This window comes from Oryctolagus cuniculus, chromosome 7 (genome assembly GCF_964237555.1).
Source record: "Oryctolagus cuniculus chromosome 7, mOryCun1.1, whole genome shotgun sequence".
NCBI classification, from domain to species: domain Eukaryota; kingdom Metazoa; phylum Chordata; class Mammalia; order Lagomorpha; family Leporidae; genus Oryctolagus; species Oryctolagus cuniculus.
Genome location: NC_091438.1, coordinates 41389660 through 41503936, shown reverse-complemented (window position 1 = coordinate 41503936; position 114277 = coordinate 41389660). Strand labels below are relative to the sequence as shown.

At 45.1% G+C, this 114277-nt stretch overlaps 1 protein-coding gene and 1 long non-coding RNA gene across 3 annotated transcripts; one reads left to right on the top strand and one right to left on the bottom strand.

The window, feature by feature from the left end:
- Window positions 1–3899: 3899 nt before the first annotated feature.
- Window positions 3900–24106, top strand: LOC138850395 (uncharacterized). Of its 2 annotated transcripts, none has more exons than XR_011390112.1 (3): window positions 3900–4103; window positions 12912–13076; window positions 22755–24106. It is a non-coding gene; the product is annotated as an uncharacterized lncRNA (long non-coding RNA). The 2 variants fall into 2 exon arrangements; XR_011390111.1 differs by lacking the exon at window positions 22755–24106 and adding an exon at window positions 13311–13428.
- Window positions 24107–48563: 24457 nt separating this feature from the next.
- On the bottom strand, window positions 48564–99202 carry FCRL5 (Fc receptor like 5). Its single transcript, XM_008264266.4, has 16 exons — window positions 99043–99202; window positions 94412–94432; window positions 92988–93242; window positions 91534–91785; window positions 90939–91223; window positions 89100–89384; window positions 87586–87861; window positions 63610–63888; window positions 59366–59644; window positions 55262–55540; window positions 54707–54823; window positions 54047–54074; window positions 53000–53082; window positions 52745–52813; window positions 50163–50194; window positions 48564–50087 (listed from the first exon to the last, which is right to left on the bottom strand). The coding sequence occupies exons 1-16, from the start codon at window positions 99071–99073 to the stop codon at window positions 50004–50006; spliced, it is 2655 nt and encodes an 884-aa protein (XP_008262488.2). The 5' UTR covers window positions 99074–99202; the 3' UTR covers window positions 48564–50003.
- Between the last annotated feature and the right edge of the window lie 15075 nt (window positions 99203–114277).

Here is a 114277-nt window from a genome sequence, read left to right as displayed (position 1 = left end):
ATTTTAAAATGTGAACAAGACTAATGTCAGATTACTTTCAGATCTCCAATTAGACTCACAGTGGACTTCTCATCAGAAACCCTGCGGGCTAGGAGAGTATGTTGAGATACAGCCCAGGAGGGTTCTTCTAAAGCAGAAACAGAGACCCCTGAATGTACTGCCTGGAGAGAGCTCTGGCAGTAACTGTAGACAGTATTGGGCCCAAGAGAGCCCCTCGTGCTGGCACATGGGAGCTCCCCAGCAGAAAAGTCAGCCCCCTCTCCTCCAACAGCAGATATTTATTATTTGAAAGGAGAGAGAGAGAGAGAGAGAGAGAGAGAGAGAGAGAGAGAGAGAGAGAGATCTTCCATCTGCTGGTTCAATCCCCAAAAGGCCACAATGGCCAGTGCTGTGCCTATCCGAAGCCAGGAGCCAGGAGCTTCTTCCAGGTCTCCCACACAGGTGCAAGGGTCCAAGCACTTGGGCCATCTTCTTCTGCTTTCCCAGGCACATTAGCAGGGAGCAGGATTGGAAGTAGAGCAGCCGGGACATGAACTGGCACCCATATGGGATGCTGGTGCTGCAGCTAGAGGTTTTACTTGCTATGCCTATGTGCTGGCCCTGAGCACAACAGTTTTTAACTACAAGAAGACAACCTGGGTTCAGCAGTCAGGGGAGAGAAGTGGCAGGAAGGAACGATTGCAACCAGCAGAGCTGAGCAGCAGTGGGGACTGGGGTAGCATGAATGAGTTAAATCCCCTTTGAGTAGCAGGAAGTCATTAGGTGACATCTGTGTTTGAAAACCCCAGAAAGAGCTTTCTAAATGTTACCGAGGGACCCAGAAGTCACCACAGAAAACGAAAAGCAGAAATACTAACAGAAGTGGTTGCCTCTGGGGAGAGAAATGGAGACTAGCAGGGGCCTGAGACCTTTCAGCACATTTTAAAAGGCACACATATGCATGACTTTGGTGAGATAGTGTAGCTATAATATATATTCCATATGTGTGATCCCACATTTGTACGTATCAGAGAAGCAGAAAGCAGCACCTGCTGACTGCACGTAGGGTTCACTTGGCAGTCTTCTAAAAGAGCCACTTCTGATTCAGTTGACTAGGGGAACCTGGACTCTGCATTCCTTGCAAGGACCTGGGTTATGGCCAGTGCCCCTGGTCTGAGGGCCACACTTTAAGTGAAACGCTGTGAATGATTCCAAATGCCAGGCTGAGGCATCGGAAATGAATTCTACGGACCCTGAAGCTCTTGGCAATGGGTGAGGCAGGACCAGAGCACTAGAGCCTCTTGGGAGACTCTTGAGCCACAGGGGCCAGTGGGAGACATTGCACTAATCCAGGCCACAGACAAGGGCCTGGGCTGGGCTGGGATGGAGGTGAGGGGGTGGAGAGAGAGGCGACTGCCTAATTTGTGAGGAGCCTACAGGATCACCAATGGTTGAGAATGCAGAGCTGGAGTTCAGAAGAGGCAGAAATTAGTGGGAGATGTGACCCAAAGTGCAGAATCATCCATCACTAACACACACACACACACACACACAGCCCTGTCACAGGAAATGTCCCTGTCATGGACTCCAGCTGTCCTCTCCATTCCCTCACCCTCACATGACGTTTCTACAAATCCATGGCCTGGGGTTGACTGGCAAGAGCAGAGTCCTGGGACAGACCTCATTTTCCAGGCTTACAACTTCACATCACATCCACATCCTCCCCCCACCCCTGGCCTGCTGCAAAGGATTGGGGCAAGGCAGAGGCACAGGGAGGTAGGGGAGGACTCTGCGGGATGAGAGCCTCTCTTCCACTCAACACTCACGGAGTCTAAGTACGATGCTAAACACATGTGCAGCCTCAGAACGGATGACCCTGAACTTCTTACCCCTTGCTAGTTGGGCAAGTTTTAAGAGAACCTGTGATATGCTTCAATGATGTAACCTATTTAACTCACTTGCTATAATAGTGGAAAATGAAAAGGGCTGCACCATTCTGTGTGAGACAGATGGGGAGGCTGGCGCCGCGGCTCACTAGGCTAATCCTCCGCCTGCAGTGCTGGAACCCTGAATTCTAGTCCCTGTCGGGACGCCGGATTCTGTCCCGGTTGCCCCTCTTCCAGGCCAGCTCTCTGCTGTGGCCCGGGAGTGCAGTGGAGGATGGCCCAAGTGCTTGGGCCCTGCACCCCATGGGAGACCAGGAGAAGCACCTGGCTCCCGGCTTCAGATCAGCGCGGTGTGCCAGCCACAGCGCGCTGGCTGCAGCGGCCATTGGAGGGTGAACCAACGGCAAAGGAAGACTTTTCTCTCTGTCTCTCTCTCACTGTCCCTCTGCCTGTCAAAAAACAAAACAAAACAAAACAAACAACAACAACAACAACAAAAAACAGAGAGAGAGACAGATGGGGACTGCTGCTGTTTTGTGGAGCAGGGCAGCCTGAGACTGAGCACCCTCGCAGGGGAGGGGCTCGCGCGGGTCCTGTGCCCAGGATATTTAAATGAGCTCCTGTGCCTGTGACCTTGAGACAGGAGCCTGACCCAGGCTGAGTTCCCCAGGGCAAAGGATGGGCAGAGTCCAGCCATGGGTACCTGGGGGTGTGGCGCTGCATCTGCTCTACAGACTCCCCCAGGGAGCCGAGTCGTCATCACCTCCCCCGCCTTGTCTGCAAAGAAGCCCCCCTGTGAGCGGCATGAGGCATCAGTATGATTACCTGCCCATTTTACTAAAGAGGACACAGTCTCACAGAGGTCTGGGCAGTTTGTCAGTGGCCGAGCCAGGCCTGGTACCTTGTCCCTGCCCCTCCAAGACCCACGGTCATTGCAGATCCCAGTGATCTGACTCCGTGAAGCCTTTCCCCATGCTAGGCTGGCTGCGGACCCTGAGAAGGTGTGCTGAGGGGAGAGGCCAGGCCTGTGCCAGGTGACATCTCTCCTCCCCCCCAGGCCGAGGATCCCAGGCCCACGGCTGCATCTCAGCAGCCTCTGGGCCCCACGATGGTCTTTGACAACCACAGCTGCCTCCCCTGCACCTAGTGAGTCACAAATGGGCCTACACCTCGAGCTCCAGGCCAGAAGGACGCTGGTATAAGAAGCTTTGGTGGTCCCCAGCTGGGGCAGGGTCCCTCGCCATCAGTGAGTTGGAGGCTTAGAGCCCTTCACTCCAAGGATTTGCTCATTGTGTTGATTCTGGACAAGGCCCCGCTGGTGCACGGAGTGCCTGGCCAGTGCTCGAGCCCCGCTCCCACCCAGGGCTCCTGCACAACCTCCGTGCGTCCATGACCTTCACAACCCCACCACATCAGTCAGGTGCCTTTCTGCTGAACTCCTCTTATGACAAAATTTCAGTTCTTGGTTTCCCCAGTTCTCAGAGTCTCCCCTCTGTCCAGCTGGAGAGCACAGACTGTGACATCAGCACAGCCTCCCACACACACCGCTGGGGCCCAGGTTACCACTGTCCACCCCCACAGGGGACAGCAGGCTCTGCAGATCCCCACCTGTAGCCCCCAGAACCCACCCATAGGCCTCGGGGACCTCCTCCCTGAGGGCACAGAGGGGAGCAGAGCCCTGCAGGAGCTGTTCACTGAAACAACGCCCCATTTATGGAGTCCCTGTATCCTTCATGATCCAAGAAGGATGTCCCCTCAGCCTCCAGCCTGCCCACTCTTCCCACTCCTACCCTGACAGCCCCTGTCCTGCTTGCTAACCCTCCCAGAAGCAGCTTCCATGGCCCCTGGGGGCTGGCCTTGACCACCCCAGCTCCAGGCTCTGGTGTCCTGGCTCTCACTCCTGGCACTTTGTTGGTCATTTGTGATCATACCAGATGCACTGACCCTGTGCCTCTCCCAGCTCTGTAAACAAGAGAGGCACAGATGGCAGCCTGCACTGCTTTCCATTCAGCAAACATTTGCTGGGCCGCACCTGTGCCTGGGTATCAGCAGGGTGTTTACTCTCTATGAAGTCAGCATCTGCTGCAGTCACTGAGCCCTGAGGTGACAGCCTCCATCACCCAGCACCTGCTCCTCTGACTGACACTCGAGGGGTCCAAGCCACAGGGTTCTGCAAGCCCCGAGCTGTCACGTGTGCGCTGTTGCTCCATTGCTAACATGACAGCCTCCTGGTCTGTGGTGAGTGAGCATCCAGGTATGGCTCTATTTCAGGGTTGGACTCAAAGACAAAGTTCAGTGTTAGCAATCTACTCTACCTTCCAGTGGAGACACAGCGTATGCCCTCAGTAATAAACATTGAGAGAGGGGGGGAGAGGGAGAGGGAAAGGGGAGAGAGAGAGGAGAGAGGGTAGAGGGAAGAGGGGAGGGGGGAGAAGGGAGAGGGGGAGGAAGAGGGAGAGGGAGAAGAAGAGGGAGAGGGGGAGGAAGAGGGAGAGGGAGAAGAAGAGGGAGAGGGGGAGGAAGAGGGAGAGGGAGAGGGGGAGGAAGAGGGGAGAGGGGGAGGGGAAGCAGTGAGCTGCACAGTAGCTGTACCCTAGGAGGATCTGCTCTCTTTGCCACCGAAGGCTCTGGAGTGAGTTTCGATGGAGTTCCCTTGGGCCGTCTCTCTGCTCCTGCCTGCCTTTCCCACGGCCAGGCAAGTGTTGGGACCTGTCTGAAGGATAGCTCTTCAAGGGGAAAAGGCCCTGGTTTCCAGCATTTGCTGGTTTCTATGGTGTAAAAGAAACCCTACAATGGCTAAATTCCAGGCAGGACATTGAACATGGAGTAGGGAAGAGATGTGCAAAACCATCTCACTCCAGTTATTTCCAGCTGGCTCCAGTGCACCTGCTTTCTGAGGGTGACTTTAATATTTACTAGGCACACTTTCCTCACAATACGGCCCCTAAACACCAGCCAGCTACTTTCTAGGAAGTAAAGACAGTCTGTTCCAACGGAGGGCTGACATGTTCACCTCCAATAGACCAGTACCCTAAGGGATTCACAAGAGAAATTTCATTTATTTATTTCCCATGAAAAATTTTCTGTTTATTTCTAATGGACAAATACGTATTTTATATATATATATGTATATGTATTGTGTACAACATGTTGTTTTGAAATATGTAGACATCACGGAATGGCTAAATTCAAATAATTAATACATATATGACCTCACATGCTTTGTGTGTGTGTGCTGAAAATACTTAAAATCTGCTCTCTTAGCAAACTTGAAGAATGTACATTGTTACTAACTGTAGTGAGAACCACACACAGTAGATCTCTGGACCTTATTCCTCCTGGCAAACTGAAGTTTCATAGCCTTCCACCAACACCTCCCTCTTCCTGCCCACACCACTGCTGGTAACTGCCATTCTGTTCTTCCTTGGGTTTTGGCTTTTTTATGATTCACATGTGAGATTACACACTATTTGCTTTGCTGTGCCTGGCTTTGTTCACTTAAAATAACATCTTCTAAGTTCAATCCCTTTTTAAAAAAATATACATATATATATTTTAAAGAGTTCTAGAGACAGAGGTCGATGTATAGGGAGAGGCCTTTCATCTGCCTTTCATCTGTTTATTCCCCAAATGGATGCAATGGCCAGGGCTGGACCCACCCAAGACAGGAACCAGGAGCTTCATCTGGATCTCCCACAATGGGTGCAGGGGCCCAAGGACTTGGACCATCTTCTGCTGCTTTCCCAGGCCACTAGCAGGGACCTAGATTGGAAGTGGAGCAGCTAGGGCTTAAACTGGTGCCCACATAAGATGCTGGCATTGCAGGCAGCTTAACCATCTATGCCACAATGCTGGCCCCCCAACATTCGATCTTACTTTTGCAAATAACAGGCTTTCCCTCTTCCTAAGGACTGAATGGGGGCCAGCACTGTGGCCCAATGGGTTAAACCGCCACCCATGATACCAGTTTGAGTCCCAACCGCTTTGCTTCTGATCCAGCTCCCCGCTCAAGTGCTTGGGAAAGCAGTGGATATTGGCCCAAGTGCTTGGCACCTGCCACCCATGTGGCCAGGATGGGGGGACTATTCCCCCATGCTTGGGAACCTCCCTAAACCTCCTGATGCTGACTGGAGACACCTCTGTAGTGGGCAGCTTGTCCAAGGACACTTGCTGATCAGCTCTGCTTCTGGGCTGAGCAGTGCCCTTCAGGTCCTAACAGCCTCTCTAGATGTGCTCGTGCTGCACTTAGCTATCTGGGGGAAAGCCAGGACTTTAGAACAAGACCAAATGAGGTCTGAATTGCACGCTTCACTTACTATCTGCGTGACACAGGACACATTTCTGAACCTACCCGAAAGCTTATCACATTGGGCATAGGTGCATGCTGAAGGGAATCTCTGGGTTTGTACACGCCCAGGAAGGTCCCTGGAAGATGCTCAAGAAGAACTTATTTTTTTTTTAACTTTTATTTAATGAATATAAATTTCCAAAGTACAGCTTATAGATTACAATGGCTCCCCCCCATAACTTCCCTCCCACCCGCAACCCTCCCCTTTCCCTCTCCCTCCCCCCTTCCATTCACATCAAGATTCATTTTAAATTCTCTTTATATACAGAAGATCAGTTTAGCATATATTAAGTAAAGATTTCAACAGTTTGCACCCACATAGAAACACAAAGTGAAAAATACTGTTTGAGTACTAGTTATAGCATTAAGTCACAATGTACAGCACATTTAGGACAGAGATCCTACAGGAGGAGTAAGTGCACAGTGACTCCTGTTGTTGACTTAACAAATTGACACTCTTGTTTATGGCATCAGTAATCACCCTAGGCTCTTGTCATGAGTTTCCAAGGCTATGGAAGCCCCCTGAGTTCACCAACTCTGATCATACTTAGACAAGGTCGTAGTCAAAGTGGAAGTTCTCTCCTTCTTTCACAGAAAGGAACTTTTTTTATCAGGATCCCTGATCAAGGAGCTACTTCCTCCACTATGGAGGTGCTGGCTTCGCTGCAAGACTAGGGTGCCTGGAGTGTCCCCCAGTGGCACTAAATGTTCCAAACTCTCTTTACAAAATAAAACCATCTTTGGAAATAGGCGATCCCCAAGGAGAGACACCCATTAGTTACTTAAGTCAACTCATTTCTGTACTTTAAAATATGAGCCTCGGAAACCAGTTTACAATGAGAGAGAAAAATACAAACGTTTTAACATGTTCTTGCTCACATAAACGGTGAATTCGTTACTTACCAGAAAGAGTGAATAAGTGAGGATTGTATGTTTGTGGCTAGAGAACTGAAACAAACAGGTCACAAGTAAGACAGACTGTCGCTCCCCGTCTTCGTGGGGGAACGACACTAAACCCTGCCTAGGCTTCATATCCGAGTCACGGCACCATTATGTCGCTCCCCGTCTTCGTGGGGGAACGACACAGGACCCTGCGCTGTTCTTTCGTCTGCTCGGCCCTCCCCGGGTTTGCTGCTGGTTCTTCCCGGGTTGGCTACTATCCCTTCCACCTCCGTGGAAGGGCAGTTCTCCCTGCCACATTCCCCACTTCCGCAGGGGAGCGGCACACCGCCAGCCGGCTTTCTCGGGGGCTGCACGGGTTCCCTTAGATGTTCCCCATAGATGTTCCTGGTGCATGCCGTCTCTCTCCTCCTTTACAGTCCTTCTCCGCCAATCCCAACTCGGCTGCCCACACGCCGAGCACGCTGCTCTCCAATCAGGAGCAAGTCCTACAGTTAATTGGTTGAACTGGAGGCAGCTGTGCGGAAGCTGTTTACTTCTCTCCCAGCGCCATATTGTGGGAGAGCAGATGCATAGAATAAGTCTTAATTCCAGTAACAGTCTAGTCCGGTTTGTTCCCCACAGATCCCCCTTTCTTTTTATTTTTGGCGTTGATACGCGCCTGTCTTCGGTGTCCCGCGGCACACACTCTGCTCTACTTGCTAGAGTTGCCACAGGCTCTTACAAGTCCTATCAATCAGGCAAACCGAATCCGGGTCCTCTCTTCGCCATGTTGTGAGGAGGTTTTTAGGCGCTGATGCGTGCCTGTGTTCGGTGCCCTGCAGCGCATGCTCTGCTCTGCCTGCAGGGGACTTACAAGACCTATCAGGCAAACCGAATCCAAGCCTTCTCATTGCCTTATTGTGGGGGAGACTTATTAGTGTTGGTTCGTGCCTATCTTCGGTGACCTGCAGCTCATACTCTGGTCGAGCTTTGCTGGCGCTTACCGCCTTAAATCAGGCAGACCGAATCCAAGCCTCCTAATTGTTGCATTGTGGGGAAGCTTTACTGATGTTAATTCGTGCCTGTCTTCGGTGACCTGCGGCTAGCCGCCCAGGTACTCATCGCCTCACTAATCGGGCAGACCGAATCCAAGCCTTCTAATTGGCATGTTGAGGGGAGGCCTTATTTTTCTCTATTTCTCTATCTCCGGGCATTTCTATTTCTCCCATTTTACTTCTGTCTGCCAACATTCCTATTTCTCTTTTACTTCTAAACTTCTGTTTCTCTTATCCCCGCAGCTTTCCGGCACCTCGCCCCGCCGGCAGGTTCCCGGCTCTGCGCTGCTTCAGCCCGCGCGCCTCTCTCATCTGCGCAGCTTCCCGGCTTTGCGCGGCTCGGCTTTGCGCGCTCCGCGGTCTCCACGCTTAACCCTTTCGCGTCTGAACCACGGCCTACGCCAGCGTTCCCTATCTATTCACGCCCCGTGCTCTCTCTGCACGCGGCGGCTTCCGCGAGTAACACAGCGTAGCTTGCGTCTCCGCCACTAGGATTCAATCTAAGTTCCCCGGGCTAGCCTGGCGAATTCAACCCAGCGTACGTCTCCGCCCCACGGTTTGGCTTCCCGTCCTTTGCTCCCCGGGCTAATCAGACGGATCCCAATCTGGCTTGCGTCTCAGCTTCTGGTTTCAACTTTTCGCCCCCTATTCCCGGGCTAACTTGAGAACCCCAAAGTGGCTTTCGTTTCCGCCTTGGCCTGCCCCCCGCGGCTTCAATTTCCCTAACAGTTTTCTCTACCCGGTATGTTTCCCCAAGCTTTCCTCCAACGATATTCCTCCCTCATTTCTCCTGGCCTCTCCCCACAGTCCGCGTCCGAGTCTGTTTGTTCTAGCTTTCACTTTCGACCTTAAAGATTTCTCCCAGCTTCCCCCCGTAGTCCGTATCTGAGTCTATGCCTAGGCTTAATAGCTTCTTCCGGCACCTTTTTCGTCCGGCTTTTCCCTAGGCTGTTTGCTAGTCTCTCTCTTCGGTATTTTCCCAGTTCTTCCCGTTTCTTTCCCTCCTAAGTTTTCTATCCGTCCTAAGTTTCCTATCCGAGCTAGGTTTCCTATCCGAGTCACGGCACCATTATGTCACTCCCCCTCTTCGTGGAGGAGCAACACAGAACCCTGCGCTGTTCTTTCGTCTGCTCGGCCCTCCCCGGGTTTGCTGCTGGTTCTTCCCGGGTTGGCTACTATCCCTTCCACCTCCGTGGAAGGGCAGTTCTCCCTGCCACATTCCCCACTTCCGCAGGGGAGCGGCACACCGCCAGCCGGCTTTCTCGGGGGCTGCACGGGTTCCCTTAGATGTTCCCCATAGATGTTCCTGGTGCATGCCGTCTCTCTCCTCCTTTACAGTCCTTCTCCGCCAATCCCAACTCGGCTGCCCACACGCCGAGCACGCTGCTCTCCGATCAGGAGCAAGTCCTACAGTTAATTGGTTGAACTGGAGGCAGCTGTGCGGAAGCTGTTTACTTCTCTCCCAGCGCCATATTGTGGGAGAGCAGATGCATAGAATAAGTCTTAATTCCAGTAACAGTCTAGTCCGGTTTGCTCCCCACACAGACGATTACTTCACGTGTGCAGGAGCCTTAAGCATGGCAGCAGGGGCTGGCGCCATGGCACAGTAGGTTAATCCTCCGCCTGCAGTGCCAGCATGCCATATGAGCGCTGGTTTGAGTCCCGGCTGCTCCTCTTCCAATCCAGCTCTCTGCTATGGCCTGGGAAAGCAGTAGAAGATGGCCCAAGTGCTTGGGCCCCTGCACCCACATGGGAGACCAGGAAGAAACACCCAGCTCCTGGCTTCAGATTGGTGCAGCTCTGGCCGTTGTGGCCATTTGGGGAGTGAACCAATGGAAGGAAGACCTTTTTCTCTGTCTCTCCCTCTCCCTTTCTGTAACTCTACCTCTCAAATAAATAAATAAAAATCTTTAAAAAAATAAAGCATGGTAGCAGCTGGATCAGTGTTTGCCCCAGGGTTACATAGTCTCGGTAGACTGTAGGCTTTTACACACATGGCCCGCTCCCGAGTGCTGCCCCAACCAAACAGCCACCAGGATACAAGGCCAGTGTGATAACAAGGCAGAGGTGCCTGGATCCTTCCTGGAGATTTGTTTGGAGAGAGCATCCATCAAGGAGTGGGTACATCCTCCCCCTCTGTCCTGCAGGGCCCATGCAACCCTGCCAATGATGCTGGCATCCATCGCTCAAGTCCCCCAACATTCTGACATGCAGGTGGAAGAGCCTTGCCCTTCCAGAGACAGCTCTTTTGGGGCCAAAGTCGTCTGCTCCTTAGATCTGCCTAGCCCATCATTGTCATGACCCTGCCCCTGTCTACCCTTCCTCCTCCTGGACCTCCTGCCTAGGGAATGTGTGGAGGAGGGGGCAAGTCACTGCCCCCACCTTCTCCAGAGAGTGGGTGGATGCAGGAGGCCTGCCAGAAACTGAACAGTGCAGCAGCCCCCCTCCCCCTTGGAAAATAGCCACCATAGATTGCTCTGTGGGTGTCACCAGGATTTGGACCTGTTTGCCCCTAAAGGACAAAATCTGCTTTTCTAACCAAATGTGTTGGCAGGTGTCTGAATAGTCCTTGAGGACCTCAAGCACCTGCCTCACTGGTTTGTCTTCAGCCAGGTGCAACTCGCCTTCTGTAGGAAGGATAACATCAGTTCTTTTTTATTTTTATTTTTTTTAGAGTTAGACAGTGAGAGAGAGAGAGAGAGAGAGAGAGAGAAAGGTCTTCCTTCTGTTGGTTCACCCCCCCAAATGGCTGCTATGGCTGGAGCTACGCAGATCTGAAGCCAGGAGCCAGGTGCTTCTTCCTGGTCTCCCATTCGGGTGCAGGGGCCCAAGCACTTGGGCCATCCTCCACTGCCTTCCCGGGCCACAGCAGAGAGCTGGACTGGGAGAGGAGCAACTGGGACTAGAACCCGGCACCCATATGGGATGCCGGCACCGTAGGTGGAGGTTTAACCAAGTGAGCCACGGCGCCGGCCCCAGATAACATCAGTTCTATGCTTGCTACAGGCAAGGCGATATTGAGCACTGACTCGCATGATCTCTTCATCACAGCCACTCCATGAGGTTGATATGACCATCCTATCCCCTCTACAGGTGAGAGGACCCTAGGCTGGTAAATAATGGAGCAAAGATTCAAACCTAGGTCAGCCTGGCCGCAAAGCACTTGTTATCATTCTGTACCTCTAGTGCATGCTTTAAGAAACGGCTTTCCTGAGATAGAAGTTACATACCACCCATTTCATTCATTCAGAGTTCACAGGTATGCACAGCAATCAAAAGAGCCAATTTTAGGGGCCGGTGCTGTGGTATAGCGGGTAAAGCTGCCGCCTGTGGTGCAGGCATCCCATATGGGTGCCGGTTTGAGTCCCGGCTGCTCTACTTTTGATCCAGCTCTCTGCTATGGCCTGGAAAAGCAGTAGAAAATGGCCCAAGTTCTTGGGTCCCTGCACCCGCGTGGGAGACCTGGAAGAAGCTCCTGGCTCTTGGCTTTGGATTGGCACACAGCTCCGGCTGTTGCGGCCAATTGGGGAGTGAACCAGCAGATGGAAGACCCCTCTCTCTCTCTCTCTCCCTCTTTCACTCTCTCTCTCTGCCTCTCCTTCTCTCTCTGTGTAACTCTTTCAAATAAATAAATAAATCTTTAAACAAAAGAGTCGATTTTAGGAACATTTCATCATTTCGAAAGAAACTTTGTGCCTTCAGCTACCACTCCCTCCCCTGCCCCCATTACTCACTTTTCTTCAGCCCTAAGTGATTGCTAATCTCCTTCTTGTCTCTGTAGATTTCCTATCCAGGCCTCTCCTGCCATTAGAATGAATGGCTTCTTTCACACAGCACAGCAGTCCAGCACTCAGCTGGGCTGTAGTGTGCATCAGCACCCCTATTCCATTGCATGGATGAGCATTCAGCCATTGTTGGAGCTGTTTCCCCCTTAGCTATTATGAGCCACGCTGCCATAATTCACGTCCAAGGTCCTGAATGAACATGTGTGTTTATTTCTCTTGGGTATATACCTAGGAGTACAGTTATTGGGTTGTGTGCTAAATTCTGTGTTCAATCATTTGAGAAACTGACAGCCACATTGTTTTAGACCTCGCCACCAGTGTACCAGAGTCACATTTTCTCTACACCTTTGCCAACACCAAGTTTAAAGCACACAAAAAACTAATCTTAGAACATATCACAAGATCAATTTTAAAAAATTATTTGAAAGTCAGAGAGACAGGGAATCAGAGAGAGGGGGAGAGAGAGAGAGAGAGAGAGAGAGAGAAGAGAAGTGAGAAGTGGAGAGGAGAGTTCCCATCTGCTGGCCCGCTCCCCAAATGCTCACAGTAGTGGGGCTGGGCAAGAGCAACGCCAGGAGTTGGGATCCCAATCCACTCTCTCATGTAGGTGACAGGGGTCCAAATAACTTGGGCCATCACAACTGCCCCCCAGGGTCTGCATTAGCAGGAAGCTGGAGCCAGAAGCTGGAACTCAGTATTGAATCCAGGTGTCAAACCCAGGTACTTCAATATGGGCTGCGACCCTCTCAAACAGCATGTACGCGGCTAGGCTGAGTGCCTGCCCCTCACGAAGCTTTCTTACTCTAGCCACTCTAGCGGATGTGAAGTGACATCTTGTGGCTTTGATTTGCCTTTCCCTGGTGACTACTGGAAGGAGAGAGTGAGTGGTCAAGCAGATGTCCAGGGAATGGCTCTCCAGGCACAGGTAACAGCCTGCGCCCTGCCCCTGAGGCAGCACATGTCCCCTAACTTCCAGGAAGAGGAGGCAGTGTGGCTGGAGCAGACGTGAGCGCCAGCACACAGGAAGGAGACGGGAGCCAGGTCAGCTCTCTCCTGACCTAGAACCTGGGATGCTGGAGCCAGAAGGGAGCTTGGAGACTGGGTGGTGACTCACCACCTGCAGGGAAGATGAGAAAATGAGGTAGGTGGGTGGGTGGGTGAGAGGGAGGGGTCACTGGAATAGAACTGGATTTCTGACTGTTCCCTCCTCCCCACAACCTGCCCCGGGGGGTTGGGGATCACGGAGGAGCGAGGGGGCGGGAGTGAGGGGCGCCCACGGCAGGCGCAGAGCGCAAAGCCCGCGCAGGGAGAGGAAGGCGGCCGAGCCAGGGAGTGGTCCTGGGCGGAGCGGTTATTCTCGGCTGTTTCCCTGGAGATCGCATTGCAGGCCCCCTCACAGCAGCTGCCACCTGCTGGGCTCCGCGCTCCCCTTGGAGCAACAGGGGCCCAGGCCGGGCGTCCCAGCCAAGGGGCCAGGCCTCACCTTCCCAGAGGTGAGCACGCTCCGCCCCCAGCCTCTCCCTCCCTCCTCCTCCGCGGAGCTCTCCCGGACTGACCGGTCCCCACCCCACTCCTCCAGGGCCCTGCATCCTCACAGCCATCACCAAACACTGCTGGTTGCTGGGTGTTGGGAGGTGGCTGTGTAAGTCTTCGCGCTGTGGTTTCCTGGGTGTGTCTCCCATTAGGAATGACTCCAGGGCAGGGGCCAGTCCACGGGAGGGGTGGGGGATTGCCCGGTGGATTTTCACAGCGCAGAATCCTGGTTCAATGGCCCCTCTCCCCCTCAAACCCCATCTGAGCCTCATCTTTGCATCCCCCTGCCCCAGCCCCAAGCCGTCCGCTGCTCCTGATTTCCAGTTCTCGGCCAACAGGGAGTTCCGCTGTCCTCTGATCCACCCAGCCTTGAACCCTCAGGGTCGCGTTGACCCACAGACGCAGGCTCAGCCCCAGCCCTGCCTCTGCCGGGGCTCTGACCCCGGTCCCCTCCTTGCTCTTCAAGTCAGCAACGGCTCGGGAGCACCTTCCGGGCCGTCTGCGGTGAGGCGCTGGTGAACAAGGCTGAGTAAGGCAGCAGCCGTGCCCTGCAGGGTGTCCTCAGAGCATCAGTCCCACGGCAATAAATAGTTTACCAGCAGCTGTGGAAATCAGAGGCATGCATTTCTACTTGGGAACTGTAAAGGTCGTCTGCACATTTTCTGTTTTTCTTTCTTGGAAGGACTGCAGTTCTAGTTGTTGAGGGACTAGCTGAATGCCCTTGGACAAATTCCTCAACCTCTGAGCCTTGATTCCTCAACAACGATATGAGAATAATTAAAAGAAAATTCTTACAGGGTCTGGGAAGTTTAGGTGTAATATAATGACCATTTTTGAACAATAATCTGTGCTGAGTCTATGCTGATTTCTTTATTCCCATTTAATTCTTAAATCACCCTAAGTAGGTAGATTCTATTATATGCAATCGTGTTAAAATCAAGTCTCAGGAATGTTAAGTAACACCCAACATCACAGAAATAGCTATTTGTGGGGGCCAGACCAAGACCCCAGTCTGTTGGAAAATGAGCCTGACCGTTCTAGAGCCAAACTTTGCTGGGCTCAGGTTTGCTGGAAAAGCCTGCTCTGGTTCATATTCACAAGCACCAGAAGACTGTCTCCTGCCCCTACTTCAGCTCAGCCTTGAGGCTGGGGCTCAGGAACTTCAGCAAGTTAGGGGGTTGTTGACAATGTCCAGAGTCACAGCATCCGGAAGAGCGGGAAGATTCCCCTAGGTAGTGCCCGCTGCTAGTGCTGCGCCTAGTGCTGCTGTCTCTTCAGAGCCGCAGAGCGAGATCCTGGGCTGGGAGACGTGGAAGCTGTGAATGAGTGGAGGGGAGGAGTGAACCCAAGGATACAACCAGATCTGTTCAGGCACCACTGTGGGAGACAACACAGAGAGAAATCGCAGTTTTGCTCAGCCAATGGTGCCAGAGAGCAGAGCTCAGAGCTGGAAAGCAGTTGGAAGTTTAAAAAGGAAATTTTCTTGTAAGAATTTATAAGGAGTGAGACCCACATTCAGAAAATAAGCTGTTGGGGCGGGTGCTGTGGTGCAGTGGGTTAAAGCCCCAGCCTGCAGCTCTGGTATCCCAAATGGGCACCCGTTCAACTCCCAGCTACTCCACTTCCAATCCAGCTCCCTGCTAATGCACCTGGGAAAGCAGCAGAGGATAGCCTAAGTCCTTGGGCCCCTGCACCCTGTTGGGAGACTCAGGGGAAGCTCCTGGCTCCTGGCTTTGGATCTGTTCAGCTCTAGTTGTTGCAGACATCTGGGGAATGAACCAGCAGATGGAAGACCTTTCTCTTTCTCCCTCTGTCTCTACCTTTCTCTGTAACCCTTTTAAACAAATAAAATAAATATTTTTTTTTAAAAAGCTATCTAAATACTTGGCTGACAGCTAAAATATAATATGAAGGGGAGCCCCAAGGGTCTTGTGAGAAGGTAGGCACATAGCAGGGGGAAATGTAACATCAAAAGGTAGAGCTACATAGAATGAGATCTGTCATTAAACACAAACACACACACATGCACATACACACAATTCAATGCATACCTTAATTGTGTGCAAAGTGATGCCAGAAGTCTGAAGAAGGGCTTGAAGCATTAAAAAACAGTGCTAAATATGGCAGAGAAATTGGCAATAATAGGGGGTTAGTAGAAGAAAGGAAGCTATAGAGAGGGTAAGATTCACCTCTGCTCAAATCTTGGCTGAATGTCAGTGTTTTTTTAAGGCACAGGGAAACTCAATAGGAGGCCAGACTGAAAAAGCAGCAGCAGGAGTTGTAAAGAACATCATACTGCTGGACCCAATGTTTTCAGTTTTAATTCAGTGACTCAACTGTTTACTGGACCAATGTTCAGCCTCTTATGAACATGACCAAATCTAGAATTGTTTTTGTATGTGGTTTAGCATGAATAATTTTTAAATATTTCTATGCATACAAAGGAAAAGGAAAGCATGATCCATGTTTAGGAAAAAGGAGGCCAGTGCTCTGGCATTGTGGATAAAGCTGCTGCTGGCAATACCGGCATCCCATATGGGCATTGGTTTGAGTCCCCGCTGCTCCACTTCTGATCCAGCTCTCTGCTATTGCCTGGGAAAGCAGTAGAAGATGGCCCAAGTTCTTGAGCCCTTGTGTTTGAGACCCAGAGGAGGCTCCTGGCTCCTGGCTTCAGATTGGGGCAGCTCCAGCTGGGGAGTGAACCAGCATTGGAAGACCTCTCTCTCTCTCTCTCCCTCTCTCTCTCATTCTCTGCCTCTGCCTTTCAAATAAATAAATAAATCTTTTTTAAAAAATAAAATTGACTTCAAGAGCATCTAGATGTTGGATTTAGCACATAAATATTTGAATTTAGCTTTTACAAATATGTTCAAAGAACTGAATGAAAGCATGCTATCAATAAATGAACAGAGTATCCTACCCCACCCCAAATAGGGCTAAATGAAAATTCTGTAACTGACAATTACAATAACTGAAATTAAATGTTTTGTCTGATATACAAAACAGTATATTGGATGTGAACTTGTAGAGAACAAATGAACTAGAGGATATAGCTGAAAGAATTACTCATCTAGAATAAAAGAGAAAATGAAGATTGAGTAAATATGTAAATATTTGTAAATATAAATAAGTAAATATTTGTAATTGGGATTCCAGAAGAAGAGGAGCAAAGAGGCAGAAAATACATTGGAATAAATAAAACATGTCTCAAAGATGTAAAAGTTTGGATAGAAAATATTAATTTTTTTAAAAGATTTATTTACTTGAGATGCAGAGTGACAAAGAAAGGGAGAGACAGAGAGAGATATCTTCCATCTACTGGTTTACTCCTCAAATGGCTGCAACGGCTGGAACTGGACCAATTCAAGGCCAGAAGCCAGGCACTTCTTCCGGGTCTCCCACGTGGGTGCAAGGTCCCAAGGACTCAGGCCATCCTCCACTGCTTTCCAAGGCCATTAGCAGGGTGCTGGATCGTAAGTGGAACAGCTGGATCTAGATCGGGTGCCTATATGGGATGTGCAGCAGGCAGAGGCATAGCTTGCTACGCCACTGTGCCAGCTCCTATTAATTTCAAACCTGTGAAGTACAAAGAAAACTGCTTTTAGACACATTATGGTCAAATTGTTGAAAACTAATAGTAAAAATAAAAGTGTAAAAGTCACCCCCAAAATGATACATTACACACAAGGAAACAGTGATAAGATCAATGGCTGATATTCTCACAGAACTATGGTCACCAAAGACATTGAGACTATTAGAAACTGCTGAAGGGAAAAAAGTCACTGGATATCTCTGAAGTGTTCTTTTTAGAAAAAAGAAGTAAAGATATTTTCAGATAAATGAAAGAAACGATGTCAGCAGATCTACATAACAAGTGATTCCATATATTACCTCAGTCTGAAGGGGAGTGACTTTAAGGGCATCTCTGCTCAGCACGAAGAAACAAAGACACTGGAATTGCTAAAAATGTAGGCAAACATAAAAGGCCATATACAAGTTTGGTTTTCTTCTCTTGATTTTTGAAAAATAGGTATTATTGTTTAAAGCAAAAATAATGGCTGTGTTTAGCTGGGTAATAAGGAAAATGATAGGATGCAAATTATAATGAGAGGGAACATCATTACCTAATCATCACACATCAAAATGATATGGTGGGGGGGGTTGGTGCTGTGGCGGAGCAAGTAAAACCAACACCAGTGGTGCCAGCATCCCATATGGGTGCCGGTTCAAGTCCTGGCTCCTCCTCTCCTGATTCAACTCTCTGCTGTGGCCTGGGAAAGCAGTGGAAGATGACCCAAGTGCTTGGGTCCCTGCACTCACGTGAGAGACCCGGAGGAAGCTCCTGGCTCCTGGCTCCTGGCTTCAGATTGGCCCAGCTCCAGCCACTGCAGCCATTTGGGGAATGAACCAGCAGATGGAATATCTTTCTCTCTGTTTCTCCTTCGCTGTCTATAATTCTACTTCTCAAATAAATGAATATTAAAAATGATATTAAGGAAACATCACAAACAAATTTATCAACAGATTTGTCTATGTGACAGTATAAATTCCTTGAACAAAACAAACCCCAAAAGCTTTAAAAGGGAGAGATAATATAAATCACCTTATACCTGTTAGGAGACAGGAATCCATAGTTTAAAGTCTTCCCACAGAGAAAATTCCAGGCCTGTGACAATGAAGGAAGAAATAACACTGTGGGGAGCAACTCGGACTAGACTAAGTTACTGGAATTAAGACTTATTCTATGCATCTGCTCTCCCACAATATGGCGCTGGGAGAGGAGTAAACAGTTTCTACGCAGCTGCCTCCAGTTCGACCAATAAACTGCAGGAGCTGCTCCTGATTGGAGGAGAGCAGCGTGCTCGTCGTGTGGGTAGCAGAGTTGGGATTGGTGGAAGAGGACTATAAAGGAGGAGAGAGACAACATGCACCAGGAACATCCAGATAACATCTGAGCAGCCCCCGAGAGAGCCGGCCGGCAGTGTGCCACTCCCCCGCGGAAGTGGGGAAAGTGGCAGGGGGAGCCGCCCCTCCACGGAGGTGGAGGGGTTGGCAGCCCACCCGGGAAGAACCAGCAGCAAACCTGGGAAGGGCCGAGCAGACAAAAGAACAGCGCAGGGTCCTGTGTCGTTCCTCCGCGAATGGGGGAGCGACATAACACAAACTCTATATTAATGCTTCCAGAAAATAGGAGAGGCTAGAACACTTCTCAACTTACTTTATGAGGCCAGCATCACCCAGATACCCAAGTCAAACAAAGACTTGACGAACAAGTAAAATGATTGACCATGATTCCTCAGGAACACAGACAAAAATTTACTAATCAAAATGTTAGCAAGTGAGATCTTGCAACACGTAGGAAGTCTACCATGGTGTGATTACCCGGAGTTCATTCCAAGGCAGGCAGAATTGAAAGAGAGCAGCCATTTACTCTATTACCATGTGACCATCTCAGTGGAGACAGAAAAACGATTTGGCCACATTTAACAGTATGATGAAACCTTAGGAAAACCAGAAATAGAAGATACCTCGTCCAAACTACAAAATCACATGTATGAAAAATCACGAGGGCAGCCACAACCTGAGAGAAAACATTTGTAAAAAAGTATCTGATAAGGCATGGAAAGCCAAGACACTCTGGCAAAAAGATCTCTGTGAGTGAGATCCCAGTGGAAAGAACAGGTCTTCAAAGAGGGAGGTGCCTTTCTCTGAAGGGAGGAGAGAACCTCCACTTTGACTATGACTGTGTCTAAACAAGATAAGAGTCGGAGAACTCAAGGGGCTTCCATAGCCTTGGAAACTCATGACTGGTGCATAGGGAGATTACTGATGCCATAAACAGGAGTGTCAATTTGTAAAGTCAACAACAGGAGTCACTGTGCACTTACTCCTCATGTAGGATCTCTGTCCTTAATGTGCTGTACACTGAGGCTTAATGCTATAACGAGTACTCAAACAGTATATTTCACTTTGTGTTTCTATGGGGGTGCAAACGATTGAAATCTTTACTTAATGTACACTAAACTGATCTTCTGTAAAAAAAAAAAAAAAAAGAAATTATCAATTCCCAACTTGACTCTCACTGGGATTAAACACGACAATAGGTCTGATCTGATTTCATCATCATTTAAAAAAAAATCATCTATTATTTTTCACTTTATGTTTCTGTGTGGGAACAAACTGTTGAAATCCTTACTTAAGGTATACTAAGCTGATCTTCTGTATACTAAGATAATCGAAAATGAATCTTGATGTGAATGGAAGGGGAGAGGGAGTGGGAAAGGGGAGGGTGGTGGGTGGGAGGGACGGTATGGGGGGGAAAGCCATTGTAACCCATGAGTCGTACTTTGGAAATTTATATTCATTAAATAAAAGATAAAAAAAAGATAATAATAATAATAATAATAATAATAAAGGCAAACCTTTTGCAAGAAAAAAAAAGTATCTGATAAATGACTTTTATCTAGGATATATGTAGAATAATTAGAACTTAATAAAACAAATGACTTGTAAAAATGAGCAGATTCTTTTGACAGACATACACTAAAGGAGACAGATAAGTTGCAAAGAAACACTTAAAAGTGAAAATATGCTTAATACCACTAACCACTGGGGAAAAGCAAACTGAAGTCCTGGTGCACAACCTCAGAATGGTTGACACAGGAAGACTAAGATACCAGCTGCCAGGGAGAATGTGAGGACTGGAGTTCTTACATACTGCTGGAAGTAATGGGACATGGGACAGCCACTGTGGGAAGCTGTTTGGTAGTTTTGAGCATATCCTCACCCCCTGACCTAGCAACCCCACTCTTAGATACTGGCTCAACAGTGCTGTGACTAAAGCAATGAAAACCGTGGCTGAGACTGAGTCCAGACACGTATTCAGGGCACAACAGGGAAGGAGGTGCACAGTCCACTGGATGCACTTGCACAACTCCAAGTGCCTCCTAACATCCTGTCCTCCTCATGTCTCCCTTGCCTCACCCCTGACCCAGTCCCGAAAAAGCAGAATGTCACAAAGATGTGTGCGTGCTTTTTTTGAAATAACCAAGAACTAGAAACAGCTCAAATGTCTGGCAAAGGATGGATCAACCTGAGGCATAGCCATATAATGGGTAACACTCAACGAGGGGGAAATCAACTGCATCAACTGCGAGTCCCCACTGCTCAGAGGCATTATGCAAAGTGAAAGAAGTCAGACACAAAAGGCCACTACTGTAGGATCCTGTTTATACAAATTTGTAGAAAAAGCAAACTCTAGGGTAAGAAAGCAAATCTGTGTTGCCTGGACCCCCGGGGATTGAAAGGGTTAGGGAGTGATTGCAAATGGTGATGAGATTTCAAAATATATATTCTGTATCTCGATTGTGGTGATGGTTTGACTGATGCATGAAAGGCAAGCAGGGCGAGTCGGACAGGCTGGCGGCTCTGCGGGCTTAAGGACACTTGCATATGCATATGGACACTGTGGGGATGGACCCTAAGAGGCCAGACAGGATTTGCTGAGTGTTTTTCATGAGAACTTCTGTCTTCCACCACCCAAGGAGTGGGTGAGAAGTGGCAGTTCCGCCTCACCATGCCGATTGTGTTCATCCAGTGATGAGAAAACAGCCCTTAGGAACATCCGTCTGCAGACGGGAGCACACACTGGAGAAACAGGCACACATTGTAAATCAGAATAAATGCTTCAAGAGCACAGTAGAATGCTGGAGGCCAGATCCATCAGGAAGGGGCTGGGGGTTGCGAATGAACGTGACCTTGCAGGCAGGGGGGAAGGTGTGGGAAACGCCCTGAGGGAGGAGGGTGGGAGTTCGTTACTCGGGGACTTTGTATTTTTCATTGCGGTCTAAATTACACCCATTTTAAGTAGACATGGGGATTTCTTAACTTTTTAAAAGTCATGTATTAGATTCATGTGGTTCTGGCTATTTTTGTCGGGATGGGGCAGTCCGCTCTCTCGCTGGCCTGAAGGTATGGTGTGTAAAGTTGCGGCCTCCCCTTTCTGTCTGCAGCTGCCCCCAAGAACCACGAAGGAGGGCAGAGGCTGATGGTCTTTGTTCAACAACTCGGCTGCTCAGAAGGTTGGGTTTACACACACAGACTGTGGGGTAGCTGCATTCTGCGAGCTTTGTCTCTGTGGTTTTTCTCTGAATTCGTTGGAAACCCTTGCACTTGAGGCCGATGCCTTGGATTTAGGCATTCAACCTGTTGCTCAGAGAGTAGTGCCTTTTGAGGTGTGTGTGTGTGTGTGCGTGTGTGCATTTGTGTGCGCATTTTCATCTCTGCAGAGCTCAGCCACCGTGGTAGCATGCACCACCGGTATTACCACCTCCAGAAGCAGGGCCTGGAGGAACCAGCATGCTGGCAAATGCAGCTCAATGCAAACGTGGGGGGAGAAATCCTTTTGTCTTTTTCTAAAAAAAAAAATTGAATTTTTTACATAAACATGATGCAAGTTAAAATAAAGTGGATGTACAGATTATCTCATGGACCAGGAGGTGACCTATGAACCGGGAGAATTCTTGAGTGAAGATGAAGAGCTTTGCACAGAGCTTTGTGGGCCGATATCCGGGTTCACTTGGAATTGAGCAGTTCACCCTTGAGATGCTCACTCAGTGCAGGCCAGCTCGCCCTGGGGATGTTGGGATTACGGTGGACTCTTAGGGACTTTTTCAACGGATGCCTAGTCACATCCTCACATTTCTTCCCATCCACAGCCACATTGTGGCTAAGAACTAGTAGCTCAGGCGAGAGTTTGCACTCTCTTTCTTCTACTTTTCAAAAAAGATTTTATTTACTTATTTGAGAGGCAACGTTATATATAGAGGGAGATACATAGAGAAAAGTCTTCTATTCACTGGTTCACTCCCCAACTGGCCACAATGGCCAGAGCTGGTCCAATCTGAAGCCAGGAGCCAGACGGTGCGGGGGCCCAAGCACTTGGGCCATCTTCTACTATTTTCCAGGCCATAAGCAGAAAACTGGATCAGAAGAGGAGCAGCTGGGACACGAACCAGCACTCATATGGGATGTCAGTGCCAGCTTCTCTTTCTACTTTTTTTAATTTAGAAGATTTATTTTGTCTATTTGAAAGGCAGAATTAGAGAGAGAAAGAGAGAGAGAGAGGAAGAAAGAGAGAGAACATTCTTCCATCTGCTGGTTCACTCCCCAAATGGCTGCAACAGCTGTGTTTGGGCCAGACTGAAGCCAGGAGCTTCATCCAGGTCTCCCACATGGCTGCAAGGGCCCAAGTAGTTTGGCTGTTTACTTCCTGCTCTTTTCCCAGGTGCATGAGCAGGGAGCTGGATTGGAAATGGAGCTACTGGGACTAGAAAAGGAGCCCATCTGGAATGCCAGCCTTGCAGGTGGCAGCTTACCCTGGAGGTGGCTGGGGTGGGGACTTGAGACAAAACCAGAACCTCCAGGGTGGGGAGGAGGAGCTGCACAACTCTGCCTATATTGCACCTGGTGGGGGTGACAGGAATGGTGGAATGGACTTTGTAGTTTCTGCTCCCCAAGGTCTGGCCAGCTCTCAGTAGCTAAAGGCCATAAAAAAATCAATAGTTACTGGAATGATTTGTATTCATATTCAACTCTTTGGGGGAAATATTTCAAAGGTAATTAACATTATAATACATTAATACTACAAAGGGTTGTGTAAAATAGGGTATGGCTGAGTGAACTGGGGTGGCATTCTTCAATCTATTGATTCATCAAAAGAATAATAGATGGATTAAAATTAATTTTTAAATAGGAATTTAAAAGATAACTGAAATGATGATTCACCACGTGTGTGGTAGACTTACGTCCATATCCGTGAACCTAAAATGTGAGCATACATTACTCCCAGTCAAGTCCAAATCATCACTTCAGTTCCAGCAGAAAGACATCATTCAAATATATTAACTTGAATTTTATTGCTTTGTTTCTATTTTTATACTTTTAATTGTATTATTTTTGAAATAAGCATAAGATGTATACATTTTTGTGTTTGTATACCTTTGAGTAATGTGATAACAAAACAAGTCAAAATTGAGATCAGAATGTGTGTGTTTTCTGGCATGGAAAGCCAAGACACTGGCAAAAAAAATGTCCTACATGCAGGACCTCGGTGGGTGAGACCCCAGTGGAAAGAAGTGGTCATCAAGGAAGGAGGCACTTTTCTCTGAAGGGAGGAGAGAACTTCTATTTTGCTTATGGCCTTGTCTAAATACTGATGGAGTTTGTGGATTCAAAAGGCTTCCATAGCCTAGGCAGCTCATGTCAAGAGCCTTAGGTAATCACTGACATCATACATAAGAATGTTAACTGTTAAATTAACAAGAGTCATTGTGCACTAACTTCCCATGCAGGACCTCTGTCCTCAAAGAGTTGCATTATAATTATGTCTAAGTGCTCACAAAAGATGTATTATTCTTAGCTGCTTCTTTAAAGTTAATTAAGTTTCTAAAAAAGAAAAAAAAAGAAACTAAATAACTACAAGATGCAATGACTTTGAACAGCCCTTGGCTGTTGAGCAACAGTTTCTTTTCGTGCAAATTTTTGAACTCTTTATTTAGTATAGAGTTGGTCTTCTGTGTATAAAGTTAATAAAAAATGGATCTTAGTGGAGAATGGGACTGGGAATGGGAGAGGGAGGAGGAGGAGGTGTGGGAGGGCGGGTATGGTGGGAAGAATAACTACATTCCTAAAGTTGTATTTATGAAATGCACGAAGTTTGTATTCCTTAAATAAAAGATTTCTTTTGGGGGAAATAAATAAAAAATTAAATAAACTGAAAGAAAAAAATAAAGAATTGTGTGGTTTTACTTCTATAATCAATTTCATTCTCAGCGGTCACATGCGTCTGTTACCTGTGAAGTCAGTGACACCTGGTGGCTTAACGCAGCACTGAAACTTCACAGAAAAGCCGTGTCAATGAAAAAAAAAATGGTTCCCACCCCCTTTCCCGCCACCTTAGATATTTTTTCTGGGCTTTGGAAAGGAGGGACCTCTGGCGTATTCCATACTGTGGCTCCTCAGTTACTTGAAACAACTATACAGAGGAGGGAGTTAGACTGTGTGCAAGGAATAGAAGGAAACAATGACTTTTCAAGTAAGTTTTCACTTAGGCGTTTCTGAAGTTAGAGTAGTTCAGTAATGCACACAATGTGGCTAGAAAAACCTCTTATGTTTATTTTTTTTGTGTATCTCTGACATTTTCTGACCTTATGCCCAATGGGGAACCGGGTTGCCTGCGCCAAAGGTGCTTACACAATAGTAAATGACTAGGGCTACAGGTGCTCTGAAGGGTCTCCTGAGTTTGGTGGGAGGACCAAGCAGAAGACCTCCTGGTCCCCCTGCAGTGCCTCTATGGGTTCAGGATGCAGCAGGGGCCCCATGACTCTGTGCAGGTAGGAGGAAGGGAAAGTGCTGCCCAGTGGGTGGTCAGTTTTCCCACTTGGCGCCAGGCTGTTGGGTTCAGGTCCACTCTGTTCCATCCCCTTCTGAAAAGACCCTGCTCGGGTCTCCATCCTCACTGTCTCTGTCGCTTGAGCTCTTGCTAGGATCAGTGGGTACCAGCTCCTCTCATGGGTTTCCCAGACATAACTTTCTTACTAGGAACGGAGATACTTATTCCCTGGATTATCTCAGCCCAGAATTGGGGTGAGTGGGAGATCTCTGTCTACAGAGATATTTGGCCAACTAAGTGAGGAGATAATCAGAATCCTTTTTCGAGGGGGTGGGGATGGCCTGCCCACACCTGGGCAAAGTGCAGGTGCTCTGTGGAGCTTGAGACAAGAGCTGTCCCATGATTGGAAGCCAAGGAGGCCTTTCCTTGACCCTGCCTTGAGTAGCCCAAGGAGAAAAAAAGAGAAAAGCGGAAGTTTCTACTTAGCATTATATATAACAGCTGAAATAAATAGGACTCATTTTTCACCTGAGGCCACAGAGCACAGATGTGTTCTTACTCTAATTTGCATCTGGAACTTATGTGACTATGGGAGTCAAAAATATGTATGACTACAACTAAAAAACTGGAGCCATCCCCTCCAAATCAATTCAGTGTGAAGACCTACCCTTTAAGAGATAAAGTGTCTTGTGGGAAATACATGTAGAAGATTTCCCTTAGAGAGACAAGGCTCTGGCTTCCTGGCTGTCACTCTTGCTCCACAGGGATGTGGCTTCTCTTAGCTCCCTGAGGTTGAAGGAGCCTCTTGGAAAGTTGTGGGTCTCCTCTGCATTGGAAGAAATCAAGCAGAGGCCAGAGGAGCTCTTGGCCGGGAGGTAACAGAACAGTGGCTCTTGAAAAGTTTTACTCTTGATAGACAATGAGCACATATTACATCACTGGCCTATGGCATGCAATGAACTCTGATCATTTCCCTCCTGTTCCCTTCCCTCTTCCTTTCTCTTCTCTTGGAATGGGGCCCAGGTGTCTGTGGTCCAACAGGTCTTTCCAGTGATTCTGAGGCTGCCTAAAGTTTGAGTGTCCCTGGCCTAGAGAAAGGAGCTAAATTGCAGACAGACTGGAGGAGAGAATCATGCCTCTGGCACTGCGCAAGAACCACAGGTGGTTGTGGACTTCACGTATCATGAACAGATGGAGACTCGGAGTTGGAACTGTAGATTTATGCAGCAGTCTCACTAAGAACAGTAGATGCAACCTACTCTCAATAAGACCAGTTGATGCGATATCCACAAACCACCTCTCATGAAGCACTGTAGGTGAAACCAAATGATCCCTATCTCAATTGGAACAGCAGAGGCCACATCCACAGACCTCTATCTCAAGAAGAACAGTAGTGGGGCTAGTGGCGGGGCGCAAGGGGCTAAGCTGCTGTTTGCAACTCTTGCATCCCATCCCATAGTCCCAGCTAGAGCCCTGGCTACTCTGCTTCTGATCCAGCTTCCTGCTATTTTGCCTTGGAAGGCAACATGAGAAGGCTCAAGTGTTTGAGCCCTGCCACTTACATGGGAGCCCAGGATGGAGTTCTTGGCTCCTGGCTTCTACCTGGCCCAGACTTGGCTGTTGTGTCTATTTTGGGAGTGTACCAGTGGATGGAATCTCTTTCTCTCTGTCTCTGACACTCTGCCTTTCAAATAAACAAATCAGTAAATCTTAAAAATAAGAACAGTAACAGCTACATCCTCAACCTCCCGTCTCACTAAGAAGAGTGGGTACAACACCCACAAACCCCATCTCAATAAGAACAGCAGGTGTGTGACCCACAAACCCCCATATCACTAAGAACATTTGGTGTAACACCCACAAGCCCTATACTGCTAAGGACAGTGGGTGCAATACCCACAAACCCCATCTCAACAAGAACAGTGGGAGCAGCACCCACAAACCTACTCACAAAGATGAAGCCCATCAACTGTGATGCAGTAAGGAAAAATCCAGAGGCCAGAGAGAAGAATGAATGTGAAAAATTTAGGAAGTTCACAGGAAAGGTGCAACGACTGTTCTGAGACAGTCTTTGCAAGTACTCCCATGACTAAAGCTCTGGACAGAAACAAGACATTGGGGTCAGCGTTGTGGCACAGTAGGTTAAGGTGCTGCCTGTGCTGCTGGCATCCCATTTGAGGGCTTGTTCCAGCCCTGGCTGGTCCACTTCTGATCCAGCTTCCTGTTAATGTACCTGGGAAGGTAGTGGAGGATGACCCAAGTACTTGGGCCCCTGTCAACCCTGTGGGAGATGCAATTGGAGTTCCAGGCTTCTGGCTTTGGCCTGACCCAACCCTGGCCATTGCAGATTTGGGGAATGAACTAGTGGATGGAGAAGATTGTTGCTCTCTCTTTCTAACTCTTGACTTTCAAATAAATAAATAAATAAATAAATCTTAAAAATATCAAAGAATGTACCACTCTAGACCTGGAAAATGGGAACAGAACAAGAAAATTCTCATTAAATGAAGGAGACAGATTAATCAGTTAGGAGTAGTCTCCAGCCTCCAGCTCCTCCAGAGTTGGACAGAGGCCAGATGCAAATGGTCTCTGCATAGCCCTTCCTCAGCATCAGGTTACTGGCGACGCCATCACCTGTTGCAGACTCTGGACCTGTGCTGTCTGTGGGAGGTGCTGCCCACCGTGGACACCCTGTGCTGGGTGACCTGAGCGTACTCTCCATGTTTGATTTCCTGCCTGCAGATAGCCAGCCGGAGACCAGGTGACCTGCTTGCACTTGGCAAGAGTTTCCTTGGAATCAACACGATACTGGAACCTTTCCCCAGGGAGCATGTGAATTCTTCAAAGATCTGACCTTTGAGACCATCTGGGGAACCCCTGGCCACCTGGTAGCACTAGTGAGTGCAATTCCAGGCATTCTGCCTGTGGCCAGGAAAGTCCCTAGGAGACACAGCTGGGCCTGATATCCTGCAGGAATTGGAGGGGGTTGTGTGACCTGGGGACAGAACGCGGGTCTGTGAGTGCCACCTGTGACGACTACCTGATGACAAACACTAGGAACAGAGGTTCAGCATGCAGGCTCTGCAGACTCCCTGCTCCGTCACAGTCCAACTGGGCGCACTTGGACGACTTACTGAGCTTGTGTGAGTCCTAGTTTCATTTTTCTCTGAAACGGGAAAGAATGCACTGATTGTACCATGCAGTGCAATGCCTGGCTAAGAGCCGGGTGTGTGGTGGCCTGCAGCAGAGGTGATGTACAGTTGCTTCAGCACCTGTGGGCAAGCAGATCAGGGCCACTGTGGCCCACTGGGTTGCACTGAAATTTCATGAGAGGGATGTTATAGCAGAAACTGCTGTTAAATGGTTTGGATTAGGAAGGTTGTTGGATTAAAATAATGTAGAAAACCAAGAGTGACCAATCACGTGGTGACTTTTTTCCTTCCCTCTCTTCAACCTCTAACTGCAAAAAAGACAGTTATGTGAAGTTCAGAGACGTTTGGTGTCTCCATGATGCTACAAGGAACTTTCTCAGGAAGAACTGCCACTCAGGTGGGCAGGCCCACGTGGTAAAGGGAGTGAAGTCCACGCAGGCTCTGGGAGGGAACATCAGAGAGACCACGACGGCCTTTAGACTCCTGTGATCAATGGATCTGACTTTCATGAGTAACCCGAAGCTCTATGGCATGTACTAATTCATGCACTTAAACATACAAACATTTGAATCATGTGTTCTATGAGAATGGCATGTGTTATAAGCAGCTTAGCTATTGAGTGAGTCTAGCAGACTGGCTATCTTAAAAAATACAGTGTTTTCTATAAAGATTTTTTTTTTAATACAGGCAGAGTGGACAGTGTGAGAGAGAGACAGAGAGAAAGATCTTCCTTTTGCCGTTGGTTTACCCTCCAATGGCCACCGCGGCTGGCGCACTGCGGCCGTCGCACCGCGCTGATCCGAAGGCAGGAGCCAGGTGCTTCTCCTGGTCTCCCATGGGGTGCAGGGCCCAAGCACCTGGGCCATCCTCCACTGCACTCCCGGGCCACAGCAGAGAGCTGGCCTGGAAGAGGAGCAACCGCGGCGCCAGCTACGTTTTATTTATCTGAAAAGCAGAGTGACAGAGGGAGGGGTAGGAGGGAAGAGAGAGAGAGAGAGAAGAGAAAGAGAGATCTTCCATCTGCTGGTTCACTTCCCCAAATGGCCAAAATGACCAGGGCTTGGTCAGGTTGAAGCCAGGAGCCTGGAACTCCATCCAGGTCTCCCATGTGGGTAGCAGAGGTCCAAGTACTTGGGCCATCTTTTGCTGCTTTCCCAGGTGCATTAGTAAGGAGCTGGGTTGGGAGCCAAGCAGCTGGGACTCAAACCAGCACTCTATGTAGGGGATGCAGGTGTCACAAGCAGAGGCTTCACCCTCTGTGCCACAACACTGGTGCCCAGCAGCATGACTGTAATGATTCTCTGTGTTCATGGCATAGTGATTCTAGAGATGTGATTAAGCGTGTGTGAGTGTGAAAACTTCCCAAGAGAGAAACACTGGTGAAAACACAAAGGCTGCTGACGTTTGTCAACAGGAAACATGGGAAAAACTTGCCTGTTCATGAAGGCATGATTCTGAGACCAGGAGGGAGCCGGCTCCAGCGGCTCCTGCTCTGTGAGCTCAAGGTCTTCGGAGGTGCCCAGATAGCTCCTAGGAGATGCGCAGATGCCCTGGCTGGTTCTTGTCCCCTGCAGCCAGTGAGGCCTCAGTGTGCGCAGCTTTTGAGGGTGCCCCATCCCGCAGGGCAGGCACAGTCACAGGCTCCCAGCTGCTTCGGGAATTTGGCCTTTGGGGCCTGTGGTCTGCAAAGAGGGTCACAGCTTGCAGAATGTCAGAGTGGCGGCGACACTCTGGTGACCTTTCCTGTGACCGGATCTCAAGCTTCCCCTGCTGATGCTGGAGGTCAGAGGAGGGTTGAGTGGTAAAGAAACAGCACTAAGGAAAACCTGACACTTGTGACCGCTTCCCCTTTCTACCCTTTCAGCCATCAGGGCTGAGAAAACACAAGTCGGAATAAAAGGAAGGTGTTTCCTCTGCTCTTCCCACCTCTCCCCCACACTGGGAGAAATCCACATACATCTCTGTTGGTTGCTGGGCACAGATTTGAGGGTGCTTCAGTTAAGGAACTTAAAGGCTTAAACTTAAACTTAAAGGCTAAGCTGATTTTTGGAGCTGATGTGGCACAGTGGGTTAAGTCGCAGCTTGCAATGCTGCATCCATTTCAGAGCGCTGGTTCAAATCCTGGCTGCTCAGCTTCTGCTCCAGCTCCCTGCTAATGCCCCTGGAAAGGCAGCAGGAGATGGCCCAGGTATCTGGGCCTCTGCCACCCACATGGGAGACCCAGATGGAGCTCCAGGCTCCTGACTTCAGCCTGGTTCAGCCCTGGCTATTGTAGCTATTTGGGGAGTGAACCAGCGGATGGAAGATCTCTCTCTCTCTCTTGCTCTGCCATTTAAATAAATACAAAAACACATCTTAAAAAGATAAATTTATTTTTGTGGAAATTAAATTCAAAAGATGTTTACTTTAGTACAAAAAGGTTTAGAAATCCACACATATGAGCAGTCTTCTAAAAGCTCACAAAAATTCATATTATTAAAAAAACTATGCATGGATTACATTTTTTGCACCCGAATAAACTTGTGCTTGAATCCATCTTTCCATGAAGCTTTTTGGAAGCAGCTTCCATGCTTTCTGCCACCAGGTTGAGCATCTCAGCTTCTTCCCGTGGGGCTCAAGGACAGTTTGCTCTGTACCTTGGTCCCCCCCGCTCTGGGAGACAGTGAACTGAGAAGCGCCCAGCCTCCTTGCTCCCCTTCCCTGCCGGGGCCCCACCCAGAGGCTCTCCCTGGATGCTCTGAGCTTTGGGAGCGAAGCGCTGGCTTTAACTGGTCTTGTATTCTCTTCCTTCTCCTTCCAACACAGGCAGCTGCTACCAAGACGGAGCTGTTGCGCCCGCTCCCCATGGTCCAGCCCGGCTCCTCTGCCGTGTCCCGCTGTCTGATAGGCTCTTCCTCACGTGCTGAGGCAGCTGAGGTCCTAACAGATAGCCTAGCACCTCCCCATATTTCCACACTTTCATTGACAACCATTTGTGGCAAGGCTGGCTAGGGTGATGGTGTGAGTATGGGGGAGAGAAATTGAATTCTGTGCAGAGAAGCCGGGAGCCCTTCGGTGGGAGTGAGGGACTCCTTAGTTCATTTGGCTGAGGGCACGACCCTCACTTGCCCTGAGGGTGTGTGTGTGTGTGTGGTGCTTTAGAAAGAACTGATTGTGTTACTTAGATCGGCAGTGCTCTGCCCACAGCGGTTCACAAAGGATGGGGCTGAGCATTACTCTGGAAGACACATTGCAAGCGCCTTTGGCATCCGAGCGGGGGCTTTGCGAAGCTTGAGCTAGGAGGTCATCAGCCGTCACAGAGTGGACGTTCCCTTCTTGAAGACAGCTGTGGCCTCTCCACCCTGACCGCGGCAGGCTGGCCTTGAAATCGGCCTGTGAGATGAGTCCTTCAAGGCCACAGGGCAATGTTTTATTGTCACGTTTTAATTTTTTGGTTTTATTTCTTGATTCGTCTTTTCCAACATAGCGCCTTATGAGAGCAGGCAGAGGTGGGTGGAGGTGGAGGTGGAGGCGGAGGGGATTCCCGGGGCACCTGGAGCCTCTGAGAAGGGGCGGTCAGCGCCTGTGAGGAGCAGGGAGTGCGCATGCGCAGTTAGGGCGCCTGTGTGTGTGTGTGTGTGTGTGTGCTGTGTGCTTCCTTCGCTGAGGACTTCCAACGTGGAAAATCCCTCTCTGATGCGCCATTGCTAATTATCTCTGAGTCTTCTAGAAAACGCTATGGACATGAAGCCTGCCTCCAGGGCCTGGACACTCACTGATCTCCCGCCTGCCGCAGGTCCTGCGTTTGGCTCCCGAGCCCACACCCTGACGTCTGGGTCTCCGTGTCCCTGTGTTGGTGGTCTGTGCTGTCCTTCCCCACCACACAGGGCTGGTAGAACTCAGGGGCCTGGGATGACCGTCAGTCCTGGAGTTCCCTCCCTGTTCTGAAGCCAGCGACTCCATGGAGGTGGCTCCCAGCCCACCGTGGACCAGGGGCCTGAAGAGCCTCCTGTGGTCCCGGCACTGCCTGCAGTGAGAAGCCCCCCCCACCCCCCCCCCCCCCGCCCCACCTCCCAGCCCCTGGGCCCAGGCCCTCGCTTGGTCATCTTCCCCTTAAAGCTTCCACCAGTCCCTCTAAGTCGGTTTCCTCTGACTTAGGTCCCGCTCCCTAGTATTCATGTTCGCCTGTGTTCGGCCTTTGTTTTTTAGATGTTAATGGTCTTTGCTGGGGATGCAGATGATGGGAGCTGACAAAGTAGGCAAGTTAGAGACATACACTGAGGCTTCCACCCCTCGCGAGAGTTTCGGTGAGAACGTTGTGGGCTGCAGGCTCTGGGGAAGCTGCAGGCAAGAGAAAGGGCGGTTAGGGCGGGAGGTTCTGGCTGAAAGCCAGAGGTGTGAGTGGAACCGGGCCAGGGCAGCGAGGCCTTGAGATGTGGGAGGCAATGCTTACCCCGATAAAACCATCACACCAGGGCTCTGTTTACCACAGAACTCAGAAATCACTCACAATGCTTTCACAGGAAGAGTGAAATTGTTCCCCTTGACACCACAATGATTTCTGTAGTGTGAAAAATAAGTCCTAGCATGCTGTTCACTTGCACCAAAGTTCGGCAGGTTTATTGCAACACCATTTACATCAACATGTATAACTTTAAAATCACCATTAGTTTTCCACTAACTATGCGCTTATGACTTAAACAAACAGCTTATCTACACAGGTATCGAGCCCTTCACATGAATGAAACATGAAGCTCTGAACACGAGTGACGTGAAAAATAACAGCCAATTTCAGTGGAGCAGGGGAGTTCTATTTCCCGTGCTCTGTTAGGAGGCTGAGGACGGGGCAAGAGGAAGAGATCAGCTTTTGTGCTGACTCTCCTGCGCATCCTGCAAGCAAGGACTTTATGATAGACACAGACTTCAATTAAAGGACTCCTTTTCTCTCCCCATTCTCTTCTGCTGACCTTTCTTTCACAGAGGGAACCTAAGAGATGAGTCTCTTCTCGCTCTGCCCCAGCTCTAGGCGTGCACGGGGGCCGTGGTGTCCCGATTGCTGGATGGGGAGGATGGGGTCCACCATCCTCACACCCCTGTGCCACCTGCACCACCTCCAGGGCGCCTCTCACCATGGCCAGCAGAGAGGGCAGCTGAGTGCCTCCTCCTCTCTTCCTAGCACCCGGTAGCCAGGGGTGAGGTGGACTGCGTACAGCACTGTGTGAGCCTGGGGTCCCTGCCCTTGACCGCAGGCGGAAATGGGAGCCAGCATGCTGGGCAGGGCCTTTTCCAGCCTCGAGGCCTCTGGGAGTGGCAAGAGCAAGCTGTAACGTGGGCCAGGGAAAGTGCTACTGGGCTGCTGGGCAGCAGTGTCACCAAAGGAATAGGGGCCGCTGGGGCCCTGTTGCTGTGGCCTTCCTGGGTGGCTGATGTCATCTGTCCCTTCCAGGTTTCCCCTTGTGTGATGCTGCTTATGCAGAATTCGTGTCACCCTGTTTTTTTCTGTTCTGATGCTGCCACCATCTCAGCCCAAAGGAGACCCACTGTCCTGTGCCTCACACTTGCCTCCGTGGTCTGCTCAGCCTGGCAGCGAGTCTGAGAGTTGAACCCCCCAGCCCATCTTTCACAGCCTAGTCCCTGCTGCAGCCTAGTCCCATCTTTTGAGATTAGAGTATTTTTTTTTAAATATTTATTTGTTTGAGAAGTAGAGTTACAGACAGAAAGGTCTTCCATCCATTGGTTCACTCCCTAAATGGCTACAATGACCAGAGCTGGGCAGATCCAAACCCAGAAGCTTCTTCTGGGTCTCCCATGCAGGTGTAAGGGGCCCAAGCACTTAGGCCATCTTTCACTGCTTTCCCAGGTTATAGGCAGAGGGTTAGATTGGAAATGGAGCAGCCGGCACACAAACCAGTGCCCTTATGAGGTACTTGTGCCACAGGCGAAGGCTGAGCCTACTATGACACAGTGCTGCCCTGAGATTAGAGCTCTTATTTGCCACTGATGGACGTGTGTGTGTGTGTATGTGTGTGTGTGTGTGTGTGTGCAGGTGCTGAAGTCAGGGCAAGAGCTGAGAGCTAGATGTATTGTTCCTCTGTTCCCGGACCCCTTCTGAGCCTGGGTGAATCCTCAGAGTCCAGGGGACGGCCCTCATCCCCAGGAGGCAAGGAACAGGCAGTTGGACCATGAGTGCACAATGGTCGGCCTCACATCACTTCTGTCACTCCTTGGACTTTGCAGCAGTGGCTGTGTACCTGGATGGCCAGAAAGATGACAACCTGCCTTTGTTCAAGCCTTTGTAATGTGTGCAGCCCCTCAGCTGGGGGAGAAGAGAAGCAGCCCACTTAGGGCACCCCCAATGCCCTTTGTCATTTTAATCCAGTTATGCAATAAACTGTAGTATGAATATTAGCATTACTACTCATAGTAATAGATGCATACAAATGCTGATCTATAGTGCTGGCAGTAGCTCATGTTTAAGGAGTTCTTTCCATGTGCTGGACATGGCCCTACACATGTTATTTGCTTATCATTCCTAAAATACATGCTGAGAGCCTCCTGTGTGTTGAGTATGGATCTCAGTGGGAGACACACAGAGAGCAGGGCTGACTCAGTGCCCTGGAAAGCACCTTGTGGTGCGTCAGACAGAGCGACACAGGGAGGAGCAAGCCACGGAGCGTGCGATCACGCAGCGCTAAGTTCCACGAGGAAACCAGAGGCAACAGAAAGGGCCAGTGGGCCAGCGGGTGGGTGTGGGGCTGGGGATAGGGCACGCGTTTTAAGTAGACTGGTTTGAGCTGAGTCTCTCAGGAAGTGGCCTCTGGACCTAAAGTTGAACGCAGCCCAGCAATGACCTGCAGAGAGCTCTGGGGAAAGTGTCCCAGCAGAGGGCACTTCAGAGCAGGAATAACCCGCACGGCAGGCAGCTGCTCTCCTCACAGGGAAACATGCATATTCCCGTCCACATGTTTTGCACCTGTGAGTTGTGACAAATACCCTCACTCATCAACCAGCACGCGGTCCAGATGGAACGCTCGGCACTTCCAGGAATTCTCCTAAGCACCCTGGCGGTGAACCTCCTGCCTCACCCCAGGCGCAGGCAGTCACGGATGTGTTTGTTGCCCTTAGAGTCTCGCCTGCAACCATATCAGAAAAATGGAGGCATGCAGTTCCCAGCGTGTGGAGAACGGTTTCTTTCACTTGGCTCAGAGCACTTGACATTCGTTCATCTTGCTTACATCAGGAATTCTGGCTTTTTAAGTTGTGGAACAGGAGTCCATCGTGTGGAGTTTGTCCACCTTGTTGCTCCACTTCCCAGTTGAGAGCTGTGTAGGTTGTTTTCAGTGTGGGGAAACCATAAACTGATGATGAGCAGGTATTTGGGTAAATCTAAGTCTTCATTCATCTCAGCTAGACACCCAGGAGTGGGACAGCTGGGTCCCCTAGCAAGGATAGGCTTAACTTTATAGGGACCTGTCAAACTGAGAAGTTCCAAAATGCTTGCTAAAATGCTGCTTGGGGGCAGGTTCTGCTGTGATCTCATGTTCCAGGCCCGGATGCTTGCCGGGTGGTGGACCCAAGGACGGGGCTGAATTGCTGCTCTCTCACCACAGGCTTCTCTGGGCTCACAGCTCTGCCCCTGGCAAGGCAAGCGGGTCTGGCCGGGCCCTCGGTGGTACATTCCCCGCCCGCGGTGATGCCATCCCAGCTGCCCGGGGCAGGTGCTTCTGCCTCTTCGTGCCCACCTCTGTCCAACCTGCTGCTGCCCATGTCTGAGGCACTGCAGCTGGGCGCAGAATTCCAGCTTAGGCCACCGGAAACGCCGGTGGCCGCCAATGGTGGCCTCGCTGGGCTGGGCCGCGCTGGGCAAGTTTCCAGAGGCGGAGCCTGAAGCACCTCCTGGCACCAGTCTCGGGACCTAGCGACATCTAGTGGAAATTGCGGTTTCTCTTGGGATTTTCAATGGCTACGTGAATTGCCCTGATGCATCTCAGTACTAAAAAGATGCGAATGTGTGTGAGGATTACATACACATGTTTAGAAGTTTAAACAGCCGATAAAAATACAATAGCAATTAGAGTTTCTCATTATCCATCCAGTTTTACTCCTGTAACAATTTCTGTTACTAATTTTCTGCTCATTAGAGCACAATGTAATGTGAAAATATGTGTAAATTCTTGATTTATCAATTGGAAATAGCACTTATTACCTACACTGCAGGGAAGCTAAAGAATTTATGACTTCCTCTGATTTTCCTTCTTGGTTTGGGTCTGTAATATTACTAGGTTTTTCTAGTGGTTAGATTCAGACTTAAAAATAGTTTATCTAAATCTTGACTCCTTGATGTACCATTTTTGGAAAAAACTCTGTTGCCTCTTCACAACACAAAACACAGAAATTATTGTACGCGGGCTTCCCTCTGCTCCCTGCTTCCGGATTTCTGTCAGCCAGATTATCACTTTTTTCAATTGAGCATATTAATGGTATTTAAATACTGAAGTCACTGTAATTAAGTGTTCTGTGCTTGGGGCTGAGTCTGAAAACTGAAACCCTTAACCTGTATTTAAGGTACTCTGATCATGTGAACATAGTCACTGCAGAACCAAGTCCTGTGACTAGGCCCAGAGAAGAGGAAACAAAATACTAGGTAATTAACCCTTGGGCACTCCAAGATGAGCAGTCTGGGGACAAAGGTCTCTCTTTTCCACTCCATTAGGCGATCAGGCATCCACAATTACTTCACACTTTAGTTTGCATCAGATTTGAATCATGACTCTCTTAGACATCTTGATTTCCCCAGGGTTACTAACGGCCATTCTATTTGTTGTAGTCGTTATTGGAGAACACATATCTTCATCTTATCATTGAGTACCAGCTAAGACCTGTTTAGAATTTTTTTAAAAAGTTTTATTTGTTTGTTTGAAAGGCAGAGAGAGAGAGAGAGAGAGAGAGAGAGAGAATCTTCTATTTGCTGATTTACTTCCCGAATGGCTGCAACATACCGGGCTGGGCCAGGTTGAAGCCAGGAGCTAGGAACCAGGAACTCCCTCCAGGTCCCCCACATGGATGCCAGGGCCCAAAGTACTTGAGCCATCTTCTACTGCTTTTCCAAGCACATTAGCAGGGAGCTGGATTGGAAGTAGAGCAGCCAGGATTCAAACCAGTGCTTATATGGGATGCCAGTGCTGTTTGTGGCAACTTAACCTGCTATGCCCTAAAGCCAGGTCCTGTCCTGGAGTATTTCAGAATGGGATGTTATAACACGAGCACTACTGTGAAAGCAGTGGCTGATAAAGAACAATACTAAACATCTGGTGGATTTGGAGAGGCAGAATCATAAATTAGTGTGCTCATTTGACCATCCTGAACTGGTAGCCAAACCATGTTTTGGAAGAAGCCATGGAGGCATGGCCTCGGGGCATGCCCCTGGTGAGTTTAGGCTGTCCCTTATGCCAATGACTGACATGGAGGTCTGAAGACTTCTCTCCAAAACCCAGACTCATGTAGGTGACCGCTTGGCATCCTATCCCGGACACCCACATGCAACTTGTTCAGAGCAGACTCCCGATTTCCTCCTGAACACCTGTTCCACCCACACTGTTCTCCATCTCTGGGGGGAAGGTCCCAGCCTCCTAGACGCCAAGGCTGAAGGTTTTTGAGTCATGTCAATTCTGTTCTTTCTCTTGGCCTCCACATCTAACCCATCAGGAAATTCTGGGTACTCTGTCCCCCAAATCTGCCCAGCTCCCCATCACTCCTGACCACCTCCTTCAGTCTTGTGGGAACCACCATCATCTCTTACCTGGGTTGTGTAGTGGCCTCTTATTTGTTCTCCCTGCCTCCATCTTGCTCCCTGCTGTCTGTCCTCAAACTTGTGGGGCATAATCCCATCTATGGCTTAGCTTCCCTTTGGGAACACGTCTTCTGGTGCCCACTGGCTGTCTAAAGGCCATAGAAACTTCATGCCTTTGTTTTAGGGTCACCTTCTTCTTCTTTTTAAGATTTATTTATTTGAAAGGTGGAGTTACAGACAGAGAAAGGGAGAGACAGAGAGAAAGGTTTTCTCTCTGCTGGTTCACTCCCCAAATGACTCCCCAAATGGCTGCAGCAGCTGGAACTGGGCCTATATGAAGTCAGGAACCGGGAGCTCCTTCTGGGTCTCCCACACTGGTGTAGGGGCCAAAGCTTACACAAGCCCACTGTAAAATACCGCACTACTTTCAAAAAAAGTCACAAACGGTCCTGACCCATAACTAGAAAAGGCAGCCTATTAATTGGGCCAGATTTTGACTACTCTCTTTGCGACTTCAACCTTCCCCAGGCAGTCCTGATCCCCTTGTTCTGTTCTACACCTTCATATCACCTTGAAAACACAGGGGAAGGCACTTATTTATCGTGCTTGCCGTGAAAGCTCTGTCTCCCGGCTGGAACGCCAGCTCCTGGAGGAGAAGATCGGTTCCTTTGTTCACCAGCGTGTTTTCAGTGCCTGGTTCAGGGCTGGGGTGTTAGTGAGTGGCAGTGAGGAGAGGGGATGTCCTCTCATATTGGCTTGCTCCACTGGTCCAGCCACTTTCAAGGAGGCAATCTGGTTAACCCATCCAGAGTAAGTATTATGGGGAGGAAACTTTCCGAGTGTGAGGAGGGGGAGAGGAAGCCTGTGGGTTTCCCTCCCCAGCACGAGTTGAGCCAGCTGGTCTCAAGGGCTCTTTCCAGCATAACCGCCTGTGATGTCAGGCTGTATGACATGCTGAGGTCCTTGGCCCTGGAGCTGTTCCAGCACAGGTAGGAAAGCTGTGGAGCCACAAAGAGACAAGTGGCGAGTGGGTGACCTTTAAGATGTCCTCTGTTACTGGAGCTTGATAATTAGATGGCTGTCTTCTCCCTGGTCACTCCCATATCCCATAGCCCGAGTCGCAGTCCTTGAATCCCTGGCTGGGGTGTTTCTGCTATTGCCTGCCCCTGCCTACTCCCTGTTACTCTGAGGTTATGGCCACGGCATCTCCTCCGTCGTCTCCTCTCCCACAGAACTTAATCGATGGCTAGGCAAAGTGACAGTGACCCGACTGAGACAGCGCAGCCTGGTCAGGGTCGCCTGCATCTCAGCCTTATTCCTTCACCTCTTCTCCCACCTCTACCCCTGGCCAGCTGGCATGGTCGTAGGCTGGGTTTTCACTGTGGTTCTCCACTTACAGGCACAGGTGGACATGGAGTTCAGGAATGTGGGATGAGCACAAAAGATAGGAATGAGATGAGAAGGGAGGCTGAGGGCTGAGCAAGAACTACACAGCCCCAAGAAACCCTTTGGCTTGAGCACTCTCACTTTATCTCATCTCATCCTGTGCTTTATCTCTCAAGCTGCCTAATGCCAGGAAACCTACAGCTGCAGGATGTGCTGGGCCCTGCCCAGCAAACATTTTTTTTTTTTTTTTGTCAACAAGAGACCCAGGAGAGTGTCTCTAGGGAAGTCACCTGTTGGCCTTTGTTTCTTTGGAAAAATGAACAAATGCCATTCGAATGACAGAGCTTGATCTCCAAAGTGATGACGGGGTATGTTCCCACACCTCCCCTCCATCTCATCCCTCTTGCCTTTCAGAGGATTTCTGATGATTTCTCCTCATTTTCTTCTGAAGAATCAGCAGCTGCTCCACTGTAATGATGGGGGAGGGAGTAATAAAGGCAAACGGGAACCGGCACAAGCCTGGTCATGAGCAGATAGGGCAGCACCTGCCTCGGTGAACATCTGCGTGCTGTTTACACAAGTCTTATCTCCTTCCTTCTGTGATTCTCTCAAGCAGCTGTTACTGTTTTTCCTGTTCTACAGATAAAGTCACCAGACCTGAGAGGGGCCAAAGAGTGCACGGTAGTGGCCTGTGCAGAAGCCAGGCCTCCTGGCTCCCGAGCTGGGTGTGCTCCCTATTCTACTCCTCCACAAATGCTTCTGCCCTAATAGGATTCAGCAGCCCGGGAGGCCCACCAAGGTCATCTGGTGGAGCAACAAAGAGCAGAAACTTGGATGTTGGACATCCTAGCTCCAATTTAATAATGTGTGGCCTTAGGTTAAAATAATTTCTTTAAGTCTCAGGAACTTCATCTTTCAAACAGGGATAGCGATGGATTCTTGCTGTGTAGGCTTTGTTGTGAGCACTAACCTGACTTAGTATGATATCTGACCTTTATTTGTTCTCTAATAAATAGTAGCTGTTCTTATGGCTAGGGCTCTGTTGGGTGGACAGCGTTGGTCAGAGGAGGAGAAAGACAGCAGGGTTGACTGGTTCAAGTAAAATTAAATGAGATATCATGTAGGGCAGCCAGATGTCCAAGAGCAAGGTGGGTGTTGAGGAGGGACAAAGGACGAAGCCAAGAGAGAAAGCAGGCACAACCTTGGACTTGTCAGCTTTCTCTTAAAGTGAGAGAAACAAAGTCTCTGGGTTCTGGGGCCGGCGCCATGGTTCACTTGGTTAATCCTCCATCTGCGTCACCGGCATCCCATATAGGCACCTGTTCTAGTTCCAGTTGCTCCTCTTCCAGTCCAGCTCTCTGCTGTGGCCTGGGAAGGCAGTGGAGGATGGCCAAGTGCTTAGGCCCCTGTACCCAAATGGGAGACCAGGAAGAAGCTCCTGGCTCCTGGCTTCAGATCGGCACAACTCCAGCCCTTGCAGCCATTTGGGGAGTGAACCAACGGAAGGAAGACCTTTCTCTCTGTCTCTCTGTCTCTCTCACTGTCTATAACTCTACCTGTCAAATAAATAAAAAAAATTTAAAAAAAGTCTCTGGGTTCTTTAAGGAGGCTCCCATGTTAACAGCCATGCTCCCTGTCAGAAATATGTGCTGAGAAATAAGAGGGTTAGTGAGGCCTAGACCATCTTCATGATTCTGAGAGTTCATTTTGTATCAACTTGGTTGGGCCACAGGGTGCCCAGATATGTGGTAAAACATGATTACTGGCGTTTCTGTAAGGATTTATTTGGATACGATTAACATTTGAATCAATTCAATAGGTTGAATAAAATACATTGCCCTCTCTAAGGAGAGTGGGCCCTGGGGGGACCCATTGAAGGCCTGAGAATAAGGGGAAGGGCTGACTCTTCCTCTGGAGACGGGGGATTCTCCCTGCCTGGCTGCTTGAGCTGGGACATAGGTCTTCCTGCCTTTGAACTTGAACTGAAAAATGGCTCTTCTTGAGTCTGGCACTTGCCAGCATTTGGACTGGAACAACACCATTGCTCCCCCCGCCCCGCCCCCAGGTCTCCAGCTTCTCACTGCCTCCATGGTCACAATAGTAAATTCTTTCTTATAGCCTAATATCTATCTATCTATCTATCTATCTATCTATCTATCTATCTATCTATCTCATGTATCATCTATCCACACACACTCCATTTGTTCTACTTTTCTGGGAGCCCTAATACAGTGATCAAAACCACTGCAGTGTGATGAACAAATGGGCAGGCCAAGTCCTCATTCTGCAGCCTGGAACTTGAGGCAGCCTTCCTGAGGGAAGGTTTGTCTTCAGAGAAGACAGATTATCCAGGTTGCAGCCTTTTATTGAATGGAGAGGAGGGAGAAAAGGAATATATTTCCCATGCTTTGGACTGGAACAGTTTAGACTCACCCGTGAAGACATGGGAATCCATGGCTGTTAGTCACTAACTGGGGTTTTTAGGGAAAATCCTTGTATACCCTAGTTTTGGGTTCTCTGACCCTACTGGGCTTATCCTTAAAACTGTAGTCAACAGGACTGTGGTGAATAGGAAAAATATTCACACCACTACCCCAGTAATGAGGGGATACTCCCTTAAACAAAACACTCCGCTTCTGTAGAACCTCCTGCGACCACTGTGGGGCAGCAGAGAGTTTGTCTTTCCAGAACTCTGAAATAGATTAGAACAGTGAACTAGTTAGGGTCCACTCCCAACCCTCCACTCTGTATCCATCCCAAATTACTTCATTCATATTTCCTAGAGGTTCTACAGTGCGACCTGATGGTATCATTAAGCACTCTGATCATAAAATGCTAATACAGAGATAACCCTAATATTGAAATTTCCATTGTGAAATTCCCAGGGAAACATTACATTTGAAAGATTAAATTCCTAAGGAAATGAAGCTAAAATGTTTTAAGTTAATAACCCTGGGGCGCTGGTGCCGTGGCTCAATAGGCTAATCTTCCACCTAGCGGCGCCGGCACACCAGGTTCTAGTCCCGGTCGGGGCGCCAGATTCTGTCCCGGTTGCCCCTCTTCCAGGCCAGCTCTCTGCTGTGGCCCGGGAGTGCAGTGGAGGATGGCCCAAGTGCTTGGGCCCTGCACCCCATGGGAGACCAGGAGAAGCACCTGGCTCCTGCCTTCGCATCAGCGCGGTGCACTGGCCACAGTGCGCCAGCCGCAGTGTGCCGGCCGCGGCGGCCATTGGAGGGTGAACCAACGGCAAAGGAAGACCTTTCTCTCTCTCTCTCTCTCTCTCTCTCTCTCGCTGTCCACTCTGTCTGTCAAACAAAACAAAACAAAACAAAACAAAAACCTGGGGTGCTGCTGAGGTGCAGTGGGTTAAAGCCCCAGCCTGCGGCACCAGCATCCCATTTGGGCGCTGGTTCGAGTCCCCGCTGCTCCACTTCTAATCCAGCTCTCTGCTATGCCTGGAAAAGCAGTAGAAGATGGCCCAAGTCCTTGGGCCTCTGCATCCACATGGGAGACTCTGAAGAAACTCCTGGCTCCTGGCTTTGGATCCGCTTGGCTCCCACTGTTGCAGTCATTTGGGGAGTAAACCAGTGGAATGGAAGACCTCTCTCTCTCTTTTGCTCTACCTCTCTCTGTAACTCTGTCTTTCAAATAAATAAAATAATAAATCTTAAAAAAACAAACAAACAAACAAACGCCTGGTCATCAGCCTCAATGTCTTGCTTGGGTCTTTTTCAGCCAGGGAACCCTTCACTGTCGAGGATGAGTGGTGGTTCTTTCTGTACCTGGAGTGGAAAGGGTGGTTCATAGGACAGGGTAAGGTTCTATCGGCACCTCAGGAGCCCTATAAATTCAACAGGAGAGGCCAGTGCCGTGGTGCAGTGGGTTAATCCTCCGTCTGTGGTGCCGGCATCCCATAAGGGTGCCGGTTCTAGTCCCAGATGCTCCTCTTCTAATCTAGCTGTATACTGTGGCCTGGGAAATCAGTAGAAAATGACCCAAGTCCTTGGGCCCCTGCACCCACATGGGAGACCAGGAAGAAGCTCCTGGCTCCTGGCTTCAGATCGGCGCAGCTCCAGCCCTTGCAGCCATTTGGAGAGTGAACCAACAGATGGAAGACCTTTCTCTCTGTCTCTCCCTCTCACTGTCTGTAACTCTCCCTGTCAAATAAATAAATAAAATATTAAAAAAATAAATTCAGCAGCAGGTGTCTGATGTGCTCCATTCTCCTTCACACAATGTTTTATTTAAAAAATTCCAAATTCAAGAAAAAAAGTTGAGAGGTAGAATAGTGCAATGAACACTGGTTTGCCCTTCTTTATGTTCACCAATTGTTAATATTTTTGGAGTCACATTTGCATTCTCTTGCTCTTTCTCTATACACACACACCCATACCAACCTGCCCACATACAGATTAAAAAAAAACTATCTGAAAGTATTTAAGATATTTTAAAATACATTTTGAAAGTGATATCAAATTATTGATTTGATAGCATCAAAAATACATAGTCCATATTCAACTCTCCATAATTGTGGCCAGAATTGCTCCTATGGCTTTTTTAAAATACAGAACCCACCAAGATCATATTTGGCTGTCCTGGCTCTTTAGTCTGTCTGGGTTACGCTGCCCTTGTGTTGTCACTGTCCATGAATTGAAGTTTTGAGGGCTTCCAGTCAGAACGGCTCATTTTCTGGATTAGTTTTTTTTTCCTCCTGTAGGATCTGGATAAGCCTTTTGACAAGAGCTCTTCATGAGTGGGATTATACTCTCCCTGCATTGCATTAAGGAGCTCATGGGGTCAGTATTCCCCACTGCTAATGATCCTGCATTTGGTCACGTGGTGAAGGCCTTGCCAGATCTTTCCATTGTAAAACTACGTTCCCCATCTGATGAGCCAGTACTGGGGGTGGTGATGTGCTGCGACCATGAGGACCTCCTCTTGCACAGAAACCTCTCATTGTTCTGTTTCAACACCTGCTGTGCTCGAGTCAATTGCTACCATGGAATGCAAAGTGTGACTTCCTCATAGCAGCATTCCTTCTATGTTGATTATCTGTTGTCTTCTGTAAGGAAGAGTTTTTATCCACTCTCTTTTTATTGGGGGGGCAGTGTATTTATCTTGTGACTGCTTTAAAAATTTAGTGTATTCTGTGGCAAAAAAAATGTCCTACATGAAGGATCTCTGAGAATGAGACCCCAGCGGAAAGAAGTGGTCATCAAAGAAGGAGGTACTTTTCTCTGAAGGGAGGACAGAACTTCCACTTTGTTTATCTTGTCTAAATATGACAGAGTTTGTGGATTCAAAAAGCTTCCATAGCCTAGGCAGCTCATGTTAAGAGCCTTGGGTGGGCCGGCACCGCGGCTCACTAGGCTAATCCTCCGCCTTGCGGCGCCGGCACACTGGGTACTAGTCCCGGTCGGGGCACCGGATTCTGTCCCGGTTGCCCCTCTTCCAGGCCAGCTCTCTGCTGTGGCCCGGGAGTGCAGTGGAGGGTGGCCCAAGTGCTTGGGCCCTGCACCCCATGGGAGACCAAGATAAGTACCTGGCTCCTGCCATTGGATCAGCATGGTGTGCCGGCCGCAGCGGCCATTGGAGGGTGAACCAATGGCAAAGGAAGACCTTTCTCTCTGTCTCTCTGTCTCTCACTGTCCACTCTCCCTGTCAAAAAAAAAAAAAAAAAAAGCCTTGGGTGGTCACTGATGTCATACATAAGAGTGTTAATTCTTAAATTAACAATAGGAGTCACTGTGCACTTACATCCATCCCATGAAGGACTTCTGTTCTCAATGAGCTGTATTATGAGAATTAACTGTCAAATTTGTTCCTAAACAATTTTTTTGTGTGTGTGCAAATTGTTGAACTCTTTACTTAGTATAGAGTTGATGTATAAAGTTAATTGAAAGTGAATCATAATGGAGAATGGGACTGGGAATAGGAGAGGGAGGAGGTGGTGAGGTGGGAGTGGGAGGGTAGGTATGGTGGAAAGAATCACTATATTCCTAAAGTTGTCCTTATGAAATTTGTACTCCTTAAATAAAAGGTTTCTTTGGGAACAAAAAAAAATTGGTGTATTATAGTTTAAAAGCTTAGAGTATTATAGTTTGTTATCACCACTGTTCTTTTTTTATGTTCAAATTATCCTAATTTTAACTAGTAGGTTAAACTTACTAGTGGAAAGAATCTGGAGACTTAGTAGGACACACCGGTCTGCCTGGCTCCAGACCACTGACTTTAGATAACAAGCCAAGTCCTATCTTCTATTCAGTTCTCTCAATAAAAATTATGTCCACAGAGCCCAATGCTTAGTGTTGCTGAAGAGGCTGATGCTTAAATCGTGGAGCGTGGAGGGAAGTACCCTTGTAATGTTAGTCTCACCAGAATGCCATACAACTGTTATGTGTGACCAGAGACTACAGCCTATAACTTTAACTCAAGTGGTAGAAATATTCTAGCAAGAAGTTTTTTTTGGCCACTGAGCAATTATCATTCTGGAACAGGGGCTGGAAATCCATCTAGGCAATGCCATTCTTTCCTACTGAGGAATTTTAAAACGTCTCCCTTTGAGCCTGGTGCTTTTGTCTTCTGAGCTACATTGGGCAATTTGGAAATGTGGCCTCCCCAAACACATTGTGAACAGACTTTTTTCTTCTAGTCTTGAGCTACCCTTGCTGCTGTCCTCTCTTGACTTGCAGTTAGGCCAAAGAAACCTGCTCCCTTGTTCCACTTTTATGGGAGCTGCATTATGTGAAAGGCTCTGCTAAGGTTGGGTCAGCAGACCCAGCCCTGCCTATGTAGTCAAGTCCTTAACATGGGAAAGCTCCAAAAGCCAGGTGGCACAGAGAGCACTCAGCTGCCTTGCAATGAAAGCAGAAAATGCTGGTCTGTTCCCAATATGTCAAAGGCTTTAATGAAAACCTTCTCTTTTAATGGTTGAATTTTTGCTAGGGTCACAGCTGCTCATAGAAGCGACATCTGTTTAAGGAAAAGTAGGCACCTTTTCAAAGCTCCAGGCTTTGCTGATGCTGCCACCTGCTGAGGCCACATGTCTGGCAGCTTACTGTCAATCCCCACGTGCCCATGTTTGGCTGCTACTCGCTTAGCTCTGGCTCCCTGAGAAACAGTCTGAGGTAGGAGGTTGTGTGCCAACACAGGATGGCAGAGTATAAACCCATGGAGTAGGAATAAGAGAGAATGGGGGAGGAGAGGGAGGGAGGTGCACATGCTGTAAGGGTGTGTGTTCCCAACCTGGCCACCACTTTGCAGCGAGTTGATTCCTTGGTCTCTCTGGATGCCCTCATATCAAGCTTTTACATCTCTGATAGGTGCATTTGGGAGGATGGGGGAAGGAACAAGACAGAGGAGTTTTTAACACCAATATCTCATTATCAAGGTCAATTTCTGTACACACCTGTACCAGTCCAGCAGGGAAGCCCAGGGTGGAGGTGGGAAGCACATGGTGTGCTAAAGAGGGTGCTGTTGGGTCATGTCCCCAAGTGCCAGCAGGAAATAGGACTTTTTATTTCTTTTTTTAAAAAGCTTTTATTTAATAAATATAAATTTCATAAGTACACTTTTGGATTATAGCAATTCTTCCCCCAATACCCACCCTACCACCCCCAAACCATCCCACCTCCTATTCCCTCTCCCATCCCATTCTTCATTAAGATTCATTTTTAATTATCTTTATATACAGATCAACTCTATACTAAGTAAAGATTTCAACAGTTTGTACCCACACAGATACACAGAGTATAAAGTACTGTTTTAAGACTAGTTTTACCATTAATTCTCATAGTACAACACATTAAGGACAGAGGTCCTACATGGGGAGCAAGTGCACAGTGACTCCTGGAAATAGGACCTTTGATTGGCAGATACAGCAGGGTGAATTTACAACCTCAGGGACAGCATGAGCAGTGGCTATAGGCACTCCAGCTACAAGGGTACAGCACACCTGCTTGGCATTCGAAGCCCAGTCGCCCTGAGACAGCTTTATCCAACTCTGGAGACTGAGCCCCAAACCCTGCAGCCTGGGAGCTGGCATGGTCAGTAGCTAAAATTCACTTCAGCTGCAAACTGCTGGCTCCAAAGTGTTTGTAAACAGCTGTGTTGTAAACTGACATGGCTCGTGCCAGGTGAGTGCCACCAAATCGCAATGCCATCCTTGCTGGCCATAGTAGAAGCTGCTGTCTTTTCTAAACAGTTTGCTCGCCTGAAGTCTTTGACTGATTTCTCAAACTTTGAATCCTTGTGTGTCTGAAAGGAGGTCAGGGTTAGTCCCTGAAACTGAAGGTACTTCTTGGTCAGTAGAGGCAGATCCTTTTAAAGCTCATGGCATGGGGCTACTCTCGTGGGCACATTTCACAGGGGACAGAAGAATGAGTTTTCAGAAAACTGCCAGTCATGCAGGTTTTGCACCAGACAACATTCACCTCAGACTGACAGGTGGATCTGGCACACTTTATTTTGCTGCTAATATAAAAAATTTTGAGAGCCAAGGACATGTATTGAATTTCCCTTGATTAATAGTGAGTTGGTGGGGCTGATGTTGGGATGTAGTGGATTAAGCTTCCACCTGCAGTGTTGGCATCCCAAGTGGGCACCAGTTTGAGTCCAGGCTGCTCCACTTCCCATCCAGCTTCCTGCTAATAGCCTAGGAAAGCAGTGGAAGATGGCCCAAGTGCTTGGGCTCCAGGACCCACTTGGGAGACTTGGAAAAAGCACCTGGTTCTTGGCTTCAGCCCGACTCTGCCCTCGCCATTATGGCCATCTGGGGAGTGAATCAGCAGATGGAAGATGTGTCTGTCTTCCCCTCTGTCTTTCAAGTAAATAAATATGATGACGGATCAGTGAGCACCAGCTGGATGCCAGGCACCATGCTGGGCTTGGCCTATGGAGCTACTTGGAAAGGTTTGTGGAAAAATGGAATTAAAAGATAAGTTTTTTTGGTGCAAAAATTTTAAACCCCTGCAGGTTTTTTTTTTATACTATGTATTTTCCATGAAGACCCCTCATATACATGTAGTGGACTTTTGCTGTCACCCTTGTTGGGGAAACAGAGAAAGACATATATTTCTGTAATAGGGAGTGATGTAGAGGACAAAACACGGCCCTGGGGGTCAGAGCCCCTGGGTTTATTTCAGTGTTGGTTTTGCTACCGATGGATTGTGTGACTTTCAAATACAGCTTCTTTTCTCTGGTTGTCCATTCCCAACTGCAAATTAGGATTGGCCTCATAATATACTCTAAGCTCTCTCCTAGTTTGAGCTATAGGTGATTCCAAGTCTCACCGTGCCAAAGTGCTGTGGGAGTCCAAAGGAGAAACTTGAATGCTGGTGAGGGCTGACAGTTGACCTGGCGCTTGTAGAAGCAGCAAGATTCCAGCAGGTGGCAGTGGCTGGGGAAAAAGGCTGTGCTGGGGAATAGAGAGGCGCACCCTCCACCCGGGGCAGCAATGGGGAGGCTGGAGATGTGGGTGATGGTCTTGAGCATCCCAGGCAGGATTTTATTTCAGGGCAACGAGGTTAGACATGATGCCCGCTGTAACCATCCGCTGGGGCAGAGATCGAGATAAGGTGCGACAGACATCATAGGTGTGGAACAGAGCATCCCGGGGCTCAGACGTGGGAGAGGACAGCTTTGAATGGAAAGGGCTAAGGGGTGTGTATTCATGTACTCTTCTCATGGGAAAGTGTGAGGCCTGAGAGGGGTGAGGGGGTGGGAATCAAGGGGTGGCAGCTACCCAGTGTGCCACAGAGAAGCTCTCTCAGCAAGGGCAGCTGGTGGTTCCCTGGCCAGAGGAAGGCTCAGGGTGGAGCTGTGTGATCCTGTGAAGGAGTTAGCAGAGCACAGCAGAGCCCGCCTGTCTTCTCCGCAGGTGTCTCTCGCTAGAGCCCCTGGACCGACAGCATCAGCCTCTGCCGGGAGCTTGTTCACAGTGCAGTCTCAGGCTCTCCCCAGTCCCACTGAATCAGAGTCCGCGTTTTCACCAGCTCCCCAGGAGATCCACAAGCACATTATGGTTTGAGTGACCCTCCTTCCTGCTGAACGGTTTTTTTCTGGTGTGCCCCCTGGATTTCCAAGGGAGCACACTGGATCAAATTCCAGTGTACCTACTTATAGTGTCTTCCTCATTGATTCATTCATTCACTCACTCATTCAATAGTAACCAAGCACCTTCTCTACTCCAGAGGGCATCCTGTCTGCATCCCTGGTCCTCCTGCCTTGACTTTGCTCAGTTACTTTTGGCAGGAAGGGAAGGACCTGGGCCTGGGATGTGAAATCCACGCACTTGACTGGCACATGGACATCATCCTGGCGTCGGGCGCTGACTTCAGACTTGTAGAGTGGAGAAGGGAGAAATCCAGCCCTACTATGGGGAGAACCATGAGAGGCTCAGCTCAGTGTTGCTGGCATGTGTGTCTCCCACGTAGCTGAGCACCACAGCAGCCCCAAGGACTGATGGTGATCAGAAATACACCTACTAAGAGCAGCAGCTCTGTGTTGGAGTGGAGGTTCAGTCTTCATGGAGAGATGGTGGGGTATGTATAAAAGCAGGGCCTGGAATAGCAACCAAAGCTGAAGCCCCCTAAGGGAGCCAGGAGACACAGTGCATCCCTTGTTGGGAGTAAGACTCTGGCCAGGCAGAGCTGTAGTCTGGGAGACAGACGGAGACCTGCCGGGCCCTGGCTCTGCTCAGGCTGAGAGCACGGGCACTGGACACGGTGGTCATGGGATGTGTCTGGGGTCTTCCACATCTTCCCTTTCAGGGCGTCCTCTCCCCCAGGGGCAATGTTGGGAGCAGAAGATGAGACAGTGGTTGGGTGATGTGTAGACTCATCTGTGAGGGGCCGAGGAGGTCAAGAGCTGGGGCCTGGAGGCGGAGGCCCCCTTCACCTGGGAGTAGATGACACCGGAATCCTTGGAGGAGAAAGCACATGTGTGAGGCCAGAGCTGCATGTCCACGGGCGAGGCCACCTGTGGCGGGACACTCACCTTGTTCCCGAGGAGCGCAGGTGCAGAGGGCGCTGTGGAGAGAAGGGAAGTGCTCAGCTGTGGCTTCTCGGAGCTCTCCCCACAGCTCGGTGCCGCCCTCACCCTGTCGGCCACTCCCCCGGTCCTCTCGCTGCTGCAGCTGCCTCATCCTTCCCTCCCCAGCCTCACAGCACTGCCCAGCCCTCCCTGCAACATCCCCTTGCGCTCTGCTCACTGTTCTCAGCTGCCCGGGGCCTCACAGAAGAAAGGCATTTATGTTGTGTCTCATCGGTTCTTTCATCACAGATTCGTCTCTGCACACCGCAGAGGTAGTGGGGCCTGGTGCCTCTTTTACAGGCAGGCTCGGGGCCCAGGCTACCTTGCCACCTCTGGGACATCCACCTCAGTTGTCTTAGCTGTGTGACGGGAAAAGCCGTATCATCTGCCTGTAGGGTTACTGTAACGATACCTGAGTTTATACCTACGTGCGTGTTTATGTTTGTGTATGTGTAATTTCCTATCATCTATCATGTACTGAACAATTTCTATGTGCCAGTTAGGGATCTGGGTGCTATAAATAAATCGTCCCCTCATATGTCTATAAGGTTCCATATATGGTACAGTTCTCTCTCTCTTTCCACACACACACACACACACACACACACACACAACCCAGTACAGGTACATATATAATATATCTCATGTGTTTGTTTATTTGTAGCACTTAGAAGTGTGATTTACTAGTAATGTGGCTTCAGGAAAGTGATTTAAGGTGCCCATGCCTCAGTTTCCTTGTCTGTGTTCTCCCCAAAGGGAGTTGTAAGTGAGAATGAGTTCCTAACTGTTAGAGTGATGCTATAGAACCAAGAATGGGCACAGACACAATGCTCTGGTCTTCATAGAAGAGATTGGCAAAACTTGTACAGTGCTTTTTATGAAGCAAAATTAGAGAGGAAAGCCCGTGCCTGGATTCCCTCGCTGCAGACCACCTGCCAGGAGTGACAACTGATGACACAGCTGGACTGCCAGCATCTGGACATGCCACAGTTGTTCAGCACTCTGCTGTTTTCACAACATTCCCACATCTGTTTCCTCATGTAATGCTCAGAATGACACTAAGAGATTGTGTGGTAGCCGGGGTAATGTCCCCCCAAAGGTGTGCATGTTCTATTCCCTGGAACCTGTGACTATGCCACCTTAGATGGAAAAGAGGACATTTCACATGTGATCTTTGAAGAGTGTTCTAGATTATCCAGGTGGACCCAATAAAATAATGTGAGTCCCTGAAATTGGAGCATTTTCCCAGCTGTGGTCAGAGGAATATGGAAGCAGGGTTAGAGAGCAGCTTTGAAGATGGAGGAGGGACTTGGGCTGAGGGAAGGGAGTGGCCTGCAGAAGCTAGAAAAAGCAAGAAGCACATTCACCCCTGGATTCTCCAGTAAGGAATGCAACTCTCCCAACACCTTGACTTTAACCAAGTGAGACAGTGTCTGACTTTTGACCTACTGAGATGGAATATTTTGTATGTTTTAATCCTGCCAAATTTGTGGTAATCTGTCACAGCAGAAGTAGAAAACTAATGGTAGGGGGCCAGCACTGTGGCTCACTTGGCTAATCCTCTGCCTACGGCACTGGCATCCCATGTGGGCACCGGGTTCTAGTCCCAGTTGCTCCTCTTCCAGTCCAGCTCTCTGCTGTGGCCCAGGAGGACGGTGGGGGATGGCCCAAGTGCTCTGGCCCCTGCACCCATATGGGAGACCAGAAGAAGCACCTGGCTCCTGGCTTCGGATGGGCGCAGCGCCGGCCATAGTGATCATTTGGGGAGTGAACCAACGGAAGGAAGACCTTTCTCTCTGTCTCTCTCTCTCACTGTCTATAACTCTACCTGTCAAATAAAAAAAGAAAACTAATGGTAGGTAGGTAAATGTTATGGACCAGATAGCTGTGTCCCTCTCTAAATTTGTGTACTGAAGCTCTAACACCCAGTGTGTTGGTATTTGAAGGTGGGGCCTTTGGGAGGCAATTAGGCCATGATGTGATTCGATAAAATGAGACAACATGAGATGAGATGAGAGAGAGAGAGAGAGAGAGAGAACTGATCTGATCTCTTTCTCTGCCATGTTTGGACATTGAAAGGGGGCATCTCTTCCTGCAAACCAAGAAGATGGCCCTTGACAAAAACCTTACAGTGCTGGCATCTTGATCTTGGACTTCTAGGATTTAGAACTATGAAAAATAAGTTTGTTCTTTAAGCCACACAGTCTATGGTATTCTCTTATAGCAGACCAAACTGACTAAGGGAATGATAGTCCCAGTCCATTTACAGCTGGGAACACTGAAGCTCTGAGCAGTTAGTGGCTGCCCAGGGAGGCGGTTTTGTTACTCAGGTTATGTTGGGGCCACCTTCAGAGAATGGAGAGTGCAGTGGTGCATGGTGGGCTTGGATTAATCCCAGGCAGCATAGCACAAGAAGCCCAGTGTGAGGGGCGGCTCTGTGACTTGTTGGCCCAGACCTGCTGAGGGGGTGGGGGTGGAGACTGAGCTACATGGCAGCAGGCTGTCAAAGCTGAGGTTTGATTAGAACAGACTTTCTCAGGCCTTACCTGTGGGTTTGGTTTCCCCTTGGATTCTCCATACTTCTGTGTAAACCACGTCACTTCCTCTAGGATTTACTTAGAAAAAAAAGTTGATGTTTCAGAGGATGCTAAGCTTCTTGCCTCTTTCCTGACTTCTTCCTCCACCCCCAATCAGAGTTTGTTCTCTAGAAAGACCACATCCTTCCAGACCTCTGCACAGTCCCTTTTCATCTCCTGCCCCAACTCTGCAGCTCCTGCCAAAACAGGGTTTGTGGTCCTCACCATTACTGTACACTGGCTGTAGTTCTATCCAGGCTGGTACATTGTGGTAAGTGGGCTCTTGGGTGTCTGAGTCTGAAGAGTTCCTGTAAGACACAGAAACGTGGATGTTTCCCAGAAATCCTGGCAAAGTAGCTATAGGGATCACTGGCAGTTACTGAGTTTTTTACACAGGGTGGCTGCCAAACCTGGAGATACAGAGTGCATAACAACTGGTCTATGAGTTTGCATTATGAATCATGATAAAGTAATATCTATACTTCCAGATTTTTATGGCCTCTTGGGATGTAACAAGCACAGAGCTAATGCTTATAACAACACCGTTTGCTCAATTTTATACCTGTTTTATAGGTGAAAGAAATGGAGATTCTACAAGGTGAAGTGACTTGCCAAGATCATGTAACTAGTCAGGAGGAAAGCCAAGATCCAGACCTGGCTCCAGAGCCTGCACTCTCAAAAAGATCAAGGTCCCAAAGAAATCAGTAAACAGAGAGGCCCAGAGGAGCTCAGCATGGTTTGGATACTGCTACCACGAGCTTGCCCAGGGGTAGTTTGTTGGCTGTAGTGTGGCTCTTAAAGGCAGCCTTCAAGATCCAAGATGGAGGCCCCTTCTTCATAGGCACAACATTTTGCTGCCAGAATGCCCTTTCTGTATGTACAAGGATTTAACTTTCTCCTTCTGGCTGTCATTAGAAGAGATGTTAATTGGATTGACCAAGTCTAGAGCTTTCCAGGCTGATTAAGCTAAATCATCTCAAGACATGGATGGATTCAATGGTCATAGTGGTCACTCAATCAGCCAAGGCAACAATGGTACAAGGAGGTGAGTTGATAAAGGAAAAAGCAACTAACACTTGATATGAGGAGAAGGCCTCAATGGCTATGGGGGTGGGTAAAAAGTCCTGGTCATTTTCTTGAGGTATCCCCAAGGGCAGTGACAACACGAAGTGGATGGAACCCACCTAGCAACCTGCAGCAGAAACTGTGTTCTTGGTGATAATCGATTCAATTCCATTTCATTAACAACCCAGGAATACAGCCCTGTCTTACCTGGAGGGATTAGGGGCAGGTTTTCTCTCTGAAAAAGAAAGCAGATGAGCATTGGATTCATGAAAAGGAGATCCTTTCCAGGTGCAAACCTCCCAGGAGTCTCACCTAGAAAGTGCCAGGAGTTGCTGTCACAGAAACCTGAACTTTCTTTGCTAGGTTCAAGGGAGGTAGCTGATTGGACAAAACCATGGGCCCTGCCCTCCAGAGGGCATAATTATAATGTGGAAGGGGAGTCCACAGACCATAATCCTTCAACCTGGAGTTTTAAAGGATAATAACTGATGGCTGAAAGCAGCAAAATAGACTTGATTAGCTATAAAAATTTCATACATTTAAAAAAATTAGTAAGTTACCCAACCCCATTTGCTCTCTGTTTTCACTTTTATTTCTCTGTCATTCCCTCCTCTTTCCATTGTTTGGGAGTCTTGGGAGGGTAGCAAGGGAGATGCTGCAGTTTACAAGGTTGGATACACTACATTTCAGCAGGGCATCTTCCACTTAACAGGGTTGTTTTGGCAACTTTACATTCCATAAGAAGGAATTCTCAGGGACCCAGAAGGGGAGGGGCAGGAGCATGGGATGGAAGGGGAGGAGAATGGAGATAGGAATGGAGTTAGGTAGGGCATGGGTTCAGACAGAGATATGCAGGGAGTTGCGTACCTGTTTTTCTTGAGAGCCAGCAATGGAACAGCAGGGCCCCTGCAGCGAGACCAGCTATGCTGAGCAGTGCCCCGGTGACTCCTGTGGCAACAGGACCACTTCTGTTCTCAGTCAGCCCTGAGGAGGAGACCCAATGCATAAGCCAGAGGGAGAGGCATGAATACCTCTCGCCCCTGAAGCTGATGACTGGGCCTGGGAGAGAACATAACCTTAGGTGACCATGGATCTGGGGCTGAGAGGATGCTGTGTGGCACAGGAAGTGGCCCCCATCTTTCTGCGTGAGCTCATCTCTGTCTGGGTGTGGCTGATGGGCAGGAGGGGCTGTGGTCAGTGGGGAAAGATGAGCTGGTTGATGAGCTCTGAATTCAGGATTGTCCTTTGCCCTCGTCTTCCTTCTCGAGAACCATTGCTTTGGAAACACTTCAGAAACAGTCTGGAGAGCCAGCAGCTCTGCCTGCTGCCCCTGGGAAGAACTCTCCTCCGGCATCGTGTGCATTTCCAGTTTCCTTGGAGGTTCTGTTTGTCCACATCTGTGGCCGAGCATAAGAAACTTACCTGAGATGGAGAGTGTCACCACCTCACTGCGCTGGGCCCCCACGCCATTGTCAGCCTCACAGGAGTAGTTTCCAGAATGTTCTGTGGTCAGGGAGAGGTTGAAGGCGGCTCCTCCTCCAGAGGGGGCTGAGCTGTTTCCCAGGGTGACATCCTCGTGATAAAACCGGTACAGGATTGGGGGAGAGCCTCTTGGGGTCTCACAGTGCAGCTCCACCACGTCCCCCACCACAACCTGGGCCCTAAGGACCCTGAGGGCGAGGACAGGGCGAGACACTGGAACTGAGGAAGACAAAAAGTACACCATAATTTCTACTTTTAACATATTCACAAAGGAAAAATATGTATTACAAGCAAAACGAAAAAGATCTCAGTGTTGGAAACTAGAGTGGAATACAAGTGATAGACAAAATTAGTTACCTTGATCTGTAAATAGCTGTTGAAGTACAAAAAGTACCCAATAGAAGAGTGTAAAAGCATATGAATCACTGAAAACCTCAAATAACTAAAAATGCATAGAAAGAAAGAGTCTCATCTTTAATGCAAATGAAATATATTCAATATATTCAGCAACCATAAGGTACTATTCTTTTCCCATCCATCACACTGGCAAAGCTTAATTAGACTCATATATCACTGATGAGATTGTAGATTATCAGGCATCTTGCTGTAAGTAGGAATGCAAATATAAGACCTTGCCTTGAATGGCGATTTGGCAATATTTACCTAATTTAAAATGTGCATAAACTTTGACCTGCTAAGTCTACTTCTAGGTTCATCACCTTTAGAGATGGTGGCATAAAATATGCTAAGATATTTTGAAAGGATTTCAATTATAGCCTTTTAAATGACAACAACAACAACAAAAACTAGACAAGGTAATGAAATAAGAAAGCTATCCAAGTTGTACTTTTAAACTAAAGGAAAGATTTAGTTTTAAGAGACAACTGCAAATTGTGTAATATTCTAGTTTTGTAATAACAATTCTGTGCCTTTATGTTTGTAGACTATTTATAGAAGAATATACATGAAACAGTTAACAGTGGTCATGTCTGGGGTTTGGGAAGTATATGGATATCAAGGGTACATCAACAGGTAAAAGAGATTTTTATTTATTTTATATTTTTAGAAGATTTGTTTTATTTATTTTAAAGGTAGAGAGAGACAGACAGAGAGAGAGAGACAGAGAGACAGAGAGAAATACAAGGGATACATCTTTCCTCTACTGGTTCACTCCTAAATGACCACAACATCCAGGGCTGGCCAGGCCAAAATCAGGAGTCTGGAACTCCATCCGAGTTTCCTATGTAGGTGGCAGAGGTCCAAGTACTTGGGCCATCTTCTGCTGCTTTCTCAGAGGTCCAAGTACTTGGGCCATCTTCTGCTGCTTTCTCAGATGCATTAGCAGGGAGATAAATCGGAAGTGGAGTAACTGTGACTTAAACCAGAGTTCTGATGTGGGGATGCCAGCATTGTAAGTGTCTGCTTAATACACTGTGCCACAGTGCCTGTGCATACACATTTATTTTTTTTAACATTGTCTCTTTTATACCATTTGAAACTTTATCATCAAGATTTATGTATTATTTCAGAATAATAAATTATTAAAGGCTAAAATGTTTTGTTAAAATATAGCCATGAAGGATGAAGGAATGTGGTGACACAGTTTAATGTTGAGAGTTGGATAGGGCTATGCTTCAATCTGGATTTACCATTGCTGCTTGCGACTGAGAGCTACTTCATCTCTCTATGCTTCAGTTTCCTCTTCTGAAAACTGGGAACCCTCAGAGGAATAGGTTACTGATTAAATGAGACATCGATTGTCAAGCAGTAAGCCCAGGGCCCGCCACTTGATGAGGACCCAGAGTGTTGATGATAGTGACGTTGCTAAACATGATAATGAGAGATGTCCTTTTTTCCCGATGGTTCTTATTCTCCAGGAGTCATGTTGTAGTTCCAGAGCTCAAACACAATTCATCCATCCAGGCTGCTCAATAAGCATTTCAGTTGTGATAACAGTAGCATTAGAAACAACATACATTTTCACAAGGAAATCATAGAAACAAAGAAGGGAGGTGAGCAGAAGATCATGGATGTAGTGTGTAGAAGCTATGATGTGCTGGTTTATTGTTGTAGGGAGAGAGGAAGCAGTACTTGGTCACTGGCACGTGCCTGTATGGGGGAATCTAAGAGGTAAGTGTGAAATGTATGTGACAATAGTTCCTGTGAGTCTCAGGAAAATTGGCAGAAGCAGATGTTGCTGATGAGGGAAGAAGAATGAGCTAGCTGAATGGGAAGAATCAAATCAGAAATCATGTCACCTTCTGTATGCCACAGAAATGGCCACACTGGTCACCTTGGTGAGATTCTGGATCCTGGGCTAGCATTCTTGAATCAACCTGCTCATTTAAGTTTGTCTTTATTCCTGGGATAAACATAGGCCCAAGAGGGCACTAAGAATAAGAGTCTATACTTTGCTTATGTTACTCAGAGTGTTTGCATATCATTGCATGATCTCTGGGATGTACTCAGGAGCAGGGACAACCAACTTATCCTTTTGCCCATTTACTTCCAGGAACATTTGAGACTGCATGCTCATATTCTCTGTCTGCCCAAATCACAGAATTCTAGAGCAGAGGATGACCATGACTTCTATCTTGTCTGATTTTTCCATTCTTTGAGTGAGGAAATTTAAGTCAATATAAGGTCATACAACTATTTATCTTCAGAGCCAGGTTTAGAATCTTCAACTTAATAGCCTTAGGCAGAGTTTTGCTATATACGGGTCTCTCCAAACAAATTTTCGAGATCTGGCTTTGTAGAGGGCCAGCACCAAAGAAAGGCAAAGCTCACAAGAAGCATTTTGTGTTGGCTATTACCCTTCATGGCAAGAGAATAAAGAACACCTTTGAGAATTTGATTGATAGGTGACTGTTTCCATTCTATACCATTCTGATCTCCCCTTCTCTGCCTTGGTAACTTGCGTCTCTTGCTTTAAGGATCACTGGGTCTCTCTTCTGGAAGGCTATAACACAGCTAATATTAACAAGAGACTTTATTGTGGAAATGTAAGGAATGCTTATTTTCCTGGTAATGAAAGAACCTTGAGAGTAGAGGCTTATTGGGAGTCAATGAGAGAAGAACCCAGACAAGGAGTGATTTAGTCAGCAACTTATACTCAGAATTCTCTGATTTCTTTTCTGGATCATAATTTCAGATCAGAATATAGTCTAGGACGGGCACTTGGTGCAGCAGCTAATCTTGGGATGCCTGATTTCCCCATTGGAGTGCCTGGGATTCAGTTCTGACTGCTTTCAATTCCAGCTTCCTACTAACGCACACTCTGGAGGCAGCAAGTGATTACTCAAGTACTTGAGTCCCTGCTACCCACGTGAGAGATCTGGATTGAGTTCCAGTCTCCTAGCTTCCACCTGGCCTAGCCCAAGCTATCTGTGGATATTGGGGGATGAAGAAACAGATGAGAGATCCCCTGTCTGCCTGTCTGTTTTCTTTCAAATAATAAAAAAAGGATGTAGCCTATGTTCTAGAAAAGTCTTCGCATTTTTATCGAGATTGGATCATATTCAAGACTATGTGACCTGTGGGGCAGAGTGGATAGTGAGAGAGAGAGAGACAGAGAGAAAGGTCTTCCTTTGCCATTGGTTCACCCTCCAATGGCCGCCGCGGCTGGCGCGCTGCGGCCGGCGCACCGCGCTGATCCGATGGCAGGAGCCAGGTGCTTCTCCTGGTCTCCCATGGGGTGCAGGGCCCAAGTACTTGGGCCATCCTCCACTGCCCTCCCGGGCCATAGCAGAAAGCTGGCCTGGAAGAGGGGCAACCGGGACAGAATCCGGTGCCCCGACCGGGACTAGAACCCGGTGTGCCGGCGCCGCTAGGCGGAGGATTAGCCTGTTGAGCCGTGGAAGTCTGGGTTCCTTAAAGCTACCATAGGAAGGACCCCAGACTTTCTATACTGTAGGCATGAAAGATGTGAGCTGCTATGCCAGCAAATAACCCTGGAGAGCCCTGTGTCTCCCTTTTCAACTGATGGGAAGAGAAGACACAGTCAGTTCTTGGCTGTGCTGCTGGTGGGCAGGGCCATCTTACCTGTGACTTTGAGTGTCACCATCTCACTCTGCTGGGCTCCTACTGTATTGTTGGCCTCACAGGAGTAGTTTCCAGAATGTTCTGCAGTCAGGGAGAGGTTGAAGGATGCTCCTCCTCCAGAGGGGGCTGAGCTGTTTCCCAAGGTGACGTCCTCATGATAAAACAAGTACAGGATTGGGGGAGAGCCTCTGTGGGCCTCACAGTGCAACTCCACCACATCCCCCACCACAGCCTGGGCCCTCGGAGCCCTGAGGGTGAGGACAGGGCGAGACACTGGAACTGAAGGAGGGAAAACGATTGTCAGTTCCTTTTGCTGGAATATATTCCTCCCGATTAAATACATTTCAAGCAGAACAAAACCATTTTTCTTGGTCCTTAAGAATCTTGTGACATTACTCAGAACTAAGGTATAACTTTTTAAGGTTTCAGGAAATAATAACTTAAGTGCAATGATACACACACACACAAACACACACTTTGGGATATACAAACTCAGGTGTATTTGAGGAGTCTGAAAACAAAGATTAAACGGAAACTTAGGCCTATGAGAAGTCCAAGGACAACTGGGGAAAAGGAGAAATCAGTGCAAAAGGAAACCGGGAATAGGAGAGATTCATAGCTAACATAGCTGGGGACGTGATTCAGAAATGAAGCCCACTAGAGAATGAGTAGTGATCAATCTATTTGCTCATTCTTATGTTCATTCATCAAATATTAATTGAATAATCAGTAAGTAACAGGACTCTGATGGAGATGCAATGGTGAGAAAGATGTAGTCTCTGCCCTCATAGAGCTTACAGTCTAAAAGGGATGATGCGGGCCCGAGCTGTGGCGCAGTGGGTTAACGCCCCAGTGGGATGCAGTGCCGGCATCCCATATGGGCAGTGGTTTGATTCCTGGCTGCTTCACTTCTGATTCAGCTCTCTGCTATGGCCTGGGAAAGAAGTGGAAGATGGTCCAAGTCCTTTGGCCCCTGTACCCACATGGAAGACCTGGAGGAAGCTCATGGCTCCTGGCTTTGGATCAGCACAGCTCTGGCCATTGAAGTCATTTGGGGAGTGAGCCAGCAGAATGGAAGATCCTCTCTCTCTTTCTGGCTCTACGTCTCTCTGTAACTGTCTTTCAAATAAATAAATAAATATTAAAAAAATTAATTGCTGATAGGAAGCAATTAAAGATACAAACATAAAATTAAACTGTTGCTAATTGGGGCTGGCGCTGTAGCGTAGTGGATAAAGCCACCACCTGCAGTGCTGGCATCCCATATGGGCGCTGGTTCTAGTCCCGGCTGCTCCTCTGCCTATCCAGCTCTCTGCCATGGCCTGGGAAAGCAGTAGAAGGTGGCCCAAGTCCTTGGGCCCCTGCCCTTACATGGGAGACCAAGAAGAAGCTCCTGGCTCCTGGCTTTGGATTGGCATGGCTCCGGCTGTTATAGCTCTCTGGGGAGTGAATCAGAGGATGGAAGACCTCTCTCTCTCTCTCTCTCTCTCTCTCTCTCTCTGCCTCTCTGTAACTCTGCCTTTCAAATAAATACATAAATCTTTAAAAATGTTTCTAATTAATAAAAACAAAGGACAGGATGCAATGGATTGTATAATACTGGAATTTGACCTAGTATATGTCAGTCAGGGGAGGTGTCCTCATGAAGTGACATTTGAAATTAATCCCCACGTGAAGAGGGATCCAGTACATGCAAGGGCCCTAAAGTAGGAAGACTGGCCCCTATGAACTACTGAAGCAAGGTGGCAGCAGCAGTAGAAAAGTCTGAATAGGGTCGTAAAATAGGAGGCAGGAGAGCTAGGTAAAGTTTCATTGGCCATGCTGAGGATTTTGATCTGTCTTCACAGAGCAATGGAAAGTCGTAAGTCAACTTATACCGGGGTGTAAGGTGACCCAATTTGTCCTTTTAAAAGACCATCTGACCTTGTATTGCAAAATGGACTTCACTGGGACTGAAGAATAGTGGGCAGTTAGGTGGCATTGCAATAATTGGAAATAATGGTGGATTTGACTGGGATAGCAGTGATAGAGAGAGAAAAAGATCCAAGAAATATTTAGGAAGCAAAAACAACTAATGAATAACTGAGTATGAGGAGTGAGGGAGAGAAATGTCAAAGAAGACTCCTACGTTTCTGTCTTGTGCTGTCTGAATGAGGAGAGGTGTCTGTCACAAAAAGAAGAGAAAGTCAGGAGTTCAGTTTTAGAGAAACTCAGGTGATGAGCTTTTGAGATATTTGAATGGAAGTGAAGTATGTGCAGATAAGGGGTCCCATTTAGAGATAGTAGTTTAGGTATAATTATTCATAGATGTCCAGACCATTTATAGATGATGTTTTCAGGATTGTCCAGAGAAAATGTAGATAAGTGTGTACAGATCAACGTTCTGGAAGATGCTGGTGCTTAAAGATGTCTGTAACAGGAGGAAGCAGTAAAAAGGACTGAGAGGGAGTGGCTGGAGAAAGAAGAACCACAATAGGATGGAATTGACTGAAGTCAAGGAAGGGAGGGTTTCCAGAAGGAAGGAATGCTAAGCAGTATGGAGTATTTTTACGAGATCAAGCAAGATGAGTGATGGAAAATGGCCATTGGATTTACAGCCATGGAGATCATGGGTAGCCTCTATGAGAACCATTTTGGTAAAGAGGTCAGAAGAACCTAGTGTATTGGGATCTAGTGAGTAATGAAGAAATGGAGCAAGCCTGGAAAGGTATTTCTGGAAGTTTAGGTATGGTGGAGCAGGAGGTGGAGGCATAAGTGGGATTAAGTGAGGAATTTTTCCTAGATGGGGAGAGCTATATCATGTTAAATGTCAATGGAAAGTAGCTACAAAGAAAGAGATGTTGGGGGCCAGAGATAAAGGGATAGCAGGTCGTAGAATTTCTGAGAATGCATTAAAGTATGGAATCTAGGGATCAGATGGAGATGTTCACGTGACATGAAGGGTGGAGTTCTCCCCTACATACCTCAGGAAGGATAGGCAAGAACTAATAAATGGATACAGAGATAGATCTTAGTTTGGTTGTAGGAGTTGACAGTGTTATTGTCTGATGGATTAGGGAGGATATAGAAGTTGTAATAAACTGGGAGTTCTATTGAGATATGAAAAAAAGTGATAGTAGGAGTCGAAGAACATAGAGGGATAGGAGATTGTAGTCAGATAACAGGTGCTTAAAACTCATTTTGGAGATGGAGTAGTGTGTGTTTGTGGGAGAGGTAACTGATGCGAAGAGGAAGGCAGGGCATGGTGTTGAATGAGACATACATGTGGAAATCCAAGTCATGAGATGATGACAGAATGTCTGGTAGCGAGGAAGACAGTGAGATGCTAAAGTCTTCATTGAAAGTGGGCATGACAGGCCGGTGCCGCGGCTCACTAGGCTAATCCTCCACCTTGTGGCGCTGGCACACCGGGTTCTAGTTCCAGTCAGGGCACCGGATTCTGTCCCGGTTGCCCCTCTTCCAGGCCAGCTCTCTGCTGTGGCCAGGGAGTGCAGTGGAGGATGGCCCAAGTGCTTGGGCCCTGCACCCCGTGGGAGACCAGGATAAGCACCTGGCTCCTGCCATTGGATCAGGGCAGTGCGCCGGCTGCAGCACGCCGGCCGCGGCGGCCATTGGAGGGTGAACCAACGGCAAAGGAAGACCTTTCTCTCTGTCTCTCTCTCACTGTCCACTCTGCCTGTCCAAAAAAAAAAAAAAAAAAAAAAAAAAACAGAAAGTGGGCATGACCAGGAGGTCAGCCAGTGACCAGGGAATGTGGGAGACAGGGCTATTGCTTAATGGAACAAGTGCATGTAAGAAGGCAGGAGAATCATATTCCTGGGTGGGGACCTCAAACCACCCTGGGACAGTAGCAGGAGAAACTAGAGAGAAATTTGAGTGTCAGTATAGGAATGTTTGGCTTTTTAATGATTGACAGAGAAAACTGTGGCCAACTATCTTCTGAGGTGAGACACAATGAGCTTCAAAGCTTTCTTACTGTTAACTGCTGACCAGGTTACAGCTTGTGTTTGGAAAACTTTTCATCTTTTGTTGGGGGAATTTTGGTGTGGAAGGGTACAGTGAATGAAGTGCAAGTTCCTGAACATGTAGAATCCCAGACTCGCAGTTAGAAATCATGTTGGCAGAAGGCATGTTGCAACATCATATATTAAATGGCTGAGAAAACTGAGCTCCAGTCCTGGCTACTGGGGAAAGTGGGTGAGATGATCTGTTCCTTGTGCTGCTAGTTAGAAAGATCAACTTACCTGTGACACTGAGTGACACTGTGTCACTGTGCTGAGTCCTTGGGCCATTGTCAGCCTCACAGGAATAGTTTCCAGAATGTTCTGCAGTCAGGGAGAGGCTGAAGGATGCGCCTCCTCCATTGGAGGCTGAGATGCTCCACAAGATGATATTCTCTTGATAAAATCTATACAGGATTGGGGGGGAACCTCTTATAGCCTCACAGTGCAGCTCCACCACATCCCCCACCACAGCCTTCGTCCTGGGAGCCTTGAGGGTGAGGACAGGGCGAGACACTGGAACTGAGGAAGGAAATGACTTAGTTGACACCAGTATCTTAAAAAAAAAAACAAAAACAAAAACACAGAGCTCCTCACTACACACACACGCACACGCACACACACACACACACAATAAAATCCTACAGAATCATTTAAAGTAAAATATATGAAGTTCTACAATTTCCTTTATTTTAATTTCTTGAGATTACTTCTATTGAGTGTTTGGTGATACTGTTTAGATCTTCTCTAAGTATAAGTTCACTCACATAATCACATAAATAAATACATAAATAACTCACATACATGGCAGCACAATAAACACACTGGTCTACAGCATAATTTTTCCCTTAGCAACACATCATAGGCATCTTTCTATGTCATTACTTAAAAATTTCTGCCATTCACTTTAAAAAATAAACTCTCTGCTGTGGCCCAGGAGTGCAGTGGAGGATGGCCTAAGTGCTTGGGCCCTGCACCCCATGGGAGACCAGAAGCACCTGGCTCCCAGCTTCGGATCAGTGCGGTGCGCCGGCCACAGCGCGCCCACCGCGGCGGCCATTGGAGGGTGAACCAACGGCAAAGGAAGACCTTTCTCTCTGTCTCTCTCTCTCACTGTCCACTCTGCCTGTCAAAAAAAAAAAAAAAAAAAAAAAGAAATAAACTTTATTGAGGTATAATATGCATACAATAAAGTGCATTCTTTAAAATTTACAACTTGATGATTTTTGGATTGTTTTTAACAATCACAAAGGATTTAATTGAAAGGGTTTCCATGATAACATTTAAGCAAATCCCTAATGATGGATATTTAGATTATTGTTTCAAATTTCAAATAGTGCTGATTTGAACAATCCTGTGGAAAAATCATTGTACATTCATACGTGAATTTTCTAGGATAAATTCTTAATGGAATTTCTGGGATGAGGCATATGGATATTTTAAATGGAGATATATAATGCCAAGTTGATTAGACAAATTTATACTTGTAGTAACGTTATGTAAGAGTTCCTGTTTCCTTACTCCCTGAGCAGATCAATGTAGAGGTTTATTTTTATTACTTATTATCCATCTATAGTTGCTCCACTTGCACAATTCACCCATTTTGTCCTTTGTGACTCTACAGCCTACTAGGTTGGTTTTCCATGGAATTTTGGTAACTCCTTAGTGATGAGTACTGCCTATAAAGTATTCAGAGGTGATTTACAAAACAAGAGTTTTGAAATTTATCATTAATTTAAAAAATGTCAATTATTTTTTATTTCCAACTACCAAAAGATTAGTCATGAGAAAATAACTGTTCTTTTATTTCTTCTTCTCCTTCCAGCCAACTGATTTTTCTTCCTTATTCCTTTTTATATTTTCAATGTTACAACAATATTTACTTTCTATTCTGTAATCACAATACTCACCATTGATTACCCTGTGTCTCAAAATCTGTATCAGTGGTTTACAATAGTTACAATTCTTTTTACTTTGGTTTGCTAACTTAAGATATTTAATTATCCATATGTGGTAGAGCTCCATTGTCTGATATCCATACTACAGCTTACTGCCTGTATTTTCTTCTTGTATTTTATTTTCTATTTGTATTCGCTATTATTTTCTCAAATGGATTCTTCATTCAATTAACAGATTTTAGAGACATCTATTCTATTATTACTGCGTGAAATTTGGATTTCATTCAAGTTTTGTTATTTTTTTATCCCCCAGAGTTTTACCAGATTTTTTGGTATCTTTTCTCAATACCTTATCATATATCATTTGATCTCTTTTAATTATTTCTTGTGCTTTATTTGGAGTCCATGCTTTGTTTAATTATATGGGGACTATCCACAAGACTTTGGTATTGTTTTCTGTTTCTTAAAGTAATTTTTCTTCTTCTTTTATATAAATTCTTTCCTTTTATTATGTAATGATTTCAGAGGCCTTCTGTAAGTCACAGGCACACAAACAATTGTGTGTTTTAAGAAATAGCTAAATTGGCCGGTGCCGCGGCTCACTAGGCTAATCCTCCACCTAGCGGCGCCGGCACACCGGGTTCTAGTCCCGGTTGGGGCGCCGGATTCTGTCCCGGTTGCCCCTCTTCCAGGCCAGCTCTCTGCTGTGGCCAGGGAGTGCAGTGGAGGATGGCCCAGGTGCTTGGGCCCTGCACCCCATGGGAGACCAGGAAAAGCACCTGGCTCCTGGCTCCTGCCATTGGATCAGCGCGGTGTGCCGGCCGCAGCGTGCCAGCAGCAGCGGCCATTGGAGGGTGAACCAATGGCAAAGGAAGACCTTTCTCTCTGTCTCTCTCTCTCACTGTCCACTCTGCCTGTCAAAAAAAAAAAAAAAAAAAAAAAGAAATCGCTAAATTAAGAAAAAAACTAAGTTAGTATAACAATTTTGCCACTATTAACCTGACCAAAAGTTTGTAATGGAAAATATAATGACTGGTATGATGATGATTGTGTTTTATTGTAAAATTAATACTGGACCTCAAATCAAGAGCTCTGAGCATGAGTTTCAATACTGCATTAAATAGTAATGAAAGTTTGGGCAACATACAGCAAACTAGGTTTAAATTTGTTTTCTAATTTGTAAAATAAGTAAATTAGTAAGTGTTCCTACTTCTGCATAAGATTGTCATATATATTTTTCAATATATTTTTTAATTTTAAGAATTAACAATTTTTAATACTTTGCCATATTCACTTCATATGTAGATATAACATACATACACATATGTACTATATATTCTTGAATTCAGGAATACTAATGTCACAAAATATGAGATTCATGTCTGAGAAAGAGGTATATTGTCACATAGATGGTATAATTAAGTGCAAACAATATTTATAATTATCTATATATACCAAATAATATAACAACCCACACCATTTTTACACTCTTCTTGTATTAAATTCTGCATTTAAGAGGAAACATTGTATTTGTCTTTCTGCATCTTGCTTATTTTACTTTTGATAATGATCTCCAGTTCCATCCATTTTGTTGCAAATGTCAAAATTTCTTTCTTTTTTATGGCTGAGTAATATTCCATCATGTATATATTCCACATTTTTTTTACCCAGTCATAAGGTGATGGACATCAGAAGGCAAGATGGAGGAATAGCAACAGGAAGGTCTAATCTAGACTACGTGAACATAGCAGAAGGTGCACTCAGGGGAAAGTTGCAGGGAAAACTGCAGCAGGAGGTCCTGTGAACGCAGTGGAAATGGCCTCAACCTGAGTGGAAGGCACAGACTCACAGCAACGAGCATAGAACACAGCAAACGACCCCACAGCCTGCTGCGCTGAGCAAGGTGAGGTCAGGCTGCACTGGCTGGAGACACTGTTGATACAGCTGGAGGGAGGGTCTAGTGGACTGCACTGTCCAGAACCCTCAGGGGTGCTGGGTGACTGCTCACCCTGAGGAGGAGGGCAAAGCGGCACATCTATCTCTCCCCTCCTCCCTCTCTTCACCAGCCCCGTAGATAGCTGTGAAAAGGCTAGTGCCAATTTGGACAGAAACAGGCAGCAACTGTTGCAGCTCTTCTGTGTGCACCCAGCAACTTGTGGGGTCTGTCAGAAGGGGCAACTACAGCAGTTTGAGTCAGTTGGACTGTCCCCACCTTGTCAATGGGGCAACAACACTGGCTCTGCTGTGCCAACCTGGCAACAGGTGGAGAGAGGGAGCCATCCCAACCAAAGGGAAGTGCCGCCCACTGGGCTCTTGTACCAGCCCAGCACGATTGTGAAAGGAGTAGGGCTGCATCCAGTGGGTACTGTGCATGCTTGCGATCCAGGGATTTTACCAGAGGGAAAAAAATCCACATTCCCTACTGACTTTGAGTCTGCCTAGGGGGGTTGGATTCCATCCGCTTGGGTGAAACACACACTGGCAGTAGCTCTGGGAACCCCTTAGTCTCTCTGTGGACATGGCAGGCTAGTGGAGCAGAGTGGACTCTCTTGTACTCCTTGACCATGGGAGCCCTGGGTGCTGAGATTGTGAAAACACTGTGACTGCATGAGGAGGGCAGGGTGAAGCTGGGGTTCTGGACAAGCTCTGAGTGCACAGCCACACTCTTGGAACTTCTTGGTTGCCGGGGCAGCTCACTGCAGCTGGAACCATGTTCACAGTGAGGACTGCACAGGTCATTCATGCAGATGAGTGTTGAACACACTGGGGACTAACACCCAGGCATTTCTCAGCTTGAAAGAGATGAGGCAAGGGGGTGATCACAACAGAGTGACCATCTCCCCTACCCCCTTCTGTCAATAAGAGGAGAGCTACCACTTCCAACTTGGGTGTTACCGTGGATACTCATTCCACACTACAGCACCAACCAGAGCTCCCTGGATACAACCACCACATACCTCTTGGTGTTCATTGAAAGTACAGACATTCCACTAAACCACAGAGCACAGCTGAAAGATAAAAGCCATCAGAGGAAAAAAAAAATACAACAATTAACTCCACAAATGCCTGAAAATAAGTGTAGAAATTCAAGTATCAAGAATAAGGAAGACACCATGATTTCCTCAAAGGAACACAACAACATTTCAATACTAGAACGTCAATATGAAGAGATTGATGAAATGCCAGAAATGGAATTCAAAAAATTAATCCTAGGATTATTCAAAAGCAATCAGAAGCAAATCCACAAACTAAATAAAACTATATGTGACATGAATGAAAATTTTTCCTTGGAATTGAATTTTAAAGAGAAATCAAAATGAAATATTAGAAATGAAGAACTCGATAGAGCAAATAAAAATGTGGTGCAAAGCCTTAACAGCAGACTTGGCAAGGCAGAAGAAAGAATATCTGAACTAGAAGATAATCTTTGGAAATCTTACAGTCAGACCAAAAAAAAATCAAGAATAAAATATAAAATTTAAAATCAATGTTGGACAGGGGTCACTGTGCACATACTTCCCATGTCCTTAATGTGTTGTACAATGTGAATTAATGCTATAACTAGTACTCAAACAGTACTTTACACTTTGTGTTTCTGTGTGGGTGCAAACTGTTGAAATCTTTACTTATTATATACTAAATTGATCTTCTGTATATAAAGATAATTGAAAATGAATCTTGATGTGAATGGAATGGGAGAGGGAGCGGGAGATGGGAGGGTTGCAGGTGGGTGGGAAGTTATGGAGGGGAAAAAGCCACTGTAATCCAAAAGCTGTAGTTTGGAAATTTATATTTATTAAATAAAAGTTAAAAAAATCAATGTTGGGGATTTATGGGGTACTATCAAACAACCTAACATATGAGCATGAGTTCCTGAAGGTGTGCAAAGAGAGAATGGACTAGAAGGCCTATTTAGTGAAATAATTACATAAAAATTCCCCAATTTAGAGAAAGACAACAAATAGAGGCAGCACATAGAACTCCTAACAGACATGACCAGAAAAGATCTTCACCACGACACACTGTAGTCAAGCTTTCCACAGTGAAACATAAAGGAAAGATTCTAAAATACGCATGAGAAAAATGCCAGATTACTTTCAGAATATTACCAATTAGACCCACAGCAGAACTTTCATCAGAAACCCTACAGGCTAGAAGGGAATGCTGAGTTATAGTCCAAGTCTTAAAAGAAGAAAAAATGTCAACCCAGAATACTGTACCCTGCAAAGCTCTTACTTATGAATGAAGGTGAAATGAAGACCTTCCATAACAAACAGAAATTGAAAGAATTTGTTGTCACTTGTCCAGCCTTGCAAAAGGTGCTTAAGGATGTGCTACATACAGAGACACAGAAAGATAGTTATCACTATGAAAAAATGAGAAGACAGAAAATCCCCCAGTAAAAGTACAAAAGAAATCCAAAGTAAACAGTAGGACAATAGGAATCTTTATGGGAAAATGGCAGGGTCAAGTAATTACTTATCAATAGTCCCCTTGAATATAAATGGCCCCAACTCTCGAGTTAAAAGATACAGACTGGATGAATGGATTGAAAAACAAGACCCATCTATTTGCTGCCTACCAGAAACACATCTCATCGACATAGATATGTGCAGACTGAAAGTGAAATGATGGAAAAAGATATTCCATGCTAACAGAAACCAAAAAAGAGCCAGTGTAGCTGTCCTAATATCAGACAAAATTAGACTTTAACACAAAAACTGTTAAAAGAGATAAAGAAAGATACCATGTAATGATTAAGGGATCAATTCAAAAGGAAGGTGTGACTACGTCATAAAGCAAGTCTCAACAAATTAAAAAAAATTGAAATAATACCATGCATCTTCTCTGAGAACAATGGAATAAAACCAGAAATCAATAACTCAAGAATCTCTAAATCACATGGAAATACATGGAGACTGAACAACTTGCTCCTGAATGAAGAGTGGGTCATAGAAGAAATCAAAAAACTTCTGGGAACAAATGGATATAATGCATCATTTCACAGTTTATGGGATACAGCAAAAACAGTGTTAACAGGGAAGTTTATAGCAATTGGTGCTTACATGGAAAAATTGGAAAGGTACCAAATAAATGATCTATCAATGCATCTCAAGGACCTAGAAGAACAACAACATACAAAACCCCAAATTAGTAGGAGGAAAGAAATAATTAAAATTAGAGAAGAAATAACAAAACTGAAACAAGAAATATAAAAAAGTGGTGAAATTAAAGCTGGTTTTTCAAAAAAAAATTGATGCACCATTGGTGTAATTAAGCAAAAAAAAAAAAAAAATAGGGAGAAAGCCCAAATCAATGAAATCAGAGATGAAAAAGGAAATGTAACAACAGATACCACAGAAATAAAACGAATCATCAGGAATTAAAACTGAGAACCCTAGAAGAAATGGATAGATTCCTAGACACACATAATCTACTAAAATTGAGTCATAAAGACATAGAAAAACTAAACAGACCAATAACCAAGACAGAAATGAATCAGTAGTAAATACCCTCCCAACAAAGAAAAGCCTCGGAATTCAGCTTCACTGCTGAATTCTACCAGACATTTAAAGAACAACTAATTCCAGTTTTCTCAACCTATTCAAAACAATAAAGGGAGGTAATCCTCCCAAACTCCTTCTATGAAACATGCACCACTGTAATCCTTAAGCCAAAAAAAGATGCAACACACAGAGAGAGAATTATAGACCAATATCCCTGATTAACATACACAAAATAATCCTAAACAAAATATTAGCCAGTCACATCTGAAAGATTATTCACTCAGGCCCAGTGGGATTTATCCCTGGTATGCAGGGATGTTTCAACATTCAGAATCAATAAATATGATACATTACATTAACAAATTGCACAAAAAACCCATATGGTTATCTCAATAGATGCAGAGAAAGCATTTGATAAAATACAACATCCTTTCATGATGAAAATCTTAAGCAAATTGGGTATAGAAGAACATTCCTCAACACAATCAAGGCAATCTATGACAAACTCATGGCCAGCATCCTATTGAATGGGGAAAAGCTGGAAGCCTTCCCCCTAAGATCTGGAACCAGACAAGGATGCCCATTCTCACCATTGCTATTCAATATAGTCCTGGAAGTTTTAGCCAGAGCCATTAGACAAGAAAAGGAACCAAAGGGATACAAATTGGAAAGGAGGAAATTGAACTGTCCCTATTTGCAGATTATATGATACTTTATATGTAGGATCCAAAAAAACTCCACTGAGAGATGATTGGAACTCATAAAGAATTTGGTAAAATGGCAGGATATAAAATCAACAAAGAAAAATAAATAGCCTTTGTATACACAGACAAGGTTATGACTGAGATAAGATCAGTCCCATTCACAATAGCCCCCAAAAGAATCCAATACCTTGGAATAAATTTAAGCATGGATGTCAAAGATCTCTATGATGAAAATTGTAAAACACTAAATAAAGAAATTAAAGAAAAATTTAAAAATGGAAAAATCTTCCATGTTCATAGATTGGAAGAATCAACATAATCAAAATGTTCATACTACCAAAAGTATTTACAGATCCAATGCAATCCCAATCAAAATACCAATGGCGTTCTTTGATGACCTAGAAAAAATGATGCTAGAATTCACATGGAAACACAAGAGACTCTGAATAGCTAAATCAATCTTATACAACAAAAACGAAGCCAGAGGCATCACAATATCTTATTTCAAGACATACTACAGGGAAGTTATATTCAAAACAGCTTGGTACTGGCACAAAAACAGACTTGTAGACCAATGGCTCAGAATAGAAACTCCAAAAATCAATCCACGTGTCTAGTACCAACTTACCTTTGACAAAAGAGCTAAAATCAATCCCCGAAGTGAGGAGAGTCTCTTTAACAAATAGTGCAGTGGAAACTGGATCTCTATGTGCAGAAGTATGAAACTAGACTCTTACCTGCACCTTACACAAAAATCCACTCAAAATGGATCAAAGACCCAAATACCATCAAATCATTACAGAACATTAGGTAACTCTGCAAGACATTGGCATAGTCAAAGACTTCTTGGAAAATACCTCAGAAGCACAAGAAATCAAAGCCAAAATTGTCAAGTGGGATTGCATCAAGCTGAGAAACTTCTGCACTGCAAAGGAAACACTCAGCAAAGTGAAGAGGCAACTGACAGAATGGAGAAAATATTTGCGAACAACACAAATGATAAAAGGTTAACATCCAGAATCTATAAAAAGCTCAAAAAAATCAACGACAACAAAATAAACAATCCAGTTAAGAAATGAGCAAAGGACTTGAACAGGCATTTTTCCAAGAGAGGAAATTCAAATGACCAACAGACACTTGAGAAAATGCTCAGGATCACTAGACATCAGGAAAATGCAAATCAAAACCATAGTGAGGTTTCACCTCACTCCAGTTAGAATGGCCGACATACATAAATTAAGAAATGACAAATGTTGGTGAGGATGTTGGGAAAAAGGTATCCTAGTACACTGTTGGTGGGAATGTAAACTGGTGCAGCCACTGTCGAAGATAGTATGGAGATATATCAGAAACCTGAATATAGACCTACCATTTGATTCAGCCATCCCACTCCTGGGAATTTACCCAAACCAAATGAAATCAGTATATGAAAGTGTTAGCTGTACCCCCATGATCATTGCAGCACAATTCACAATAGCTAAGATCAACTCAGATATCCATCAACTGTTAACTAGGTAAAGAGATTATGGTATATATACACTATAGAGTACTACTCAGCTGTGAATATAAAATGAAGTCCTGTCTTTTGCAACAAGATGGTTGCAACTGGGAACCATTACATTTAGTGAAATAAGCCAGTCCCAAAAAATGATGTCATGTTTTCCCTGATCTGAGGTAACTAATAGAGTACCTGAATTATAATGTATTGGAGTAAAATAGATATTTTGAGATTAAGTGATTGTTTACAGCCCTTCTTTCTTTCATTGAAGACCAGTGGTTTTTTTTTTTTCTCTTCCTACTATTTGTTGAACTCTTTTACCTAGGGTACAGTTAACTATATGAACATTAAGTGCACTGAAAATAGATCACTGTAAAAATTAAGAGTGGAAATCTGAGAGGGAGAGAGAGGAAGGGTTGCAGCATGGGTGGGAGGGAAGGTGAGGGTGAAGTGCCACTATGTTCTTAAAACAGTATAAATGCAATATATGAAACTTGTATAACTTATATAAAATATAAAAAAGTTGATGGACATCTGGTTGATTCCATATGTTTGGCAGTATAAATTTTTCGTATAAACTTTCATATAAAGTTTCCATATAAATTTTCTATGCTATAAATGTAGGAATGCAGGTATTCCTTTTTTAAATAAAAAGCTTTATTTTATTTATTTGAATGGCAGAGCTACAGAGAGAAAGGGAAAGAGAGAGAGAAAGTGAGTGAGAGAAAGAGATCAGTCTTCCATCTGCTGGTTCATTTCCCTAATGACTGCAATGGCCAAGGCTACGCCAGACTGAAACCAGGATCCAGGAACTATTTTGGGTCTCTTACGTGGGTGCAGAGTCCCAAGCCCTTGTGCCATCTTCTTCTGCTTTCCCAGGCATATTATCAGGGAGCTGGATCAGAAGTGGAGCAGCTAGGAGTTTAATTGGTGCCCATATAGAATGATACCATTGCATGGTGCAGCTTGACCCATCATGCCGCAACACAGGCTCCTGAAATGCAGGTTCTCTTAAAAATAACATGTATTATGTGTCCTTTCTTTCCTTTAATAATTTAAATGCATCTATGCAAAAATGCCTATATTAGATCATTTTTGTTTACAATTTATCCTTCAATGAATGAAGCTATATTCAAAGTGTGGTATGTGCTATATAATACTGTAGATGTATATTTCAGTGACCTCAATGCTGTTGATAGATTCAAAAGATGTATTTGGCAGAAAAAAATTGCCATGAAATAATTGCAGAAAGCTTTCCAAATTTTAGGAAATATTTAGACACACAGTTTCAGGAGGATCGGAGGACCACTAACAGATTTTACAGAAAAATATCCTCTATGAGACAAATTATAATAAAACTGCTAAAAATTCAAGACAAAGAGATAATTCTCAAGACAACATGGGGAAAATATCAAATCACATATATGAGAATCATCACTAGACTCACATCAGACTTCTCAGTTGAAACTTAAAGGTCAGGAAAATGGAATGAGATGGTAAACTCAACGTTCTGAAAGAAAACAATTGCGAACCAAAAACACTACATCCAGCAATGCTATCTTTAAGAAATGAAGGAGAAATAAAACCTTCTCATGATGAGCAAAAACTAAGGGAATTCTTCATCACCAGATCAATCTCTCACAAAATGCTTAAGAGAATGCTATGCTAGAAATAAAAGGATCATAATTACCACAATGAAAACATGTAAAAGTAAAATACTCATTTATATAGCAGATACAAAAAAAGAGAAAGAGATTCAAACCTATCAATACAAAAAAAAAAACACATAAAAACATGAATATCAGCAGCAAAAGAGGAAGATAGGAACAAAGCATATAAAAAGCAACCAGAAAAAAATTGACAAAGTGACAGGGATATGTCATCAGTAATAACCTTGGATGTTAGCACATAAATATTCCAGGTAAAAGATATCGACTGGATGAATAGATGAAATCCAAGGTTCAAAAATATACTGCACAAGAAACTCACTTTGCCAGTAAAGAAACACACGAGCTAAAAGAGAAAGAGTGAAAAAAATATATAACATAAATGGAAAACAAAGCATACAGGAGTAGGTATGTTTTCATCAGGTAAAATCAATTTCAAGCTGAAAATTGTCAAAAGAGACAAAGGTTACTATGTAGTGATAAAGGGATCAACTCAACAAAAGGAAAGGATTACTGTAAATATATATGCAATTAAATTAAATGCTGGAGGTCTCAACTGCATAAAGCAAACATTATTAAATCTAAAAGGAGAAATAGACTCTTATTATACATTAATAGTTGGGGAAACCAACATCCTATTTTCATCAATGGACAAATCATCCAGACAAAAAAAGTTGGACCTAAGATATTTACAGAATGCTTTATCAAACAGGTGTAAAATACATGCTCTTCTCATCAGCATATGGAACATTCTGTAGGAAAGACTATATGTAAGCCACAAAACAAAACTCAAAAAATTTCCCCCCAAAATATTGAGAAGTAGAGCAAGATGGCAACTAAGACACTGCAGTGACCATGTCCCCACAGATGCAACATGTGAACAGCTACTCATGTACCAAGTCATCTTCACAAGAGTATGGAAGCCGGGCGAGAACCCACGGAGTTGCTTTTAGTACAATAAGAAAAGATGCTTAAAAAAAGCTGGAAGTAGAGTTACTTGTACAGTCCCTCCCCCAGCTCCAAGTAGCCTACTGAGGGGAGAGATGCGAAGAGGGAAGAATTAAATTCAGACCTTAGACTTGAAAACTAGCACCAGGTCATGTTTTACATAAAAACCACTGCCAGTGCCAGACAGGCCCCACGGTCCCTACCTCAGGTCTGTACCTGCAGATTGAGTTTTTGACACATCTGTAGCCAGGCAGCTAAGGGAGTGCCTCCACAACCCCTCCTCCAACCTCTATTAGACAGTGAAACAAGAATTCAGACACTGGGAATCTGTGCAGGAAAGGGAACTTAGGACTTTGCCTTGGGGCAGAGAATTGGGCCTGCTGCTGAGAGACTCAGCACCGGGTGAAGCCCAAAGGCCTCTATACCCAGGTGAGAGCTTGCAGATGGAGACTTTGGAGTTGCCTGGCAGTACGCAGACCCCTGTGTCCCAGTAGAACAGGCTCATTTCAGTGAGCATTACTGATAGCCTCATGTGGACAGGCACCCTTTGTACAGGGCCTGGTGACAGTGAGACCATTGGGACCCAGTTTAGTGTTGTTGCTAAGGGGTCTGCCTTTATCACCCCTCTCTCAACCTTAGGCAGATGGCAGGGAGCAACAGCTCTGTGTCTTGGGTTTGAAAAACTTAGTACTGATAAGATCCTGACAGTTGCCATTCCTAGCCAGTGCCTGCAGACAGTGCCTCCAGTCTTGTCCTGGCATCAGGCAGAGACTTGTACCTTGGTGGGATGGATTTCAGCATGTTTCACCACCTGAGACTCTGTAGGGCCTGTAACTCTGAGGCTCAAATGCGACCCAGCTTAGGACTAGCATGGGAGGTAAAGAGGTTGCTTTTTTCATTCCTCCTTCAGCCTTAGGGAGACAGCAAGGAATCACAGGATGATGCCCTGGAACACGGTCCATCTGGTCGAACTAACATTATGTGTATACTAACAGCCCCTGTCCCCAGGCCAGTGCCTGCCAATGCAGCCTGCATACCTTCCCCAGTGCCCAGTGGAGTCCCATAGGCCTGGTTCATCAGATTTACATTATATCCCAACCAGCACCATCTGCAGCTGGTGGCAGGGGCTGTGGACTGTGAGTCCATCTCAGCAGTGGACAGACCATAGTGGTGTGGACTTTGGTCCTTTCCCCATGCTGCCTGGTCTCAGTGGGCTATAGGTTTTAGGTGTGGTCTAGCATTGTGACATTTGTGGTTACAGGACTGGGTGTCTGAGCCTAGAAAGAGGCTTGTAGGGATGGACTTCCTCTGTTTAGAGACTTTTCCAGGTCAACACACCAACTGTTTTTTATTTTGCTCACTGGACTTTTAAATTGAAGGACTTATTTCTTAATTACTTCTATCTCTGCAAGTCTCTCTATTAGAATATTAAATTATTTCTCTGTGTTCTGAAGTTTTTTAAAACAGCTATTTTTTTTTTGTAAATGAGGGACAAATTTGGCATGTATATTTAGTTTCATGTTTATTTGAAAGGCAGAAAATTCTGGGTAGAGGAGAGAGAAAGAGAGATACAGAGAGAGATATTGTCACTCCCCAAATGCCCACAACAGCCAGGACTGAACGGGGCCAGCAAAGTTGCAGGATACAAAGTCATAGATCAAAAATCAGTAGTGTTGAGGCTGGCGCTGTGGCACAGTGGGTTAATACCCTGGCCTGAAGCGCCGGCATCCCATATGAGTGCTGGTTCAAGACCCGGCTGCTCCACTTCCGATCCAGCTCTCTGCTATGGCCTAGGAGAGCAGTAGAAGATGGCTCAAGTTCTTGGGCCCCTGCACCCATGTGGGAGACCCAGAGGAAGCTCCTGGCTTTGGATCGGTGCAGGTCTGATCATTGCGACCAACTTGAGAGTGAACCAGCAGATTGAAAGACTTTCTCTCCCCCTCCTTCCGCCTCCTTTCTCTCTCTCTGTGACTCTTTCAAATAAATAAATCTTTAAAAAAATACTAAGGACATTTTTCAAAGAACTAGAAAAAAACTAATAAAATTTATATAGAACCACAAAACAACCAAAGTAGCCAAAACAATTTTAAGCAAAAAGATAGAAGTAGGAGACACTAATATTACCTGACTTAAAATATATTGCAAATATACTGCAAAGTAGCTGAAGTAGCACAATTTTGGCATAAATTACTTGGACCAATGGAACCGAAAAAGACTCTAGAAGTAAACCCACACATCTACAGCCAATTGATTTTTGACAAAGATGCTGTGAACCTGCATCTTATAAAGAAAACTCTTTTCAATAAACAATGGCGGGAAATTAGATATCCACATGCAGAATGAAACCAGATCCTTATCTCACCATGTATGAAAATCAATTGAAAATTAAAGGATCTAAATTTAATACCTGAAATTTTTAAACAACTATAACAAAATGTAGTGGAAATGCTTCATGGCTTTGGAGTGGGCAGGGATTTTTTGGATTGGATCCCCAAAGCACAGGAAACAGAAGTAAAGACAAATAAGTGAAATTTCACTAAATGAATAAGCTTCTGCACAGCAAAGAAAGCAATCAACAGAGTAAAGAGATAACCTACAGCATGGAAGAAAGTATTTGAAACTTACATTTATGAAAGGAGGTTAACAATCAGAAAATATAAGGATCTCAAACAACTCAATAGCAAAACCAAAACAATACTCCCCTCCCAATAATACAGTCAATCATGGGCAGTAGATCTAAAGAGTTTTTCAAAGGCAGACATACAAATGGCCAGTAGCTACATGAAAAAATGCTCAACATCACTCATCACCAGGGATATGCAAATGAAAGCCACAGTGACATATCACTCATTCTACTCAGATTAGCCATCATTGAAAATACAGACGAGAAGTTCTGGCAAGGATGTAGAGACAGGGAAACTCTTGTATACTTTCACTGTGATGTAAATTAGAGCAGTCACTGTGGAAAGCACAAGGCAGTTTCCTCAAAAACTAGACATAAAGCTACAATATGATCCATTTATCCCACTACTGCGTGTTTATCCAAGGGGAGTTAATTCAGTCAGAGACATCTGCACTCCCATGTTTGTTGTAGCACTATTCATAATCACTAATAAATGTAAACAACCAAGTTTCGATCAATTGATAAAGAAAATGTGGTACGTGTATATAATGGAATACGATTCAACCATAAAAAGATGAAATTTTGTCATTTACAATAACATGGATGTCATGTTAAAAAAAGTATGTCAAGTACAGAATAAGTATTGCATTATCTCACCCACATTTTGAATTAAAAAAATTGAATTCATAGAAGTTGAGTATAATGGTGGCTATCAGAAGCTGGGAAAAGTAAGGGATGGGGAGGATGAGATAAAGTTGATTAACATATTTTAAGTTATTATTAGACAGAAGTAAGAAATTCTGTTGCACAGAGGATTGACTATAGGCAATTATAATGTACTATTTATTTCTCTAAGAAAGAGCTACAAGACAAAATTTGCCTATTGCATAGAAGGGTGAATAGAGATAATAATAAAATATGAATAGTTCTCTAATAAATAGTAGGTTAAGCCTCTGTCTGTGGTGCTAGCATCCCACATGGTACTGGTTCGTGTCCCAGCTGCTCCTTTTCCAATCCAGCTCTCTGCTTATGGCCTGGGAAAGCAATGGAAGATGGCCTAAGAGCTAGGGCCCCTGTACCTGTGTGGGAGACCCAGAAGAAGCTCCTGGCTCCTGGCTTTGGATTGGCCATTTAGGAAGTGAACCAGCAGATGGAAGATCTTTCTGTCATTCCCTCTCTCTGTCTGTAGCTCTACCTCTCAAATAAATAAATCTTTATAAAAAGACAGGATTTTGAATATTTTTTACCATAAACAAATATTAATTTTTGAGGAGATAGATATGTTTCCCATGATTGTACATTACACATGTGTACATGTATTGAAATAGTACACAGTATTCCACAAATTAGTACAATTCTTAGATCAGTTAAAAACAAAAATAATTTTTTAAAAAATCAGTCCTGTTTGGGATAGACTCATAGTCAAGTAAGAGAGAGAGGCTTGCACACTAATTTATTAACTTGTAAAACAGCCAGAAGTGCTTTGCGAATGCGTGGTCTGAAGGTAGCTAAAAGCCATCTGAGACTCTTGCCTCAGATTGAGACAGAGGCATGGATAACTGATTACCAATGAAACACAAAATTCAGATGCTGTATTTTTTTCTAAAAAATGACACAATTTTGAATGCTTTCAGCATAAATAAATGATAAATGTTTGAAGAGATAGCCACATTTACCATGATTTGCACATTATAGAACATATACATGCATCAAAACATCACAAGATTCCCTATAGACCTGGAAAATTTTATGGGTCAGTTAAACAAAAAATTAATCACAGCATAAATCTTTTGTCACAATAAAGTAGAAATCAGTAAGGAGAATCTTTAGAGATCACATGAAACCACATGAAATTTCAATAACTTTCTCTTGAATTACAACCGATGAGTCAATGAAGAAGTCAAAAGGAAAATTTTAAAAATTTCTCTAAACAAAAGAAAATGAAGACATGATTTACTAAAATCTATGGGACACAGCAACAACAGTACAAAGGGAGATGTTATAGCGGTAAGTGCATACCTACACAAAAAGAAAAGATTTCAAGCAAGCAGCATACTGATTCAACTTAAGAAAGCAAGAACAAATCAAAAGTAGTAGAAGGAATTAAAAAAAACAAAGATTGGTGGCACAAATAAACAAAATAGAGATAAAAAAGCTAACTGGTAAAGATCAATGAAAAGAATAGCTGATGTTTTAATGAGATAAATAAAACTGACAAACCTAGACTAAAAAATCCACCCCAAAACTGTTAGAATTGACAAAAAAAAATTCATTAAGGTTGCAAGAAGACAAGTGAACTTACAAAATTTTATTGCTTTTTTACATACCAGTTTTTAAACCGCTGAGAAAGAAATCAAGAAAGAAATCTTGTTCATAATAGCTCCCCAAAATTACCTAGGAATAAATCTAATCAAGGAAATGAAGGAACCTTACAATGAAGACTGAAAAATAGTGCTGAAAGAAATCGGAGGACACAAAATCAACTCAAAGTGGATTGAAGACTTAAACGTTACGAAACTACTAGAAGAAAACAGAGGGAAAGCATGTCAGGACATTGTTCCTGGCAAATAATTTTTAGATAGGAATCCAAAAGCATACACAACAAAAGCAAAAATTGACAAATGGAATTATATTGCACTGAAAAGTTTCTGCACAGCAAAGGAAACAGTGTGAAGAGAAAACCAGCATAATGGGAGAAAATACATAGTTGCAAATTCTTCAACCATGAAAGAATTAATTTCCAGATTATATAAGGGACTCAAACAACTCAAAAGTGAATAAATAACCTACTTTAAAAATAGGCATATGACCTGAATGGAATTCCTCTAGTTAAATGGCCAACAAGTTATATGAAAAAATGTGCAACATCATTAATCTTCAGAGAGATACAAGTCAAAATCACAATGAGATATCACCTTACCCAAGTTAGAATGGCTATTATCAAAAAGACAAAAACTAAGAAAAACTGGTGGTTGGTGAAGATTCAGAAAAAGGGGAACTCTCCTACATGATTGGTGACAACGTAAATTAGTAAAGACATTATGGAAAATTGTGTGAAGTTTTCTCAAAAACTAGAAAGGCATCTGTTGCATGATTCATCTATCCCTCAACTGGATGCATACTCAAAGTAATTGAACTCAGCATGCCAAAGAAATATCTGTACTCACATGATGATTGCAGCACTATCCGTGATAGCCAAGGATCAACCTGTGTCCATTGATTGATAAACAGGTAAAGAAAATGTCTTATATAAACACAATAGGATGTTATTCATTCATAAAGATGAATGTAACCCTGTTATTTGCAGCAATGTGGATGGAACAGAAGGACATTGTCTGGGACTTTGACAAGTGCTTCTCAGACCCTTTCTCTCTTCTTCCTCCTCCAGGACTTCAAGAATTCCTGGTCTTTTCTTCCTGTTTCATCTCAGTAACAGTATTCTGGAGTGGAATGGATCCTGATTATTGTTCTACCTAACATTTAATATAAAATTATGATACTGAGACAAACTTAAATGTTTTGTTCAAAGCACGAAACATCTATTTTCACAGCCAGAGATGGAATTCAGGTCTTCTGACACAAGGTTATATGAACAACCCAAGCAAGATATTTTTGATCACAATCTCTAGGAAATTTTTATGGTCCCTGTTATGCATATAGTTCTCTTAAAAGTTATTTTCATAACTATAGTTCATTATATACCATGTTGTCCACATGAACCTGCTGTCTTGGTTATAATTTGTTGAACGGGAGAGGGGTAGCTGGTTTAAGAACAGTCCATGTGTGGCCATCATGGTGCAGGAGGTTAAACTGTCACCTGTGACACTGGCATCTCAAATCCAAGTGTGAGTTTGAGTACAAGCTACTCCACTTTCAATCCAGCGCCCTGTTAATTCACATGGGAAGGAAGCAGCATATGGTCCAAGGGCTTGAACCCCTGCCACCCATGTGGGAGACCCAGATGGGGTTCTAGCCTTCTGGTTTCAGCCTGACTGTTGTAGCCATTTGGGAGTGAACCAGTTGATGGACGATTCTCTCTGCTTTTATAAATCAATTGATCAATTAATAAGTCTATGTTAAAAAAAAAGAACAGTCCATGAATAAGGTTCCCAGTGGCCCAGGAGGGGCTCATAGGCTAGGTTGTTCAACTAGTCAGGCCAGTTAGAACCTTGACTTTGGCAGTGGCCCACATGGCTTTTCAGTTAGGGCAGGCACTGAAATATGGAGAACAGTCAATAACCAGAGGACCAAGGTGGTAGATTTTCATGTTAGTAGAAGGTTTTGGAAAACAGAAGTCACAGGGCAGAGGAAACAAGAGTAGAGAGCACTTAAGACCAAGGGCAATGCAGGCAGGAGAACTGAGAATGAAAATAGTTGGTGGGCCAGGTAGTAGAAAGTAATGGAAACTCCTAGCTCATTAGGTGTCAGTGGAAGATATTTTGAAAAATACATTATCTTCTGTGGGATCTCTCAGTTCTTCCTTGAATTGTCTATGCTGCCTTTCTTGTGTTTTCTATGCCTTGGGCTGTCTTACAATTGACCTTCATCCACCAGGGGATCTTGGAGTCTCTCTTGTGATATAAAACAGTCTAATGTACCAGACTCAAATTTTTTTTTTTATCACACCATTCTGCTTCTCTGAGAAAACACTCTCCTAAACAAAGATATAAGTGTAATTGCAAGTAATTTTGCTCCTAAAATGACACATTTTGGTGGTCATGTGGGTAACCATGACTTATGATTTGTACACTTTGCAGAATGCATGTCTAATTTAAACAAAATTTTTTAAAAGTGATGCAATAAATTATATTTATTTTAATGTGTTAGAAGATGAGGGATCACAAAACCCACAGACATTACCTCCTTTCTGTATATATTCATCCCTCTCCAAATCTGTGAACATTCATGCTGCTTGGGGACCCTTTCATGAAATTAAGGTCTTGATCAATATTTGTCCGCATGACTGTTTTTGTAGTTAAGTTAATATGTAGCTGTTATGGTAAATGCACGATGCTTCTTTGCACCATGTCACAAACTTGACTTGAGACTGAACATGCAGGGCATGAGAAGACAATCTGAGACAACAAATTAATTTGGTTAAGAAGGGGAGTCTACTGAACTTTTTTAGCAGTCTGGCTGGGTCAAGACTGGATGAGAGGGTTGGCGCTTTGGTGCAGCGGGTTAACGCCCTGGCCTGAAATGCCAGCATTCCATATGGGTGCCGGTTCTAATCTCAGCTGCTCCACTTCCAATCCAGCTCTCTGCTGTGGCCTGGGATAGCAGTAGAAGATGGCCCAAGTGCTTGGGCCCCTGCACCCGCGTGGGAGACCCAGAAGAAGCTCCTGGCTCCTGGCTTCAGATCAGCGCAGCTCTGGCCATCGGGGCCAGTTGGGGAGTGAACCATCGGATGGAAGACCTCTCTCTCTCTCTTTCTCTGCCTCTCCTCTCTTTTTGTAACTCTGAATTTCAAATAAGTAAATAAATCTTTAAAAAAAGTTGGATGAGGACTGAGGCCCACAGATAGTTCACTGAGAGGAAAGACAAGAGTGGGATCAGGTTGAGTTGATTGGAAAATAGAAGGTACATAAGGTCTTCTGAAGGGGTTGATGACGGGGGATGTAGATTGGGAATGGGTATTAGCAGAAACCTAGGGCTTACCAGTGATGGAGAGGCTCACTGGCTTCACTCTTAGGTGAGTTGCTTCCCTTTTGCAGAGATGATAACAGAACATTCCGGCAACTACTACTGCACGGCTAACAATGGCTTTGGCATCAAGAACAGTAAGCCAGTGAGCCTCTCCATCACTGGTAGAGAAGCCCCTTATCTCCCTCCTATCGGACATAGACCCTCACCCCCAACAGCTCCTTACTTCTTTCCTCTGCATTGTGACCAAGGAAGAGCTGTTGCTTGTGTGAAGTGAAATAGCAGAGAGAGATTATGTAAAGATGAAATTTATTTGGGAACAGAATGGCATCACAATGGGGAATACACAAACCATAGTACCCTTGGAGCATATTCACGGAGGTAGAAGCATGAGGTGGTTTTTTTTAAAAGGCAGAATGAAAAGGATTACATAAGATATTTTGAAATAATAAACCTTGGCTATTAATGTTCTCTATATTAGAAAACAATAAAATAACACAAAAGCAATCTTCTTGGCATTTAATATCCCCCACAGTCTCTTTCTCCTCTTTTCTGTGGACACCTTTATGGAAGAAGTGGTTTACAATTACTGCCTTTACTTCTTTACCACACACTAGTTTTTGCCTGTTGCAACCCGGTTTTTATCCCAATCAGTCTACTAAAGTTGATTTTTCATATTTATGAATATGATAATGATGATACTTATAAACAGTATAGTGCTTTTTATCTGTGTGCCTGGTGTGTAGGTATATTTGTTATACATAGTTTATAACTATATGTATGCAGACACTAATTTAATGATCAAAACAATTCCATGAGGTGGGTACTATTTTTGTCCCTATTTTACAGGTGAGGAAATTGGAGTCCAAGGAGACGGAGTCATGACACTAGTCAGTGGTGGGGCAATGCTCAAAGCCTATTCTGGGTCTAGCCTGTGCTCTTCTGCTAAAGAGCTCTCTGTGGCTTAAATTCAGTGCATGTGACTCATTTCTGATCAACCATCTTCCCTCAGCTCTGTCATAACTGAATTACTCTACATTTTTAAAAAAAGTTTTACTTATTTATTTTAAAAAGAGAGAAAGAGCGAGGGGGAGAGGGGGAGAGAGAGAGAGATTTCAATCTTGTATCCACTGGTTCACTCCCCAAACGGCTTCAATAGCCAAAGTTGGACCAGGTAGAAGCCAGAAGCTTGGAACTCCATCCAGGTCTCCCACGTGGATGCAGAAGCCCAAGCACTTGGGTCATTTTCTGCTGCTTTCCCAGCCACACTAGCAGGGAGCTGGATCAAAAGTGGAGCAGTTGGGACTCCAACCAGCACCCATTTGTGATGCTGTTGGCACTGCAGGTGGCAGTTAACACGTTGCACCACAGTGCCGGCCCCTAAGTTTGCTCAATGTACTTTCTTCCCTTGGTTTCAGTGGTTCACACTCCCTTAGTGCCTCTGCTGTCAGTCACAGTACTTCTCAGGGTCCTTTCTCCTCATCTGGGACCAGCTTGGGGGTTCTGTCTGACTAGATATTCTCTTCATGGGCCCTCCCTTCAACATCTGGCTGCTCCCCAAGTTAGCTGTCTTATGATTCCGTCTTAACCCTACGGCTATAATGATCATCCTTGGCATGCAGACACTTTACGGACCACAGATCACCATTTAAATGAAGCCTAGTGCTTCACCATGTCTTCTTCTTCTTCTTCTTCTTTTTTTTTTTTTTTTTTGACAGGCAGAGTTAGACAGTGAGAGAGAGAGACAGAGAGAAAGGTCTTCCTTTTCCGTTGGTTCACCCCCCAAGTGGCTGCTACGGCTGGCACCTTGCAGCCGGCACTGGGCCAATCTGAAGCCAGGAACCAGGTACTTCCTCCTGGTCATGCGGGTGCAGGGCCCAAGCACTTGGCCATCCTCCACTGCCTTCCTGGGCCACAGCAGAGAGCTGGACTGGAAGAGGAGCAACCGGGACAGAACTGGTGCCCCAACCGGGATTAGAACCCAGGTTGCCGGTGCCGCAGGTGGAGGATTAGCCTAGTGAGCCGCAGCCCTGGCCTCACCATATCTTCTAAGGCTGCCCTGACCCTGCCTCCCTTCCTCACCTTGCATCTCCTAGCCCTTCAGTCAATGCTACTGTCAGTAGGAACTGACCTTCTTGCAGTTGCTTGAACTTTCCAACTTCCTTCTCCCAACACATCCCTGTTCTTCTCAGATGCTCTTACTCATCCTCAGTCTCAAGTCACTCGTGAGCTCTCCTGAGAGATCTCCCCCCATCTCCCAACTCAGATTGAGATGTCTTCCCATTTGCTCCTGCATCCACCAGGGGCTTTTATTGCTTGGGTTGGTGTTTTCTCTATCACTCATCTGTATCTGCCTCTAGATCCTCACAGACAGGGCCATGTTAGTTTAGTCTGCTATGTTCTTGGACAATCTGGTATACAGAGTATATACAAGCATTATGTGCCAGGTGAACAGATCAGCTGTTATACAGAACTTTGTACATCCCTGGGTGCATTTGATAGCACTGTCACTGTCTCTGACTTCCTTGGACCTTGGGATGTCCAGAGCATGCTGTCTGTTTCCTCCATCCGATGTCTCCCTCCAAGGTTCCCTGATCCTTTCCTTTATAATCCTGTACTTAACGTTGTGGAACAGAGTGGATTCTGGCTTATCTGCAGCCTGGCTCCATTGTATTATGGGAGAGGAAACTCAGATTCCAGGCTTAGCCAAGACTGGATTCTGCTGGAGTACAGGCCCAAATTACACTGTCTTCCTGAAATCGGGCCTGAAATTTGGCCACACAAGGATGGTGCAAAACTGAGATCCAGGGCATAGCAGAAACTGCCTTAACAGCTATCTGACAACTACCTTAATAGCTGTGAAGGTATTAAGCCAAGCAAGCAGAGGTGAATCTGTCTTCTGATCTGCTTCCAGTGCATCCCCTGTCTGGGGCCCCCTCCCATCACTGCCCAATCAGCTCTTACAGAACCTGAGCAAGAGGAGGACCTTAGGTATGGGCTGGCTGCCCGTTGCTGCCAATGATCAATGTCAGATATGAAAGCGATAAGAGGCACCTTTGTGTCCCAGGGAACTGATTTTGTGTCGCTACTGAAAACAATTTAATGAATAAAAATCATGTGTCTGGAGAGAAAGAGAAAGACATTTGACTCCTCAGGAGTTAGAGGCCAGGAGGGAGAAAGCTGCTGTGCAGATAGCCTGGGTGGGACGACCCTGGGCTGCACAAGGAGCAAGGCTTACAGAGGCAGAGAGGTGGCCGGCGCCGCGGCTCACTAGGCTAATCCTCCACCTTGCGGCGCCGGCACACCGGGTTCTAGTCCCGGTCGGGGCGCCGGATTCTGTCCCGGTTGCCCCTCTTCCAGGCCAGCTCTCTGCTGTGGCCAGGGAGTGCAGTGGAGGATGGCCCAAGTACTTGGGCCCTGCACCCCATGGGAGGCCAGGATAAGTACCTGGCTCCTGCCATCGGATCAGCGCGGTGCGCCGGCCATTGGATGGTGAACCAACGGCAAAGGAAGACCTTTCTCTCTGTCTCTCACTGTCCACTCTGCCTGTCAAAAAAAAAAAAAAAAAAAAAAAGGCAGAGAGGTGCTTCTGTGAGCTGGAGAGTGAGGAGGACCCTGGCTTGGCTGGGGCCAGAAGCAGAGGAGTCTGGAAGGAGAGCATATTTCTGATGGAGTTGGTAAGAGAGAGACCAGGGCCAGGGATGGGTGAGCAGCAGGTACCCAGGGCTTACCCGTGATGGAGAGGTTCACTGCCTGGCTGCTCTTGTTCTTCAAGCCATTGTTAGCTATGCAGTAGTAGTTCCCAGAATGCTCTGCGGTCAAAGAGAAGCTGACAGACCTTCTCCATGAAGTGGCTTCTATCTTCTTCAGAAATACATTTTCACGAAAAATCTGGTACAGGATCGGCAAAGAACCTCTATGGGCTTCACAGTGAAAGGTCACTGTGTCTCCCTCAACAATCCGGGACTTCACAGTGCTGAGGGTCAGGACAGGCTGAGACACAGGGACTGAGGGAGAGAAAATTAGTCAGCATTCACTTCTGCCACTTACTGTCGACTGCAGTCTGTGGCCAGAGCAAAAGCGCGGTCTGCAGCCTCTACCAGCCTCAGAGCAGCCCGGCAACCTCCCAGCTTCTCACACTGGCTCTGTCCCGGTCTCTGTGCTGGACTTTCCACTCTTCCTTTCCCATCAGACTTCCAGCTCCTGCTCTCCCGGCTCCCCTTGTTGTAAGAGGTGATGTCTTCGGGGAAGAAGTCCCTTTTCCTGCTTCCACCTGTACTACTCCCCTGCTTGCATCCTTCCCACTGCCCTGGGACCACAGAAGAGCTGCCCCTCCTGTGCACGTCATTCTGCATCTCCTCAGTCCCTTCAGTTCAGTTGGCCTCAGGGCTCTGCCCTTGACCCCCCTTTCCCATCTGGAGTCTTCCAGGTCCTCTGCTGTACTTCCACCCAATGTGCATCCAGACTGACCTCTATTTACAGGTGAGAAGACCAAGTCAAGAAGAGGCCCTAGGAGAACTGCTGTGGATGGAGTTCCTAGCTTGTGGGGAACACACAACCTGTCCCTGACTGATTCTAGTGGCCAGGTTAGCTCACTTCATTAGCTCACTTCTGACGGAGAGTGGCCTCTCCTTGCTGGTTGGGGCCCCAGGCCATTGTGTAGGCACAAGAGTCCTTCCCAGAGTACTGTGGGTACAGAGAGATGGAGGGATGATCCTCCTCTGTCCTCAGGATTTCAGCCTCATGATAAAATGGAGAGAGGACAGGGAGTGAGCCTCCCTCGATTGAGTGTATCTCTAGTGCATTTTCCACAGCATCCTAGTCCCCAGGAGGCTTGAGAATGATGAAAGGAAATGTCCTGGGGGCTGGAAAGAGACCACAGACTGTCCAGGGAGGGTCCCTGCACATTCTTAAATCAAGGAGACTTGTAGTCTTGAGGCTAGCACCCTATTTGTTCTGGCTTTATTTTCAAGGGTCATTCATTTAAACTGAGAAGAAGTTGTATGCTAAACCACTGGACATTTCTTTAATGTCTATTTCTAAGAGTTTCCAAAAGCTCCCATTGTCTACAGCCTTTTATATCCCCAACTCCTTCTGTTTAAATCTCAGACTAACCTACTGGTAGGTTATTTAGAGCTTTGAGTTATGGATAACCGTCTAAACCTCTGCCAGGTGTGGTCTTCAGTGAGGGTCCCTATATGCATTTTGAGAGCCCATTCCTCAGGTGACAGCTGGCAGGACGCACCTCTTACATTGATGGTCATGGGAATGCTGGTATAGGAGCGACGACTGTTTCTGGCTATACAGGAGTACGCTCCAGCATCGCTGTTTGTCACCACATGGATCTTGAATTCTGCTTCTTGGGAATCTTGAATTTTTGTACTCTTAAATCTCTTGTTGGGTAGCTTATACCAGGACACTGTGATGGGCCCTGGGACCCCCTCTACCAAGCAGATGAGCACCAACTCCTGCCCTTCAAACACTGACTCTGCGGTTGGGACAGTGCGTATTTGAATGTTGGCAGCAGCTCCTAAATGAATAAAAATGACATATCAGAGTCCTGGAAGTGGAGTGCTGTTGGGTGGAAAGTTACAGGAAAGAAAGAGCTAAATTTGCTGATCTTACATGGGAAGTTGGCCAGTAGTGGAGTTAGGCTTGGGAAGAGGGAGGAAGTGGGGAGAGAGCATGCTCCCACCCTGCTTAGAGAGAACCTCTGCTTCCAGTGGTCGTGTGGAGAGTTGGGACAAGAAACAGAGGTAACTCTGCCTACCTCCTCTCATATTTACTTGCACATCCCAAAGAGCAGACCAGAGATGATATCTAGTGCCCAGATGTTGGGGAAAATGGTGAGGGTGCTAAGGGGTCAGGGAGACTTTGCATCAAAGGTGATTGTCCAGTGGCTTTAGTGACCACAAGCTAACTTGACAATGAACCATTGACACATGCAGTATACTTGTTTTTGAGAGAGTACTTCTCAACCCCTCTGTGTGTCAGTTAGTTGGTCAAAGGATGTGGAGCCAGGACAGTCCTCCTGAGCAGGAAAATCTGTGATATAAATGTCCCACATCTCAGATGGGTGTGGTTTTACACAATGATGTTGGCTTAAGGCGGTGCCTTTTCGAGTTATCCTGAGGTCTTAAAGACCAATAGAAGATGACTAAGAGGGGGGAGAATGGTTGGGAGTTGGGGTTCCATTAATTTTGTCAGGGGAGAAGCTTATGTTGTAATTGATGGGTAATACCCTCTCCATCTTCTCTGAATTGTCCTTACTTGAAACAGTGCCCCAAGAAATACCTGTTACTTGCATCTGTGGAGAAAATCAGTAACATTTAGACAGTTAAGAAAAAAAAGTCAGAATAGTTCTGTTTGCTTGCCTTCTGCCTAAGAATTAGGGTAACTTTAAGGGAAAGGCTATCACTTTTCACTCTCTCTTTACTTAGTAAAGTGTGTGTCCCAGGCTATGTGTCCTTTCCCAGTGCTCAACCATATTTCCTATGTAACAGACCAAATTTAATCTGGGGAAGCATTTGGCTATTAGTTAGCAGTTACACTTGAGAACCTACACAAGTTTAGAAATGTAGGAAAAACTGACAGTGGATACAAGATCACCCCTGGTGGCATTGGGTTGGAATGGTTTGTGCTCCAAGCTTCTGTCTTTTGGTTTTCTTGTTCTTTAGCTCTCTGCATCAAGCTTCTAGCATTCTGTGAGTCTGTCCTTAAGGCTGAGCAAGGTCTGTTCAAACCAGCCAGAGGCCTCTGCCATGCCTACAGCTTATACCTGCATGCTCAGCAGAAAAAAAAAAAAATTATGGTGTCAGGGAAGAGAGCCTTCAGAGAGAAAACCAAGAGTTGTATCTAATGGCATTGGAAGGCAAAACAAACCTCTGTCTCTTTTCTTGGACTTTACTGGTTCCAAGCTCTTCTTAAGGGTCTTTAAGAGTTGGGGTCTCGTCTTTCATACAGTTCCCTTTCCTACACACATGAGAACCACTTTCTACATGGACCAGTGGCCCAAACTGATGTGCAGCTCTGTCCATCTCTCAGCTCCATGCCTGGGAAAATCTTAGAACCCACAGATACTCACTTTGCACTTGAATTCGGGATCTCATGCTCTCTTTCCAAACGTGGAAACTCATTGTGCTTGCCTTGCACCAGTAGGACCCCGAATCTTCAATCCACAGGGCAGGAATCTGGAGCTCTGGAGAGTCACGCCAGTCCGTTACCGGGATCTGGTTGTCTCTGAAGAAACGGAACTGGAGCTGGACATGTGACTTCTGTGGAGGGAGCTGGGTCTTACAGGTGAGGGTCACTGGGCTCCCATCTATGGGCTGGGAGGAGCTGGCTGCCAGCACAGGACGTGGAAACAACTCTAGAGAGAGGGATCACAACAGCCTCAGAGCAGTGAGGCTTGGAACTGCTCTGGAGGAAAACACAATTCACTCTCAACACATGCAAGCAGAAATTGTGGAAGCAAGCAAAACGGATGCCATTTTTGATTCCTAACACTCCTCACTGACAAGCACTGGTGTGCTTGCTCTGTCCATTTTGAGAATGGGCCCTGACATTCAGTGGTATTCCAATCACCCTTTTCCTCTTCAACAATCCACCCTTTTCTTCTTCAACAACCCCAGGGACCCTCCTTTTGACTGATCCATTTCCCACTAACATGAAGGCTTTACCTAGAACTTGGATTTTGATTGTGTTGGAGGAAACAGCACAAGTTTGCTTATGTTCGGTACACTGATAGTCACCGTTGTCCTTCAGACTTGCATGATAAATGTGGAACTCCGAACGTCTATCAAGCTGTGTCAGGTGCCGATTATTCTTCCTAATGGTCTTTGTAGTCATTGCTGATTCTGCCTTTGATTTGCACCTCAGAATCACGGAGTCCCCTTCAAAAATAGCAAGTGGAGCCTGCAGAATCAGTAGAGCTATAGGAAACACAAGATGAGTTATTTGGTTCATTTCATTGTTTCCCTTTCATTTTAATTATAATTCTCATTAGATTTCATAGGAAAATGGACCCCAAGAGAGGATTATTAAAAGGGACCTGGGGAAAGGACCATCATTATTATTTTTTTGCTGATTGTAAAATAAACACATGGACTTTCAAAAAAGTTGAAAGGTAGACATGTAAGCAAAATCACCCATCACCTCAACACTCACCTTTAGCATTTTTTTTCCAAATTTCTTTCACCTATTCTTGTAGGTGAGAATTTGTATATTTTCTTATTATGGAATAAAGTAATATTTACATATTTGATAATCTGTCTTCGGCTTACCATGCTATGAACCCTTTCCTATGTCATTATTGAATGTGATTTTCAGTGGTCACAAAATTTTCCTTCAATGACACTAATGTCATTTCCTTCATGAGTCCTCTATTCCTAAACCTTAGGGGTCCTCCGTTTTGGGGGTAATGTCTATGATTGTTTGCTTAGAGGGAAATTGTTAGATTGAAGAGCACAGGCCTATTTTTCACTCCTTGCTGCTGTGCTGCTTTCTTGTTCACAAATCAAAGAGCATTGTATCCAGGACAACACAGCTGCAACTTCAGAACAGCAGCTTTAGGACCAAAAAGGGAAATCATTCTCTGTCTCTTTTTATCTATCTTTAACTAACTATCATTTCTCTAGATCTTTAATGTGAAAAATCTTCATGCTACTTATTGTTTCAAGTAACTAATATGACTCAAAACTATACATAGAACCAGGAACAATTCGCATAGATAACTTCTTAAGTTTCCTCTTATCTAGCAGGTTGTGAAAAAAGACAGATTCTCATGTCTTACCCTTTAGATTTTGATCCAATAGCTTCATATCTCCTTGATTAAAAAGCTGCATAGCTTTTGACATAGATCAAACTTTTAAGAGTCCCAGATTGAGTAAAATTGTGTTTGTATGGTTCATCCATAACCCTTAGCTGTTACGCATGACAATTATTCTCTTCTGGATACATGACTTGGGGTCACTGGTTCAATGAGTTTTTAACCCATTATCTTGCGTTTTCTTAATTTTTGTAGAATCTAACCACAGTGTGGGATAAAAGTTATTTACTCACAAGTGGTCTGACAACTAGAAAGGGAAAATGGATTGATATGGCTTCTGAAGCTCTCCTCTCAGGTCTTGCTCACCTTTAGAGAAGATCAGGTGTACAGAGTTACTTGAAGCTGAGCCCTTCGCCTGGCATCTATAGTCTCCAGACTCATGGACCAGGAAGGTGTTTCCTGGGACCTCCCTTGACATCTCAGCACCAAATTGCTTATGGTACCATACTGTTTTCCTGGGTGAATAGAGATGAAATCCATTGCAAGTCAGATTCACTGTCTCCCCTTCAAAGTTGACTGTCCATGGAGGATGGAGGGAAACAAAAGGTTTTGGCGTAGTTGCTGTGGGGGAGAGAAAGACTGAGTATGAGGTGGAAGGATCTGTGGTTCTGGCTGCAGGCATCAGTGCAAGACGGACTGGAGAAGGCCTCAGAAGGCCCCTGGGAAGGCTGTGTGTTATCCAGGAATACTTGGTTCCTCCAGGGTAGAGTGAATGACTGCTCAGGGGATGGCAATGAACAAAATGATTTCAAAAGGGCAAAACCAGCAGGATCCTTTGTCAAATGCCAATGGTTGGTTTTCCCATTGCACAAGTGGATCCTACAGAAAATGACCCTTGCCTCCCATTTTATCATGCTCATAATGTCCTAAGAATTCTCAAAGGTGTTGTTAAGATCACAATTTTGCTCTTTCTCTGAAAGATTAAATTACATTATCATAAGAATTTTGTCCTGAGAGAAGCTTGAGAGATCAATTTCTCTGACATCTTCAATTTTTCAGATGAGGATTCAAATACCTAGAAAAATCTCATCACAGCTAATTGTGGCAGGGCAAGGGATGGACAACTCACTCACAGGAATCCAGAAATGACCTAGACATGGGCACAGCTGGAGCAGCTGGTTTAGAATGAGAGGAGGGGTTTCAGAGAATTCCTGCTGTTTGTGGGTCCAAAACATTTTCTGTCCCAAAATAATGGCATTATGAGTTAGAACTAAGAAAATGTGTGATACAGATGGCTTTTATTCCTTATCAATCTCCCTTTTGTGCACACATGTTGGATGTTCTTCTGGGCCCACACATTTCCTGGAGGATTTTACTCCTGAACCTACAGAGGGTGTAATATTCCTGCTGGCATCTCCACAGTGGGGTGTTTTTATAGGAGTTTGCCTGGCTCGCTGTTTGGAATGGACTCTATCCTGAGTCCTACACATTTACCATGGAGTTGAAGATGTCTTGCTGGGGTAAGAGGGGTCCATTTGCAGTAAATGCAGGGCCTAGCAAAGGCCACGAGCTGCTTGTGCACACACCACCTTGCCTAGGGCAGATCAGAGGGAAATCATGAGGTTATCCTGGCCCTGGGGTAATGCCAAGAGACACTTTCACATGTCTGCTGGCCTTGGCAAGAAAACAAGAGGCATTAGAGATTCCCAGGCAGCTAAGGCAAATGTTGCCCATGTATTAGGAAACCCTCTTCTCCAGAGATATTGAAGGCAAAAAAAGGGAGAACTCACCAAACTGTCCACGGATAGAAGCTGGAAGAAAAAAAAGACCAGACATGAACAAGGAGCAAGGTAATGGCCACTCTTTCCCCCCATCCATTTACTATTTATTTCATTAAAATTCATTTAAAATAATTTAATAGTTATTTCCTATCCATATATACTTAGGCATTACACTTTGACTTCTAAAATGAATGAAAAATGATATCTGCTTGCAAGAAGTTGACGGGCAGGGCCGGTGTTGTGGTATAGTGTGTTCCTATATCTGAGTGCTGGTCTGAGTTCTAGCTGCTGTGCTTTATATCCAGTTCCCTGCTAATGTGCTTGGGAAAGCAGTAGAAAATGGCCCAGGTCTTAGGGTCCCGCACCCATGTGGGAGACCCAGAAGAAACTCCTGGCTTTAGTTGGGCCCAGCTCTGCTTCTTTGGCCATTTGGGGAGTGACCAGCAGGTGGAAGACCTCTCTCTCTCTCTTTCTCTGCTTCTGCATCTCTGTAATTCTACCTTTCAAATAAATAAATAAATCTTTTAAAAAATGAGTGGTGGAGTGTCCAAAAGGTATGGGGGCAGTGGGGGAAATAATATTAATAAGGAATGCAGGGGCCGGTGCTGTGGTGCAGTGGGTTAAAGCCTGCAGTGCCAGTATCCCATATGGATGCTGGTTCGAGTCCCAGATACTCCACTTCAGATCCAGCTCCCTGCTAATGTGCCTGGGAAAGCACCGGAGGACAGCCCAAGTCCTTGGGCCCCTGCACTCACGTGGAAGACCTGGAGGAGGCTCCTGGCTTCAGATTGGCTCAGCTCCAGCCCTTGCGGCCAGTTGGGGAGTGAATCAGTGGATGGAAGACTGCTCTCTGTCTTTACTTCTCTGTAACTCTGTCTTTTAAACAAATCTTAAAAAAAAAATAATAAGGAATGCAGGGCTCAAGTAAGGAGTGCTGATTTTATTATGAAAGCCGTTGGGAACCTTGGAAAGGTTTCAAGCAAGAGCATGACAAGGTTGAAATCTGGACCTTAGATGGAGTAGTCTGGCAGTGGGCAGACTTCAGTGAGATAAAATGTGAAGGGAGAGACTGGGTTAGAAGGCAGGATAAGAAGAAATGTTGATACATAGTTTTCTTTAGTGTGTTCATCTAAAATTAATTTTTAACTTGTTTACCTTATCTGCTTGTGTATTGTTTTCTCTCTAGAATGCAATCCCTGTAAGAGCAAAGCTTTCTCTTCTGTCCATTGTATATCCCAAAGGACTTAGATCGGTACTTAGCAGGGAGAAAGAGAGAGAGAGAGAGAGAGAGAGAGCGAGCGCTCTCCCAACTGCTACTTCACTCCTGAAATGACTGCAACAGCCAGGGCTGGGCCCGGCCAAAGCCAGAATCCAGGAACTCCATTGAGCTCTCCCATGTGGTTGTCGGGGTCTCAAGTACTTAAGCTGTCACTTGCTGCCTCCCAGGGTGTGCATCAGCAGGAGGCTGAAACTGGAGGTGAAGGTGAGACTTGAATCCAGGCACTCTGATAAGGGACATGAGAATCTCAAGTAGTATTTTAACCACTGTGCCAAATGTCAGTTTCCCATAAGTATATATTAAATATTAATTTCCTGACTAATGAACTAAAGAATTAGGTTAGCAACGGTAAAGAGAGAAGGATACAGGTTTGAGAAATGGGTAGTGAGAGAGAAGAGGTAAAATTGGCAGGATTATACATTGAGGAGATATTCCAGAAGAGGGACAGATTTGGCTGATTCCTTCAATAAAAATGTTTAGAATGCCAACCACAGACCAGGGCAAGGCTATGAAACTCCAGAAATGAGTGAGAAACACATTGTCCCTGTTCATGTATGGCTGATGGAAGAGTTATCTAAACCTAGGTGGTTCTTTATTTCTGAGAACAACGGATTATTTCCCATTACCTAAATATCTTGGTCACCATGACTTTTGTATTATTTTAAAATCAGCTAATATCTTTCTGAGTGTTTTCTAGGTGGTATGCACTATGTACACTGTTTTATGAAATTTTAATAATCTTGTGAGGTAGGTACTATATCATAATTATAAAAATCAGCAAATTATTTAAATAGGTAATAAGTGACAGGATGGGGTTTTGATTCCAGATCCTTTTTGACCCCAAAGTATACAACACTGGCTATTTCCCTATCTTGTGCTTCTATGTTGCTGCCTCACTGGGATGCACTTCCCATCTCTGGAAAAATAGTTCATGCACCTTCCAGTGTGGGGTCTTTTCGTCTTATATCATGCCCTGTTCCACCCCTCCCCCCTAGCTCCCACTCATCCTTTGGGTTTTACAAAGTGTTTGTGTGTGTTATATAAGATACTTCTCAACTTACAATGTGGTTACCTCCTCATAAACTCACTTCAAGTTGAAAGTATTGTTGAAAAGGCATTTAATAAACCTAACTTACAGAACCTTATACTTTAGGCTAGGCTAGCTTGAATGTGCTCAGAAAATTTACATTAGTTTACAACTGGGCAAAATCATCTCGTCAAAGTCTCTCATAAAAAATCGTGTGGTAGTTAATATATACTACAATAAATGTATAAGAATGAAACTGACATCTTTTGATTGTTGTTTTAGCTCATGTCTATACTACTGTGAAAGAGTGGTCTTTCTACTTTTTACTTGTTGGATTTTATGGTTAGTGATGCAGTAAATCCTGTGACTATAAAGTAAATTGAAATCATGTTTTTGCAAAAATTAAAGGAAAACAAAGAAAGGAAGGAGGGGGCTTGAGGGAGGGAGAGAGAAATAGAAGGAGAGAAATATGGTTCTCTTATAATTAAATCTATGAAATCTGTTCTTATATATATATATTTTTAAGATTTATTTTCATTTATTTGAAAGGTAAAATTAGAGAGAGAGAGAGAGAGAGAGAGAAATATTTTGTCCACTGGTTCACTTCTCAAATATCAAATGGCTGCAACAGCTGGGCCTGGACCAGGCTGCAGCCAGGAGCCAGGGGTTTCTTTCTGGTCTCCCACATGGATGCAGGGCTCCAAGCACTTGGGCCATCATCCACTACATTCCCAGACACTTTAGCAGGGAGCTGGATCAGAAGTGGAGTGGCCAGGTCTCAAACCAGTGCCCTAATGGGATGCCAGCCTCATCAGGTGGTGGCTTAGCCCGCTATGCCACAACTTCAGCCCCCTCTCTTACATTAACAAAAAATGAGACATAAAATAATCAGGGTCTCTTGGGGTGGGGCCCTTCACTAGTGCTTTTTTTTAAAAAATATTTATTTTATTTATTTGAAAAGCAGGGTGAAAGAGAGGGAAAGAAAGAGACAGAACAATCGTGCATCTGCTCCCCATTTAGCTGCAACAGCTGGGACTGGGCCAGGCCAAAGCCAGAGGCTTTGGTAATACATGCATCCAGGTTTCCCACGTGGATGGCAGGGACTCAAGTATTTGGGCCAACATGCATTGCTTTCCCAGGCCGATTAGCAGAGAGCTGAATTGGAAGTAGAGATGCTGGGACTTGAATCGGTGCTCCAATATGGGATGCCAGAGTTGACTATCTTGTATAATATATTGAAGCCAGGATAGAATACACAAACACAAGAACAAAAACTTTCTGACAACACAGTGTGCTATAGAGTATTTGGTTGTTTCACCCTGGTGACTGAGTGAATGACTGGGAGCCACGGTTCACTACCACTACCCAGCATCATGACAGAGCACCACACAGGAAAAGATCAAACTTAAACATTTGGAAGATAGTTTCTACTGAATAGGTATCACTTCAACACCACTGTAAGTTGAAAAGTGATCTGTCAAGCCATTGTAAGTTGGATGCTGTCTGTAGTTCATGACCTGCCTGCACCATGCTTTAGTACCTTTGCCTGAACAATTACTTAACTGGGATCTTGTTACATAGCTGTTTTGTGTACATTGGCTCTATATCCTGTGCTGTATACCATGAGTTTGCGGAGCACAGAGATCATGCCTCCCGTGTATTACCAACATCGTCAGCAACTGGCACAGAATTGTGCACAGATATTACTAAACAACATTTGCTGAACAAATTAACATTGAATCCTAATATGTAAACCTTGGTAAAAATCAACCAATTTGTGCACACTCAGGCGCAATAGGAATGTCATCTTCCTTGCCTGCCTCTCCCTCGGTATCTGCCCCCTCCTCCTCCCATTCTCTTAATCTCCCCGTCAGGACTGTGGCTTGCATTTGTGCACAGAAGGAGGCATATCTCATGTTAGAAACCCTGCTCTCTTATGCCCAAGGCCAGGATCTGGCTTTGCCATACAAGAAGTAAATTACTCTCCTTTGCAAAGAGGAGAGAAGTCTCTTCGCTGAAAAAGACAACACAAATAAGCAAACTTAACACACTTACTGGACTTCATGAAGTATTTGCTGTAGAAAAATAAATGGAACCTGGATTGTGGTCACTATGGTTTCATTCTCAATTAAGGGTGAGGTTTTTTCCCACTTGTGACCACTTTCTTTAGCCTCAAGAGAGGAAGCTCTGAGCGGTACAGTAAAGCCTGAAAATCCACTCTGTTTGTGTGGGAAAGATTCCCCAGCAGGGGCTGGACCCCAAGAAGGGGCCAGGTACAGGGTGGGGGCGGGCTGCCCTGCCCCACCCAGTGCCCAGGTGGAGCCGTCCACTCACCCAGGACCAGCAGTATCGCCCACAGCAGCATGAAGACCTGGTCAGCCCAGGCCTGAGAGCAGCGGAGGTGCCTTCTTGGGACTCCTTGCAGTCAGTACATGGTTCACAGCAGCCTCGGGGGGCACAGCTGAGCACAGCTCATTTGAAAGTGCATCATGCAATAGTGAATCAGAAAGAAGGAAGTAGGAGTTCCTGTCTTCAGCTGCTAATCATAGTTTCCTGCTCTGTAATCAAAGTGAGAAATAAATGTTAGGGTTTTTAACCCTTGACTCCGCGCTTTTGCTTGTAGGAAATTACCTTTAGGAAACTCTGTACTGATAGATCGATAGCATTTTTATTGTGGCATCGTTCACTATTGTCTACACACTGGAAGCTACATAAGAGACTGTGAATATAAGACTGTTCAAGAGTATGCTGGGGCCGGCGCCACGGCTCAATAGGCTAATCCTCCGCCTAGCGGCGCCGGCACATCGGGTTCTAGTCCAGGTTGGGGTGCCGGATTCTGTCCCGGTTGCCGCTCTTCCCGTCCAGCTCTCTGCTATGGCCCGGGAGTGCAGTGGAGGATGGCCCAAGTGCTTGGGTCCTGCACCCCATGGGAGACCAGGAGAAGCACCTGGCTCCTGCTTTCGGATCAGTGTGGTGCGCTGGGCACGGCGGCCATTGGAGGGTGAACCAATGGCAAAAGGAAGACCTTTCTCTCTGTCTCTCTTTCTCTCACTGTCCACTCTGCCTGTAAAAAAAAAAAAAAAAAAAAAAAAAAAAGAAGATTCTGATTCATCTGTGCAACTACAAGCATTGAAGTCACTAAGAATGAGGTAAACCTGCATATTCCAAGAGGTAAGACACCTGGATTCATGTGAACAGCAAAAAGTGAGGTCTCGGTTGGTATTTGTAATATTATTCTATTGTGGTAGATGCAAAAACCAAGAGAATAAACTTGTACATGTATGTTAACTTCTGTACCCTTTTTCCCCCTGGAAAGTACATACACCAGTAATGGTTATATTTGAGGAAACTGTAGGTGTGAAGGAGCTGTCTCAGTTCACTGTCTATTCTGTCTGATTTTAAAATAATCCCATGTGAATGTAATAGATTTACCTTTTATTGAAAAGAGATTTATTTATTTTATTTGAAACACGGAGTTATACACACACACACAAACACACACACAGAGATCTTCCATCTGCTGGTTCACTCTCCAAATGGCTGCAATGGCCGGGACTGCACCAGGCTGAAGCCAGGAGCCAGGAGCTTCTTTCAGGTCTCCTACACAGCAGTAGGCCCAAGTGTTGGGCCATCTTTTGCTGATTTCCCCAGACTCATTAGCAGGGAGCTAGATTAGAAGTACAGCAGTCAGGACTCGAACCAGCATACATTTAAGATGCTGGCTTTGGGGCCAGCGCCGCGGCTCAACAGGCTAATCCTCCGCCTAGCGGCGCCGGCACACCGGGTTCTAGTCCCGGTTGGGGCACCGGATTCTGTCCTGGTTGCCCTTCTTCCAGGCCAGCTCTCTGCTGTGGCCAGGGAGTGCAGTGGAGGATGGCCCAGGTGCTTGGGCCCTGCACCCCATGGGAGACCAGGATAAGCACTTGGCTCCTGCCATCGGATCAGCACGGTGCGCCGGCCGCTGCGTGCTGGCCGTTTGTAGGCAGCAGGTTAACTTGCTGTGCCCCAGTGCCGGCCCAACCTTGATATATATATAATTTTGATTAAGGAATAAAACTTCACATATTTAATATACACATTTTTGGGAGCATGATGATTCTTGCCCCCATCTCCCTCCTACCCATACTCTCAGCTTTCTTCCTCCTCCCTCTTCCTTTCCCTAAATTTACGGTAAATGTTGAGTTTCCATTCTTGCATACTAGTCAACAAAAGTCCCTGAGACATTAGCTGCTGGGAGGTGTGCCAATTTCTTCTTCCAAATAATTTTTCTCATTCTTTCTCTCTGGGCTATATCTTGGCCTGCCTAAGGAGGCATTTAATCTCATATCTATAAATGCATATCACATTAAGTATATTATGTCCCATCTGACCTACTACATGCCAAGACAAGAAAAGCATACAAGGATAAATAACGATTAATCTGTCTCAGTCCAGCAGGAAGGCCTCAAAGGGGATACAGACTCTCTACATGCATTTGGAGCTAAAACAAATATCACTGCTATGAACATTCTTGTCTATGGCTCCTGGTGCCTGTGTGTACATGTTTCTGTTTTGGGGTGGAATTCCTGGCTCATGGGGGTATGCATATACAGTATTTAGTTTAGAAATTGTTACTAAATTGCTTTCTAAAGTGATTGTGCCTGTTTGTATCGAAGCAACCAAGCTCTGAGAGTTCTCATTGCTCTAGAATCCATGCTGGTGTTGGTATTGTGATCTTGTAAATTTTAGGTACTCTTCTAGGATTCTGTGGTTTTCATTTTCATGTCCTGGTGAACTATGAGATTTAGACCTTTACATATCCAATTGGTGATCTAGATGCCTGTCTATGTAAAATTCTGTCTAAATCTTTCCCCATTTTTCTATTGGTGTTTAGTCTTCCTCTCTCTAGTCTGTAGCTCATTTAAACTCTGGTTATAGGTGCTTTGGTGCATATGAACATATTGCAAATGTGTGCTTTTTGTTCACTGATAGTGCCTTTTGATGAATAACCATTCTAACTTTTGTATGGTCCAATACATCAACTTTTCCTTTTATGGTTAATTTTTCATTCCTTCTAGGAAATTTTGTCTACTTGAAGGTAATAAAAATATTCTCCTAGGTTATCATTGAGAAAATTTATTTTTACTATTCATTTTATACCCATAATATAACTGTAATTAAATTTGCTTATACCATGTATAAATGCTTATATTGACTTTTTAAAAAAAGATTTATTTATTTACTTGAAAGATTTACAGAGAGGCAGAGGGAGAGAGAGAGAGAGAGAGAGAAAGTCTTCCACCAGCTGGTTTACCTCCCAAATGGCTGCAAAGGCCAGAGCTGGGCCAATCTGAAGCCATGAGCCAGAAGCCTCTTCAGGGGCCTTTTGGAGAGTGGATCAGCAGATGCAACATCTCCCCCCCTCTCTTTCTACCTCTTCTCCTCTCTCTGTAACTCTGCCTTTCAAATAAGAACTCTTAAAAAATTTAAGACGATTTTTTCAGTCTTACTGAAAATTATCTTAATATTCTTAATTAAAGATAAATCTGCTTTTGTCATAAAATACATAACTACTATCATATGAAGGAATGCTGCTTCTATTCTTAATCTTTGTGTGATCTTGGGCCATTTAAGTAGATCTGCAATTATCCATTCTTTGAAAATTAGAGGCCTGCGCCGCGGCTCAATAGGCTAATCCTCCGCCTAGTGGCGCCGGCACACGGGGTTCTAGTCCCAGTCGGGGTGCTGGATTCTGTCCTGGTTGCCCCTCTTCCAGGCCAGCTCTCTGCTGTGGCCCAGGAGTGCAGTGGAGGATGGCCCAAGTGCTTGGGTCCTGCACCCCATGGGAGACCAGGAGAAGCACCTGGCTCCTGGCTTTGGATCAGCGCGGTGCGCCGGCCGCAGCGGCCATTGGAGGGTGAACCAATGGCAAAGGAAGACCTTTCTCTCTGTCTCTCTCTCTCACTGTCCACTCTGCCTGTAAAAAAAAAAAAATTAGAAAGATTTGACTGAAGAACTACCTTGTACTAATAGTTTTTTAAATTGAATATTTTCTCTACAACTGTCTCAATTTCTACTATCACAATTTATCTGCTTATATTTTAGATAAGAATCTCAAGAAAATTCTGTTTCATTTGTTTGTTTATATCAAAAGAATCAGCTCTTGAATTTAATTATCAGGTATTTTCCTTAACTTATACAATTTCTCTTTTCTTAAGTATTTTTGTTTTTCTAAACTCTTAAATTAAAAGTTTATCTATTTTCATTTTCCTTATTTTATTTAAATATTCAAGGCTAAGAACTTTCAAGTGCTTTAGGAATGTTCTTATGTTCAGATACAAAGCCTTTTCATGATAATATGCTGCAGTGAGTTGACAACTTCAGTTTTGATTTATTCTAACAGGAAACTAAAAAAAAATTAAAAAATACAGATAGTGGATTTTTTTCTTTTTTTTTCTATTAGGAATGACGTTTTATTATTCACTGCATTTTAATACATGAAGGTGATGTGTATACTTTCTGGAACTTACTACTTTCTGGAATTTTTTTAAATTTCTTTGTTACCTAATAAGGTCTTTTTTGGGTTTTTCATGAGCCTTTCAAAAGCAAAGAAGCTACATTCTTTATCATTAAGATAGAGAGTTTAACGCATTTATTGTAACCAGCTTATCAAATGTGCTATATAGGTCTTCTATATTCTCATATAAAACAATTATTGTTGATTTATAAATTGCAGTACTATGATCTGAGATACGGATATATATTAATCAACATTTTTTCAGAGTTTACTCTAAAATTTTATAGTGCATAATTTTTTGGCCTGGTCTAATACTTTTTTTTCCTTAAGCTGAATTAGAATCATTTGACATTAATATCATGATTTGTGTTCTTTTTGTTTGCCTCCTACATTTCTGTCATCTTTTTTTATTATCCTTTTGGTTGCTTTGTTTTGAAAATATTTCTTACATATAATAATATATGGTTGGGCTTTGTTTTTAGATCACAAATATCTTTCTTTTACAGAATTATTTTTCATATTTACATGCCAACTTAAATATTTTAAAAATAAAAAAAGAGAAAAATATCCATAAAAATCAATTATTGTTGGTCTTTTTTTTTCTTTTTTCTTTTTTTTTTTTGGATCTACAGTAATTTTATTGTAACAGAGAAACCAGGCTGCAGTACGTCTACATGATAAGAGCAGATGGTGGTTATCTTTCTGAAGCGTGAGGCCCATGTCCATCTGGCAGCACACAAAGGCCAGAGCACCTCTTTCCTGGCACTACCGGGCATTGCCTGACTCGTGATGTGAGAAGAGTGCCGGCGCAGCCACAACGAATGAAGGCAGGAGGTCCAGTTCGCAGAAGCAGCGTCCCGAGGCGAGGCGATTTAACAATCATTGACGAGGATGCAGAAATCAAGTGCAGTTACCCAACTCTCCATTATTCTTTGCGGAGAAAAGTGAGGCTAGGCATGAGCAGAAAATGTTTATTCTTAAATAAACCCCTATAGAAGGGATTGATGGTCAGTCAGCAGAATGGGATGAAAATCTAGACTAGTTATAGGTCTTTGTGCTTAAAGAAAAGAATAGCAGTGATAAGGGAAAAGAGTATCTTTTCTTAAAAACACAAGAAACACATTTTATTTTTCTTGCTGCAGTGGCAACAGACTCACTGGTTTTCACAAAACACCATTTTTGCAGTATGGCCTGTTGATGGTTGGCTCCGTCACGGGAGGACAATCATGAGGCCACCTGACTGTTAACGACAAAGCTAGGCCTCCTCTCAGAGCCTCTAACATGTGCCATTCTGATGCTGGATCCACAGAGGAGCCCCTAACACTGTCAGATGCTGCAGTTAAAGCTTCTGAAACCTTGCAATGGCATGACTGACAGGTCTTTTTGGTGTGATGACTTTCCTGCGCATGTAAACTCTTTTGGAAATGCTGGAGGTAAAAGGATGGAGGGAAAAGTTTGGTTTAGAGCCACAAAGTTCCAGACAGCAGCCACGGATGCCTCTGCCCTATTTCACTACATGTTCTTTTCTGAGAAACACAATTAATCGCTGAGTGCTATGCTCTGTGGTTGAAACAATCCATGTACCACCATCCACCCTCCCTTCGTGTGAATCTCACAACAGCAGAGGCTGAAGACAGAAAGGTTGTCTCTGTTTCCTGGCACCAGAGAAATTACTTGGTGACCTGGTGAATGGCATGGGCAAGGTAGCCCACATTGCCAGAAGTGACGCCAGCCACAGAGATGCGACCGTCCTTTGTCATGTAGATGGAGAACTCCTTGGTCAGCCGCTCCACCTGTTCAGGCTTTAGTCCTGTGAAACAAAACATGCCAATCTGGTCGGTGATGTGCTGCCAGCTGTGGGTGGAGCCTTCCTTCTTGAGGTTGGAGACCAGCTGGGTCCGCATGCCAATGATGCGGTCTGCCATGCCTTTCACTTCCTGCAACCATTGCTTTCGCAAATCCGGGGAAGTCAGAATCGTGGAGGCAATCCGGGCCCCATGGATAGGAGGGTTGGAATACATCGGACGGCATCTCATTTCATGTTATCAACCTATCCCTTTTAAATGATTTACTTTCTTTTAGTTCTTTTTTTGTTTTTCTAAAGTGTAGGTTGCATTGATTGTATTTGAAAGGATGATAGCTTGCAGTTAATTATTTTATTGGTTAATTCTATAATGCTAGTATCTTTATAGCTGTTTTTGTTGATTTGATAATATATATTTATTTCCTGCTAAACAAAGAAAAATGCCAGATTACTTTCCCCCATATTCTGCATATCTTGATTTTTATTACTAATAATGTAATTTCTATTATTTTCAGTGTTTATAACTTTTAAAGTATGTTCCATAATCATAATTTTTATACCTGCTTGGTTTTAGTGCTATATTTAAATGAACTTAGTATTTATCACAAGTTTTAACTCAAGTTTTATCTGAAGGCATTGAAGTCACTGCATTCTTGCATGTTAGCGAGTATCTGCCTCTGTCTTATTCTTGAAATATCTGGATTTAAAATTCTTGAGTTAAACTTTCTTCCGTGAAGGCCTTTTCACAGTGGTGCATTGTCTTCTGGTTTTGAAAGCAGACATGTGATTGCAGACAAATTTTTTACATTTCCCGTAAAATGTAAAAGTCTATAAAAGAACTTTCTCCTTTCTGAATCTGTCTTGTTGTCAACTCTGCATCTGTTTCTGGATACTGTCTTCTATTATGTCTTTAAATACTTACTGTTTTATGTTTGTTCTGTTGACCTCTCCAAATTACCTCTAATGGTATACTGGATATCTTTTTTCTGTCGCTCATATCAATTACTTTTCTTGGAGCAATCATAATTCTTTATTGTTTCCTATTTTATTTTGCTTAGTTTTCTTAGAGCTGTTTTTCATTACTGACTCTTTTCAGTAGTTTTTATTATTTTTCTTTTTTTCTGATTTTAATGTCAAAGATTTTCTCTTCTACCTTTTGTGCTTTATTAGCTTACTTTCAATATTGTTCGGTATCTTCCATTTTTCGACTCCAACGTAACTATTATACAAAATAGACAACAAATCTCTTTGATGTCTTGGAGTGGTGTTTTTTCCCTTTGCCTTGGTAGGGTGGCTCTTCTGGTTATCCTTTCTGCCTGACTTAAGTTGTTTTATTCTTGTGTGTGTGCCTGAATCTTATGCTGCTGACATTGTGACTCTAGCTTGTCTCTCACTAAGGGTCTTCCTTCCTAGCTCTCCATGAATTGAAGACAGTGTGTGGGATTAAGGATGTGTGCTGTGACAGCAGACAGATTCAACTTAGGTATCTTGCTTCTCACCATTTTCTCTCCCTGCCACAGTTTCTTTCTTGAGAATCAGAGGCTGGTCTACCTGGCTTGATGTGACACCCTGTATTTCATAGATTTTTCTGGTGTTGATTTAACATGCTTTTTCTTCAGCTAATAGAGTTCACAGCTATAGCATCAACACTGCCTACCTTCTCTCCCTTTGCCTAGAAAGGGCCTCATTCAGCATGGCTGTGCCTGCCTTTTGAGAAGCTCAGTGGGATTCAAAGAAGTTCCTACAGCCTCCGTATTCCCCAAGCCACTAAGAGTTTACTGGTTTGGAGCGTCAGGGCGTGTCCCTTCCTTTTGGAGAACTTGGGAGCTTTTCCTGCAGGGCTGTGTAGTGTTCTGCGTTCACTGTTAGCTTCCTTCTCTAGCTTTGTTTGAATTTCGCTGTGGTTGGAAGCTGTCTTCAGAGTTTGTAAATTGAGGATGTGGGTTTTTAAAAGTTTCACCAAAGATGGAGTTTCATTTTTCATTTCTTTTTTGTTGAGTGTGGATGGTTTCAGAAAGTAAAATGCATTTGATATGTTTTTATTCTGAATTTTTAATTTTTATTTGTTGGCAAATTAGAGTTACAGAGACAGAGAGAGAGAGAGAGAGAGAGAGTTCTTCCAAACATTGGTTCACTCCCCAGATGACTGCAATGTCTAGGGCTGGGCCAGGCTGAAGTCAAGAGCCAGGAGATTTTTCTGGGTCTCCCATGTAGGTGTTAGGGGCCCCAGTACCTGGGCCATCTTCTAATGATTTCCTAGGCCATTAGCAGGGAGCTGGATCAGGAGTGGGGCAGCCATGGCCGGAACTGGTGCCCCTATGGGATGTAAGCATATCAGGCAGTGGCTTAATCCACTGTGCCGCAGCACCAGACCCTTTATTCTGAATTTAAAGAGATCCCTTTCTCAATAATAGCTGTTGTTTTTTGGGCAGTACTGTAAAAGAGCATTGCATTGCCTTATTTCATCTTTGCATCAACACTAAAGCAATTCAACAGGGAAACAATACAGGAAATGTACTGTCAGACAAGTCTTGTTCTCTTCATTTTATAAATAAGGAGAACAAAGGCTCAAAGATAGGCCATGCCTTAATGTGAAGCACCTTGGAAATCTAAAGATTCACAGATGGTAAGTGGTAGGGCCAAGATTGGCACCCAGATATTTCTAAGCAAGAGTGTAACAAATTCAATAAAGAGGTGCAGCAGTCTCTGGCACCTGGACAGGAGTCCAGATGCACCGCAGTTCTACCACCAGCTGGGGAAGCAGCAGCTTCTACGGTGAAGTGAATACTTCTCAAGAGGTGACAGAAAATGGAAACTTGGTGTTCTGAGGTTTATAAGTGAACAGTGCAGACAGATCGAAGACAAAGGTTTTTGGAAGGCATATATAAAGCAGGAAGTGGGGAAGTAATCGCATTAATCTCCTGGTTCTTAGTTGAGCCTGGAAGTTTTCAGGGCTCTGTCAATCAATTTGGAGAAGGGGTGGAACCTCTAGGAGCTCTTTGAGTGGTGGGGAGTTTGATATGCTGATGAGGATGCTCTGGCCGTAACAACCATGAGAAAATGTCATATTCTTGTCACAGAGAAGAGAAAAAGCATGCATATGGCTGAGAGGGCCTCTTGGCAGTAAAACAATTCTAGAAAAAGGGTTCAATTTCTTAATCCCACTTCACTGGGTTCCTGTGAAAATCAAAGGGATTAATGGTTGTTTGGTATCTTTAAAACTCGGTTCTGCTGATGCCCAGATCTGCTGCTCTTTCCAAATCCCTTACACTGCCTACACTCCAGCCTTTCCACCAAGTTGCCTTATTTATAGTAATGATGCTTATTAAAAGTCACTGGGTGACTGCATATAATGGCTCTACCAGGGTAAAATTTTACTGCTAAAATTTCCTTGTTTTATCACCATGAGCTAATTTTAGAACATTTCCTCTACCCAAAAAAGAAACTAATACTCATTTGCAGTCATTCTCGATTCTCACCCACAGATCCAGTCATTAAGTTACGAATATACTTTCTTTCACTATAGATTCTCTTATTTTGAGCAGAGAAATGAAATCATGTGATATGTGGTCTTTGTGTTTAGCTTCCTTCACTTAGTATCAAGTTTCTAAGACTTACGCGTGTTGTAGCATGCATCAGTACTTTATGAATGCATGTTTTGTAGTTTGAATGATATAATGTGATTTATTAAGAGGTACTGGAACATTGCACCACTTTCTTTAGACTGCTGCCCACACCAACCTGAGTCTGATGAGCAAGGGCACCAGTTGGAGAAAATGAAGAAAGAAAAAGCCTGAGAGCCCTATAAACAGCTGCTCAGTCCTTCTGCGGAAGCCACTTCCTTAGGGTCATTTTACATTCTTGCTAATATCATCCTGACCACATTAGAAGGGATATGGGGTTGGATTAAGCTGGCCCTTGCTTTGTCCTGCTGGTCATACTCGTTTTGTGTGCTGTGGCTTTCTGGTTGGAGTGGGCTCCAGGACCAAAACCTTTCCCGCCTTTCTACTCCCTGCTGGTTCTCCAACTTGTGTCCATTTCTGCTGCCTTGATCAGCCTCTGGATAACCCCTCTTGGCCTGTTCATATTGATTTTTCTTCCCAATTTAGTGATCTGTTTATATTTAGAAAAATTTAACTGAAACAGGGACCTATCACACACAGAGGGAAAGAACGGTTCTATGTGCCGGTTCATTCCCCAAATGGCTGCAATAATCAGATCTGGGCCAGGCCAAAGCCAGGAGTCAGGAACTCCTTCTGGGTGGTACTTGGACTGTCTTCTGCTGCCTTCCCAGGTGCATTAGCAGGAAGCTGGATTGGAAGAGGAGCAGCCAACGCTGTAACCAGCACTCTGTTACGGGGCGCCAGCATTGTGAGCAGTGGCTTAACCTGCTGAGCCACTACCAGTCCCCCAAGATGGTTTTACGCTATCCTGCTGTCATGTTGACAGTCTTAATAATTCTGTCTCTGAAACTGTATTTTGTAAGTGGAGCTTGCTGAGGCAATAGAGTTTGCTCGGGAGCTGAGGCAGTACCTGCAATATGCGTGTCTGCCTTCCCTGCTGCCTGTTTTCCAGTAACATTCACAACACCCCAGGATCACAGAATTCCAAGTGAACTTACGATGTGTGAGAGCTCACTGAAGCTCAAACCAAATCTAAAGTAAGTGTACAACTATGACTGGCAGCCCCGAGAAGCCACACTTTCCACTTGAACCAGAATTGGTTTCTCGTGTGGAAAGAAGGCAATGTGTTCTAAGAAGTGTGACCACCTAATGAAACCTTTCATCTCCTTTCTGACATGACTTCCTTGTTTTAGGTAATCGCTTATGCTGAATGTAACACAGAAGGAAAGGGAAAGACAGAGCAACCTGGTGTTGCTCCTCCTTTCAGTCCTTCCTTACTCTTCAGCAAGCCAAAATTAGAAGGTGTTGGTAGAAAGTGTACGTGCAAATTTGCGATTAATAAAGATACCTGAGTTCATTTTTATTTTGCAACATTTCCACTGCTCGGATAAGAACAAAAAGCATATTTATGGATTAGTGATGACATAGGAATTTACCTAATTTTTGTGATTCTACATTAATTACATATTCTTGGATTTGCAAAGTTAGCTTGTAAAATATGAAGATGAATAGTAAGTTTTATTTTTTCTTAGAATGACATTAGATAGCAAGAAAAAAATGATCAAGACAAGTTAAGGGAGAGATCATAACATAGAAAAAAGGAAAAACTTTATATTTACTTTTAATATATTTTTACTTTTAATATATATTTATTTATATATAGATATTTACTTTTAATATATTTACCTTTTTTTTTTTTAACAGGCAGAGTGGACAGTGAGAGAGAGAGACAGAGAGAAAGGTCTTCCTTTTGCCATTGGTTCACCCTCCAATGGCCGCCGCTGATCCGATGGCAGGAGCCAGGCCTGGTCTCCCCTGGGGTGCAGGACCCAAGCACTTGGGCCATCCTCCACTGCACTCCCGGGCCACAGCAGAGAGCTGGCCTGGAAGAGGGGCAACCGGGACAGAATCCAGCATCCTAACCAGGACTAGAACCCGGTGTGCCAGCGCCACAAGGCAGAGGATTAGCCTAGTGAGCTGCGGTGCCGGCCTACTTTTAATGGTAAATTTTCCCTTGCTTTTTGAACAAGAGGTCTTGCATTTTCATTTTGCACCAGGCCCTGCAAATTATGTAGCCAGTTTTATATCCCATTTTGCCCTATTTTCTGCAATCCCTGGGCAACATGGGGGGAACTTTGGCTTCATGAATGGATGTATTCTCAGGAAAAGGGAGCCTGGTACAGATGCACTGGCTTCCTTGTCTAATTAGATTCTTAATTTTAACCCATAAAATAATAGAAGCCATCTATCCTGTTTGAAAATTTCTCCTTGGCCCTTTAGGTTATGTAAATATTTGAGGTCTTATTTTTCCATGCCCCTGGAAAGTCCAACAACTCAACACACTTTTGCATAAACATTAATGATATATTTGTCTTGGGGTTCCTCTTTCTGTAACACTTGAATTGACGTTTGGGTGGGGGATATTTCTACATCTTGTTTCAGGTTCATGCTCCGCTTTTAGATTTTATTAAATACGGCCATGAGATTCTGGGATGGAGCTGAGGATTGATGGTGTGCACAGGGAAATCATGAAACAGACAAGTTGGCTGGATGAGAGAGTGTATCAGTAAACTTTCTAACTTGGCTCAAGAGTAAAGGCAAGGAATTGACCAGTGATGGTCCAGGAGGAGAGAAAGCTGATGTAAACCCTAGATGCTGTTTGGGAGGAGCTTTGGACAATTCAATCCTGGTGCATGGAGTACAATGTTAAGGGGAACTGAATGAGGCTGGAGTGTGGCCGAGGAGCTTTTGGATCTTGATTCACTCTGTCTCCATTTACAGCACCATCATTCCCCTGGTGCTCACACCGAATTCCTGGACGTCATCCTAGACTTCCTGCTTCTGTCAGTCAACTGTTTTCACTGAGTTTCCTACAAAAGCAGTGTCCCTCCCCTTGGACACATCTGTGGTTCTGGTGGTCTTCATCTAAGCTAGATGACACTGGCCATTCATAACCACGTTCCCGCCCCCAGACAGTCTCTCTCACCGTAGAGTCACCCCTTGCACAATCACAGAGGAGCTCTCCGAAGGCGAAAGCTCCTGAGGACGGCACCAGGTTCTCTAAGAAATTAACTTCTCTGCACTGTCTTCCTGACTTTCCAGTAAGGAAACTTTTATTCTGCAAACATATGATTACTGCTTATAATTTCCTGACTGCATTTGTGTCTCTGTAAACTTCCTATTTCAGTGTGAAGCCCAGCCCCTCTATCTAGTCTTCCTGTTTCATCTCCTTTCCCTCTTCTTTCTCTTCTTCCTTCTCCCTTTTCTCCTCTTCCTGGGGACTAACATTTGTTAAATGCTTACTGTGCTCCAGGCACTGTGCTTAAAATGTCATGCATTCCACTTCATTATATTCTACTTTTATTCCCATTTTTCAGAGATGAAAATATAGGTTAGAAAGGTTAAAGTAATTTAGCCAAGGTCACATAAATGCAAGGGTACCTCAAAAAGCTCATGAAAAATGGAATTAAAGTATACTTATTTTGTGCAAAAAATCTTGAAATACATGCAAAGTTTTTTTCATAATGTGCATTTTCATGAATGTTTTTGAAGACCATTCATATGCATTTATATTCATTTGTGCTAAAAAAGCTTATTTTTCATTCTATGTTTTATGGACTTTTTGAAGTGCTTTCTTACCAATTGTCATCTGGATTTTATCTCAGATTTTCTGATGTCACTTGTGAATCAATGAATGCATGCTACTTTTCAGGAATGGCCCCTGAAGTATTCTGTGTTACCTTCCGCACTCTCCCTCTCTGTGCAAATAATTTGGAATCCCTGAAAATGGTGTCACTGTGAGATGTAAGTGTTAGTAAAATGGTGCTGTCTTTTCTGGGGTGCCATCTTAAGCCCCGGGACCTGTCACCATCTTGTAGAACAAAGCTTTGATCCTGAGACCAGCCTGGCTTACTAGACCAAATAGCCCAAACACAAGCGTCAGCTCCACCCCAACCCTAAGGAGATTCGCTGCTCTCACTTCCTTATCTCTGCAAAGCTGGTAAGACCTGTTCTAGTATGGCTGCTGTGCTCCTGCACGGGGAGGCAGCCTGTCCGGTTTCCCCCAACCGACAGTAAACTTTTGCTTTAACTCTGGTGTTTGGTGTGTTCTGTGGTGACCTTTCAACAGGTTTCTGATAGCAATGGTTATCTCTGCTTTGATGTCACTGATTTATAGCTAAAAGGAGTAGAATTCCATATAAATACAACTTTGACCTTAATTCAGATGGAGGTATGATATACTATCAGTATCTTCAGTCATCTAGGTGTAATTGTTAAATGTAAATTGGGTAAAGGCAAGTGATAAGTATGTCTAAATTAACTTAACACCTTACATTCTATATATTTAATTTACTATTATTTGGTCTTCTATATACTTAACTTATTCTTAGCACTTTATATTCTATAGAAGAACTATTTGGGTTTACTAACATGTTTTCATGATTGTCCATATGAAAAATAGTACAACATGGCTTAAAGGTAACTAAGGCTGAAATTTGATTTATTATCTTATTTGGAAAAAGTTGTCTTAATTTGGAGATTTTTAAAGCAATGAGGATTTTGCAATTCATGTATGTTAGTAAATATTTTGAAATTACCTTAAAAATCTGTTTAAAACCTGCAGCGTCTCCTTTTAATAGCTTTTGTTCATGGTGACTTTGTCAGTTTTCTAAACAGTTCCAGTAAGCTCTCTTCTCTTCCCTACTTCTGACTCTGTTAAAATTGTTCCAAGTTATGGGATATGATTCCATGCACTAGCTACCATAGAGACACAGATTTTGTGTTCTGTTAAAATATCTATTGTGTTCTATTAATGTCTCTGTTAAGTTCTGATTGTTTAAAACAGCTGAGTTTTTATTAAGAGATATGGTTTGGGGGCCAGTGCTGTGGCGTAGCAGGTAAAGCTGCTGCCTACAGTGCCGGCATCCCATATGGAGGCCAGTTTGGGTCCTGGCTGCTTTATTTTTGATTCAGCTCTCTGCTATGGCCTAGGAAAGCAGTAGAAGATGGCCCAAGTCCTTGGGCCCCTGCACCCACGTGGAAGGCCTGGAAGAAGCTCCTGGTTCCTGGCTTTGGATTGGCCCAGGCCCAGCTCCAGCCATTGCAGCCATTTGGGGAGTGAACCAGCAGATGGAAGACCTCTCTCTCTCTCTCTCTGCCTCTGCCTCTCTGTAATTCTGCCTTTCAAATAAATAAATAAAACCTTTAAAAATATGATTTGTTTAAAGGTATGCTTACCCTAAATCATTTGAGTAAGCACTTTGTATCAGTGATCAAATCTGGTTTATATTATGTCATGATGTTAAGGGATCCTGTTTCTACCAGATATTTTAAGCCTTCTTGGCATCCTCAATAGGCATTCAAAAAAAAAAAAATCAAAGTTCCAAATTCTTTGGACTTTGATATTTCCAGCAGGGCCCCTGGAAATGTCAATATATATTTCTATCATCTTGTAGAAACACCAACTAATCAGGCTATTTGGATGATGTTACAGGTACTGTCAAGATGTGAGGTGGTGCTAATTTTTAAGTTATGATAATGTAAAATGCTACTGACACAAATGACCAAAAGGGTAAAAGGTCTAATGCTCTTGTGTTATCAGACATGATGATTATCTTAATAAGAAAGGCCCAGAGGCCTAAAATG

Coding starts and splice junctions, on each gene's coding strand:
- FCRL5 (XM_008264266.4), bottom strand. CDS start 99,073: ATGCTGCTGTGGGCGATACTGCTGGTCCTGG. Junction 87,862..89,099: donor CATGACCATCAATGTAAGAG/GTGCGTCCTGCC, acceptor TCTCTCCCTCAG/TCCCTGTGTCTCAGCCTGTC. Junction 50,195..52,744: donor AGGGGAAACCAAACCCACAG/GTAAGGCCTGAG, acceptor TTCTCTCCACAG/CGCCCTCTGCACCTGCGCTC.